The 143523-nt window shown below is 40.1% G+C and overlaps 10 protein-coding genes across 11 annotated transcripts; 6 read left to right on the forward strand and 4 right to left on the reverse strand.

Moving 5' to 3' along the window:
- Nucleotides 1-10628: 10628 nt before the first annotated feature.
- ccl25b (chemokine (C-C motif) ligand 25b) lies at nucleotides 10629-15204 on the forward strand. Its single transcript, XM_041229332.1, has 5 exons — nucleotides 10629-10702; nucleotides 11469-11578; nucleotides 11996-12113; nucleotides 13451-13550; nucleotides 14490-15204. Exons 2-5 carry the CDS (start codon nucleotides 11515-11517, stop codon nucleotides 14508-14510), a joined length of 303 nt encoding a protein of 100 aa, XP_041085266.1. The 5' UTR covers nucleotides 10629-10702; nucleotides 11469-11514; the 3' UTR covers nucleotides 14511-15204.
- A 5784-nt stretch (nucleotides 15205-20988) lies between these two features.
- On the reverse strand, nucleotides 20989-23645 carry LOC121300522 (serine/threonine-protein kinase NIM1-like). The gene is made up of 4 exons (XM_041229088.1): nucleotides 23585-23645; nucleotides 22988-23293; nucleotides 22369-22637; nucleotides 20989-21890 (listed from the first exon to the last, which is right to left on the reverse strand). The coding sequence occupies exons 1-4, from the start codon at nucleotides 23643-23645 to the stop codon at nucleotides 21141-21143; spliced, it is 1386 nt and encodes a 461-aa protein (XP_041085022.1). The 3' UTR covers nucleotides 20989-21140.
- A 1419-nt stretch (nucleotides 23646-25064) lies between these two features.
- On the forward strand, nucleotides 25065-27793 carry LOC121300540 (DNA polymerase epsilon subunit 4-like). Its single transcript, XM_041229109.1, has 4 exons — nucleotides 25065-25674; nucleotides 26664-26748; nucleotides 26860-26901; nucleotides 27374-27793. Exons 1-4 carry the CDS (start codon nucleotides 25423-25425, stop codon nucleotides 27385-27387), a joined length of 393 nt encoding a protein of 130 aa, XP_041085043.1. The 5' UTR covers nucleotides 25065-25422; the 3' UTR covers nucleotides 27388-27793.
- Nucleotides 27794-31831: 4038 nt separating this feature from the next.
- On the forward strand, nucleotides 31832-33880 carry ccl44 (chemokine (C-C motif) ligand 44). Its single transcript, XM_041229089.1, is given in 4 exon segments — nucleotides 31832-31850; nucleotides 32477-32603; nucleotides 33054-33223; nucleotides 33765-33880. Coding segments are annotated over 4 exon segments (432 nt in total).
- Nucleotides 33881-35384: 1504 nt separating this feature from the next.
- On the forward strand, nucleotides 35385-40747 carry LOC121300524. The gene is made up of 7 exons (XM_041229090.1): nucleotides 35385-35451; nucleotides 35682-35777; nucleotides 36059-36143; nucleotides 36654-36976; nucleotides 37755-37936; nucleotides 38851-38909; nucleotides 39787-40747. The coding sequence occupies exons 1-7, from the start codon at nucleotides 35385-35387 to the stop codon at nucleotides 39935-39937; spliced, it is 963 nt and encodes a 320-aa protein (XP_041085024.1). The 3' UTR covers nucleotides 39938-40747.
- Nucleotides 40748-44320: 3573 nt separating this feature from the next.
- LOC121300525 (bone morphogenetic protein 2-like) lies at nucleotides 44321-47541 on the forward strand. The gene is made up of 5 exons (XM_041229091.1): nucleotides 44321-44621; nucleotides 44864-45000; nucleotides 46039-46161; nucleotides 46602-46797; nucleotides 47129-47541. The coding sequence occupies exons 1-5, from the start codon at nucleotides 44321-44323 to the stop codon at nucleotides 47539-47541; spliced, it is 1170 nt and encodes a 389-aa protein (XP_041085025.1).
- A 1853-nt stretch (nucleotides 47542-49394) lies between these two features.
- slc1a6 (solute carrier family 1 member 6) lies at nucleotides 49395-61927 on the reverse strand. Its single transcript, XM_041229204.1, has 10 exons — nucleotides 61635-61927; nucleotides 57711-57971; nucleotides 56953-57090; nucleotides 56343-56550; nucleotides 55718-55760; nucleotides 55316-55635; nucleotides 54378-54611; nucleotides 53328-53522; nucleotides 52623-52757; nucleotides 49395-52213 (listed from the first exon to the last, which is right to left on the reverse strand). Exons 2-10 carry the CDS (start codon nucleotides 57925-57927, stop codon nucleotides 52015-52017), a joined length of 1689 nt encoding a protein of 562 aa, XP_041085138.1. The 5' UTR covers nucleotides 57928-57971; nucleotides 61635-61927; the 3' UTR covers nucleotides 49395-52014.
- A 9213-nt stretch (nucleotides 61928-71140) lies between these two features.
- On the forward strand, nucleotides 71141-82256 carry LOC121300843 (ran-binding protein 3-like). Of its 2 annotated transcripts, none has more exons than XM_041229767.1 (17): nucleotides 71141-71197; nucleotides 75503-75558; nucleotides 75732-75768; nucleotides 75850-75936; nucleotides 76088-76159; nucleotides 76422-76487; nucleotides 77166-77270; nucleotides 78042-78163; nucleotides 78349-78468; nucleotides 78587-78690; nucleotides 79255-79330; nucleotides 79471-79570; nucleotides 79738-79865; nucleotides 80017-80137; nucleotides 80365-80507; nucleotides 80699-80885; nucleotides 82150-82256. In XM_041229767.1, exons 1-17 carry the CDS (start codon nucleotides 71176-71178, stop codon nucleotides 82191-82193), a joined length of 1590 nt encoding a protein of 529 aa, XP_041085701.1. In that variant the 5' UTR covers nucleotides 71141-71175; the 3' UTR covers nucleotides 82194-82256. The 2 variants fall into 2 exon arrangements, with proteins under 2 accessions (XP_041085701.1, XP_041085702.1); XM_041229768.1 differs by having other exon boundaries at nucleotides 77178-77270.
- A 143-nt stretch (nucleotides 82257-82399) lies between these two features.
- LOC121300844 (calcyphosin-like protein) lies at nucleotides 82400-89851 on the reverse strand. The gene is made up of 6 exons (XM_041229769.1): nucleotides 89784-89851; nucleotides 88703-88863; nucleotides 88026-88203; nucleotides 87238-87447; nucleotides 86488-86601; nucleotides 82400-85582 (listed from the first exon to the last, which is right to left on the reverse strand). The coding sequence occupies exons 1-5, from the start codon at nucleotides 89844-89846 to the stop codon at nucleotides 86500-86502; spliced, it is 714 nt and encodes a 237-aa protein (XP_041085703.1). The 5' UTR covers nucleotides 89847-89851; the 3' UTR covers nucleotides 82400-85582; nucleotides 86488-86499.
- Nucleotides 89852-118638: 28787 nt separating this feature from the next.
- LOC121300580 (neurturin-like) lies at nucleotides 118639-122343 on the reverse strand. The gene is made up of 2 exons (XM_041229168.1): nucleotides 122088-122343; nucleotides 118639-119051 (listed from the first exon to the last, which is right to left on the reverse strand). The coding sequence occupies exons 1-2, from the start codon at nucleotides 122320-122322 to the stop codon at nucleotides 118639-118641; spliced, it is 648 nt and encodes a 215-aa protein (XP_041085102.1). The 5' UTR covers nucleotides 122323-122343.
- Nucleotides 122344-143523: the final 21180 nt, after the last annotated feature.

Below are 143523 nucleotides of genomic sequence, written 5' to 3' on the forward strand. Positions count from 1 at the left end.
GAGCCCTGCTGGGTTTAAAAGACAAACCATTACCCATTTTAATAACAGTGCTGCAAAGATCAAACTGTTCCTCTCATTACTCATTATAACAGTTCATTTACATTAGCAGCTAAAACCAGCACAGAGCTGCAGGTGCTTATCAGCGCCAGGAAATCAAGTTTCCGACAAAGAACAAATATGGTACAGTGATTTGAACTTATTCATTCTCTTTTATTAGACATGAATGTGTGTGTGTGTGTGTGTGTGTGTGTGTGTGTGTGTGTGTATATATATATATATATATATATATATATATATATATATATATATATATATATATATATATATATATATATAATGTGTTGAGAACCACTGGGTAAATGTGATGGACTCGCCACCCCAACACCTCACACCAGCTGCCCATGCACAGTTCAGCCTGGGTTGCCGCGATCACAAGTTCTTCAGGACCCTGATCAACATGAACTAAAGACCGCTAAACAGCAAGCCTGGCCTCCCCACTCAAACCAAACAGCATCAACAACAGTCAAAGCTGCACAACAGCAGAAAACACGAGTGGAGCCCCGGAGTAAACCGCTGCATGCTCACAATAGCGATACACACTGTAACTCCTGACTTTTGCACAACAGTTTGTTATATTCTTTATCAGGTTAAATAAATGCATTCACACACACCCGTTATCAAATGTCATCTGACAATCAGTTGAGGACGTTTGGTGTAACATTTGTCGGTGATATGTGTTTTCCCTATTAATATTATAAATTAAACAAAAAATGCAAAAAAAAAAAAATAGGCAAACTGATTCTAAGTGTTTTGGCAGATGCATCAGCTCCAAAATACACTGAAACGACGTGTCTGCGGATTAAAGATACAGCACCGTATATGACCACTAGAGGGCAACGTTTCCCCTTCAAAATATCTGTGGTTTAAAGGCTGGAACTGAAGCGGTATTGGGAGTAGAATTGCTACGAGCCTGTAAATGTTCTTACGTTGTTTCTTGCTCGTTTTAGAATTCTAGGCGTTTTTTTTGTTTTTTTTGTGTGATTGGTGTTTGGGGTGTTCAGATAAAAAAGCACACTTTATAATTCTAAAACCAATAAAATAAAATTTTAAAAAAAGCATCGCAGAAGTACTAACACAGCTCGGAATTATCCCAGTTGTTTATTAATGGCTCTGAGGCTTTTTGCTTTATGAAAATTTGTGCTGATGACGATAAAAAAATAATAATAATAATAATAATATAAAACTAGACCCGCAGGCTGCGAAATGACGGCCAGCACTACAGCCGGCATTCTACTCCGCTGAAGAAACACAATAATTTGTTAAACAAGCATAAACAATATGATAATACTATCCTCGAAGCGGTATTAGTTAAAGGGACACACAATAAACCACACGTTTAAACTTGTTCACCTGTACATATAAACGTGACGCTCGGCTAGGTTCCAAAAACGCCGCTAAAATAACGTCACATCTGGCACAGATGTAGGTCTCTCCATGCTATACACCACCAGCCCCTTCTCTCCACTACAGTGGCTCTTAAAGCTCATGCCGACTACCCTGTTAATAAAGCGGACAATGCAATGCTAGCTAATTCAGCAACAGGGTGTTACAATATAAAGGAATAGAGAAGCGTTTTCTTGCAGTGCTAATGCTGCAGTCTGCTAATGGCATTGCTAGGCTTTTTTTAAAATGTATTTATTTTAGCATTTTTCCCAATCTGTGGTATTCAATAGCCTTACACCTATCCTAGATAAGAATGCAATAATAATAATAATAATAATAATAATAATAATAATAATAAATAATAATGCCTAATAATAATCACTAGCTTTCCTGAAAGAGATTGCCTGTTGATCTGTATAACAGCTCTGTAAACAGGATGATGTTAAAATTTTGCTTGAAAATCAGAGGGCCATATTTCCAATGCTTTTTCCCAATTCTGTTCTGTTTTTTTTTTTTTTTTTTTTTTTTTTTTTAAGAAAAAAAAATCATGTTAATGTTACAAAATGAAAAAAACAAACCACGAGAAGACTTGCCAGTACCACAGTAACCCTTTAGAGGCGCAGAGGCTAATTTCAACAACCAAAAGGTTAGCTGTGGTGAGATGGGGGGAGGCAGTGGGTTTTAAAAGAGACTCGGTACAAAATGGGCTGCCGGGTTATAGTTAATCTACCTGCTGGTTAATTTGGAAACCTATCCTAGTGTGTTAGGGGCTGCCCTGCTTGTTGCAATATGAATCAGTCTGTCTGCCCCATCATAGTTTGTACAGATCCACAGATTTACATTCAGACCACTGTGTGAAGGTTGAAAGCGTTTCACCTTTGCTTCATACCCTGCATGTCAAAAAAATGAAACACCATTAGCTGTCATGAATCAGTCACACAAGACGAAACGTTTTGTGAGAATTTTTTAATCGAAACAATACTAAACCAGCACAGATCATAAATCACGCCAATGACTGTAATAATACAAATCTAATAAACCGCTGACATGTTTTAAACAGCGCCATCCAAAAAGACTGTTGCTTCATTAGGTGCTGCTCATCAGGACAATGTTTGCATTGTCAGAACGTGACAGTGCCATTCAGTAAATCCATCAGTGCTGGTCCTCTTTCAATCACTGCCGGGAACTGTCTGCAGCTCTGCCAAACCTGATAAAAAAAAATAACAAATAAAACTAAAAAACTAAACAAAAATGAACTTGTTTCGGTCCTGCTAAAAGCACAGCCTCGACTCATACAGTCAGGGGAGCGCAGGGGAGGTCGGGGGTCCTGGCTGTGCGAAGTCACCGGTCTTCCCTGGAGATCCTGAAGGGTGCGTTGCATTGGCTGTGGCGCGTAAAAGCCTGCAGTCTCTCCACATCGTGCTACAGCGAACCCTGGTGACCGGCGCCCGGTGAGCTCAAAAGCAAACACCAGCAGAGCTGCCCTTTGTCTTCTAGAGGCCGGTAGCTCCCTGACATCCACTTGAATTCCTGGGTGGAAAAGAGGAAGCTGAACCTTCACTGAACCTTCAGTTCTCCTGAGCTGTGCGGGGAATCACTGCGGTGAGGGGAAGAACATTATTGGGAGAAAATCAGGGGGGTAAAATAATTGGGCTCACTAAATTACAAAAAAAATTAAAAAATAACTCATTGTAGGTATATCAATTAGCGGGTAGGAATTATAGAATACTTATTGTATTTGATTAGGGATAATACCTGTAGCAAAGTTAAGAAGAGCATTGGGTTTTTCACCAGAAGTTGACTTTTGTTTCGTGAGCTGGCCAGCTTTGACACAAGACTGTCAAGCTGCTAGTTCTGTCTTCTTTCTGCTGTACTGTGCATGGGTGCATATCTGCAGGCTTTGAAACACACAAATGCCTGAGAAATGAATACCTTTTGTTCCTGAACACACAGTGTACATGCACACAAATCGCTGCTTTAGGTCAAACCAACAAATGGATTATAAGGAGTTTTCAGCTCTTGCAGAGAAGCTGTCATATGAGAACTGATCGCTATTGCCCGGTCTTTCCACCAGACTCTGGGCAGCAGCTGCGATTGCCTGGAGCTTAAATGTACCTGCCAACCTGTCTGACGCACACACTGTGCTGTCATTGCATAGCATCTCAATGATTATACCCACACACACAGCTATGGCCAAAAGTTTTGCATTACTGCCAATTTTAGGAATGAGACATAATAATTATTTTTAAAAGCTATATCAACCTAATTTAGATCTTTTATTTAACATCATGTAATCAAAGAAACAGCAAAATTATATTGCAAAAGTCTACCGGAAGCCATAATAGCAGCACAGTAGTATTTCATGTTAGATTTTGAAATGACACATTTTTTAAATTGTCAGTTTTTTGTTAAGTTTATGGAAAACTCCAAAGCGGTGTGTAATTCAATATGTTAACATAACATTGTTCAACAGGTTGCATTCGACTTTATGAAGCAAAATTAGTTTGGCCAGGGCTGTAGAGAACACCCAGCCGCCTGCACAAATTTAATTATTACACTTTTGTGGTTTATCAGCTCATGAGAATCCCTCAATGGAATACGTACAGTTCCAGTGTTCTAGTTTTAACATTCTAGAATTCTTCTTTGTTCCATGTAGATTTACAGAAGATGATCCATACATATGATAGTCATATATAATGATAATATATACTGATTATTAAATAATAATAATAATAATAATAAATACATTTTTAGGTCACAACCTTCAATATTACCAGTTAAAATATTTAATGTTAGTTAGCAACAGGTTTACTCCTAAGTTTTATGACTTGTACCATTTGTAGGTGTGTTTGCTCGTCTTGCATCCTTTTTGTGACAGACCCACAGGGTGAAAATATAAAATATATATATATGGGAAATGAAAGACTCTGTCAGCATAGACCTAAACCATAAAGCAGTCAGCTAGAAGGGAGTTAACTATGGAAGTTACTAGATCTGAATTTGCAGCTCTGGAGCTTCTTGAAAAGATCCTCCAAAAATCTGTCTCACTTTTGATTTGCAAACATGGAAGCTTTCTCCAACAATGAGTGATTGAGATAAATTCCAGCTACTTGTCCCCAGAAACCTGAGATTTATGAAATGGAAGAGTCTCAACAAAGAAGAAGGGTATCAAATGTGCCTTCGGGAGCATTTCACGGATTATTTACACAACGCTGGCCGCTGTGATGGCTCTGCATACAGGCACAAGGACCTGGACAGCTCTAATAGGGGCTGGATGAGTGATAGGGGGAGCACAGGCACACTGAAACGCTGGCGTCAGGCTTGGAACTGCATAGCAGGTAAACAGGAGGCTCAGAGAGAGGAAGACTTTGTCAGAACAAGAAACGGCCTGATCAAATCACGTGGGTTCCAGGAAACAGCTTGGGTTTTTTAAAGTCGGAATTGAAGCCAAAGGAGAGCGGTTGAAGACTATTATGAAAACCAGCAGCAAGTTCTAGTAAAGTCTAAATGGTCCTGTGTCCTGTTGTCTTCTTTTGCTGTAAACTGACTTTCTTTTATGGGATTCAGATATTTATAACTGCAATAGTACCCAATGAGGAAAACAACTCCATGCTGTTCTCTGTTATCTCACTAGCAATGCGTTTCTTGTTATGCACATGCATGTATTATCTTCCAGTTATCGTCATATATTTCTTGTTAATCGCTATGTTTAAGAAATGATTTACTTGAAATATATTGATTCAGATAAAGAGGGTATGTCTGGAGAGGTTACGCAACATGCTCCTTCTATTATATCAGTATACTGGTTTTGAATGGATAGACTTTTCATTGTTTCAGTCAAAGTGATTTAAAGGCACAAGGTACAGTTCCTTGAGTCTCTAAATGAGGCTGCTGAAAGTCTTAGTGAGGAGGTTGAAAATTCATGATTAAAAGTCTAAGGTATGAATAACCTGCTCCTAGTTAACACCCTCAGCCCCACACTGTGTTCATTAGATACCCTGCATATTCCCAGGGCTAGACTGGGCTGCCAAGGTGAGAAGCTGTCTCGTTCTTGCAGCCCCTGACTCTACAGCTCTGGCCAAAGGCTTTGCATCACTCTATAGAATGGATTCTTTTAGCTTCATAATCATGAACACTGTGACAAGAGCACTATGACACTATTACATTACCAGCTCTTGTATAGCCCAGCCTGGAATTTTGCCTCATATTCAACCAGAACCGAATAAATGGAACTTTTGAGAACTTTTCGCTATTGCCTGCAAATACATATTAGAGCAGGCTACATATTAGAGCAGGCTTGTCCAATCCCGGTCCTGGAGAGCCATTCCACTCCAGGTTTAACAGGTAAAAGGAAATAGTTAACTACTGCAGGGTCTGGATGGAGGTTTAATGGGTTCAGTTAAACAATTTAGAACAGGGTTGGAACAAAGACCAGGAGTAGAAGGGACAGCTTTGGCCACACCTACATTAGAGGATACACATGCACTGTACATGCATTTCACCAGTAAATGTGCTGGGCTGCTATAGTTTATGATTGACAAACCGTACCATTACAAGGTGCAAACAGGCTTTTATAAGAAGGAGAGGGGGATATTGGGTGCACAGGGGGTAAGGGAGGCCTGACACTAACAACTTGTAATTAGCAAAAATTTAACCTTAGGTGCAGCCCAGAATGAGCGCTAATCAGGGTCATAATGCTATCGTTATGTTTATGATCATTATAATCAAGCCATAATACCAAACCAGAACAGAAACAGAAACATCAAAACCAACGACAGGACATGCTGTGCAGGTGGGGGTCAGGTAAGGAGTGGTAATATGGGTCGTCCACTAGTTTATCCAGACGAGTTGCAGATGCCACTGTATAAATGAAGTCCGTGTATCTCCATGCTGAAAAATCTATCTGGATCAAAGACACTCACTTCTCAAACAATTTGTCAAAGACATGTTTGAACAGGAAAAATTAAAGTAGAAAACAGTATTTCCTCCCCTAGGTCTTTCATGCAGTAATAATGATGGTTGACAGCTTGAAGAGATGGGTATTACAAGATTATTTAGCTGAGAAAACATCTCAAGCTCTCCCTGGCACGATGCTTTTTTAGGAATAAAAAGCTTGCCAAAATATCTTCTTGAAGTACTGCTTTTTTACTTTGTGTACTTTGAAGGAGCAATTAACTTTTATAATCACATTAAACCCGTTATTCTCCCTGGTATTGAGTTGGTGTTTTGCAGGAGGTAATACTCCCTGTCATTATTGTTTTACTTCGCTTGTTATTTACTGCAGACGGGATTGACTCCTGGGTGAGTTGTAACACAACTCCTTTTCCAAGAGCGTCCTGACAAATTTTTACGCTTATAACTTTAAAGTCTGTTTCAAAGCTCTTTTCAAAGTGTCTGCTTTAGTGCACTGGGGTTTGAGATTTGTGATAATAAAAAAATAATAATAATTTAAAAACATAACAAAAAGTATCATGGATTGTTATTGCTGTGTTATTCAAACAGATTATGTGCGCTGGAAACAAATACTAAAACGCAGGCTGTTTATTTCAGCTTGATTTTTACTTAAGCTATATCTAGTTTTTTTTTTACATTAAAACTAACTTGAGGAAACCATTTAATTTGCAGTTGTAAATGTTTAAGTAGAACTTCAATGCCTGATGAAAACAAGGCATTAGACAGATTAAATATATAAACAAAAAGTAACAGTGAATAAAACCTACCAATAAAACATTTGCTTTTTCTGTACAACACAAAATGTCCCTGACATCTGGAGACATCTGGAGATTGGAAAACAACACAAAGACGTGGCAGTGGCAGATGAATCTCTCATGTGCTCGTTTAACAGGCCCTGTTCAGATAACAGCTTTGTCGCAAGATACATTTTCATTCCACACATGTAATATCGCGTGTAGTATATTTGTTTGATTAACTTTTTTTTCAATCTTTATTTTTCTGTTCAAGCAGAGATTGGGTGAAATCAACCTTTATGCTTTAAAAAAAAAAAAAAAAAACTTTCTATGCCATTGAAAAATGTCTCATTTAGTTGTTTTTTTTTCAATCCTAAAATATAGCTGTAGGTTAAAGCATTGTGTACCTGCACTGCATGTCCTAGGTAATTTAACCTGGAGAGCGACATTCTCTCCACTCTCAAAACCTTCCCTTCTGTGACTAAACTAGCTGACCACTTATTAGATCCTTTCTCCATAAAAGAAGGATTGCTCTGTATTCTTCATAACAGCAGCCAAGTCTTCCTATGATCTCTGCTGCACTTTCGTTTGCCTTATCAGATAAACATGTAGGTGTTCTGGTAAATTGAAGATGCGTTTAAAATTTATAGCCTCTTTGTTTCACATCAGTCAACATGCTGCAAGCATCTAAAAAAAAAAAACTAAACACAAAATCATAAAAGAAAATAAGAAAACAAAACAAAGATTTTTTTTGGGGGGGTTTTTGTTCTGTTTTGACTTGAAAGCCTTCTAGTTCCAGAGAAGTGCAAGTGAAGCATACAGGAGCTGTCCAGGCAGGAGCTGTACATCTGAAACCAGCTTAGGGTCACCTCCAAGGGAAGCAAGCTGTCAAAATGAAATAGCATCAGATACAATGTGCGGAAAGCGCACTTCTGAAAAATGTGTATCAAAAATGATTGTTGTACAACTTTACATAAATTATCCCAGTGACTGGGATACAGTATAATTTCCCCAAAAATACAATGCAATAAGCTTTTTGTTTTGTCTTACTCCTTTATCTGTTAAAGGCACCTGGCTTATTTATTACTACATAGCAAATTTCAAGCCGATCTGCATTTATTTCAATTTTAATGCCTCAGGATGTGGTTACAGATATGTTGTCAATTCTTTTTTTTTTTTATTGCATTTCCACAGCAACTGCAAAGATGATAATAATTTACACAATAAATAACTGTGATAACTAGCATCAACATTCCATCCCACGTGTACTGTATAAACAGAGTCCAGATTCTGTCCAAGTCCTAGTTCCTCTTTTTTGTAAATAAAAGTACTTCCCCCAGACCCTTGGCTCGCTCTTTGCCTGCACAGGCAGGACCTTCATCTCGTAGTCTCTAATGTTCCAGGACAATGATCCCCAAAAGTATTTGTTTGTTGGCTTTAACTGACAAGCTAAAATTGGTGGTTTGGCTTTCCCTATGGTCCCATCCAAACAACCCTGCTGGAAAGAACCTTGGAAGTATCGACCCTTGTTACAGTTTACTGTAAAAGCAAAGATAAGTGAAGTAAAGCACAGTGACAGCATGGTGAAAAGAAAAACTAAACTGTGAACTTTGGGATAATGGGAAAAGCGTGGTAAACTTCTATCCATTTTAGAGATTTCAATATACAGTGTGCTTAGGTTTTATCAGATTCTGTTACTGTCACTTCCTTGTAGTTCTGTTGCATTGTCCTCGGAAAGATCTGGAGAATTTCTTCAGGTTCCTTGTAGTTCTGTTGCATTGTCCTCGTCAGATCTGGAGAATTTCTTCAGGTTCCTTGCAGTTCTGTTGCATTGTCCTCGTCAGATCTGGAGAATTTCTTCAGGTTCCTTGCAGTTCTGTTGCATTGTCCTCGGAAGATCTGGAGAATTTCTTCAGGTTCCTTGCAGTTCTGTTGCATTGTCCTCGGAAGATCTGGAGAATTTCTTCAGGTTCCTTGCAGTTCTGTTGCATTGTCCTCGTCAGATCTGGAGAATTTCTTCAGGTTCCTTGCAGTTCTGTTGCATTGTCCTCGGAAGATCTGGAGAATTTCTTCAGGTTCCTTGCAGTTCTGTTGCATTGTCCTCGTAAGATCTGGAGAATTTCTTCAGGTTCCTTGCAGTTCTGTTGCATTGTCCTCGGAAGATCTGGAGAATTTCTTCAGGTTCCTTGCAGTTCTGTTGCATTGTCCTCGTCAGATCTGGAGAATTTCTTCAGGTTTTTTTGGAGTCTACCTGGGGCACAGAAGGCTAAAGGCACTTTGGTAAAAACAAAATTTAGAGTCTATGAGACAACTATTTTAAAAGCTATGGCTTAGAATGCTGAAGCATGAGAAAAATATTAATTGTGGAACTAAACTGGCATAGGGGAATACTTTTTAAATAAACAAACCTCCTGTTCCTTCTGTTCCCCTACTTACCACTTGAGGCATCTTAATTCCATAATGTTACTGGAATTATATTACCATGTTTGTATATATTTTGTATCACTTTGGAAGTGTGGGTTAAGCTTCAGGGCTACTTTCATAGCAGAGTGCATTAAAGTAAGTGATAAACACTTACTCATATAAAATATGTAGCAACTTCGGAATGCTTTACAGCAGGGGTCTCTAACCCTGGTCCTGGAGAGCTATTGGTTCTTCTGGTTTTTGTTTCAACCAAAAGCTCTCAGTTACTTAATTATTGGCTTAATTAGTCACGATTAACAAGTGTTCCAGATCTTTAGCCATTGATGACATATACACCTATAAAACCTGGAGATTTGGGGCTCTCCAGGACCAGGGTTGGAGACCCCTGCCTTAGAATCTTAGACCCTGCATCTACTCCAACACGCTTCCAGCCCTCATTACAGATTGATTTTACATGGTAGCTTTGCAGCATGGGAATATAGAACAATTTAAAGTCAATAACAGCAATTATCATGGAATAAAATTCACAGCTGGTCATTCTTCTGATAATGATGATAATGAATATGATTATGTCTTCAGGAATAGCTATTTAATAAGAAAGCTGTCAGGGTGAAGTTAAACAGGCAGGAAATGTCTCTGATCACCACAAACCAGTAGGGGTGGCCCAATACACATTTTCGCTGTATACACATATATTACATTTAAAAATACATGATTTACTGTTTGGCAGCCCGTCTATGATCTAGGAGATGGATTTTCAAAGCTGCACGGTAATGTTTCATTTCTAACTGTTTATATTTTTAAATAAACAGCTTGTAAATGCAGCTGCTGGTGTTGATTCTTAATAGTTTTGTAACAATAATATTTAGTAAAAACCTAACAAGTTATTTTTTGTGTTGTGTGTGTGTGTGTGTGTGTGTGTGTGGGTGTGATTATAAATGTGAAATCCAGGTGGGCTAACAGACAGTTTACCTGACAGACAGATTACCATGGATACGGGGGTGGGGACGTTGAGGTGGGGGTGGAGATGGTGAGGCTGTGCTTATATAATGGACTGGTGGCTCTTACAGAGTACTACCACTGACTGACAGACAGACAGCTGACTACTGACCAGAGGCTTGCTCAAACACCATCCCCTTCTCAATATTGTAAGTATTTGTTATTTAGCATGTTATGCATTTCTTTATAAACTAAGCAGTACTGACGTATGAAGCAGTTGTCATTCACATTTACAGTACAACCTAAAAATGACTCTGGCGTGAATAGCATAGCATCACATTGTACACGACACAGTAGCAATACTGAGAGCAGGCAATGCTGTAGGGCAGTATTCTGTACAGTGGATATTACAGCTATGGCCAAAAGTTTTGCCTCACCCTGAAGCCTGCTGAATAATGTTAAGTTTGAGAAGGATTTTCTTACTTCAGCTTAAATAACCCTTTAATAGACATTTACAGTGTGAAATTAGAATCGCTCAGAGCAGTGCATTAACTGCTGCTACATTCAGCCATTGTCATACTCTGATTCATTTTTTGAACTTTTGCATGAGATTTAGCATATGGTCCGTTACCAAGTGCTGGAGGGCAGTGTACCTTATTTAAGTGCTGGAGGGCAGTGTACCTTATTTAAGTGCTGGAGGGCAGTGTACCTTATTTAAGTGCTGGAGGGCAGTGTACCTTATTTAAGTGCTGGAGGGCAGGCGATCATGTTGCCAGGCTTTAAGCTACAGTACTGCCTTAAGTTTTATTTAGCAACTTAAGAGTCTATTTTCTGAGCCCTTCTGTTATGAAAGAATCCCACATGGAAAGATACAGGTGTATTTTCTTTTGGTTACTCTAGTGCTTGCTTCAAGGCAGTCAAGGTTCACAAACAATCTAAAACTTTTTTTCAAATTTATTTTTTATTGCGCACTAGATAACATTAAGCACCTGAGCCCTGGGAATCTCCCTCCGCCGCTGCCATGAAGTTCAGAGCTCTCTTCTTCTTCCTCCTTCTGGCATGCTTCTGTCTCAGCCTTGCGCAAGGTCAGTATCACAAGAGCAGTCTGTGAATCCACGTGAAAGACAAATATATTCTGAAACATATTTTGAAATATATCACTATATATATATTTCAGTACCACTGTTTACTTTGAAAAAAAAAAAAAAAAAATTCATAACTCAATTGAAGGATCCAGCTAATCAATGTGTGTTTCTGCATCCTCTCTATATAAAGCATATTCCTGATATAACAGTCCTTAAATTATCTTCAGTGTGAACCGGAAATGCACACTTTTTAAATTATTGACATGCACCATCTATGTCAACAGTTTAAACAATTAACAATACGTTCTTATAATTGTATTTTTTTTCTTAAAAAAATAAAACAATTTAAGAACAGGTTTTATAAAATCACTAACAAAAATGAAGGCGTAACATCTTGTTTTAATTCAATGCCCTCAGGTTCCTACGAGAACTGTTGCTTATCATATGTCAGCAGTGTCAAAGCGTCCGTGAAACGAGCCGTTAGATCTTACAGGACACAGGAAACGGACGGGGGCTGCAACATCCAAGCAATTGTGTAAGTTTAAAAAGAACACCCTCCTCCTTTCCTATTCTCGTTGCTACTCGCTTCAGTCTCTCTTACCTAGAGAACATCCATATTTAGCTTTCACTGTGTTGCTGGAGGCTTGGTGGTCCAGTGGTTAAAGAAAGGGGCTTGCTACCAGGAGGCTGCCTGTTCAATTCCAGCAGCTGTCACTGTGTGCGTGACCATAAGCAAGTCACTTGTGCTCTGTCCTTTGAATGAGATGTAAACCAGAGGTCCTATTGTAAGTGACTCTGCAGCAGCAGTTGTGATGAATAGTTCACCCCCCTAGTCTCTGCAAGTCGCTTCGGATAAATGCGTCTGCTAAATGACAAAATAATAATTTCACTGACCTAGTTAGTAGTTCTCTAAGTACTTTATTTCCCTTGTCTACAGTAACTGTTTCCAGAGACTATTCCTAGTGACTATACTCACATCTGTAGAAGGTGATTGACACGTGCAAAAAAACAGCAGACACTTTTCTGCAAACGTCAAGATTTTCACACTTTATTATTTTGAGGTGGAGACTGTATCAAATCCAGGGAGATAAGAATGTGAACCAAAACACATTTCAACATTGAAAGACTTCTAGTTGAGAGGGTTGTCTTTGAGTTTCTTTCGATATTACTGCAGAACTATACTCAAAACTGAGAAGATAGAGCAACTGAGAAGATAGAGCCTCATCGAAAGTGGATTTAGTGTCCCCTTGACATCTTGAATCTTTGATCAATCAATCAATCAATCAAAATACGTATTTATCCAGACAATAAATAAGGAGTGAAAAAAAAAACACATAATCATAAATCATAAAACGCAGACGTGGGTCAGCAATGAGTTGACCCTACGGTCAAAGCAACCTCAGATATGAGCCGTTCTAATTTGAACTTTTGCTGAAACTCATTCCACTTATTTGTTGTTGCAAACTGAAATGAGTGACGGCCAAAAACTGTTCATACCCTGCATGGGAGCAACCAGTTTAATAAAATAAGTGGATCTTTATTTCTAGAATGAAGAAGAGAGCTCCAGTAAACCACACAAGTAAGCAGGCATCTTCCCAATGAAGCTTCAGTATATTAACATTGAGCCATGTGTCTACTGAGGCTGGAGCAGGTTACTACAAAACACTTCACTGATATCTGATCTATCGGCCAAGAAGTGAATCTCACTCTCAGAAACTGAATCTAACGAAAACGCAAAACCCTTTCTTTATTCACATTTGCAGAGTTTAAAATCTTCACTCTTTAAATCAGTAAATTTTGCTCCAAAAAGTCTAGCGTTTTTTTTTTCTTAACGGTTTTCACAAATAACGTGTTGTGCTTCTTTTTTACCAGGTTTAAGCTGAGAAAAGGACAGGTGTTTTGCGCTGATCCAGCATTATCTTGGGTGCAACTCTTGATGAAAAAGCTTGATGCGAAAAACAAGATAGCTGAGGTACATGCTTTTATACCATACAGGACCCCAGCGAAGTAGAGCAAAACTTTAAACATTATTTATTTTACATAATATGGTAATCTAAGTTGTGAAAAACTTCAGTGAGGTGAGGCAGAAAAACTGTTCTCCCCTCACCTTGGCAATGGAATTCAACTTTTAAAATCAGATTGGAAGAATATTTTCATCCAGGGGGGTGACATTTTCACAGTAGTGCCTAGGCAGTTGAAGGAACCAAACAGGATAGCAGTATCAACCAACAATCATTGGGTACGGTTTTTACAATGTTTAGTTAGGAATTTGTGAAAGGAAGGGGGAAGGGCAGAATGTTCCAGTTCACCATTAGGTTGGGTCAGATGTCCGGGGCCATAAAGAGGGTAGAAGGAGAATTGGAATGTGTGCTCAACCATGAAATGCTTGCTAGATCATAAAATCTAGTCTGAGATGAACATAACAAACACAATGGAGGGGGCAGTCAAGCCCTACAGTTGCTATCCATTGGTTAAACTGAGAGAGGGGACAGGTTTAGGGGGTAAGGACAAAGGAATTGTGTGCTGCATGCCAAACCCTGATAGGAGCAAGGAATTTTGTGTGAAACATATATAACCCATGTACGTGCTTTACCCAGGCAGAATACACTGGTTACTGATAAAGTGACCATTATTCTCCGGAGCGCTCTGTTGTTTGATGACCACTGCAATAAACCTTTGATGCAACAATCGGTGGCGATTGATTGTCTCTGACATCTCTGCACTTTATTTTGCGACCCTACACAGTAAACTGAGGGAAGGGCATTTGAGATAAACACGCTAATGAATGGATTTATTGAACATCTGTCGATAAACACTTCTTAAAGAGTGGAAGTGATGAGTTTTTACGCACCTCTGATTGGCGGAAGCTAATTTAACCCTTTATTGTTCTCTGTTTGTTTCATGTGTGCAGAACCGAAAGAAGTCTGGCTGAACGCAACCCTCCCAGCCACCTATTTCACAGCATGCAAGAAATGAGATCAATCATTTTCAAGTGTCCTGTATCAGCCTGTAACAGCACTGGTGGTAGTTGACATGCTTGCACTGATGCAGGTCCCTCGGGGGCCTCTTATTCTTCTTCTGTCTGAGAAATGACATCACTGGACCTCCACAATGCATCCACTTTCCTACTACACTGCCACAGCCAAGCCAAAGATTCAGTCTACACTGGACAATCCTGATTGCTGTCACTTACTGAGACACCACATACTGTCATTCTGCAAAGTCGTTCCATTAACAAAATGCTTATATATATATATGAATGTTTTAATAATAATAAATAATAATAATAATAATAATAATAATAATAATAATAATAATAATAATATTCTTTTTTTAATGAAAATGAATAAGCAGAAAATGTGTTACGATTCATGCAAATGCTTCTAATTATATATACAGGATTGCATGAAAAAAGTAATTATTGAACACGTTTTGAATATTTCCTCTGCACTTACAGGTCACTTCAAATGCCCTGTTGCAAACACATATACAAAACCTCTGTAAACTAAAGACAAATGCAGAGAAATTGAGGGGAGTTGAGATTTTTTCAATGGTACCCAAGTAATTAAACTTTAATCAAGTGAATGTATTTTTTATCAAGTTTTATTTTTTCAATGGCTGCTATTCTATAACCTGTTCTATGACATTATTATTGTGTGATTATTGGGGGAGGCTCACATTGTTTTATATTGCTGAACTGAAATCTGAAATATATACAATGATGCATTGTTGTTCTGAAAACGATTATCATGCTATTTTTTATATCTTTTTTATATTAAAGAACAGTGCTTATAGTGATTATTAGACCAAGGACAACGCAAGGCAAGTTGTGAAAGTTTCCTCTGCCTGTGAGCCATGATTGTAGTCCTCTCGTTGTTTTTTGTTTGTTTGCTTGTCCTTGTACAGCTTAACGTTCCCATTTAATACCACACGTAATGTGAATTCAACCCTGTAATCAGAACATGAAAATACATTTTGTTTTTTGAAGAAAAAAAAAATGGTGTGACTTTATTTTTAGGGGGAGGGATTTGAGGCTCCTGTGAAATGATTTCTTCTGGTACGATCAGTTCACCTTTCAAGTTACAGCCCAATACAACACCTGTAATGAATCTCCTCCCAGCGGCTGAGGAGTTAATAATACTGACATCAGCATAAGACCCTTACTGACCTCTGGACCTCAGAGCTTGCTGTCTAGTTGAATGGTAAGATGTTCGTCTTTGAACCATATGGTTTGTGGTTTGTGTCCAGCCCTTGCATTTCCATTCAATTCAATGGGCTGAGATGCCACTTCATTGCACACTTCACTGACTGCAGGTAAGAACATTGAAACTATAGTATGGAAGATAAAAACAGAACAATAGCTCATTACTGGAGCCAGTCTGAACCATTCGGAAATGCTGCAAACACCATAAATAACTCCTTCACGTTTAATTGGCTCCCACATTTTACTCAAGATCATACACATCAAAACAAATTGCAGCAGCAGCGAGGTAGCAATACGCTTCTTCAACATGACTGGATATGACAGATGTCAATCAACTGAGATCTGGTCGGGTGAACACAATCCTTGCCAGGCAGTGCAGTGCACAAGTGTCAGCAGACGTTAAAGAGAGAGAGAAGGAAAAAAAAAAACAGTGCAAAAGCGAATGCCCCAGAGCTGTGAAGAATTGAAATATTTTCTTCCTATGCAGCTGGACATTTGCTAGAAAATCGGGACTGTCCCAACCATACAGGGACTGTTGGCATGTATGTTATCCCTGAACAGGCAGACACTCTGAAAACGTACAGGCATTTATTGGGGTTCATTTTCTTACAAGCTAGCAAACCAGATCTCATCACGGCCTGTCTGTTCCTGTTCTTACTATGATTGACAGTTTCTTTTTGTTACTCAATCAGACTTTTAAAGAGGCTGGCAAGGCTTACTGATTCTGTGTGACTGCATGAGAAAACACAAAGGAATATTTGAGTTCTATACGGCTGTTGCAAAGCCATGCCAACACAGGAAAATAAAATATAATAGACACATCTGAATAGACTTGCATTATTTATTCTAAAGACTATTCAAAACATCGGTTGCGGACCATTGCAACACTTCAGCATTTATCATAATGGTCACAGCTGAAAAATATCTAATATAAACCCGGGAACATTAATCAGATTTTGACTGCAATGTTATTTTGTGTATTAAACATGTCAAAGGGGTTCAGTGGGATAGTATCTTGACCCTGTTGTTTAATCAATGAAAACACAGCACTGTATTTTTGCACTTGCATGTGATTCTTTTGCTGCTTAGACATTGCAAGAAGCTATTGCATTAATCATGTGGCCAAAAAGAGTATCAAATGATTATTACTCAGCCTTTTAAGCACCTGATTCAAAAAAGTGTCAGGAGTGAGCCTGCCTGCATTCTGCAAATATAAGCCAGTGATTGTCTGGAGGCACAGACAGGTACAATGTTGGACTACCATGCCCAGGGTATCAGTAGACATTACTTGTAGGTGCTGTGTTCTTACAATCTTATGTGAATACAATAGAGGGGGAAACTGTGTAAGGAATTATGCTTTGAAGCACTGAGCATTTATTTAATCAAATAGGATTCAACATTAATCCCCGTGCACATCAACACAGCTCCTCAGTTCTGCTTGGTTGAGTACATCATCTGCTTTGCCTAATGAAGCCTCAATAAAGGCTTTCCACAGTAGAATAATGCTGCAGGGTCCCATAACGATGTTGAAACATGGCCTAATGTTGTCTGACTGTTTTATTATAGCTTGCTATAACCTTCTGGGCATTTAAAAGAGGTTTATAGTTCCATTTCTCTGAGGTATAGCTGCAGTAGATGGTGCTTTCCACAGTTTTGCTCTGTGATCCAAACAGGCCACCTGCACTGTGAACAACAGCCCTGCAGTGACCTGGTTTTTGAAGCAGGTAGAAACCGTTTATTTTTGTATTGATAGCTGATGCCGTGTGCAGATCTGATTTAATACCACTGCCAAGCAGAGCACGTTTAGGCTCATCCAGACAGCACTGGCTCTTTAGAACTCATGAGAATGTAATTAATTGGGCATGTATGCACTGCAATTTTCCTGACAGGCCTATGGCACGTGATACAGTCAGTACTATATATGTATGGTTTGATGCCCACACAGATTACTTCTTCATGAAGTAGCATATTCTTAAAAGGTAAAAAGAAGCAAAAACAAAGTTAAGGTGCTTATTAATAAGGCATTCTTCTTTTGCCAGCTACAGTAAACACCGTAGAAAATGTTATAATTTATTGGGAGACCATTGGAATTTGCAAGCAGTGTGTTACAAAGCTGTGCTGAGCTCTGAAGCACGTCTCTCATGTAGACAGGATGCTACAAAAGTACAGGTACACATTTGTCTTTGGCGTCCAGCTCTTTGCATTCCAACAGCATTCATTCTGGCTAAGGGGGGAGCGAACTTGCGTGAGAGTGTTGCACTCTGTGTTCTTGCCAGCCGCTTTATTCTTTGCTTGTTTGTCAGAAACACTTCATAGCTTGTTTTGCTGGCCCCCACGACCTGAATCACATTTCTTAATTAAGTCATCCAGCCAGCATGCTGCCACTGCAGCTCTTATCTCCCATCTCCATAAATACTCCCCTTGTTTGAGATGCTCAAGTTTACTTGGAAGAGGGAAACAAACACATTGAGCAAGAACATTTATATATTTTAGTGCAGTCCAAACTTGCACCCCCTTTGTCATGCATCAGGCTACAAACTTTATGGACAATCTTTAATGTCTCGTTTCCTAGGCAATCAGCCAATAAAACCATTTGCCAGGCAAAATAAGTTCATAGAAGGAGAATAACAAGTGAAGTATCTAGTGAAAGCATATGGTAATGCATAGTCAAGCATGTTTTATGAATAAGCAATACTGTGGTTGTTTTCAAGTGGGAATGCACAGTACTGTTTGTACCTGGCACTGCAAAATAAGACGTGACTAAACTTTGGGGGAATACATATTTCATCTGTGAGTGTGTAATTTATATCTGCTTGCTTTGTTGTTTACCTTTTTATGAAAAGTGTTTTAACATGTGGTAGAATACATCTACTGACACATATGCCAAATCGGAAGAAGTATGAATCCATCCATGTGACAAACAAGCCAGCTGACACAGAGACTAAAGGTGAAGTGTACATCAAGAACTGCTGCAGAGCCACTTACAATAGGACCATTTTTCCATCTCATCTGAAGGACGGAGCACAAGGAGGTTCAATGACTTTCTCAGGGTCACACACAGTGCGTCAGCGGCTGAGCTGGGATTAGAACCAGGGACCTCCTGGTATCAAGCCCTTTACTTTAACCACTGTTTTTTTTACCAATATAATGTGACCACAGCTGTTCAGGCTGAATTGCTAAATTGATTGGCAATTTATCCTGGCCCAACTGTATTTCTGCACTGCTCTTTGTGTTAGCAATTAGTTCTGTTCTGGACTGTAGGGAGATGCCAGCTTTCTCTGCTACATAGAGCTGTTTTGTAAGAAGCATGTTCTGCAACCTTTGTTTTGTTGAATGATTGAAAAGTATTTTATTTTTTGATTGAATTAAATAAATGAAGTGCTTGTTGTCGGAGCTGTATTTAAGAGGGGGGTGGGGTGCTATCTGTGTCATAACAAGAATGGAAAGATTTGGGAACGGACGTCTAGGGGCACAAATGGAGACCAGATCATACTGCTCTATGAATGGGCCCCATGTGATAAGGTACCGTATTATTGCAATTCCAACATGCCATCATGAAGCCAAAAGTGACCTTTGGGCATAATCTTCCAGTTTATGAGCCATTCATTAATCTCTCACTACAATTGCTCTGTCAAGCGTTATCTCGTTAACATATGCAACACTGGCCCACAGGGTAGCTATATTAGCTGAAACGTACTCCAGGGCATACTCAAAAAACAGTCAATGTCACGAATTTGTGCCTATAGTCCTGAGGCCCTGGCACAGTTTTTTCAATGCACTCCAATAAGAAAGCACGAATCATAACTGCATGAATCATTCCAAGCTTTTTTTTTATCAGATTCTCAGCTGCCTCAAGATATAGGTGAGTTTATTTAAAAGACTTTGTCTCATCTCACAATAGTCTTGTTATGCACTGTCAAAGCAAGGTGGGTTTTTTTTCTGCTGTAAGTTCCATTGGAACCAACTGAGGTTCTGAAGAATGTTGGAACGCTGTTGAAAATTCCAGCTGAAAATCCCAGCATTCCAAATAGATACAAGGCAGATGCACACTATATGTCTTCTTTTCAAGTACAATTGCACGGCATTACCAGGCAGTGTGATCCAGTGGTTGTAGCCAGAAGGTCACCAGTTCAAATCCCACCTCTGCCACTGCCTGACTCACTGTGTGACCCTGAGCAAGTCACTTCACCTCCTTGTGCTCCATCCTGTGGATGAGATGTTAAATCAGTGTCCTATTGTAAGTGACTCAGCATATAATGCACAGTTCACAGCCTGCCTCTGTAAAGCACTTTGTGATGGTGGTCCAGTATGAAAGGCGCTATATAAAGATATTATGTATGTGTGTTTTTTGTTTTTTTTTAATCAGTATACTGTCTCTTAAAACCAGCATGTCACCAGATAAACCACTACTAGTCATTGCTGGAAGTACCAGCAGTAAATTATTGACAAACTTTTTTTTTAAAAAAAGGTCTTGCAATAAGCAGATTGAAGTCTGTTGAAACACATTAAAACAAGATTTCTTTTTTTTTATGAAAAAGATAACTAGTAAAAGCTTGTAAATACCTGTAAAGTACTTTTTTATGGTACAGTATGTGCCTGCAGTGGCTTAACATGATGTGCTGCCAAAGGTACAGCAATAAAAACTGGCACAAATAAAAGGGGGTTCTGCACTATTGCATGTAGGACCATAACAATTTATGACTGCAATTGCTCATGGGATAAGGTGGTAAGATGTGGGCTGAGAGCGAAACCAATTTAAGAGCCAGCGATTCTGAGAAGGGCCACTTGAAAAGGCATTCATGGTGTCTTTTGAACTTTTCAGTTATCTTCCAGAGGAAATAGGTTTAAAAAAATATTTCACACAAGGTTTTTCTGCTCCTGTCTTCCATTGTGATATAACTATAGAATCCACTGAAGAAAACTGATAACACAGCTCCCCTGCTGGTGACTTGATATTCTGCCTCAGTAATTTCCTTGTTCCTAGTATTATATTTTACAAGTGTAAAACAGGCCTGCTTCAGCACAATTGATATTGAACGAATTTGGAAATCGTGGTTCTGTAACTAATATTATATACTATATATATAACTAATATATATATATACAAATAAACAAGTCCATCAACAATTGGGACTATCTTATAAGAAGACCCAAGCTGTATGCACATTGATAAAGGAAATCGTATCTCTTTTATTGGCTTGAAAAAATAAATATGGAGAAAAACACAAACCAGCAAGACTACACTTTTAGTTGTTTTCTATTGATCACTCAGTAAAGAATCATTGCTATTTTAGCCGGCTATCTATTTACAGTATTGGCAACTAAACAAAACCAAACCAAACATGCTGTAACGCGCATTCACAGAATCACGCAGACAGTGGATGCAGTCAGCTTGTCCGCGGCCAGGTTCTTGCTCCAGCCTTTCCTTGATCGGAAGTCGGGACACTCCGTCATGAAGCCCACCGCCTTCACGACCCTCCTCTTCTGCACGCGGTACAGCAGGATGCGGTAGATGCCGGTGATGGAGCTCCGGGAGTCTCTGAAGCCGTTCTTCTGGATGTGAGCGTCTGTGATCCCCAGATTCAGCAGGGCGTTCTTCACCTCCTGCTCCTCCATTTGCTTGGGCACGCAGTCTGCTAGATGAGCAGGGGTGAGAAGGAAGGGTTGGTATGGCTGGGGGAACTCGATCCCCTTGAGCCAGGGGCTGGACATCACCTGAGCGATGGAGGAGCGGTCCACCGGTATGGGGCGCAGGATGCCTTTGATCACCTGCTGGCACTGCTCTGGGACGTGGGCCGGGATGGTGTAGGAGCCTTGCAGGATGCAATGCTTCAGCCTTCCCAGGTTGTCTGCATAGAAAGGCATGGTGGCAGTGACCATGAAGTAGAGGACTATGCCGAGTGCCCAGATGTCCACGTACCTCCCTAAGTAGCCCTTTTCCCGGAAGAGTTCAGGGGCCGCATAAGGGGGGGAGCCGCAGAAGGTGTTGAGCAGGTCGTTAGGGCCACAAGTCGTGCTGAAGCCAAAATCTCCCACCTTGACGCAGTAGCTCGCAGTGTAGAAAATGTTCTCTGCTTTTAGGTCCCTGTGGATCACATTGATGTGATGCTGAAAACAGAAATAATAAAGAAAATATATACAGGGTGATTAGAAAGTAAGTTTAGCACATCAATGCCCCATATCATTGATGTGGTACTTTTGAATCGCCCTGTATTTGCACTACTTCAAAAACAGTTAGGTCACAGAACAGTGAAAGTGGCAAAGTGAACGTGAAAGCAAATCTCTTGAAAGCTTTCCAATGTCCTTAAAAGATGCACTTCAAAGTACAGTCAAGCTAGTATTTAAGACAACATGTACAGAAGGACCATCCATCCTTGGTAATACAGTACGCACCAATATGTTGTGTCTTCCCCATGCAAAATCACCTGTCTCTTAAGATTGTAATTGCCTGCTATGCAGCCTTGGCTGCTACCACTGCTCTAAAAGACCCATGCTTCTTTACACCACACAACTCAGACAGTACAGTCAAGCAATGGGAAGCATCACCTTTCAAAAGCCCCACCCCAGCCCCCTCTCAGAAGCTCACCATGTGCTTGACTGCGGAGATGACTTGTGAAAAGACCAGCTTGCTCTCCAGATCAGACAGGCTCCCCCTGGTGCTGATCCTGGTGAAGAGCTCCCCGCCGCCCGCGTACTCCATGACAAGGTGCAGCCGGTTCACAGTCTCCAGCACCTCATACAGCCGGATGATGTTGGGGTGGGAGAGCTGCTCCATGCAGGCGATCTCGGAGTCAAACAGACTCTGGGACTTCTTATCCAGACGGAACTTGTCCAAGATCTTGATGGCAACCTTTTCTGGGGTGAAAAGGAAGGCGAGTCAGTGTATACATTCCTCATTGAATCAAGCAGAAAACTACGCTGCCTGCAGATTACCTACAGCTACGGGCAAACGTTATGCATCACCCTATAGAATCAGCTAATTTCACTTCATAAAGGCGAATGAAACCTGCTGCATAATGTTACGTTAACATATTGAATTACACGCTGCTTTGTAGTTCTCCATCTACCTAACGAAACACTGACAACTGAAAAATGTGACATTTCGAAATCTAACATGAAATCCTAAAATTCTAGGTGATGCAAAACTTTTTCTTAAGATTATTTTAGACACACACACACACACACACACACACACACACACATACCCTTTGTCAGCACGTGAATTCCCAGTTTGACCTGAGAGAAGTTTCCGGAGCCGATTTCTCCACGGACCTGATAGAATCCCATTCGCCGGCCCAGCGTGATCTCCTCCACCACCTTCTCGTTGTGCACCATGTCAGAGGTCACCTTCTCGAAGGCGGTGAGCTTCACCTGCGGCTCCTCCCCCTCCTTATCCTGGTCCTTCCTGTCCTTGTGCTCCATCTCTTTCCTGCTTTGCTGCTCCTCCGTTTTCTTGCCTTGAGGAGACGGATCTTTGTTTCTCATCCAAACCCCTTTGGAGTCTTTGGTACCTGTCATCAGAGAACATTGTTACTTCTGGGGATCACAGAAGCAAACCTTTAAAATAACAGAACTGGTTAACATTTGGTGGAGTCTTTTTATGTCATTGAGACTTTGACTCTAGCTCAGCTGACGAGGAATATGAGTTTCACCCAATTTACATGTCACAAAACCATTTCAGCTCACTTGACATTGACAGTGTCCCCTTGGTTAAAAAAAAATGTACACTTAAATACTGACGGAACATACCACACCGTCAAAAAACAATATTTGAATCAAAAAATATGTACAGGCTTACTTACAGAGTGTTTTTCTCCTCATCTGTTTCTGCATTCTGACCAGGGCAGTGTCGCTGAAAACCATTGCCTTCACTGTCTCCCCCTGAGCTGAAGCAAAACAGAAATAAATATCTTCTAGTTTTACAATCTTCTTTAAAAAAAAAAAAAGTTCTGATATATTTGAAGACTAACAGACTTCTTCTGTTCCGCGGCCTGAAGGAAAAATAACCTTCCACTTGCACAATCAATGGCTCTTTGAATAGTTTGTAAAGACTACTACAAAACAGATAATCGTGCTACAAAACAGATAGCTGCATATAGGGCTGAACCTCAAGTCCCAGTGGTGTCTGGAGCAGCAGTGTTGTAATGACAGGCTCAGGAATCACACCTGTACTTGTCAGGTGTCTTATCAAGTGATTTTATGCTTGTCTACCAGGAGTCCATGTAATCCCTTGAGCAGAGAGATGCACCATTCCCTGGCTATGTCATATTTGTCAGACACTGATGATGAGTCAAGGAGGTCAGATGACTTTTTGCAAGTTCAACATTTTTGGAGGTGATTGGTTTATCCTAACACAAATAAGTGTTAACGTCTTAGGCTTGCTGATATTGAAGTAAGAAATGCTACATTGTATCCCAGCGCTGCAATGCACTTAGCGGATTTAGGGTTACTTGGCACTGCACTTGTTATCCAGACTTGCCAGTCAACCATGTCCAGTGTTCTGTCCAGACCAAACCCACATAGTCTGCAGATGCAGTCTCTATATACAACATAATAGGCTTTATTTGCCTCTGTGCTGGAAAGTCAGGTTAAGAATTTTTACTGTTATCACGCTAAAGAAGGGCTTTGGTCCAAAATTTTCAACGGAGTTTAATAAAATGGACAGTTGTTTGACACTCTGATGGATGAAGATGTATTGAGGCAATTCAATAATCTAACTGCAATTAGGTCTAATAAAATAATTGAACACTGCCTGCTATCTGTGGGCCTTTCATTTCAGCTGAGATCTAGGACTGAACAATCGGGTAGCCCTGCTGTATGTATACAGTGTGATACAGGGCGACACTAAGCCTGTGTTCTGATGCATATCCCCCAAGTCAATCCTATTAGCAGCAGTGTACAGTTATTAATATCTTTTAGCTAAGGATTACAGTCCCTAAGACAGCAGCCAGATCCGGGGGGGCACAGTCCACTCTTTCTAATGAATGTATGTTGAGCGTGGTCATTTGTAACACAAGGAATGATGTGGAAAGTATGAATCACGTTGCTGCTGCGATCAATGTAAATGCTTCTGGAAAGAACTGCACACGAGATTTAATTCAGTGCAAGCGCAGTGTGATCGAGCTCAGTGCTGGCGAGGTCAGTCAGTCACGTGTATCTCATGGTCAACGTGAGTAATTGTAATGGATTAATAATATACCGTGCTTAATGCTACAGTTAAACCTGTGGCAACGTCACAGCCACCTGGACTTTAAAAATAGGACAAAGACCGTTTCTTATTTATTTGCAAATAAATCAATGAAGTGTCTGCACAAGACTTCTGCTTTAATTAGGCGGACATGCTCCATTGTGACCCGTTAATGCAGGTTTCATACTAGTTTTAAAATTGTATAAAATACAATTTTTTTTTAAAGGTGTTTGTTGTTTCTCGCAATATAATGCAACTTCAGTAGTACCACTGCGCGAACTCATCATGCAGGAGTTTTGCAGTCTGGCGGGAGATGATAACTTGCGCGCCTTCCTGCAAGCAAGTTTCAAAGAATTTATGACGTAATTGTGTGAATGACAACTGGGGGTGCGTAGTTTACGTGGTAACAACCCATTGCGATTATTTTTGTGTGCTGACTGCCTGTGCAAAAGGATGGCGGCGGTTGTAGCAGCTCCTGCAGTCCCGGCCGAGTCAGAGTTGGACCGGCCCGGGACAGAAGACGACCCCAGAGAAGCGGTGTCGGAAGAGGAAGGTTGCCCGCAGCAACAGGCCGGGGCTCCGAGCTCGGCTTCCCACAACCGCCTGGCGAAGCTGCCTCTGGCTCGGATAAAGACCCTGATGAAGGCCGACCCAGATGTGACCCTGGCGAGTCAGGATTCAGTGTTTGCCATTGCTAAAGCTACAGTAAGCGGTCCCTCATCTGAAACCACAGTAACGTGATATTTCAGGTCGCAAAAAATGTATTTTTTTTTGTTGCCGGAGCGCACTGTAATATTGATAAACCAAAAGCGAACGTTTATGTAACTCTGTCATCAAAAGCTTACCAACAAAAGCACTACTGTACCTTCTGCAGTTACTTCTTGTGCCCAAAATACAGTGTTTTTACTGTTATTTATTAACACAGCACGTTTTGTTTTTTATAATAGTGTCGCTGCACAGTATTTGGGATGGGAGAAGCCAGCAGGCCGCCTGAATTATTTGTTCAAATCAATGCATTTACTGTATGCTTGTTTGCTAGTTGGTTGTTCTGACGGATTTGTTTGGCGTCTATTCAGTTTATTGAAGACATTTCATACCTCACATTTTATTGCAAGTCTTATCATTCTGGTGTAGTAGAAGGATGGGAACAAGTCACCTACTGCCTAGTAGTTTGACCCATTCCTGTTTTTACTTTTGAGTTCAATAAGACACACCTGAGCTTGTTACCTATATGCTGTTTCTCATCAGACTTCCAGTAAAGCCTGGAATGGATGAAACTGCTATGCAATAGGATTCATTCATGTGTGTGTGTGTGTGTATGTATATATATATATATATATATATATATATATATATATATATATATATACAGAGAGAGAGAGAGAGAGAGACTTTTTTTGTACTCCATTTTGACTGGAGAACCCTATTCATCTATCCTTTTACCACAATGTTGATTCTCTTCCACTGTAACAGGTATTGAGATCCTGTTGAATTTGTGTGCTTTACTGGTTAATATGGAAGAAATAAGGGACTTGAAAATGTTCTATATGAAAATTCTTAGGCTAGGTTAGTTACCCCTTAAAGATACCAACATTAGCAAGGCAGAGCTGGAATAAAAGTAGTGCATCTCTAGTGATGCTTGCCCCAGTTCCTAACAGTAAAACTGTTCTTTTATTTTTGCTAACGTTTTACAGGAGCTGTTTGTTGAAATGATAGCCAAGGATGCTCTTGTTTATGCTCAGCAAGGCAAGAGGAAGACCCTGCAAAGGAAAGATCTAGGTAACCTTGGTTTCAATTTGTGTGATGCAAATAAACATGCTTTATTTTAATTTATTAAAGGAATTAACTTTTCCTTGTTACATTTTGCTGTTTTTTGTTGTTCTGTTCCAGATAATGCAATCGATGCTATTGATGAGTTTGCCTTTCTTGAAGGTAAGAGTTTCTTTGAAAAGTTGAGTTTTTTTTTTGTTTTTTTTTTTTTAAATTGCATTCTCAGGGATGGAAATGAGATGCCTTTTGCATAGCAGTTTCACCCGTTTTCAGGTTTTACCACAGGCTTGATTAGCCACAATCTATAGGGATAAGATCATGTGTCCGTTTTACTCGTTGTGAAACCAGGGAATGGATCAATTCCATCCCTAGATTCTTAATGTAACCCTTATTGAACAACATCAGTTGTTTTAGTTTTTTTTAATTTTAAACCCATTATTGCATGGGATGGGTGATGCTAATTGGAACGTGGACTTCGTTGCAAATCAGAGGAGTGGAGTGAAAAGACATTAATCCATGATCGGGTGAAGGCACTCCCATGCAAAATATGAGAATTGGAAAATAGTCTTTATTTGTGGCAAATTGTTTAACTACAACTTTTAATATTGGGTGTTGTGTTTTTATTTTATTTAAGGCACTTTGGACTGAAGTGTGGAGACAGATTCACAAAGAATGCAACTTTACACCAAAGGAACCGTGGAACACATCTGCAAGTAGTTCCTTTTTATAGCTTTGTACAAAGGTTTTCTATGTAAAATGCTTTGTTTTGTGTGTGTATATATCCCTAAGTGATTGTTTTATAAACTTATGATTTATAAAGCACTTTCCAGGTAGCAAACTAGTCGTCGGCCAGTATTGCTCTTGTTCAGTTTCTCACCATAGTGGTTAGTTTGCAGCATGAGGAAATCCTTCATTCACCTTCCCTACTCAGCCCATAAAAACTTATTTTGCAAAGTGCCTTCACTGCTACCACATCAATATGACCGTTCCTCTCAGCTACTGGAATTGTGTAAATGTCCACTTTTGTGTAATAAAACAGATATTTTGTTTTAAATATTGTGACATTTGTCATTTTTTAGTTTCATTTAAAAGTTCAGAGTAATGCGTAGAATTATTACTGCTCAGGCGTGGTGTGAATAAATGTAGGGGTGTGTATGTAATAACCGACCATATAAACATTTATGTAGTTTAACTAACTAAAATGATTTGTTTTATGAACCTTCTCATAATACAGGAGCTGGTGGGATGTTGGATCAAAATAAATATTTAAGTCAACAATACAATGCTTCATTCTTTATTTATTGAGTAATTTCTATATTCTAAAGTGTTAGTAAAACATGAATGAATAATTTGCATGCTACAGTTTTTAGTAAGTCCACCCTTTTAATTCTTTAAATTAAACAATTATTGATTTTGCACACAAGTACTACAGATAACTCCACACTTCAGAACAACTACAGTTCACAAAATCTCATGTTCTATAGGTTGACAGTGCTTGATAATGAACAGAATTATTCCAGATTAGCAGACTTGTATTTGAATTGACAACTTCTGAACTTTTGTGAACGAATAGATCCATTTAGAGTTCTTAATTAGGAACCACACAGAACTTTGCAAACTCTACTCTTCACAGCTGTTTTGTCACAGTATGTGTGGTTATAGAGTAACATAGTAGTTGGTATTGTTTTCTGGTAGCGTAATGCCTTCATGCTGCATGCCTTTCAAATATTCACTTGTGGCACAGCGTTGGCCCTGCCTCCCTGTGTGTGCATTACTCTTGGCACAGCCTTGAATATAACCGTTAGCAGCCACTGTGATTACTCCTCTTTGTCAGCCACATAGCAATAAAAAGTAGCATCTCCACCATCATTGTAGAGTGTGTTCGGGGAGGGTCCAGTCTTGAAGTTTTCTTTCCCAGTTTCAGTGAGCAGACCAGAGGCGGAAACGTACATTGTGGTGCTGTGCTGGGAGATCTCCGCGCGCTTGATGGCCTCTGCTCTGAGACTTCTGTCCACAAGAAGCCCTGCTTTTGAAATTAGTCCCGCGTCACGAGACACTTTTGCGGTCTTGCTAGAAACAGAGTCGAGAGAGTCATGGATGAGGGATTTCCCATTTTTTCGGGCAGCAGTCTGTTTCGCCCCTACCGATGCTCTCCCAGCCCGAGTCGCTGCCATTGATGGAGCCGATGGTCAGGGGCCCCTTGCTGAAGCTCACTGGATCTCCCACCACCAGCTAACTGGAACCAGGTGAGGGGCATTGAGGAGTATTGATGAGCGTTGCCTGTTTGTAAAAAGTTTTTCCGAAACAGTTGACGCAGTTACTCACAATTTGGAGTGGAGAATCTGGAAGGCAGGGGTTCCAGTGAGGTTCCCAAAAGCCCCCGGGTCCCACCAGCATTTGAAGGTCTCCTGCCCGGGCAACCTGCAGCCGGTGAAGAAAGGTCTGCCATCACAACCTGAAATGACAGAAGCAGCACCTCTTCAAATACATAACAAGTAAATTGAGTGTCTCAGAAAAGGAAAAAAAAAAACTACTTCTGCTACCCATAGCGGCAAATGGCAACACAGTACATAATAATAGAAAAAATGGATGACGTTACATAAAACAGTAATTTGTTTAACTTTAGAGCAGCACTGAGTCATTTTCAGGTGAGAAGCATGCTGTGGTAATTGGGAGCACTCAGAAAATGGGGTTTGTTGAATAGAATCCATTTATATCTGATTGTGGTTGGCAAACCGGCTTTTTAGTGCTTTCGGCTGATTTATGTTACTAGAACTAATTACATTTGCAACTTGGTGTATTAAGGGCTATTAATTATGCTATTATTTGTCTATATACTTGTATAAACACACACAGTAACAACAGTATAGACTGGCCCACTATCTCTCATATGAGGCATGTATAGCTGTTCCAAATGGAGGATCATATTATAAAGCGTTATAATTACTGTAGTTGGTGGATGCAGACAGACTGACCATGCAGCCGCCACCACAATGATCGTCATGGTGCCTATGCTCATTGGTCAGCGAGGCTTTGCTTCTGAAACTTTAATGCTGTTCCTTTCTTGAGAAGCAGGTGAAGCTGAATGCAAACAAAGGGAGAGCAGCGTGGGGCGCAAAGACCTTAATGCTGTGGTCAGGAACTGACTTGTTAATCTTGCGAAAGAAAAGTTTTTACATGTGTCCCGGTGTACTGCTGTCTCATATTGCAGCTAATAAAGGTAATTGCAATAAGGGGGTCTGATTTTCATGTATTTGTTATTGTTTCCGGGTTAATAAAACAACAACAATTTGGAATAGTGTGGCTAAAATCACTTCCCTTTAAGGTGTCGTTGCTTGGTTTAAACGGCGCCACCTGGTGGATGTCAAATGTGAATTTTGGTATAGCCCAGGAAGCATATGTGATTGCTGTCATCCTTGTCTTTCTTTAGAATCCCTTTGGCTCTGACTTTTTATTTCATGTGAAAAAAAAGAAATACCTTAATTTCAATAAAAAAAAGAATATGCAGAAAATATCAAATTCTTTTTTGGCACTGAGTGTAATATATCCTTATATGCCCATTCTTACATTCCCTACATTATGAAAATGCTGTAATATTATGAATTAACATACTATATTAACATCTGTATGTACATAATTGTAGCTATAAAATCCAGCATTAAAAAAATTCATAATCTTTTATATTTGAAAACATTCCCTTTTGAATATTAAACATGTTTACAAACAAGTGCATATGAAAATACATGATGATATATTTAGTAATAAATATTTTTAAAAAATAGATAAGCAAAATGCCATTTTAACTATTGCAAGTAAATCATTTTCTTCAATGTGTCTTGAATATACACATCATAAGCAGCATTTAAGTGAATAAAGACTTACCTTAGCTTGTAAAAGGACAGGTCTGCCTCTCCCTCCGGTCTATCCCGATGAGATGTTGGAGCAATTGTGGCAAATAGAGACTCTAGACTATTGCATCTTTCAGCTCACAGCTCAAGGCAAAGGCTCTCCTGTTGCTAAGATGTTACCAGTTCTCTGCCTGCCTGTCTATCTCTGTCTCCTGTTATGATGTCACTCTGGTCTACAGCTCTAAGCTCTCAATTTCGAAATGCCTTGTGCTCCGGTGTGCAATTTGCAAACTACTTTCTTGAGCCCCTATAAGCTGTGTAGTACCATTCATGGTGTGTAGTGCTGAGCCTGAACCTGAAAATGTTGGTTGAATATAACTAGAAGGAATATGAAGCAAAATGTAATTTTTCCAGTCCAGCCAATTCACCTGCTTTTTGCAAAAGTTATCACTCTTTCCAAAGCATATTCTGTTTAATTTGTTGAATGCTTTTTTTTTAATGAAGAACAATGTGCTTTCTTGTCTGCTCTAAACAAATGCTTCTGCTTTCCCCCTCTCCAGAGTCTTTAGCTCTTCATTCCACAATATTCTGCCTCTCTCTTGCCACTCGTATTCTTTGTTAATATTCTTATCTTTAGCTGAACTACAATTTCCCATTCAAATTTGTGTTAAATTGCATTCTCCATTCTGCATGCTATGAATTGCCATTTCACTAAAAACGTATGTTTACTCAGAAGCTGTCAATGTTTCATTATTATGACAGAAACAAACAATGCCACTTTTTTGCCATTGTGGATTCCAGATGAATTGAACTTGAAAGTACAAATTTATATGGAACGACTCAAAAGGTTATTGTTGATTTTTCTTATACTTCACTGCATAAAGACTCCATCATCTAATCTCTTAATATTTCACAATGTCTAAATGTGTAGGTCACATAGTTATGTACCTATCTGATTGCCATGGGTGTATTGTTAGCACCAAAACTATTCCAATTCAAATGTGCTTTACAGTAAATATTGCTAGTGCTTATTGACAGGTTTTTCCATTGCAGTTTCTGTGGGTGGGAAAACTCTGCCCATTTTGCTATAACGCTGAACTCTAGCCAACATCTGAACTATGACAAACAAGTTGTGCCTCATCAAAGCAATGTATAACAGTTTCACTAACCTAACTTTGCCTTGATCTGTCACTTCCCCTAAACGTCAGCCTGGTAAATAAAACCCCCTAGCCAAAATATTCCACATGGTGAAACTGATTCGATGTAAATGTTAAGCATTTCATGCCAATTCCTTTTAATAGCCGGTCGTGATTCAAGTCTGAATTGTTTTCTTAAATGAAAGAAAGGTCAGCTGCAACAGCAATGAAACTGAACATAATGTTCTTATTTCCATCCTGACATTTCATACAGCTAAATTGCTCTCCTAATTCGCTTATTTATTTCTATAACAAGAGTGTGCTTTTAATCACAGTCAAGCGTCTCTGTTTACGAGGCACTGGGGAAGAGGTTTCTGCGGCTTCTTTTTGATTTTTTCCATCCATTCATTGTCACATCATTGAAAACTTGAGGTCCTGATTTTGCTAAATCCATTGAATTCACTTAAACTTCACTGTGTTAATGAATTGTGGAACCATGATTAAACATGATTAAAGTATTAATTCCTGGGCCATTGGAAGGTGAAATTTTGCATTTCTCTAGCCTTGGGAAATCTATGGTGTAGCTTCCTTGGTCATTCTTAATTCCTCTACTGATAAAAACGTGACTTTGACCTCCAGCGCTGGTGGCAATCCAGCAGTGATTTTGTGAAACATTGCACTTTCCCATGTAGCCTGTGTCACCAAACTGTGGTCTGTGGATCTGCAAAGACGTTTTCAATTTGTCGTTTGAAGCTAAAGGTGTTCCAGTGCAGAGAGGCATCCAGTGCTGTGTGCAGTAATCCCAGGGGAAACTCCGCGCTACAGAGGTGAGCTTTGAAATGCAGACAGCAGGGCTGGACTGCACCATCCTAGCACTCATGTAAGCATGTTAAAGAAGTCTTCAGTAAGTATACTACTGTGATGTTTACACTCTTCCCCGTCTAAACCATGGCGATTGGCTGCAGCCAATCAAAGAGATCCGGTCACTGGACCAATACAAGGAAGTTAGGTGCTAATCAGCTTCCAAGCATACTGCAAGCAAGCATCTTATCTGCAATGTGGTTACAGAGCTTTTAACCTCATCTCACTGCCAGGGGTATCACACAACACTGCCCCTTACTTGTGCATCAGGTATAAGGATCCCACCTGCTACATCTCACCCAAAAAGGTGGGGGTGCGTGGGGTCCTAATACCTGCTGCACAGGAAGTGTGTTTTTAGTGCTCTTGCTTCACTCCAATCAAGACTTTAGTAAAACGATAAAGGCCTGGAGAATGCTTCAGTGCATGATTATGACCCTTGTGCTCTTCTGTGTCCCATGTCCTGGGACAGTCTGTACAGGAAGCAGGCTGTGAAGTGTGCTGACCCCAGGAACCGCAGAGTGAAGAGGATACTGTGCAAGGAGTCAGGGAGACTATCTTCTTTTTATTTTGCTCTAGTACGTCATGGCTCCTGTCTTTTGAAAACCATTAAAAAAAATATTGGCACTGGCTCTGACTGCTGTATTTTTGTTTAGTCTAAACAAATGAAAAATGAATATAATTGTTCTGCTGTGTCAAGCTTGTTTTGTTCTCGCATTTTGTCTTTCAAAAAAATTTAAGTTAAAGTTTGTTCTCTTTCAGGCACAGTAGACTAAGGAAGACCAGTGGCAAATCATTACAAGCTCAGCAAAAGGCTTTTGTTTGTTTTTTAGTTCTGTACCTCTGCTATGCTGGATGCATGCAAACTATCTAATCATTTTACAGATTTGACTCCACTGTTATAGGCAAGGCCAGAGTATGGCTGGTGCTGCAGTATTTCATTCTGATGAACCTGTTATAATGAGATCGTCTGGGTTTGCGTTGCCTGGCTCTCCACAGCTGAGCATTTCGTCGCAAAGTCAACTGTAATTCATGTTGGTAGTTTTCCATATACTGTACTAACATTATGGCTTCTGGTAGTAGATATCATTTTGAAGTTTCTTTGTTACATGATGTTAAATAAAAGATCTAAATTATGTTCATATAGTGTTTTTTTTAAGTTGTCTCGTTCCTAAAATTCTAGGTGATGCCAAACTTTTGGCCAGTATATCTCGGAATAGGAACGTCTCCTTATCTTCGGCGCTGCTTGACCCAAAGTTAGACCAAAGCTCATCCTACAGGGGTGGGAACGGGTTTTGAAGCTCAAAGGCGTATGCTTTGATCTGAGCAGCACAATCAATGTGAAAATGGCCGATTGTCAGAAACAGCCACAACAAGAGAGGCTTCAAAGACAACAGGCTTAATCCACAAAAGAAAACTATTGCGGTGTCTGCCGCTAGGATCTTAGCAGGGATATACTCTGATAAATTAGGATTTATTTTGAGATGCAGGACACAGCAACTTCAAATGCAAATCTACTAAGGCACTGTATACATGACCTGATTTCACAACCATAAAATCTTTGGGGGGAAAAAAACAGTGTTATCTAGTTCTCAAAACTAATCGTACGAAACCATCTATATGTACATCCAGTACATGTGCACATTAAAATGTACTGTAGATACGTTTTATTAAGATTAATTAACATAAGAAACATCTGCTAACTTTGTTGAAGCTGCATTCACAAAGATCACAGTGGAAAGTTTAAAACCACCCTTTGCTATTGAATTTTAACCCGCGTGTATCATTGTTCTGTAACTACGCAGCTTACAAAATCCACTACTTTCATTCTTCTAACTTCTAAGCAGTCCTCCTTAGACTCTTTTAGACAGACGCTCACGGGAACTCCGGAAAGATCCGAGCAACTCTGCCGAATCACTGCTGCATGTTATTTTCAATACCCTGAAAGAACCACCAAGTGCACTAGATAGAATCTCTTTTTCCAACTTTTGCAACTAAATAGCTGTCTACTCTGCAGTATGGATCTTAAAAGATAGAAACACCATGGCAACTGCAGAAAAAAAAGCTGGTTCCCATCTATAATAGTCCTGCAAGATTTATACTGCATGCAGATTACAAAGAAGGCACCCATTAGATGTATACCTCAAGGGTTAAATAAACACATTTGAAACTTGAAAAAAGCATAGTCCTTAAGATATTTAGGTTGTTTTTTTTTTGCTTTTATTTTTGCTGCAAGGCTTCTATAATCTTAAGCACTGGCCAGTTATTTAAACTGTATTCCTAAACTCTCGAGTAGGACAGCCTGAAATGAAAAAACATTTGTTGCTGCATTGAATAAACAAAAGGGGGATCGTTTTCTTTAACCCTGAACCCCTGCTGCTGCTGTTTACATGGCCTGAACTGTTTTCGTTTCAAGTCCAGGTGCCAAATACTTTATCTCCCACATGAAAGATGATTAATGCAATGATAGCTGCTCCAAAGTGCCTTGACCCCCTTAAAACCACCAGAGCTTATGCTCCTTAAGCAGTTAATTAAGTTGAAGTGGGACTGTACTGCAAACAACGTCAGGAGAATTCCCAGCCCAAGTGAGAACTTGATTCTTGGAGATTCCCTTTGAAGTGCAGCCCCCCTCTGAAACTCGATTAACCCTTTGGCTTTGAATCCCGCTGGTGTTTATCAGGCTTATCCAGTGGCGTTTTGTAAGGAATATACAAGCCCAAGCAAGGCTGGGCATAAATATCAGGGCTTCCTCGGCTGAGTAGCATTCAGGAGCTTTGCATTAAGAGTGCAGCATCACTGGAACATGAGGAGCCTAGCAGTGAAGATGCTGTCCCCCTGCCTTGTCATTGCACTTTCCTTCAGCCTTGCCTGTAAGTACCGCATGCTTTCAAATCATATCTAGCAATGTCTTTTACTGAATTACAGTGGAAATGCAGATTGACTCCCGTAAAGGAGAAGATACACATCTGAAAGTATTGTTTTTTCCCATACAGTGACACATATTGACGAGGCATATAGAGAAGTTTGAGATGTCTGGTCAGCCTGTAAACCATGTGCTGCTTTGGTGTTTAATTGGTGCTTTCTTCCCTGTGTGTTTTAGTTGCTGGGGTGCTCAACAGGCAAGGAGACCGGAGGAATCTCTTCGCTGACAGAGGCTGCTGTAAGAGACACAGCCACTTCATTTATGTGGGCCAAGGTATGATTAACAGCAGACAGCTAAGTGTATTCTTTTTGACAGCAGTGTTTGGCACTGATGAAATAAATGATATACATTGTTTTTGCTCAAAAGAGCCAGGTTTCGGTAAGATATTTTTGTCGAGGGAAAGTGTGTTCGAAAACAAACAGTGGAGGTGCTTGCAAGCTTTTGATACCATGGTAACTGCACTCACCTATTTCTATTGAAATCTTTAAATTGTTGTGCATTTGCGTGTGCAGCTACACTGTACTGAATTTAATCTTTTTTTTTTTCTCCAATAGATATCTCTGGCAGTCCTGTGAGTGTGGATGTCGGGGTGTGCAGGTCACTCTGTGGGGGATCCCAGAGGAACCACGCCCCCTATGGGTCAGGATACTCCAAACACACGTCTATGCTGGACTTCCTCAGAACCAAGAAGGTAAAGCACAGAGTCATTTCCCCCTGATACCACTAGGTGGTGCTAATTCACATGCTGTCGTGTCATTTTCCATCTTTTCAATAGTTCCCTCCAGGGGCTGCGAGATCAATTGTGTGCAGTGAATTACTAAGACAGTTCTTGGAAGGCAGAAATTGATGACTAAGAAAAAAACATATTTTGTTTCACATAAAAAAAGTTGTAAAATGCTCATATGCATTTATATATGTGTCTGTGTCTACATTAACTGTTGTGCCTCCCTCCTGCCCCCTTGTGGTGAAAATAATAATTTCTTTCAACACATCAACAGCACTCAATCGTACCAGTCAGGTGAACCACACATTTAAAGTCCCCCCCCCCCCCTCGGATGTTACAAAAATTATTATTATTATATTATATATTATTATTTATTATATTATATTACTGTGTAAGTCATGTTACGCTTTATCAAGTGTTACAAGTTCAAGTTGTGACTCGAGCACGAAAAGGGGGTCTGATTCTTTTGACGACGCTGCGGGTGAACGCCCTGCCCCTGAGCTGTCCGCGGCTGCCGGTCTGGAGCCGTCCTGCCCGGCGGGGTCTGTGTGCGAGCCGACCGCAGTGCGAGTGGAGCGCGTCCTGCTGTTCGAGGGGCTGCGGGAGGTGGAGGTGATTGACGAGTGCCATTGCGAGGCGAGTCCCGGGCAGTGCGTACGCATGCCAGCTCTCAAGACCTTCTTCTTTGAGACACCCTATGAAACCGTCATCGACATGGGCAAGTGCTCTAGCCCTGCGGTAACCACAGGTATGTGTCGCTACAGACACCACAGCAGTTCTACCCTTATAAAAACATGATTGTACTAGCTCCGAGAACAAGAAAACACCCATCTGAACAGGGCATGATGTACTTAGTTTGGCTCTTAAGCTGAAGAAACACAAAGCCACTTTGCAGCTTGGAACTTGGTTTCAGGAGACTGGGTTTCAGGCCACTGCACGGCACACCAGGGGAGACTTGGGGTTTGATCCAGCAAGTTGCCTCAGACTAGGTCTCCTGGAACCAGGTTTCAAGCCGCTGTCCCTGAAAAACTGGCTTTGTGTTCCCTCAGCTGTAAAGTTCTTCTCTGACAATGCAGCAGATTTATGTGACCTTAACTGATGAGCAACAAATTGGGTTATCTAAAATTGTAAACATATATGATTTAACTACAGCTTGTCTTGTTCCAAGCGATTTGTGCGGCCGTCAATCACAGCTCTGCCGATGTACCACTTTCTGGCCCTTCATATTGCAACATTACTGCGTCCAAAATAAAGCTGTACTTTTTTCAATTTTTTTTTTTTGTAAGGCCAGTTCGTATTACCCTTAGCAAAGCAATTGTAAATGAGCAATCTAATTTAACTAGCAAAATAAAAACTCTGCTTATTTGATGTCGTGCACATCTTGTGTTTTCACACTCCAAATTCAGTATGTATGTCACACTCAGATTGACCTGCAAAAGCAAATGGTACTGTGCTATTTATTTAAATTGCATTCTGACAGTACACCTTGGTTTTTTTTTTCTCTCTCGTCCTTATTTTCTGATCAGACGGCTTCTCGTGTGTTCCCACAAAGTTCCAGTCCGTGCTGGTGGAAAGCCCTAACAAGGTGGAGCTGGTGCAGGCAGTGGAGACGTGTGAGCTGAAGGAGAGGTGCTACAGGGTGCCCTATCTGGAGTATTACTACGAGACTGTCTACAGCTCCAGTGGAGTCAAGGAAGAGAAGCTCAAGGTGAGGTGCACATAACCTCTGCTGCCTGGGTACGAAGCTTCGGTGGGCGATTTTAGGAGAAGCCACCCCTTGGCACTGTGGAATCTCCCTGGATTACCGCAACCCCCTACTTGGGTTATACCAGGGTTATCCCAAAAATAGGGGGGCAGTGCAACCCAGGGATACAGTTGGATCAGATGAACCCCCTTAATGTAATATTTGTAGTGATAATAGTCCCACTAAAGCATGTGGTACTGATTTATATTTATACTGTGACCCTTTACTTCTTACTACAAAGGCAGTTATGGTAGGATGACTGTGAGTTTAGGGTTACATGCCTTTAGTGACAATAACAGTGGGGCCCTGTGCTCTTAAAGCTGAAGGATTATTTTGTGGCTTGGAACTTGGTTTCAGGCCACTGCTTGGCACACCAGGGGAGACAGCAAAGCTGCTACAAACGAGGTCTCCTGAAGCCAAGTTTCAAGCTACTGTTCCTGAAAAAGCCGCTTCATTTTTCCCTGTACAGCTTTGCTGTCCTGTATATTTTATAGCATTCCAACAGGAACCTTCCCTGCCATTTAAAAGTAATTCCCTATAAATAAGTTGCACTAGTATGCACCACACAGAAAATAATTCCTTCCTGTTAGTATCAAAAATAAGGATATCTTTTCATTATTCCAGTACACAGATGTTACAGCATCTGATTAATCTACTGCATTGGGTGTCATCAGTAATTTAGCAAATTGCTGTGTGTTTAGCACACACAACATGTGCTAGGGAGTGTATTCACAAACAGTCTCCTCAGGAACCAAACCAAGACACTTAAAATGCTAACGAACCAGCCCCTATCTCCCCCAGCTGGGGGGGGGGGGGTCTCTGCATATTCACCACATGCTGGGTCGTAATGGCCTCTTTGTTTTGTTAATTTTCTCCAGGAAATTGACGTGGGCAGATGTTTGGGAGCCTGTTCCCCAGGAAATCGCTGCCTGCTCAGGTAAGCACAGCTGGGGCAACATCCCCACCCTCCCCACCCTCCTCAGCAGCCCTGCAAACCTGCCAGTTTATTTTAACACCCGAACCTCGTGTGTAAACCTCACAGGGAGGGTGCGAAGTGCTTTTCTAACAAGCCCTTAGAGCCCGCTTGCACAACCTCATGTTTAAACGACACCCCTATATTAGACACGGCTTCTGAACACAGCTTTGAATTTTAGGGGTTGACGTTACACAAGGAAGCCTTTTGGGAGCTGTTAACTTGTAGTTGACACTTGGGAGCAATTGGCCACCATGTGCAGCAGTCAGGAATTAGAATACACATTAAAGGGGCATTTTGTTGGTTAATAACCCTAGCACTGGTTTACAGCTGCCAGACTGATCCATCCCTTTAAACATCTGCATGCAATACATGGTCTTAACCTCCTTTGCTGATTGTGTAACTGTGCATGTACCACGTTTCCTATCTGTGCTATACTTTTCAGTGTAGTTTTGGCATATTGTAATACTGGTGCAGCAACTAGAAAAAAGAATCACCAACGAGCACAGCAGTTCTATACAGAAGTTTGTTCAAGTTTGACATTCAAGTAGCTAGGCAGAGTTTGCTCACCAAAGGATAGCGAATAATCCTATTGTGTCCTGCAAGTTCTGGTGAGCCACAACCCTGCAGGTTTGCTGGCTATCTTTAAATCAATCAGACCTGGATAAAATATATACTGAACAGTTAAGAAAACATGTGGTTCAGTTAATTAATTCATCACTCAGGTGGGATGAAAACCAGAAAAGCCAGCAGCTCTCCAGGACCAGGGTTGATCACCCCTGTCCTACAACGTTGTGTTTTGAAGAGTGGTTTGCAGTGCTGTCTTTCTCTTGTGTCCCAGGGATTCCCGTCACAGTGATCAGTGTCTGGTATGGGCGGAGGGGTCTTCCGGCTCCTGCTCGCCCCAGGAATACGAGAGCTTCACTTTCCGCAGTCGGAACGGCCTTATCCGCACTGTGCTGGCCATCAGCTCCTGCAAGTGCCAGTCATGAAACCTCCCGCCCGCTCGGGGTCACAGCACAGCCTTCACCAGGACTCCTGCAGCAGCCACGCAAGCACATAGACAGCAACCAGAGAAGAAACTGCCGCTGTGCAATTCTAAAGACTTTGGCCTTATATGCATGTGATGTGTGGGAATGTATAGAGGGGTTCATCTTCAACACGCTGTAGGAGTCATGATTGCAGAACAGGCTTTTTTTTTTTTTTTTTTTTTTCATTGACAGTCAAGGCGAACTGGAACAGCGTTGATGAATGCGTGGATTGTTGTATGCAGCGTGCAGGTGATCCATCGAAACGGGTTTGCGTGTTACTCACACTCGTTTCCTGCTGCCTCTATGTCAACGGGGAGCAGAAAACTGCAACGTGAGGCATTGCATGTGCAAGAAACGCTGCAATTGTCTTTTTGAATAAGGTGCACGTTTATGTTCTGCCCACCAGGTGGTGCTATGCTGCAGTTAAGATCAAGGCGGTTAATTGTGGAATTAGGTGCTGTACCCGTCTGTTTCCTTGACTGTGCCTCTGTAATTATATGTAATGAAAACACTTGTTTCATTAACTGAGAAAACCCATTGAAAGTACATCTAGGGCAGAAACATGGAATATAATTTCAAGAGACGATCAGATTTCAGCAGTGTAGGCTAAATCAGTTACACGCAGCGTAAGGACATGCGTTCATTAAATCGCTGCGTTATCGAGTTATAAGAATCTAGTTGTATAATATGGGGGGAAGGGAAAGCAATATTTTGTAAATAAAATGTATTTGAAAATTGAATGAGATCTCTGTGATGGAATTTAGAATGTGTGAGTTACTGCGTTTTCAATAAATAATAATAATAATAATAATAATAATAATAATAATAATAATAATAATAATAATAATAATTGCTACACATCACAAATTACCTGGAGCTAGTTTTTGGACGAGAATGTTATTCGTGATGTGATAAATATGTTTGAGAAGCGACATTTACACAATGTTCTAGTGGCTACTCTAATAAATAAGAGACATGGGGCTAGATTTTTAAAGCTATGCCAAAGTATGAGGGCTTTTTTTCTGCTTTATAGGGAGTTTTTCTCATTATGCGACTTCTAATTGTTTGTGAATGAATATGCAGTAACCCCAAAAGAAACGTGTACAATTCTATAAGAAATTTTTGGACTGGTAATCTTTCTTGGTGTCTTCAGTGTTAATACGCAGTGCTAAGCTAATGTTTTATTAGCGGGGGTATCTTCCACAGCAAACGACAGCGGTGGCTGTTTTCTTGTACCGAATCTGTTTTATTAACGAATTTGAAAAAACAAAAGAATGCAATCGCAAAGGGAGTTTTCTCTTCATTTTATATATAGCTTTGAAAGGAGGTATAACCGCGGGGTAAAAAAACGAAAAATTAAAATGTGTTTTCTTGAATTGAATTAAAAAAACCAACAGGTTTAGTGCATTGTGTTTTGCTTTTCTTTCTACACAGCTGAAGAAGGTCGTATTTGCGCCCAGGCTTGTGTTCCCTAGATGATAATCAACTATCAAATTCCTGATTTGACTGACTTTATTTTTCCTTGTTGGCATACGTTGAGGTGAACGGGACGTGGCTTGTTTCGGGGTGCAGTTTGGAAGCATGTGGCAAAGTTCAAAGGCAGAAGCAGGGTGTGATTCTGAGGGCTACGGTCAAAGGGCCGCTTGCCAGGATTTGAAATGATTAAAAGAGCCACAAATCAATCACCCCAGTAAATCATCATCAACCAAAAAACAGAGGCTAATCTAATTAGACTGAGATACACGTGCAAATATACAGAGCCAGCTCTTGTGAACCTCTCAAATGTCGAATAATGAAGGCTTTATCGCTTTATTGTATCGTACTGAAACACTTTTTATGCCCATTCCATATTAGCAAAGACATATATCATTGCATAAACTAAATAATCTATTAGTACTGATCAATCCCTAATAGTATGTATACCGCTGGTGACTAATCAGTGGGCTGTACTTGGACATCACTGTTGTATTTATACGTCTTAATCGTCAATATTCTATACTGAAAGCAGATTTACAATCCCCAGTTAACGAAGCTGATAAAGTCAAATGCAAATGACGTGAAATTGATGTTTATCTGGATTATTAAAAGATAACTCAGCTGGAGCCGATTAGATTTGGTTGCATTGGCAAACACGCCCCCCATTATTACAGTGCATGCTGATAACGTTTATCCTTCTACTAATTGCATTATAAGTTAACAAGCTTTACCGCTGAATAAATACGGTGCACAATTAACCGCTGAGATCCAACCCGTTTAATGTTTTTACAGTTTCAGCTTCTATTTGTACTGTTTATCTGAGGCGTTGTTCTCATTAATTCTGAGATCTGCGATAACGCAAAGTCAAGCCAACGGCCCATGGGTGCAGGATCGCTGTATGCAAGGCTATAGTCATTGCTCCACTTCCCTGTCTAGCTCAAATGCTTCATATTTTTGTCATAAGCTTCTACATTTCCACAGATCACAAGTTGATCCAAGTTATAGAAAAGCCGCAGACGTGTACAGTGCTACATCATTATGTGTTATGACTCACGGTGACGTGTAAATATTTTATATGGCTTGCTTTTCATATTGCTCTGTATCATTATGATTCGTATGGAGAAGTACTATTTTAATAACGCTGTATCAGGTTCCCATGTAGGAGTCGGGGTTTTATATTGATCTTTTCAGTCGACTGCTATTAAATAAATCATTTCTCAAGTAGACTTTGTGATTACAAAGATTTTAGACTGCGTACTGAACCAAAAAGCGTCAAGCATTCCCTTATGTGCGCACCACGTTACTGGATCCTAGGCTGATGTCTTATCCTTGCACTATTTCACTGTCATTGTAGATATAACTTCTTGTAATCCTAACTTGCTACACCCTTGTCCATATTGTATTTACAGTATTATTTGCACTTATTGTAAACTACACTGTATTATATACGAAGCTTGCATTGTAACCATGCAAGTCGCATTGGATAAAGATTCGATTTTTAATTTAGTTTATCCCAACACATTTACAGATATCCAAGCTAAATTACAACACCGTATATTTGAAATATTTTTCATGTTAAAACTACAGGAGAGTATGTATGTATATGATCTGCGGAAAATATAGTTTACTATAACACAATCTTGGTTTCTAGAAAGCTATCAGGCTACTATACGGATCCTATAACGATTCCTTATTCTTCGGGACCGAGACTCGTGGAGGAAATATTTATTCCTTTCAATTCAATTTATTTATTGTTATAAAAAAAAAAAAAACCATTTACTTATTCTTATTGCTCGTTTTGATGAATTGTAGTAGATCAAATGTCATTTTTTTCTTTTCATATTGGAGTTAAATGAATGTGTGGCATCTATTTTTAAACGGAATAGAATCTATCGTTTTCACAGCCTACCAAAGTTTTCTCTTTTACATATTTCTATAATGAGAACAATTATTTACTAGGACCATACAATGTATAAAGGACCTTTAATAAATGATATTATTATTATCTTTTTTATTATTATTATTATTATTATTATTATTATTATTATTATTATTATTATTATTATTATTATTATTATAAATAGCTATATATATATATATATATATATATATATATATATATATATATATATATATATATATATATATATATATAGTTTTTACTATGAAATATTAAGTACCCATGACTCGTAGTCTTATTTACACAGTAACTATTTCTGCAGTAGACTTACCTTGCGGTGTATTTATAGGGAACACCCTGTTTGACCAGCTGACCGATTCATTTATCGATAGCAACCTATAAGGGCCTCTCTGCAGTTAGCAGGCGATTCTCCTTATTTTATTCTTAAGGTAATTGGCATTCCTGTAAAACCCTATTCTCTTATTTGTCTAGTTAATCGATCCGTTAATAAGGAAGGTCGCCTCCCGCGGAGAGTAAACTTCCCTCGCTGAGATTTTAACAATGGATGCTTTTTTTTTCACGTTCTCTGTAGAGAAATGATTCCAAACCCTCCCCTCCTGTTCCTAGAATTTGCTGGTAATTGAATGTTGAAAACCAACGGCTTTAACCCTGCAATTATAATAGGTCCACCCTTACATGCTTATTGGACTGTGCCGTTATCTCTGTTCTGCGTCCGCAGGGTCGGGTTTCACACCTTGTTAACGCTACATAATCTTTCTTTATATTCTCTGATTACTGGTTTGCAAACACGAGTTAATGTGATCTTTATTGTTGTTGTCCTGAGGTCTCAGAGCTTTGTGGCTTGGATATAAAACAGTGGCCGGAGAGGGTTGCAAATCACTTCAAGTCTGGATTTCACGGGAGTATCGCCAGCATTCACGGAGCGGCGGTTATTTTTTTTCGGCAGCATGTTTTCGGCGGTCTTGTTGTTCTCCTTTTCCTTGGTCAGCGTCTGCTATACGAGGCCGGCCGCGAATGCCTTGGAAAAGGACTCTCTGCTGGAGCACGAGTCGGAAGAAGTAAGGTCTGCAGCCATCAAGAGGCTGTTGGAAGTGTTCGGCATGGAGGATCCGCCGCACGCCCCGGGGCTGCTGAAGCAACCGCCACAGTACATGCTCGACCTGTACAACACAGTGGCTGACGTGGACGGGGTTACCAGGGACCCAGACCTGCTCGAAGGAAACACGGTCCGCAGTTTCTTCAATAAAAGTAAGATATGTTTCATTGGGCAGTTTACACTTAAATAAGAAAACCAACAAACAAAGCAAAGTTAATTTTGTTATGGGTGCATAAATGATATATTTGATGAATATATATATATATATATATATATATATATATATATATATATATATACACACACACACACACACCTGTAGGGAAATGTTTGACTGTATTCCTGTCTTGATGTGCATTTACTGACGGTGGCCCTGCTTTCGTTTTTTCTGTAGTTCACGATGAACAGGTTCAGTACCTTTTCAACCTGTCCTCTGTGGCTAAGAAAGAGATGGTTCTCACTGCGGAGCTCCACCTCTTCAAGATGAAGCCCCGCACTACAGCGCTGTTCAACAGACATCACTTTTGCCAGGTACAAAACTTCCACCAGTATACAGTCCTGCCGGCCAAAACTTCCACCAGTATACAGTACTGCCGGCCAAAACTTCCACCAGTATACAGTACTGCCGGCCAAAACTTCCACCAGTATACAGTACTGCCGGCCAAAACTTCCACCAGTATACAGTACTGCCGGCCAAAACTTCCACCAGTATACAGTACTGCCGGCCAAAACTTCCACCAGTATACAGTACTGCCGGCCAAAACTTCCACCAGTATACAGTACTGCCGGCCAAAACTTCAACCAGTATACAGTACTGCCGTCTCCTGTGCTTAAACAAACACATACAAAAAACTTTTTTCATTTGCATTAAATGCAGTTATATTTATATGGATTCAACTATTAGTGTCCTATACTTTTTTCGTTTAAGAAATTTGTTAAAAATATAATATGTGAGATTGTGCTGGGAAGATATGTTGGGTTATTTTGAACCCATACACCAAGGAATAGAGTTTATTTTGTATAGGCACACACACACACACACACACACACACACACACACACTCACTCACTTGTATTCTTATACTCATGGGGGTCTTCTCATTGACTCTCACTATATTTTCTATTTCTGACAAAACTCCACACAGGGTGAAAGTCGACAACAAAATAATTATTTATTTAATTTTTAATTATTTTTTTAAGGCGTATTTAATTCTTAAACATGTTTTTACAAAGTGGGGACGTCCCCACAACGTCGTTTTTTTTTTCTCAGCAGTTACTATCTTTTGTGGGGACATTTTCTCAAATTTTGTCCTAACATTGATAGTAATGTAATTTATCAATTGCATTCTTCTCCCAGTTGCATAGAATTTAAATGAGTTTAAATGACTATTGTTTTCTGTTGATGTCCTATTATCAGCAACCAGAGCACAGTGGGGGGCATGATTAAGCATTCTCACTCCTTGTTACATCCCAATTATGTTGATGAGCGCTCATGAATAACACTTGACGCAGGTGTCCTGGCTGCTGGATGTGTACTAGGTGCTAATAAGAGCCTCTTTCCTTTGGTAGGTGAGTATCTATCAGGTCCTTGATGTCAACAACATGAACGCCTCCCATGGCAGGAAGCTGCTGTCTTCAAGACTCATCCCGATCCATTCCTCTGGGTGGGAAGTCTTCTCCATCACACAAGCGGTGAGCCCAGGACCCTTCCATACTGTAATATTTGACCCATAAGCCATTCCAGCTTTAGCGTGATCCCTTAGCTTCCGACAAAACTCCGGAAGGGGTCTCACTGTATTCTCCCTCCCCATTGTAGTAAGAGATGTTTCCACCTATGTTCCACCCACCTTTTTGATCTATGGTACATTCCACAATTATGATCGATGTTGCATTTGTCTTTTGTATTCACTAGAGCAGAGGTGGCCAAAGTGGTCCCTTCCACTCCTTTGGAAGGTTTGGCATCACCTGTATAATTCCAAGTGATGCCAAACTTTTGGCCATAGCTGTAGTTAATTATATTATTTTACCTGTTTAACCTGGAGTGGAATAGCCCTCCGGGACCCTGATTGATTGATTGGACGCCCCTACACTAAAGCAGATCTAATTGGGATTCCCCTGGCTTATTCCTGCAGGTGCGCTCGTGGGCTGCCGATGAGCACAGTAACCACGGCCTCTTGGTGAAGATCCGTAACCTGGGGGGCAGCCAGGTGGAGCACAGCCCAGTCCGCTTCGCCTCGGGCAGGGATCACCACCACAGCAAGCAGCCCATGCTAGTGCTGTTCACCGACGATGGCCGCAGGACCGCTGCCCTGGAGAGCACTTTGAACGGTGAGAGAGCTTCAGCGTTTACCAGAGTTCACTAGAAATATTATCAACAGATAAGATTGACATCCGTCCTTCAGATGAGACACACAACCGAGGTCCTGTTGTAAGTGACTCTGAGGCAGCAGTTGTGATGCATAGCTCAGCCCCTAGTCTCTGTAAGTCGCTTTGGATAAAAGCGTCCGCTAAGTGAAGGATTATAAATTAGAGCCCTGCTGTAGCCTACACTACTTTGAACCAGTGATAACAGTTTATTGTAGTAATAAGTGGTAGGTTGATTGTATTTCTGAAATGTTTGGGTTTGGTTTTCTAACCCATCTCCTGTTTCCTTTTACAGATCTCAATGACGATGGTGCCCCGAGCTCCCCCCAGGGACTGAATCCTCCGAGCTCCCGAAGCGCACGCTCCCTGGAATACTCTGAGGACGACCGGCTCCCCTGCCAGCGCCACCCTCTCTACGTGGACTTCGAGGAGATCGGCTGGTCCGGCTGGATCATCTCCCCCCGGGGTTACAACGCCTACCACTGCAAAGGTTCCTGCCCATTCCCCCTGGGTCAGAACATGAGACCTACCAACCACGCCACGGTGCAATCTATTATCAACGCGCTCAAACTGACCAAAGGCATCGAGACCCCCTGCTGCGTCCCAGACAAGCTCTTCTCAATCAACCTGCTCTATTTTGACGACGACGAGAACGTGGTGCTGAAACAGTACGACGACATGGTGGCTGGGAGCTGTGGCTGCCACTAACATCTTGCAGTATCTTTCATCAGGCAGACTGGTCCCGTACAAAGCCAAGCTGCAGTGAGAGTACAGTGAACTTGTAGAAACGACAGCAGGAGTTTCCAAACGCACAGCGACTTGATATCAATTCACTGCACTCCCTAAGTGGCAGAAAAAACTACATACATTTGCTGTGTTGCATATAAAATGGTCCTTGCATGCAAGAATGCACATGGTTTTACCTTCGTCTGAGTTCATAGAAAGCAAAATATTTTCTACATGGGCACAGTGTTTATCATATAGAAATATATGTATATGGAATGGACAATTGGCCACTGTGTGGCTAACCAGATGTTCTGACAATCAGCCCTTCAAAGCACATTGGAAGTGGAGAGCTTAGCTAGCCTCTCAGGGCAGGACTGCAGTTTAAGTTATAATGTTAGAGGGCTGGGAGGGGCAGTTTCTTGGTCATGTTTTTGTTGCAATGTAAGATATGTAAATAGGTATTAAAAAAAAGAATAATATATGATATCCTTTTAAAATTCTGTAAATGTGTACATTTGTAAATGTAACGACGGGATATTTTTATGCTTAATAAAATAAACCATAAAGAAATTGAAACCTGCTGCATGTATATTCCTTCAAACTCGGAGGAAAGGGACACGGGCTTCATGAATGCATGACAGCAAATTTCTTGTACTTCTCATTATTTTTTTTTTGTGTAGCTTGCACCTTGATTGGATGCAGGTGGAACATATGCTTTGCATGCTTCCTTAAGAGGTTGACCTCAGCTACTCCCTTGAGCGAAATAACGGTGATCCACCCTGGTGTTTTCTGTCTGCATGTGGCTCACATTAATGTCTCTATAAGTACCTCTGCAGCTTTTTAAATCAGTGTCTTAATTGGTTTACTATGTCCAGGGTTATAGTGGGGGTTTTTTTCAGCACCTATTCTAGTCTATAGTGATGTAATAATCTCACAATTTTGTGTTTTTATGCATTTTTGAGTCATTTAGTGTAATTCTTTGTTGCAACATTGTCACCCCCCCCCGCCCAATATGTACATTCAGGGACAGACTGCACTAAGCCCTATGATTGGATGTGTTCAGTAAAGTTAGCTACATGTTATTCTAAACATTTTTACAGAACAGCATGCATTGATAAGCTATCTGATAAAAGGTTTTCATTGGAATTGCCCGCTTGGTGTAGTGCTGCTTTATGTTTACAGCAACACATTCCAGATTAGATTCTAGACATTAGCTAGAAGTTTGGTTAGAATTTAGATTCTTGCTCCCATTGGTGCTATTGGAGAATGAATGGAAGCCATGAGAAAGATATCGGGGTCTATTTTGAACACCAGCAGGTTAATATAGAGTATTGAAAACCCTTTTTCACTTTAGTTTCTATGAACAGTTTCTAGGAACTGTATTTAAGACCAAGTGCAATATAATACAATTCATCTTCTGATATGTGCCCTCTTCACGCCATGACATCCCAGAGCCTTGTGCAAAATGAAAAGCAAATATAAAGAAAGGCCTTCTGCCACTAAAGATCACATTTAGACTTTACTTGAACGTTCAACTGTTTCGATTTGATTTCTTTTTCGATTTTCTTTTCAGCCCAAGGGTTACCTGCCCCCACTGTTTCAACCCTCCCATCCTCATTTAAAGAGCTCAACAAGGGGAAGGGGACCCTGGTCTGCCTGGCCAATAAGCTGTCCAAGGTGTTTGCTGGCCTGAGCTGGACAGCGTGTGGGGCCACCTTGACTGGGGGAAGCCTCCCGTCCAAGGAGAGTGACGGCACCTTCAGCCTGAGCAGTTACCTGAGTGTCCAGGCTCAAAATTGTAATAAATCTGGCAGCAATAAGTTCAAAGCCATTTATTGTCATTTATTTTCACTCTACATAATAAAGTCGGCACTCAATAATACAATTTAAAACTCAAAGTCATATAGACCAATGTGGACCCCCAAAAATAGTAAAACAAGCAAAACAAATAGCCAATACCAATTGTGAAGGTCTTTCAGCTCTAAACAGTAACCCTGGAGTGCAAGGGAGAGCTGCCATACTGCCTGCTACTTCAGACAAATTAAATCAGTAAGAATTTTTTTTTTTTAAGTTTTTTTTTTTTTAATCGAGATGCAGCAGCCTTTGTTGCCATGGTTACAGAGGCAACAGTTTCAATATTTTCATTCCATGAAATGTATTTAAAAAAAAAATCTGGATGTAATGTTCCCTGCTGGTTGTGCTTAACCCACGCTAGAGTGTCCCTTTTGATAAATAGTCAATAAGGCAATATATGCATCAGGAATTTGAAATGTTGGTTTTGGTTACTGTAGATAGAGGGTAGACAGTCACTCCATGCCACTGGCCATATTGAGCAGTTTGTTAAAAAGTTGATGTAAAACTGTTGTCTGTAATGTCAGGGAGTGCATTGCTTTTACACCCATAGCCAGTCTGCACAGGATGTAGCCCCTATTCTATACATACTGTAGGATATCCCACCCTACTGAGTAAATAAATGGATTAGGAAAAATAATCCACTCATGACTAGGAGCATTGCCCATCAGCCTTCTTTATACAGTAGCCAGCCAAATCCCTTCATTAGTACAGACTACCCTCGATTTCATTTCTACATCCACACACCCCCCCACACACAACTAAGCCACGAGTCTGCAACACCTGGTCCAGTGTCTCCACAAACAAGCCCCATGTCACATCCTGCCTGCTATTCATCCTTCTGCTGTGAAACTGAAAACCATGACAGACGCTGCGCATCAGAAACAGTCGAGGACTGGTAGAATGCAATCACACGCCGACACAACTGCAATGTCATTTCGCTCAAAATAACTTAAACACACAAATAAAATAAATAACAGTAGATCCTAGAAGGAAGATCCCGGTAGAAGGAAAATCAAGATTTAAAAAAAAAAAAAAAAAAAGTGTTATGCTTTTTTAAAAAATGAAACAGATGTCTGCTCAGTTAAAAAAAAATAGAACAGTTTGCAGATAACCCTGTAAACAGGATGCCGAGACGAGAAACCCAGAGCACGCTTTTCGTGGGACTGGGGAAATGACTTTTGTAGGTAAAGAGCCCTCTTAATACAGCAATAAGCATGCAGTTTAAAAGAAGCCTGATTAATCAGCTGGTATACATGACCAACAGCAATATCTGCTGGTGACTTAAACACAACGCATCTACCACATGTCTTAGTGCTATATACAGTGTATACATATATACACATAGATATACAGCCATACATCCAAAACTACTTCAGTAAACTGTTACACAATACAAATACAAATCTATTAAAATTACAAAACAGGTTCTCTGAAAAACGGAACACAAGCCAATCATGCAATTCACTTAAATGAATAAGATAGGGCTGCAGCATCGCCTCAGCCATGCAAGAGAAGGAGCAAGGACTTTGACAGAAAAAATTACCTTAGTCTTAAAAGTTAAAAAAAGAAAAATCACAGCCAGTGTATATCATTTCAAACAGAGGCTCAAACTAGCGAAGTAACAGATAAAAGACTCTATTGCTCTTCAGATAGAGACAGACCAGCACCACAACCTCACTTCTGCAATGTAAAAGCTATAGAAAGATATATAATAAATACATTTTCTTTCTAAATGGAACAGAACAGTAATGTCCATCTTTTAGTTAAAATAAATGAATCAGGAGCCATGGTAACATTTCATTTTGACGAGACCATTTAAACGTATATCAAGAGCAATACAGCAAACTTTTTAGACATTACGAAAGTACAGTTTTTTTTTTTTTAAATATCCTTTTTTTCTATTACAGTAAACCAAAACAGAGTACATTGTAAAGAAAACATCTAAAAAAAAAACAAAACATAAGAAGTAATCCAATGTATTAAGTGAAATTGTGTGATTTGAGTTCATTCTTCCCTCTGCTCAAAAAGTCTAATATTTTGGGTTTGATAAAGATGTAAAGTGATGAACTAAAGCAGCAGTATAGTAGTCCTCTTTTTCAGTGGTTTTGACAAAACCCTTACAATACCTTTGATTGTCCACTAGATGGCGAACTTGCTCTAACTTATTTTAACAGTGCGTCTACTACAGTAAAGAGATACTTCTAAATAGCAAAATGTACTAAATAACACAGCCCTTCCCTTTGCCAGAGGTTCATTTCACTGAGTACAGCAAGGATCTAAAAACACCGGGACCTGGGATACCAGCTTGCGGGTTTCAATCCATTCCAGCCTCCTTCTAACCGGGCCCCTTCGTTATGTTATTTAAGACGTTGAGAATGGATCTTGGTTTCTTTTAGTTTTACTACAGTTTTAAAATGCATATGGAACAATGATTTCATTTAATACTTTCAGGACATGGAGCGGAATGGTCAGCCACAATCCAACCCCTAAGGGTAGTCTGGGATCTGTCAGACAGGCACAGCCTTCCCCGCAGGGTGTGTTGGGTGTTGTTCTGCTTGCTTGTGACAGGGGCTGGGTGTTGCTGCTCCCGACGGCAGAGCCTCACATCATGGTATCGCTGTTGCGGTGTTTCTGGGTGTCGTTGTCCTGGCAGATCAGCTGATAAGGCTTCTCATTCTCCTCGATGACCGAGTTGCTGATCTCGGTGTCCTGGGTCTGCAGTTCTTGCCGGGAGAGGTGCTCCACGATGCCGGCGCCGAGCGAGTCCCCCAGGACGTTAGTGGTGGTCCTCAGGCGGTCCCTACAATGGACACAGCTTTAGGCTGAAGCACTTTTTTTGGGATTCATTTAATAATGAACAGGAGCATATCTATTGAAATTAAACAGATTGCAAATTCATAATGTATATCACCGCTGTGCCTTCATTAGGGTCCTTTTGCGCGAAACTAGCTGTTTTTTGATAGTGTAAAAATTGTCTGACTAAGGATTAAGTTTGGTGAACATAAAGATGTTTAAAGATGTTGTTTTTTTTTTTCAAATTATACAATAACCCAGCTGTGTTAAGGATTTAAATAATGAAATCCATTCAGGCTGGGTGCTGTATGGGAAGCTACTTCCTGATGTAAAACTGCTGAAGTATTTCAAATCAAGAAAACTCACATGGGCATCCTTAACCAAGCTGAGGCCACAGTGACATCAAGAGAACTTACAGGAACCAATCCACCGCGAGGATTAGGGTGATGTCCTCAGTAGGCAGTCCCACCGATGTCAATACGATCACCATGGTTACCAGACCAGCTTGAGGGATCCCCGCAGCCCCAATGCTGGCTGCTGTTGCCGTGATACTAAGAAAAAAACAAACAAACAAACAAAAAAAAAAAAAAAACGCAAGCACAGTCAGAATAATCCTCAGTCAGAATAACCCTTTTAAAAAATCTGCTGAATGTAATATACTGGTGATGAAACGCACTAGACTTTCCTCACTGGAGTCTACGCTATGAACAAAGCTTTAAAAAGTGGTTTTCACTTAGCTTTCTTCATCTAAAAACAATCTGCAATCACTCTGGTGGCCTGATCACTAGTAGAATCTTTTTTACTGGTGATGTCATATTGAAGAGTGATGTCACATTGGACTGTCGAGGGGGTACCCAGTAGAGCTACAGAACCACACTACAGCTATGGCCAAAAGTTTTGTTAATGTGACATTTCAAACTTTAACATGAAATACTGTACTACTATTATGGCTTCCAGTAAACTTTTGCGATATCATTCAATACTTTCTTTGATTACGCAATGTTAAATAACAGATCTAAATTATGTTCCTATAGCTTTTTTTAAATTTAAATTATGTCTCAATGCAAAACGTTTAGCCCTAGCTGTGCAAGATCCTGATTTCCACAGTGCTTCCGGGTTACCTGATGGTTATGATCTGTCCGAAGTTAAGCTCCATGTGATTGACCTGAGCGATGAAGATGGCGGCCACGGCCTCATAGAGCGCGGTGCCGTCCATGTTGATGGTTGCGCCCACGGGCAGGACGAACCTCGTCACGCGCTTGTCCACTTTGTTATTCTCCTCCAGGCACCGGAAAGTGATGGGGAGCGTTGCTGAGCTGGAACACACAACACACCCGGGTTTACAAGGAGCCTATAGCCTCACTTCGACAGACTGGACTGATCGAAAGAGGGCTGAAAATAGCTTTTTAAAAGCCATGTTAAGTAGTGTAGAATGCACTCAGAAATGTGTCATTTGGCATGAGCCTTGGAAGCATTTCAGGAATGCATTGGGCATCAATTCTAGCAGTCTCCCTACTGAAAGAAAGAAAACAACAGCTTAAAAGGAGCATTCCCAAATCACTCACTCATTTGGACCCTCTGACCTCGGTATCTTTGCGTGCTGCAATGTGTTTAAATTATAAACAGTCCCTCGCACAAAAGGATCTCAACAGACTCAATCATTGCATGGACCTGCATGTCTCTCTGGGTACAAGACAAGAAAGATTCAAGTGTTTGCCAATAAGAAGCTGAATGAACTTCGAAATGAGTCGAGGAGCATACAGCTATGGCGAAAAGTTTTGCACCATCCTATAGAATGAACTAATTTAGCTCCATTAAGTCAAACGCTAACGTATAATGTTTGTTAACATATTGAATTACATACCTCTTTGTAGTTTTCCATATTGTTAACGGAATCGAAAAATGTGACATTTCAAAATCAAATTTGAAATACTGAACTAGTGTTATGGCTTCCGGTAGACTTTTTGCAATACCATTTTGTAGTAGTTTTTTTTTTTTTTTTTTTATGTCTCAGTCCTAAAATTCCAGGTGATGCAAAACTTTTGGCCAGAGCTGTATATAGCAGGCCTATTGAAATGTTACCAAAGCTCTAATGTGTGCTATTGTATTTATTTTAAGGTGGTAGCAGAAGCTCTGAGAACCCGCAGTGTGAGGGTTCAGGGCTGTTTTACCTTGATGATGTCCCCAGGGCGGTGATGAGTGCTTGCAGTAGCCCCCCGATGAACAGGTAGGGGTTCTTGCGCGTGACGATGAAGTAGAGCAGTGGAAGCACAAACAAGGCGTGGATCAGCAGCCCCACGATCACCGTGACAGTGTACATCCCCAGCTGTCCGCCCATCTGAGCCAAATCCTTCATCTCCAGGACCTTCCCAGAGATCAGGAACATGATCCCTACAGGAGCGTACCTGAGAGGAGCCGTGCAAGTCACAACCAAATCAAAAGCAATTCAATCAATTTTATATAGCGCCTTTCATAGTGCATCACCCTCGTAAAGTGCTTTACAAGATAACAAGAAAATTCATAATACTTTAAATAGAGAAATGCATCATACATGATATACAGTAAAAAAAAAATTGCATAATTCGTTAAATACCATGAAAAGTGCAGAATACATGATAGTAACATAATACGTGAGACAGTAGCAGCAACACAGCAGATAATAGCAGATATCAGGCTTAAACTACAAAGCGGTGTGTAATTCAATATGTTAACATTGTTCAGCAGGTTTTCATTCGACTTTATGAAGCAAAACTAGTTAATTCTATAGGGTGATGCTAAACTTGTGGCCAGGGCTGTACTAACACTGTTTCAACCTAAATATCCGTTAACCAGGTGGAGCTCATTGAAATCTCAATGGTTAACATTCTCCCACAAACAGCTTCATTCTGCACAGCGAGCAGTATTTTCAAAGCATTTCCTACAGCCTTTAATTAACTCCTATTTTTTGAAAGAAAAAAAAAACATCTGCTAACTTCTAACTTTACAAAACTTGAACCTAACAACTAAGTAAAATAATCCACAGCAGGAGTAAAGACCGTGAGGGAATGCTTTGAACATACGTCCCAGCGGACTCTTCCGTTTCTAGGTAGATAAGCTGAAGAATGCTTACCATATGATGATTGCCACCAGTCTCATAATAGCCTCATTGAGACAATCAAAGAACTCCAGCAGTGCCTGGCCTTTCTGTTTCATTTTCCCAATTACCAGGCCGAAGCACATGGAGAACGCCACCAGCCCCAGCGCATTCACCCCATTGGAGGAGCCTGGCCCAGGCACCGCCTCCTCCATTGTGATGGTCTCCTGCAGGGTCTGGATGGCCTGGCTGATATTAGCCAGGACGGACGACTCAGTGGCGTTTGTGTCATCGGTGAAATTTGCTGCTGTCGTGACGTTCCTCTTGACAAGCCTCTTGGTATACTGGGTCTTGTACTGAAACAGACGCAGAGATATAGTTTAGCTTTCTTCTAGATGCGGCAAACTGGTGCTTCTACAGACGTGTTAAGATTCTTACCTGTTTGAAACAAGCTTCCACCAGGTTTGGAGGGAACATATTCCTGTGGGGGGGGGGGGGGGAGCAGGGACAGAAACATCGTCAAATAGCAGTCTGTGTTTACATTGTACTGTTTTCTGTAAATATTTCGCCTCTGTACAGGTTTATAACCATCCTGGGCTATTCTGCTCATCATTGTGATTTATATGGAGTGGCTGGTTTGAAGCTCTACTACGTCATTGTTTATAAGGCTGTCCTTGGCAAAACCCCAAATCACCTTAATAAATTGTTAATTACCTCTAGGGGTATTTCTGCTCTTAGATCTCAGACTGTTCCAAGTTTTTCCATTCCTAGTGTTCGTATTTTGAAAAAAGGCATTCAGTTGACATCTATGGTGTTTTAGGCATGTTTTTGCTTTGGTGCTCCTAAATCATTTCCTGCAATTAAATGATCTTGTCTGTATTGATTGTGCTCATTGAGTGTGTGTGTGTTTTTTTTTTGTTTATTGAATGCTACCTTCTTGACCAGGTCTCCCTTGAAAAACCTCAACAGGACTTTCCTGACTAAATAAAGGTTTAATAAATGGGTGCCTTGCGACTGTTTGTAAAGAACATGTCTTAAAAGAAAGCACGAAGCCACTGCTGACCGAATGAGGTCCAGGAAGGCGTCCACAGCTTGGATCTGCTCTGTCTTGTTCTCTGTCGGGACAGGGCTGTCCCTGTGCCCCCCTCCAGGCCGGATAATCATCACCATGATGATGCCAATGAACACGGCAATGAAGGTGGTCACCATGTAGTAAACTATGGCTTGCATGCCCATCTTCCCCGACGCCCTGCTATCTAGAGAAGACATCCCTGGAGGACAGACAGACTGCATTAGTGCAAGGGAGTCCAATCCCAGTCCTGGAGGGCCATTCCACTCCAAGATTAACAGGTAACATGAGATAACAGTAAACAGGGCTGGAACAAAGACCAGCAGTGGAAGGACTAGCTTTGCACACCCCTGCATTGGAGGAACCAGAAGTGTCCCATTAACATCAAATTGACACCCAAAGACAACTTTAAAATTCATATGAAATGCAATGTTTCCTGCAGTAAAGGATGTGGCTCCGTAGACAACTACATAGCTATAGCAAAGCCATAAATGAGATTGCATGCAGGCTGTGCTTATGGCTTTATTAGCTGCTTAATTTACTGAGAAACCTCACCCCGTCTCCACAGGAAATAGCACTTTGTCTAAAATAATTCCAGCCTCACCGGTCACAAGGCTGGAAACAATGAGAGGCAGGACCAGCATTTTCAGCATCCTCATGAGCAGCTCTCCGGGGAAGGAGAAATACTTAATCTCCCTTAGGGACATGTCGTACCGGCGCAGACCGAAGCCTAACGCCACACCTAAAAATAAATAAACAAATAAAGCAAATATAGAAAAGTCCAGACTTCATTGATTTGGTGATCCTGATCCTTGTGTGCTGAATGTTACTTGATGAAACGTGTGAAAGACTTTGTGCAGCGGCTACTGTGCCCCATACAAAAAAAATATATAACAATCAGATGCTGCGTTTCCTTTGGGGCTACAAATTAACAAGCGAAATGTAGCACATGTAGCTTTGATGAATCAGAATTTCACTGCTGGTACTGGTTAATTCTGTATTTGACTGTATTTTATTGGTGACCTCATGTTAATCTCATGTTTGCCTCAATAGAAGCTGCAGTGCTGGTGAATACTGAGATACTCATGAGATACGCACCCACGCATGTCCCTCCCCTGGTGTAAATTACACCTATGCTGTAATGTATAGATGTTAATTAGATTGAAGGCACTAAGCTTGTTTTTATGACCAGGAAACCCCATGTTGGCTGCACTAAAAAGCTTTGCTGGCAAATGCATTCCTTGTTCAGAAAATTCAAAAGGTTCCTGTCATTTCTTCTGCTCTCATGAAGAGCTGTGTAACCACCACCAACACCCCCCCCCCACCCCCCTCCACCGCGAACGTCACACAGGCTCCCATTACCCAGCACCACGGCCGCCACAGTGAGGAGCACAAAGGCGTTCCTCTTGAGGAAGTTCCTGACGCTCTCTCTCGTGACGGAGCTCATCCTCTTCTGAGCTCGGCTCGCCTGCTTCTGCATGGCTTTCTGGAAGCGCTGCACGCCACTCTCGGAGATCCGGCACTTGCCTGCGTCTTCGTCTAGGAAATGGCTGTTGGAGTGGGTCTGACTCTCATTCATAATCAGATCCAGCACTTGGTCAAGCAGACACGACTCGTGCGAGACTAAGGAGAGAGGAGCACACACGCAGTCAAACAAGCCGCCCCCTTGAGTCGGGGTTTTCAACTGAGGATGGATTTATACAGCCACGGCCAAAAGTTTTGCATCACCTAGAATTTTAGGATTGCGACATAATAAAATAACAAAACTATATGAACATAATTTAGATCTTTTGTGTATTTAACATCATGTAATCAAAGAAACTGCAAAATGACATGGCAAAAGTCTACTGGAAGCCATAATTGCAGTACAGTATTTCATATTAGATTTATGGAAAACTAGAAAGCGGTGTGTAATTCAATATGTTAACGTAACATTATTCAGCAGGTTTCATTCACCTGTATGAAGCGTTAATTCTATAGGGTGATACAAAACTTTTGGTCCTAGTTGTAGTGTCTACATATTACTAGAGGTGTTCATTAAGGGTGGTTACTGGAGTGCACAAGCCAAGTCAAACAGCTGGGATGATTTGGGTTTTGGGAATATCTTTGTTCAGGATAGCTTCAAACGGGACCCATTACAATACATACGAGAGAGCCAGAACCTTATAAAACAGATCACCAATCTTCCGAGAATAGCGTATTCCTTTCAATTTAAGATGCACTTTTTAACCATTTTTTGCTTCTCAAAAATAGCCTGCATTTTCAATTCGAGTACAGTACAGTGTTTTAAAATTGCCAACAAAAGACGTGACTACCTGAGTACACAAACAGCAACTTGACTGACTGCCGAGGAAAGACGAACAAAGATGTCACTGCCTGATCTCGAATCACCCATGACATACAGGGAGCCATTTTCAAAGAAGCGTCATTAGCTTTCTGAGGAATTCTTAGAGAACTTTCACAATTTCAGTGTTTCTAACAAACAGTACGAGCTAAGACAGATTGGAAATGTTGATCAGCCCCCCCCCATATTTTTCGACATGCCAAGCAATACCACAAATTGGGAGAAAAACAGGTGTGCGTAATCTCGACTGGAAATGAGAAACAGCGCATAACTGCAATGTTCTGTGTGATAGCGACTGTGAATTTGAGCAATTCAATGCAAGAAAAGACATCATTTATAATAACTGCAGCGGTGGTTGGAATCAAAAGCCATTCCCTACCAATTACAAAATATTTCATGCAGCTCGACAGCTTATCTAGCACTGGTGGGGGTCCAATTAATGATTCAGTGAGGTACACTGTGTTTCTATGGTGGAGAAAAAAACACACTGACAGTCATTCGAAATTCTGTTTCATGCATTCAGGGGTGGTATTAAATATGCATCAATATCTCAGCCACAGACACACAGGTGATATGCGGTAATAGTAGAAAATGCATTGAAAATGAATTCAAAACAGAGCAAAATGTCGAGACCACCAAATTCATGTCACCTGTGACCTGAGACAGGTTGGAACCCAGGCTGTGGGAGTGAGAACAGAGTGGCTTGAGATGCCAGCTGACGGCTGGCAAACACAGGCAGAAGAGCTTTTCATTGTGACCCTTTGCAGATAACAAGCATTGACCTGCCGGTGCTCCAAATGGGGTTCCTGCCTATTGGCAACAGGTGGCCTGTGAGGGTGTTCTCCAACAACGTGGCTGGACCAGTATTTGAGTTACATTTAGCAGCTCTCCCATGATAGGTTAAAATGATGGTCTACAGTTTTCACATATCTATTTTTGACGGTCGGCTGTGTTTGTGATTCCAGTTCCTTTGAACCACTGAATGAGCTGAGCCATCCGCAAACCTGATTTAATGAATCAAAATGGGCATTAAAAAACATTAACAAAATTCCTTAACAAAATTCCTTAAAACATTCCTTGAAACATTCCTTAAAAAAGTTTTCTGAATTGGGCCTTAAAACACTGATCAATCTGCTATAGTGGTGCCAGCTCCCAAGCCCTGGGTACTCACCACTCATGGTTCCAGTTTCCTGTGCTCCCCAGTTCCCACTGAACTCTAATAATCCTGCAGTGGTTTCCTTCAGTCAGAGGGACTTGAGCCAAACTGAGACCTGGCACCTCTGCTCAGCCCTGATAGCCTGCCAGACATGAAAGGACTCTCGCATCGCTCTCCCCTGACCTTCAAGAGAGCCATCCAGTTCCTCTCCTGGAGAACACATGCTGGGCACATGACAACAAAGTAACTGGGCCGTGGCCCAGACGCCGCTGAACCCCCCCCCCCAATACAACCAGTCCCACAGCCCTGGGGCTCACCCAGCACCCCCCAACACTACCACACTGGGATGAGAAGTGTGCTGCTGTATATTTAATACTGCTCTTCAGATGAAGAATACAGAGCCATTGAATGTGTTATTCACAGTTCTTTGGGTGGCATTCAATTTTGTCTGGAAATTGGACGCCATAGACTCGCGCTACAAAGGACATATCGTGTGCGATTTTTCCCCACAGCACTCAGAACATTTGAAATGTCCATACGTTTTCAGGACAGATCACGTGGGGAACATCTTGAACACGTTTCATCTTTGATTAGGAATCGATAAGCAATATTAATTAAGCAAGATCAAAATCACAAAAAGTGCTCTATAATCGTTGTTAAAGAAGCCATTGACAGTCTAGAGCAGTTTCACGAATATCAAAAATGAAATACTTAACGTTTTGAACAGAGCGATAGAAAACTATTTACTAACTTGTCATTACAAGTGCTATACAGTAAATTCAATTTAGTGACCTTTTATGAGTTTATTGCACAAGGAGTATGAAAGACCTGAAAGATGTTTCAGTCTACAGGCAGGAATGGCTAACTCTAACTCAATAAAATACTTCATGGCAAATCACAGGTTAAATAAACACACACACACACACACACACACACACACACACACACACACACACACACACACACACACTCATGCACTCATGCACACACAGACACGCACACACACACTATGTCCATGGTAAATAAAGCCCTGTAAATGCATAGGTCACAACTGTAAAGCCAGGTTCTGCACATGGCCAGGTATCCCAATCACAAACACTACATAGGGACCTACTGTACATTAAGCCCTGCTTAGATCTCTGGGAATGAATAGGAACCCTGCTGGAAGGAAGTCCCTCAGTGTGGGGTCACTCACTCTGTGACTGATGGTTCAAGGACTGGTGAGGTGGCAATGTGCTGTACATTGCATCCTCAACACTTCAGATTTTCCAGGCATTCTTTGGAGTTTACTGTCAATCAACATATGGTTGCACTGTTACAATAAGGTAATTGAGAAGTTATTTCACATGCAAGTTCCCTTTAATAAAGTTGACCGTGGTAAAAGCACAGTAAAGTGTAATAAAGCACAGTAAAGCATGGAGAAGCATGTAAAGGCAAGCATGGTAAATAATAATAATAATAATAATAATAATAAATAATAATAATAATAATAATAATAATAATAATAATGGCCGTGGCAAACCTTGGTAAATGCACATTTTCAGAAAGGGGAACGGCAGAATGAACTAGCAGTCTCACTGGTAAACTGTCCAGAACCATGTTGGCAGGTGAATTTCAACCGTCCACGTCTTCGAGGCTTTTTTTAGCTTTTAAAAAATGGAATTCCTTACCGTAATTAGCAATTCTCTATTTTACTATAGCTGATATTGAAAGAAACAAGTTTATGAAACGACTTTCGAATGGTTGTTATAATCTAATATATATATATATATTTGTATTTACTTACAGTCTCTGTATTCAAACGTCCCAGAAGCAGTCTGTCAGGATTTGGTTTAGTTCTGTTTTCTTTTTTCTTAGAAAATCCTTCTCCAACTCCAACTCAAAGGGAACTTCCAGTAATTGCTTGTAATAATATTAAAAATAAACTATTTCTGAGTTTTGCATCTTTTTGAAAGAAGATACCCCAGCTCTCGATAGAAAACGTCTCGTAAAGGAGCGGCGCGTACAAAGAGAAGAGAATTTGAAGAAACCCTTTAGAATCTCCGCGCAGGGAAAGACACCTGCCGTCTCTCCGCGTGCGCGCTGCAGACATTGTAATAGTATGGGAACGAGCTTTGTTAACGTTGTTCCAATCTTGTAGGAGGTCAGCATGCAATAATGACGTGATACGGAGCAACATTTACAATTACATACTCAAATTCCCACTTCAGTCTGGTTAGTATTCATCCCAGCCCGACTTCACAATTAGAATACATTTACAGATGACTACATCATTTGCCATTGCAACGTGCATTTTCAAAAGTGGTTCCTTACAGCTTTAGGATATTACATTACATATAGGCGTGTGTAGACCATATTAGTCTGTTTTCATGAATAAAATACAGTTTGCCGTTCATGAAAGGACTGTCTAGAAAGGCTTTATGAATACTATCGTTTATTAACTGCAGCCTTTGCTGTAATATTAGGAACCCATTCATTTGATGTCACAGGCAATTCAAGCCCTTACACAACTTTTTTTGAACGATATATAAAAGCTGCATCTCTCTGCTGCAAGTCAGTAATAGTCAAGATAGCAAATCAGTTGACTAAACCAAATACTGTACTTATTCTTGAATAATTAGCCATTCTAAAGAACTCTGCTGCAACTTCTAGACAGGTGGACACCTAGAATCCGAGCTGCCCTGGCAGTCAAGACAACAACCAATTGACAGTGATGTGGCAGGTGTTTCTAATTTTATGTCCCGCTTGCATTAAGCTAGCACATGGCTGAACTGAGTGGGAAGAGAGCCGGGGGCCAGGAGGTGAAAGGCTCCACCTTCTGTCCCTATTAACATGGCAACCTCAGGCACACATGTTTTTTTTGCGTGGAATGGTTCAAGTCATGGCTTTGCCGCTGCTTCTCTGGGGGAAACTGTATCGCTCTATCTATGCATATCTGCCCATGCATCCTCCTACAGCTTTTCTCCAAATCACGATTGCTGGTGATCAATCTGCATAACAGGCTGGTGCATTATCTTCCATTAAAATTCTGAAAGCGTTTCCAACTGCGTTCCACGAGAGCAAAGGCGACCAAAACTGCACGTTGTCCAGGAGAAGCGGGATTGGATTTTTCCCAAGCAGTGGTAAACATTAACACAACGTTAAAATGATTACCTGGCACTTACTTTTCATACAGTTTTATAATGGGATAATATCCAGTATTTATTTTAATAATCCAAACAGGTGCGCTCTGTTTATTAATCCGGCATATGTTGGTATTGATCCTCTTATTAACATCGCTAAATGCATTACAAACCTGGGGGTAAACAAGCCTGCAATGTTGCAAGCTAGCCAGTTGTAGGGTGGCGTTATTGAGACTATTCCCGTCCTGACCTGAGTTTGAATGTATATTAATCGCAGTGTTTCCCATTCATTCCCCAGACTGTGTATAAAGCAGCTGCAGGGTTAAAGCACTGTCGCTGTTTCTTAGCGACAGGATTCTCTCCCGCGGCAGGTTGCCTTTTAATGACGCGTGTGTGCCTAACGAGGCACTGTCAAATAAACCCACAGCCCTTCATTTAAGAGAACAAGACTGATCAACACAGATCACCCACACACAAAAACGCATTCACCAAACCTGCTGGATAATTGCATTTAACATGCTCTCCTCATTCTGCCTGTCAATCTGCCAGTCTCTGTCTATCTGTCTACATATATCTGTCTATATCTATTTCTCCCCCCCTCTCTCTCTATCTCTCTGTTTGTCCATCTATCCATCTAGATCTTGTAAATGCTGCCCTTTATTACAGCATTGCTGAACTAAAAATCCTAACTACAAACCATTATTACCATGGCAACCTAGCAACCATTCCTGCCCTCTCCCCCAACCTTTGAAGCGAAAGTTAATCCCGTGCTTCTGCTTCTGAGATTGTACAGTAGTTATCTATCGCTCTGTCCATCTAAATGTCATCTTCATTGACACTGACTGCATACATGTTCATTTTCAATGCTACTACTAATAATGAAATACCTGCCTGTTCTGGATGAAGCTCCCGTTGATCCACTTCACTGCACGGCGCCTCTTGGTTAAGCGATGCCCAGCAGAATGCACTGAGGGTCATGCAAAGTTCTGTGGTGACAGTGGTAATCCAGCTTCTGATAGAAGCTCTGAGCTCCACATGTTGCAGTTGGCATGCTGCATAGTTTATGGCCTGGCGGTATAGTCTGGCTGCCTACCAGTGAATAAGACAATTGCTATTCGCTTGAACTACTGTAATGGCAAAACTGAGACACAGTGTTAGTTTCTTTTGGCTCAACAGCAGCGGTGTATGGTGAGTGTCCATCAACAACTCATACTGTACAACGCCTAGTCTTAAGTTTAGTCATAAACATCAACTAGCATGCCTGAAATATTAAATTTTATTTATAGAATTGCATGCTGTAGCCTAAGCCAATAAGAAAAAGGGCAAAAGGGGAGGGGAGTGAGGAGGCACTAGCTGGGGAGGGGAGTGAGGAGGCACGAGATGGGGAGGGGAGTGGGGAGACAGTACTCTGTACCTGATCTGTGCAAAATTGAATTCACTGCTTGGCTAGGTCAAGTGCACAGACATTAATAGGCACTGGACATTTCAGATTTTGTTAAAGCCGTGGCTTATTGGGGACAAGCCCATTCGTCAGCTAAAAGGACAGTAGAGTCTGCAACATGGAATATGCAGAGATCATGCATCAGTCTGTAGCTGCTGTATCAGAGATAAGCTTGATGAATATTATCACTGGGACTTCTGGACTCATTAGCACCATGAAGTAAATGAGGAATCAGGATTTTGCATATACAGACAGTAAATGGTTAACGTAATGTAAAAATGAAGATATTATTAAAATGTGGTTTTATTTAAGGCAGTTGGCGGTCACCTAAATGCCAAACTACACTGCAGTAATATGCACATGTGGTTATATGGTATTTACAGTGTAGTTTCAAACTGTGTTTGCAATGTCAACGTTTTTTTGGCCATGGAGCACATTTGTGTTTTTCTCATATGTACAAAGGCATGTTCTACAATGCAAAATTTAAATGACATCAGATGGACACACATTTGCCCACATGCACATTTTGAGGAGCGTTGGTATAGAACATAAGAACATAAGAAAGTTTACAAACGAGAGGAGGCCATTCGGCCCATCTTGCTCGTTTGGTTGTTAGTAGCTTATTGATCCCAGAATCTCATCAAGCAGCTTCTTGAAGGATCCCAGGGTGTCAGCTTCAACAACATTACTGGGGAATTGATTCCAGACCCTCACAATTCTCTGTGTAAAAAAGTGCCTCCTATTTTCTGTTCTGAATGCCCCTTTGTCTAATCTCCATTTGTGACCCCTGGTCCTTGTTTCTTTTTTCAGGCTAAAAAAGAATCCCTTGGGTAGACACTGTCAATACCTTTTAGAATTTTGAATGCTTGAATTAGGTCGCCACGAAGTCTTCTTTGTTCAAGACTGAACAGATTGAATTCTTTTAGCCTGTCTGCATATGACATGCCTTTTAAGCCTGGAATAATTCTGGTCGCTCTTCTTTGCACTCTTTCTAGAACAGCAATATCTTTTTTATAGCGAGGTGATCAGAACTGAACACAATATTCAAGATGAGGTCTTACTAGTGCATTGTACAGTTTTTTAACATTACTTCCCTTGATTTAAATTCGACACTTTTCACAATGTATCCGAGCAGCTTGTTAGCCTTTTTATAGCTTCCCCACATTGTCTAGATGAAGACATTTCTGAGTCAACAAAAACTCCTAGGTCTTTTTCATAGATTCCTTCTCCAATTTCAGTATCTCCCATATGATATTTATAATGTATATTTTTATTTCCTGCGTACAGTACCTTACACTTTTCTTTATTAAATGTAATTTGCCATGTGTCTGCCCAGTTCTGAGTCTTGTCTAGAAGCTGGTGACCCAATGCGTTCAAAGGTCACAATGATTTTTTTCTGGGCTCAGGAAGCACAGACACTAACAAATGATCAGCTGTCAGCACTGGAGCACTAGAACTCAGAGCAATCAAATTAAACCAGTGAGCCAGGGGTTAAAAAGGGCTCATCCCAGCATCCCTAGGGATCTTTCCCAGCAATTCAGCCTGTGGATTGAAGCATGCTTCCCTATGGAGCTCCAGCTGGTAACATCCCCCACATTCACACACTACTCTCAGGGAAATCTTGTCTCCATGGTTACACATCTGAAAGAGCAAACCATTCCAAAACTGTTTTTTTTTTTTTTTTTTTTTTAAATACATATTTTAAATTGCATTAAAAACGACAGCAGAAGACTTTTAACACAAAAGCGGTACAGTATGCCATTCTTTCCAGGTAATCTAAGCAATATTATGATAGACTCTGATTGGCTGATGGTGGAGGTGGTCTGTTTTGTGTTGCTTTGGTAACTGTTTTTAGTACTAGCACTCCGCTTCCCTTGTTTAGACTTGCAAGCGTATTTTGGAAAGGGTAGGCAGTACTTGAGAGTCTTCTGTCTTTTTACAGAGGAGGGGTAGCACAGGTAGTGGGGAATCAATGCTGTCTCATTGCCCTTCCAATCAGTGTGCTCTTTTTTAGAGACGCCTAAGGGCTTTTGTTTGCCCATTGACCATGTTTAGATTTGAACCCAGGTTGCCAGTGGTGAAAGATACGAAAGAGGATTCCACTTAGAAAGTCATTTTTGTCAGTTTTTCCTTTTCCTAGCCTTATTTTATTGAGTTTGGTTGCTCCAACGTGGACTTTTAACCACCCTCTATAAACCTCTCTAACCATGCCATAGACTTGCTTGGAGAAACCCAGTTCATGCACATAATATGAAAAGGTCCTAACAATGAGAACATGTGTTATTTACTGTACATGCACACTGTGTATTGCAAGGTATCATTGCAGAATGCATTTGAAAACGGGGGGTCCTATTTAAAACACATTCCAGCATAAAGATAAATCAAGCAATATAAGTCAGCAATATATCCGAGTTAGTTCATCATAGAAAGGACGCGTTTTGGCAGGGAAGAAACAGCCGGGTGAAAGTTATACTGCACAGCTGTGTTTACAGACAACCTGAATGCAGGTTTGAGAAGGTTAGCTTGATCAGTGGACAAAAGCATCCAGTAGAGAAGGCCTTTTAATGAGGTGCTAACCAATGCACAGAATAGTTTGATCTCAGAACTGAGAAATTCCAATCCAGTCAATAATGCAAATCTATACAAAGATCCAGGCAGGACATTCTCAATGCAGCTGCAGGAATGATCATTTGACGGACAGGAAAATCCTTGCTGCCTTCACCAAAAGCCAAGCAAACGTTGGAATCAAGAGGTCACGCCCACATCCGTGTCAATCACTGGCAGTTACCAATAGTATTTAAGCCAGGTAAATGAACTCTCCACCTCATTTTCAGCCATCAGTCTGCCTATCTTTCAGCTGAGAGATGTCAATCACAATTTTGTGGCAGCACCAAGTTCCCAGAAAGCACCAAAACCAAGCAAGTCATGAGTGCTTTAATACAGTACAGGCTTAAGCGAATTGTTTGTATTCTGTATTAACAGAAACACATATTCTATACATCTGTTCAGAACTGTCTTTTTCAGATAAATCTTGGAGTACAACTCGCTGTGCATTTTATTTAAAAAGGCGTCTAATTAAATGTCTCCCAAATTACAGACGCCACAGCGAAACTCTTCTGCTCCTTTCGTTCCAGCTGTTCATGTCTTGAAAAGGTGAGAAAGGGGGGTTCAATGTAAAACGTCATTCCAGCAATTTTGAAGACATTTAACCAATTCAAACGGCCTCTCGGAATTGGAAGCTCTTTCTTGTCCATTCCATTGTTGGCTTGGCGGCTGACAGGATAAAAACTGTACTCACAGCTACCTCATTCATTCACCTGATTGGTCCAGGAATGTCATGTGACGAGACTCTTAATGCCACTGTTCCCTGTGATTATACATACGCTTGGGCAGAGCTGTGGGTGGGTAACACTGGCATCATTCTTAAGGCACTGCATGGCCAACAGAGCCTATGAATATACATTAGTGGCCCTATTCACAAAAGGTGTGAGCTGTTTAAAGAAAGGATGAATAAAATATACAGTTTCATGAATATCAAACTGTATCTCACTCATAACAACAGACTGTGAAAACTGTTTTTTGTTTTTTTAATAACCCATACAGTTATAACTTTGTGAACAGGGCCCTATAACACAAAACACAATGACACTGATACAGGCAAATAAGCTTCTTATAAATACACAGACAGACAGGCTCACAGTCAGAGCTCTGGTATAATTGACCTGACGGTAGGTAAGGTTTATAAACACAGACGAGCCAGACAGGCAGACAGATAAGCAGGCATCAGAGTGCTGGTGTTGCTGACCTTGTAAGGATGCTGATGAATACAGACACCAAAAAGACAGTCAGACAGAAAGATGGATAGAACCCTGGTATAATAATAATACACATCGGCACACCTGTGACCTTTCTGGTGTAGGGCTGAGTCCCTTTGATCTGCCCCACAGTCTCCCTGATCCAACCGGCTTCAAAGAGAGTTCACTTCTTCCAATAAAAAAAAAAAACACACACACACACACACACACACAGGCACGCGCACACACACACGCACGCACACACACACACACACACACACACACCTACACACAAACACACACACACACACACACCCACACACACGCACACACAGGCACGCGCACACACACGCACCCACACACAAACACACACAAACACACACATATACTCAAACTAGCACATTGGAGGAAAGGTCAGTTTATTTTTTTTAGGTCAGACAAAGTACAGGAAATATATATATATATATATATATATATATATATATATATATATATATATATATATATATATATATATATATATTGCTTTATTAATTATTTATCAAAAGGGACACTCTAGCGTGGGATAAGTGCAACCAGCAGAGAACATTACACCCAGATTTTTTTTTTTTTTAATACATTTATGGAATGAGAATATTGAAAGTGTTGTCTCTGTAACTATGGCAACAAAGGCTGCTGCATCTCGATTAAAAAAAAAAACTTAAAAAAAAATTCTTACTGATTTAATTTGTCTGAAGTAGCAGGCAGTATGGCAGCTCTCCCTTGCACACCAGGGTTACTGTTTAGAGCTGAAAGACCTTCACAATTTGTATCTGCGAGGTGCACTTGCCTGTGTTCTCCCCATCTCGACACCTGAGTTGTCTGATTTGAGGAAGCTTAATAAATACATGAAAGCCAAGAATTTCTTTAAACAAAAATCACTGAAGCACAAAAAAAGAAGGTCAAGTAATAGATTCTCTGGACTTTGATATTTGACCTGATTATTAGTTCAAAGGCAATGAGAGAAATGTCACTTTATCTGAAATGTAAATGATAAATTACTAGATTTCTGTTTACCAGCTAGAATACCATAAACACAATAAAAGGAGGCCATTCAGCTCATCAGTGTAAAAATAAAAAATGTTCATGGAATTAAGCATCACCAATTATTGTTAGTATTATTATTGTTATTATTATTATTATATTATTATTATTATTAGTAGTAGTAGTAGTAGTAGTAGTACTACTATGACAAATACTATTACTGAAACTATTACCACTAAGAAGAAGAAGAAGAAGAAGAAGAAGAAGAAGAAGAAGAAGAAGAAGAAGAAGATCTCCACTATTCCAAAACAGGATTATCAGTTTTAGCAGAATGAGGATCTGACGCATTTTGAAAAAGGGTTTTATTGCTAGTCTGTGACGTCCATTGCATGTGGGGTTATGGGACTTGGTTATCTTTCCCAGAAAAAAGTCGAATGAGTTGATTATAGTTGGATGTAATTTTCTCAGTTTGCCGTCTCTCTTTGAATGTAATTAGCAGCTCCGAATCTGTGAGCACCACCTGCTCTGGCAGGCTTCCTTATACAGTGTGTGTGTGTGTGTGTGTGTGTGTGTGTGTGTGTGTGTGTGTGTGTGTGTGTGTGTGTGCGTCATCCTCACAGTACATCTGTTCACTCTAACTTCATTCTTCGAGCCTGAATTTTAATTAACTACTGGGAATAAATACTACTTACTTTACTTGAAAAAAAAAATTCAGTTTTATGCTTAAAAATAATTGCTTTGTGTCTCTGCACAGGACTGCGATTAAGACTCCTGTTGCATTGTTGTGCTTTACCAGAATCGTGCTTCTATGCTCCTATGCTTTAATATAATTTCACTAGCATTGTCATATCAGACACGTGTGTGTGTGTGCGAGTGCATGTGCGTGTGTGTATGTATGTTTGTGTGAACGCTTTTTCAGAGTTGTGTAGTGGGTTTGTGATGAGGGCTACACTGTTTGTCTACCAACCAATAGGTGCTAGGTGAAAACTGACAAGTTCATTCATTATGTAACCTACAGTAAGCCAGACCCTATGCAAACAGCTAGTGCGTTATCTCACTGCGCTGCCTAGCCCCCAGGTGCATATCCCTAGCAAATCCTTACAGTGGCACACAACAGGTTACTTCCTGCCCACCTAATGCTTAATGTATGTATAATACAAAATCATTCTGGGTTCATGGTTGCCAGCCAGGAGAAATCTGGTCGATCCTTATAGTTTACCACCAAGATGAAGAAAGAGAACCCAATCAGCAGACATTTGTACCTGACCACCCTTTTGTACTATACTATAGCACCACCCTGAGGCAGGCTGAAGAAGTTCAAATCCCTAACTGCATACTCTTTAATGCTTCTTAGAAATTATATTAATTATCTATTATCAAGTCAAACATGAGCATTGTAACTGGACAGCAAAGTCTTTTTCTGCGGTATCCATCACTTGGAAGGAATGTGCATGGCATTCGGTAGCACTGGGGTTTGGATGACAGACAACACAAGGATTTTACAGGTACAGAAATACACTCCCAAAAGAGTCTGCTGAAGAAGACGAGGCTTCTTGAAAAAGTCACCATGCCTCTGTGAGGCGTTTGTGAAATTAAAAGCAGAATGGTGATAGCCCACGGTAAAATTCATGAACCGGGTGCAAACGTTAAATAATAATAATAATAATAATAATAATAATAATAATAATAATAATAATAATAATAATAATATGCGATAGAGGTGTGTACGCAGAACTCCTTTAGAAAGTAAATAATAAAAATATATATATACGTTTGGATACCAGCGTCAAACTCAACACTCAGAACCACGTTTACAGCAATATTGATATTTATATTTGTGACGCGCTTTACGTCTGTCTGGTGGGGGCGCCTCCACAGCCCCCCCCCGCTCTTGAAATAACACGCATGCGTAGCGCGGGGGGTTGTGGGGGTGAGTGAGGAAGTAAAATGGCGGACCTGGCAAACGAAGGTAAGGACTCTCGGAGAAGCGACTATAACAAAGCGAATTAATGGGGAGAAATGCGCAACTTAACGTGTGATAACCGAGGGAGCGACAGTGCGGCGCCGGGGGTGTGGGGGGGAAGCGAGTCCCGGGGCTAGAGAGAGCCAGGGCGGGCGATGGGAGGGAAGGATGCGGAGCCGAAGGTTCCCGGCCTTTCTAATCTCCTCCCGAAGGGGAGGGACGGAGGGGCCAAGCCGAGGCCCAGCCGAAAGGGAGCGGGACGATTTGGGTTCGTAAACCGAGCACGCCAGCAGCCCCGTTGCGTGCCTTAACGAAAAGTAGCGTCCTTGGCTTGAAACATTTCCGTGCTTTTGTTTTTAGGGCTCGTAATGTAAACCGCCCAGACAGTACATATTGAGCGATTTACAGTCGCCCTGCCAGACAGCGAGGGCGAGGTGCCATGCATCACCAGTGTCTGGCTGCTACAATGCACGTTGCGATGGTGACACACAGTTTGTACTAACTATATACCTGGTAACATTTCCATCAAACTGACGTTAACGTTTACTTTCCAGATTCTCTAACCAGCAGCGATCGTTAATATTAATAATAGAAATAGCGACAGACGCTGTGACAGCCCCTCGCATTTGCCCCTGATCTTTGCCTTGGTTTTGTTAATAATAGCGGTGTTCTGTATTTTTAAATCGCCCCAGTAATGTACTTGTTAGCATGTGGAAGGCATTACTTGTTTGTTCATTATGCCATACCTGTTTTACAAAATGTATATCATCCATAATAATTCAGCTTATGTGGAAGATTGTCATAAGTTTGTGAAACCAGTGAGTTATAAATAACAGCCATTCGGGTATTATATGAGGAGGTTCACAGTGCTACAGGTTTCCATTGCGGGAAAGCGATTTGAATACTGAGTTTTTTTGCAACCAGGTATGTGCTGAATAGATCTGATTTGCTTGCAGACAGTAAACACATCTAAAGGGTGTATTGTAAATACATAACATTAGCCAAACAACATTTCCATTCAAAACTAAATAGAAGCCAATCGCGTCCACACTGCTTTTTTGAGAATATAAGTTTAAAAGGCCAAGATGGTTTTAGCAACAAACATCCCTACATGTAGTATTATTATTATTATTATTATTTATTATTATTATTATTATTATTATTTAAGGCAGCAACATTTCCTTTCAGAAATGGGAACAAACTGGGCTGCTGTCTAAGTGCACAGAAAGTCAAATTGTGATGGAATAGAATACCTACGCCAGGCAGTTATATTTTAGTGTGAAGTGTAACATTATTTTGAGATTCTGTAAGGTTTAACTTGTGAGGTGTTTTTCCAGTTGGATTTTTAACTCATCAGTAGCAGTAATTGAGGTCACACAGAAGGCAGACAAGGGTGCAAATGCAGCCCCCAATACATCAATGTGGTTTACTTCTAATTTAAAGCAAAAAATAAATTTAATAATAACATTTTTATGTTATTATTTAAACACATCTGTATTAAAGTATTTTACTTATCTATTTAAAAAAAATGCTACAAACACATAACTGCAAAAAAATAAATATTACATAGTAATTAAACTTAACAAGTACAAACATCGAGTTTTAAAAAAGCTGTTTGTCACATCACACCTGTGTGGCCCCATTTACTCTGAATTGCCTATTGTCTGCCTCAGGCATGGGGAGACAATAGGCAGCCTAGTGAAAGCCTTTTTTGCAACCTGCAGAATAAAATGATACTTTAGCAACAATACTAACAAAGCAGGGTACTTTAAAGAATTTATAAGATAGGAAACTGAAATAATTAAATCTCTAGGGCTTAATGAATAAGTTTAGAGGCGCTGCGTCTTTTCTGGATCTATCCAAGCGCCCCTGCAACTCTCAGTACTCTGCTCTGCAAATAAACAGAAGCTGTGATTGTGGTATATGAGAATGCTCCCTCGGAACCATGTTCATTTTGAACATGGATGTGTAAGGGTATCTGGCGATCTTCAGTGAGTTGTGAGATATTCATGTTAAACATGCAGCGTTGCATTTGCAGTCCTTGCTGCTGACGAAGGGTTAATTGTGGTTTCATTACCCAGGAATCATTTGAGTCACTCTTGCTTCAGCCTTTTTTTTTTTTTTTTTTTTTTTTTTTTGCATTTATCAAGTGGCAAAAGCTTTATTGAGGAAAACCTGTTTTCATGTGTGTTGTCATTGGTTAAAATATAAGCTGTTTCTTCTAAAGAAAATAATGCTTTAGAAGTTAATCAGTGATTATCGTAACAAATGTTCCAAGCCACTTTTTAAAGTAGCAACTGTATTTGGCTGCAGTTAAAAATAAACTAAAGCCAGCTAAAATTATCTTCTGTACTTATATGTTTATAAACACAAGTCAGTGAATCGTGTTTAGAGTGTAGCGCCATCTATCTGTTCTAACCAGTACTTGCAATGGAATAATAGCTGTGACTTACAATTTGGTGAATTCTGTGAACGAAGTCTGTCACAATGTCAAACACTCAAAGATAAAACAAAGATGGAAATAAGACCCCTATTGCATAGCAGTTTGACCCATTCCAGGTTTTACTGCAAGCTTAATTAGCCACAGTGTATATGTAACAAGCTCAGGTGTGTCATCTCAGTGTTTTGAGACATTTTGTGCCCCCCTTGCTTGCAGGCATTAGTTTTGAGTGGGTTAAAATGAACATTGAGAGATTTAAAAACCTCCAGTTTTGTGCAAGTCTTTCCTTGCACATATAAGCTTTTCATACTACCGACTACAAAATTTGTTGAGAACGCAACGCACGTTGAAGCCGCTCCACATTGAGCCCCCCTGATCTGCAGAGCACATAGCACCCATTACAGAAACATGAGGCTAGAAGCATGGCATCCTCCACGTGTCAGCTGGATGACAGTCAAGAATAACAGCCGGGTAGCGTGATGTAGAAGCCTCTAGGGTTGAGAGTGGGTGACAGTATTGTGTGTTCCCTAAACAGCTTGGAATTCCACCCCTAGTGGATAGCAGTAATGTTTGGAATTGGAAGTCTCAGCGGTTAGAACTTGGGACAGAACAAGACTAAATGTCAAAAAGTAGTTTATGGTCACGACTGCTGCATGATCTTGAGCCGTAAACCCCAGTCAGTGACTGTCTTTCTAACCTACTATACACTGAAATTGCAGTTGAATAAAAAGATATATATATTTCTTCACATAGAATATGAATTCCATAAAGATTCATCTTGGGACTTAGACTGGGTTTCAGTGTACTTTTTTTTTTTTTTTTTTTTTTTTAAATAGAGAATGAATCTGAGTTGCATGCTCTCTTACTGTAAGTTAGAGCAAGCAGTGTCCATGTGGACTCTGAAATCTAAGAATGTCAACACGTCTTGTATTAGTAAGTTGAAACATAGGCATGCTAAAAATAGAAGCAAAGAAAATCCTAGCAGTGCTTCTGCTGGAAGCCGGACAGGATGTGTAAGGGTGTTAATAGGGTCTTTCATTCCTCTCCCTTCAGCAGCAGCGGTGCCAGGTAGGATTTGGGTGAAACAAGTGTTTGATTTGTAACCCCTTGACTTGTAGCCAGTGGTAACCCAGGTTTAAATAATAAACATTAGTTCTTTTAAAGAGAAATAGACTGGCTTTTACATATGATGCAGATGTTTAATTATTTTAACTTCTACACACTAATAAAAATTAACAACTGAATAGAATGTGTCCTCACAGTCTGTCCCTTTGACATATTTATAATAATAAAACAAAATTAAAACTCATTTCAATCTGAAATATGTTTAATTAACATTACTGTTACCGTTTTATTTTGAAAGCATTTACCATCTACCCAAAATCCAGTGCATTGCCAAACAATGATTTTCTGTACTCACTTTTCTGTACCCCCTGATTCTTTCTTTTTTTTAATTTATTTTTTAATAAGTTGTTTAGCTTTCAGTTCTAAAACGTGGAAAATGAAAATAGAGTTTTAACTGATGTGACTTATCCAATGCAAATCCAGCAAAGTGCTGATGTTAGCTACTTGCCATACTAGCACTAATAGAAGCTCAATGACATAATCAGTGTTTTAATGCAAACTGTGAGACTTCAAACTGGACTCTAATTTGATGCATCAGTTCACCAATATGTAACCAAAGCGCAGAGTATTTAAGGACAGATGATCGGTAATCTTTAATTGTTGCGTCTCGAATTATAACCTTGTCCTGATTTAATTTCAGAGCTAACTGAATAAAAGCTTGCCCATACTGTATTTCAGAACTTTTGGAAACTGCAGCTGTGTCAGTCTACAAAAATGCAAAAAGCTGCTTCTTTTGTGTTTTACAGAGAAACCTGCCATAGCTCCACCTGTGTTTGTGTTCCAGAAAGATAAAGCACAGAAGGTAGGAACAAGACCACTCCTTCAGATGACTTTGTTTTGTATAGAGCAGTAATAATTGGAATGGAACCTCAAGCTTCCTTGTGGTTTAAATGACTTACTTTTAAGCAATATTGCTTCAGTTACCATGGCTTGGCACAATTACTTTGACTGGAAAATGTACATGTTTTGTTTCAGAGATCAGCTGAGGGTTCCAGCCCAGAAGGTGGAGAAGGTGAATTATATTTTGAATAATTTTATTTTATGGCATGTGTGTGCCTTTGTTGAGCCTAATTCAGAGTATTGTATGTTACAGATTCAGACAAGGATGATGGCAGTTACTGTCCCCCTGTGAAACGAGAGAGAGCGTCATCTCTAACGCAGTTTCCCCCCTCGCATTCTGGTACAGATTCTGCTTACTTGCGAAGGAGTGGGTTTGAGGTTCAGGGATGGGAGATTCTGTGCCAGGTTTATCATGCGCTTTCATTTGCTGCTGCTTTTTCTTTGAGTTAATCGGGCTCATGTTGTTAAGTGTTGTTGTTTTGTTTTTGCAGTGTCAAAGAACAATGTATTTATGCCCTCAAGTTTCTGCCAGTCCCCAACAGGAAACTCCGACTCGGAACCTGGTAAGATCACGTCATTTATCTGGGAACACTTTATAGTTGGAGCTGGTAACTTGGTTACAGTTTAAAACCTGCTGTCTCAAAAAATATCCTTCTTGTTGCGAGTCGCCAATTGTCTCACAGTTTAGCTAGTCACTTGGTAGGGGTACGGGTTGATGGTTTCCACTTTGAGATCATTTCTTCCTTAAGCACTAAACAAGTGGCACTGTAAATCTAATGATGGGGAGAGTTCATGTTCAAATTTGAATTTTTGTTGTGTTTGTAGAGGAGAAGACTGTTGGGTTTCGTCTGAAACCGCCTACTTTGATCCATGGCCAGGCACCAAGTACAGGTTGGTACTGCAAACTAGTGGCAAGTTGAGATTGAGCTGGTACTGTTAAAAGCACTGGGGGTATTCTGGATTATAGTGGGATACGCTTGTCTGATTTGCTGTGCTTCTTGGGTCCATTTACAAGTGGTGGTGGTTGCTGTTTTTTTTATATATATTGATTTGGGTGTTTGTTTTTATTTGCTGTAGTGTTAGACAACAGATTGGACTTCATATGTCCTGATGGGCACCTGGCATCATAAAGTGGGGCAGGGTTAAACGCTGTCACTCGTTCCATATGTTTTGGAGATGTGATGCACACTACAGTGTGAATCGTAACACGCAAAACAAAACCTGCCAAACCTGGTAACATGAAAGAAACCCCTGACAACTGGTAACTTTGTTCAGATCACACCAGAACTTTGCAAAGCCATGTACTGACAGAGCAGCACGGCTGTGAGATGGGTCTGCATGGGCTTTCGCTGCGTACCAAAGCGAAAAGGCAGCTGAAGAATATACATGTGGTGTCACACGCAGCATCCTTAGACTAAGCGCTGAAAATTCAAAATGACCTACAGTGCTCTGTTTTAAAGCAGTCACCTGCATTTCGTGTTAACAGGTTTCCACTGTATTTTGTGCCACACTTGTAACTGCTCAGTCAGACAGGCAGGCTTGTTGCTTCAGAACCAGGCTATTGTACAGGTTATCTTCCAGGTGTCCCAAGCCAGAAGCCTAAGGAGCAGCATCGCAGCGTCCTTCGCCCAGCACTCTTGCAGGCCCCGCAGCCGAAGGCTTTCTCACAATCTAGTAAGTAAAACACTTTTTTTTTTTTCTGTTTATTCAGTTGGTTTGCACTAACTTAATAAACTGGGTAAAACTCTTCTATTAGTCAGCTGCAGGCCTGCCAGTTGTTGCGACATGTCTTTTGAAACTGAATTACCTGCCTGCATGCATGTTCTTGGCTGAGTAAGCAACACACATGTCGGTAGGCTAGAGAGGTGTCACAAAAGTTCATAATTTGCATGGGAGTAAAACGGCATGTAAATCACAGGTTTTTAGCTGGAACCAGTCTTTAATACCAATTGTTTTCTGTTTGTTTGTTTTTTTAATTGTATCCCAGGATTCCAGTGCTTGGTTGAGCTGTGATAGCTTCTGAAATTTAAATTTAGTTACTCTGCTGATAAATGGCAAAGACTGATGCTTTTAACATTTTCCATAAAATCAAAATGTATGCAAATTGGTTTGTACTAATGAAAAAGTATCCTGTTAGCTTATTTTAAACTGTGTAATACTGATGTCATAATTCTGTGATTGGATGAGTTGTAAAACCCAGGTCACCCCAAGTCTCTAAGTCGTTTTGGATAAAAGCAGCTACTTAATTAATACAGTCCGTGTGTGTTTATATTTTGTTAAAGTGGATTTGGCATGCGAGTAGCCTAAACAAATATCAGGACATAAGTTATCATAGGCCATCAGGGTTGATTTTCTTAGGCATGTGAGCATCCATTTTATACTGTGAGTTTGGATTTTTTATCTGATTTACATGTTTTCTGTTTTTTTTTTTTTTTTTTTTTGTAGGTTCCAGCAGTGGAACCAATGGTGTAAAAAAGCCCCCAGATTCCTCATCTGAAGGTTTGTCTGCATCCCAGAATAACACAGAGGCCTCAGAAAGTGCAACAGCGGAAGCATCAGGAGCCGCAGTAAGTATTGTGAATATACAATGGGGTAGAAACTGCAGGGAAGCCCTGGTTTTTATAAACCACCTCTTAACAAATTTTATTTTAAAATCCAAGACTGTGCCAAGTAGTCACCCTTATATTTTTACTGTTAAGTTGTGTTAGACAAGGCAGCAAAGCAAAGTCAAAAATGACTTTTTTTTTTCCAGAATAATGAAAAGAATGCGGATGGCATGAGCAGCGCCAACGAGGATCACGCAGAGGAGAAGCAGCAGCAGCCAGCTGAATCAGACTTTGTGTTTGGGCAGAATGTGGAAGAACGAGCAAAGGTTTTGCTTTTTAAAAATAAAACGGCAAAAATAAAATTTTTAGTTAAGTAAAATACAGTATGTTAACGGCACAGCCGGACACTCTGGAAAAATACAGTTTGGGTTTGTTTTTTGCTAGGTTGAAAGCGGAGCTCCCTCTGTAAATACAGGTGGTGGTTCCTCTGGTTCTAAAACAGCATCAGGAGCAACAAACTACTTCCTGCATTACAGCAGCACCTCCAGGTCAGTCCCTAGAGTAGACACCTCGCCCGGGCTCAGAATTACAGTTCCAATGACTGCGAAATGGTTTGCTGACAATGCTATTTTATTCGATTAGTTACAATTCTGCTGCAATTCCACTAAAAAGTTACATAAAGAACTCCACACATTGACACATTTACTCTGTTTGTTCTAAATAACCTTGCAATAATCACAGGTACACACACAGAAACATACTAGGCAATTAGTTTTTATTGTTTTCAAACGCATAGTGTTACTAAAAGCAGTTGAAAATATAGGACAAATGTGTAATTGTTCATGTGTGGTATAATTACAAGTACAAAATTATACAAGGGTGCCGAGGTTCAACTGCAATTACATTGTAATTGCAATTTGTAATTAACAGCAATATGATTGACCCCAGGTCCTGTTGCACACTCTGCGATATTGTTTGAATGTCTTCAGCTTGTTTTGCTTATTTATGTAGAAACTTTTTTTTAAACAGTGTTTTTGAAATTCTTGCTCTATACTTGTGTTTAAATCACAGCGCAGGTGATTCATATATCGACTGTCCTTTTGCTCTTCCAGCACGCTGGGTCCTGCAAACAACAAAGACACAGAAGCAAAGTTTGTTTTTGGACAGAACATGTACGAGAGAGTATTGGTGAGTGCTGGGTGGCATTCACACACGTCTTGTAACCTATGTTAATGGCTAAATCATTTCATACATTGTGTCTTGCACACGTGGCTGTGATGCAGAATGCCAGTTCTTTTATATAAAGGAAATATGCATTGTTTGTACAGAGTCCCCCGAAGAGCAGTGACTCAGTTACTGAGGGTGGCAAGGAGAGTGCTGCTGGATCGATCTCTGAGCCTTTCTCACTGGACGCCACTCCAGAGAAACGTATGTATCCACAGGCTCGGTCAAATACAATCATTATGGGATAGGATCTTTTTTTGGGAGATGGAAGAATTTCCTATCCTTTTTATATATTTGTTTTAAAATATTTGATTGTTTTTTTCTTTATACTCTCTCTTGGCAAAAACATGAGTGGCTTTGCACTTTTACAGCTAGCAGTGCTGTGATCGAGTCTTTGGAAGAGTCTGCAGCAGCTTACACCAAGGCGACAGCTAAGAAGTGTTTGTTGGAGAAGGTCGAGGTTATAACAGGAGAGGAGGCAGAGAGCAACGTGTTGCAGGTAAGCACGCAGGCTTTACTGAGAGATTTCAAAGCTGAGGCAAACCTGCAGGTTAATCGGGACTCATTTGGTTGCAACCTACCAACGCTGTGTGTAATAATCATCCCAATCTTGATTTTGCTTTTTGTTATGTGATATTTTCACAATGTAGATCCAGTGCAAGCTGTTTGTTTTTGACAAGAGCACCCAGACCTGGGTGGAAAGAGGCAGAGGGCTGCTGAGATTAAATGATATGGCATCTACACAAGATGGGACTTTACAGTCAAGATTGGGTATGGAATAGGATTTCAGTACCTAATGTCAATATAGGGGTATACATTTGTGCCCTACGCCTTCAACAGTGTAAGGCTCGAGTCTTTGTCGAATACTTTAAACTCCTGTTTTCATGATGTAGAACATTTATCAAAGCTGGTGTTTCCTCCTGGTGAGGGTCAGGGGGAAAATGTTTGAGTCCTTTTAAAGCAGAAAGCCTTGAGCTATTTGTTTGGTTTTATTGTAGTTATGCGGACGCAGGGCAGCCTGAGACTAATTCTCAACACCAAGCTTTGGTCTCAGATGCAGATCGACAAAGCCAGTGAAAAGAGCATTCGAATCACAGCCATGGACACAGAGGACCAGGGAGTGAAGGTCTTTCTGATATCTGTAAGTCTGTTTGGAACAGGATATTGGCTGTACGCTTAAAATAAATTACAATGCTGTGGGACGTCATTATCTTCACACCTCAGATTCAGACTGCTTTGCATTGGTGGCACAAAAAACTTGCATCTTTCTTACTCATCCCCTGGATTTCGAAAGCAAGTTTAACACGCGCCTGCATGTCTCCACCCACACAGGCAAGCTCGAACGACACGGGCCAGCTGTATGCTGCCCTGCACCACCGAATCCAAGCGCTGAGGAGCCGGGCGGAGCAGGAGCAGGAAACCAAGAGCGTTCCGGCTGAGCCCGAAGTGCCCCAGTCTAACGAGGAGGACAGCGACGAGGATGACATCCTCGCTCCGGCAGGCTCCGCCACAGCCAGCGGTGAGTCGTTGCTTCTGCTGCTTTCTCCTGCAGCCGACGCAAATCCCCTAGGCCAGGGGGTGGCCAACCCTGGTCCTGGAGAGCGGCAGGGTCTTCGGGTTTTCGTTCCACCGGAGCTCTCAATTACTTAAGATGTCAACATTAAAAAAAAAAAAAAAAAAAAAAAGTCAGTTCTCTAGCCATTGATTTACACTGAAAACCTGCAGGATTGTGGCTCTCCAGTTGAATGTAAATTGCGTTGCACCAGCCACATAGCGAAACAGGCAGCCTCTGAAATTGCTCTGTTCCTATTTGTCTGTGCGCATCTGGCGTAAATGTACTTAGCACAACCCCAGCCTGTCAAATAATTGTGTTTATTGCCATGTTCAAAATGAAGCGGTGTATATTTTTTCTTCAATAATAAGAAAGAGAAGATGTTCAACGGCAGTCTGTATGTTATTCAGCAATGTTTAGTTTTAGAAAAAGTGAGTATTTATTTAACAGACTACTTGAATACAGTATTGTATGAAAAAAGTTTCAAGAAATAAAATGCAAGTATCAAGATGTAAGCCCATTTTTTTGTTTAAATAAACTTCTGTATGTATGTGATAATCACAACCAAGAGTTTACAGAAACATACGTTCATTGACGTGCTCGCTTAGCTACAAAACACAAATCTCATTCACTGACCTACATACCTACACATAAATGCTGCGTGAAATTTACCAAACAACCAAGCAATTTACAGATTCTTGCAGATTTGTCTCTTCAATGCATGACATACTGCACTTTAAAGGAAATAAAGGAAGCTCCACATCGAATGTGTTTTTACATCCATTTCCAAGATTTCACTGACTTGTTCAAATTCACGATTTCCTTGATCTTTGTGACAAAATCATATCCTCAAGTATGATGCCTCCTTCAGTGCTTCATCAGCTACTTTGACACCGCAGTCGCAGAGTGTGCTACTCGGTAAGGGGCAACAGAAGGGTGGAATCTGTTAACTGTTTACTGTTTTGGGCGCTGTTGGGGGCCAGAACCATGGATTATTTTGAGACATTTTGTGACTAAACAGGTTTGACTAAACTTTTAAATGAACTGGAAGAGCATAGGAAGGCTGTTGTAGTTTAACGTTTCAAACGGGAGTAAAGATACTGCATACTGAAGAAATTGCAATGTTCTTCGTACTAGGTTTTCAGTTCTTATGTTTTAGAGTTTCCATCGGTCCTGTGTGTAAGTAGCAGGGCAGGGCTGATCATCTTCCTTCATCTTCTCTTCTCTGCAGGGTCTACAGATGCAGGAGAGGCCCAGGCTAGTGGAAGCACATAGCGCCCCTTTCACCAGTCTACTTGCAAGGTGGCAGCTGCTGTGGCATCCTTGCAGGCACCTCCCTTTTTTTTTTTTTTTGGGGGGGGGGGGGGGGGAATTTAGAAGTCCAGCTCCAGGATGGACCCAGGACAGATGTTTTTCATTCAATCTGTGCAACTCAGTTCTCTACATTAAAGAATCTGGAGTAGTTTTTTTTTTTTTTTTCTTGCGAAGACTTTACGGCTTTGGTTTGGGACTTGGAAGCTCATCATATTGATGAGTGAGAGAGGCGAACGCGGTTTCCTCCTCTCCAGTAGACATGGCACATTTAAGACTACAGTTTTACCTCCGGAATGTCGATTTCCAAGAGAGCTTTTAAGTTTTTCTAGGAATCTAGTCCCCTGACTACACATAATTGGGACTCTTTTTGTTTTACTTTGTGACTCATTTGTAAAAGGTTCCAGTGTTCAGTTCCATTGTCTGCAGAATCAATCTCCACTGACCTGCATACAAACACACACTAGCCACCGTTGTCTGTCGGGCAGTTCAGTTGGCAGCAGTAGAAGTACCCTGTTACATATGATACAAGTGTGCTGTGCTGTGATGGATCTACCACAGAGGTGTAGCATAAATGACTCCAGGAAAAAAAAAAAAAAAGTTTACAAAAGCTCAGGAGACTGGTATCCAATAGCTGAGTTTTTGACTGTGTGAGTGTGTGTGTTTTTTAAGAAACAAATTCTCAAAACCTAAAGCATTCTAAAACATATAGTTCTATTTCCATTTGTTTTGGGGGTTTGTATTGTGCTGACTTTTTTATTCATTTTTTTTTTTGTTAATTTCTTTGGATAATAAACTCTGGAGTGACAAGAGTTTTTGAAAGAGGAAAAAGAAACATGCTTTTTTTTGTACAACTTATTGTAATTGTTTTGCTTTCTCGGAAGGGCAGATAGACTTGACTTGAAGGATCAACAGGCTGTTGTATCAAATTCCACAAATCTGTGGGGGCTCCCATTCTCCAAACTGATAAGATTGCTTCAGTCTGTGACTCTTGTATCAAAAAAGCCTTGCAACATTTTGCTAATAGTACTAAAAACATTGTAAACCTGTAGCTGGCAGTAAACGAAGGTCTGCTGCAGAACCTTGGAAGTTCACTGTGCTTTCTATGCAAACAGCAGGATTGTCGAGCTGTCTGATGCAAATTTGAAAGGGAACGCGGTGTCAACCACATCACCCCTTAAGAGCAGACAAAGAGCTGCATCAAAATGGTTGCCCTGTACCATCAGCATTGTCACATGCCTTCTCCTGGCCCTCCAATGAAATTGAGCTTCTGTTCCAAATGTCAACTCGGGGCGGGGGGGTATTTTTTGTCTTTAAAAGCAAACCGAGCGGGAAGACCAGCTGAATTTTTAATCTGTTGTCTTTCACTACAAAATCGGTTTGCTTAGTTTAAAAAATATAAAAGATTTCTCCTGTTATCCAGTCAAGTTTAGCAGCCCTTTTAACTTTGTGTGTGTTCCCTGTCCTGCCCCGTTCCGTCCCCAGTTGGATTTGTATACTGTTCTAAAGTAGTGTGCTGCTGCTTCTCCTCATCCTCCTGCAGGAAGCCTTGGAATTGGAAATATTAAAAAAAAAACACCCTCAAGTGTGATATATTGTTGAAACTGTATTAATTTTGAACAGGTTGATCTCCCATTCTCTCTTTTTAATTTTACTTTTTGGTATTTTTAACTGCATTGTTGCTGGGAGTTTTTGTGGTTCGTTTTCCCATGCTGCTAAATAGCAAAATGCATAAGAGAACCCGACCAGTCGCAGGGTTCACAAATGGAGGTATGAACTTTCTCGTGTTGTCATGGGCATGCTCGTTCGGCTATTCTGCCATGGATTCGGATGTGAAGTTTTATATATAATTAAATTAATTCAAATACCAAACTGGGGTAGTGTTACAATGACCAAATGGCTAATTTAGGATCGCAGTATCATTCTTTTATTTATATAAAAAAAAAAACATGTACTCTGTTTTATTGGGATTTCTAAACCTTGCCTGAATGAGGTGAAGCGTCTGTGTGTTTGGCTGGGAGGGGAGGGGAGGCGGGCTGATGGGCTGCTGACCTGCTTACCGTCCAGTGTTCTAGCAGGGTGGGACCAAAGTGCAATGAGAGGAAAAAGTCGCTCAAGTGGTAACACAGCGAGTGACTTGTGGCTGACATGGGATTCAACCCCAGGATCAAATGGCCTGAAGCTCATTGCAGTTACCTACCAGGTTGTAACGTGAATTCTGTACAATTGCAGTACTGCCAGCTCTATAACAGATTTCTGTGTTCGGCGGGGGGTGTATATAACAATAATAAAATCTGGTTACCTGTGACTGAAACCATTTTTATTTTCTGTTTCATGCTCTGATTGTCTTTTTTTTTTTAAACTTTTTTTTTCTTTTTCTTCTGATGTCTAATTTTCCCAAAAGATCTATTTGGGATTATAATAAAAGTTTCTGCCCTTTCAGGAAAGGCAATATTTTAAAGTCATTTCAGTTAACATATTCCAAGGAATCCGTACAAGTGTAATTCAGAGTAGATCTGTTTTAGGGGGGTAGGGATTGTCAAGGAGTATGTCCTTGCAAAAATGTATTTTGAGCCTTGTCCCGCTCGATAAAGGTGAGCCTGGAAGAGCTAAAGACCTGTTAAATTCTGCTTTCAGCTTTAGTATAAAAATAAATTGAAAAGAAGTGAAAAATAACACTTGTGTTTCAAGGTGGTTTATGTAAGATTTGTCATATCAAATGTATCTGTGAATTACATTAAAACTTATGTATTGTTAGTGGTTTGCATTTGTATGAAAATGAACTTGGATACTTGTTTTGCATAATGACAGAGCGCAGTTTTCTTCAGATGCGTGTTTGTGCCATTTACATTTCTTTTATTGTTAGCTACAAAGCCTCATACTATTTACTAAGAAGTTGTTGCTTCACGCCACTTAAGTTGCAACAGGAAACATGTTGGAAATGTTCAGAGGGTCAGTGCTTCTGAAGACACAAAATCAACAAGGTCTTCTCTCACATGCGTTCACATTTTATTTTTTACGTTCCATTAATCGCCTGTCCCCAGTTGACATAAGCTATATCTAGTCTAAACAAATACTGATCATGAGTACAGTCAATCCATAACATGCTCTTCAGTATTGCCAGCAGGTGGTGCAATTGGACAAACAAAAGGTGAACACCTGGTTATGAGAAACATTGCTTAAGATAGTACAATAAATGCTGTTTGCCAGTTGCAGATGAGTTGGGGGGTAGTTGTTTATCACCCCAGCCTCTAAAGTCCCTAGCTGTTTTTCATGATCAAGATAAAATAGACGTCACTGTCGATCGAGGCACGAACTCCTGAGTAGTAATTAAAAAACTCATCCGTTGACACCTAGAAAAGACAATAGAAAATACAATGTATTTTATACATTATACATTTAAACCATCTCAAATATTAGAATAATACATTGTTCTAAAAATCTGATTTAAATGTTAGTCTCATTGTGGAGTTGTGTGCCACTGTGGATTAGACAACATGTAACCATTATGCAGTCTGTATTTGAAATTTATTATAATACAAACAAAACTGACTATTGATAAGCCACATTGCCCATATCATTGCTATTATACATAACTGATTAATAGTTTGTTATGGTAGGAGTTCTCTTTCTGTCTTTAAATTCAACTTTCCTTTATGCAATTGTGTTGGTTTTATATGTATATATTAGATTCTGCTGTCGCAATGAACACAGATAGGAAAATGTTCTGCTAGGTGTTTTCTGAAATTAATCCCTGTAAAAACAAAGCAAGAAAGAGAAAGGAGGTGGTGGAAAGAAGATACAAGTACACATCCAGCCAAGGACTGTCGTCATCAAACGTCATTTTGATCTAGTGGTTGTGTTGGCGTCCTCAGCCCAATTTTTTGTGAACAGTCGTGCACACTGCAAAAGCCAGCACTCTAAAATTGGGCACCAATTGGTTGGCAGTGTTTCAAAGGCCAAGGGATACATTAACATGGGGACTGAACTACAACCTCACCCCCTTTGAGAGTCTTTCCTGGTTAGGACTGAGGTGCACTGGTTGGAAAGTGTAAGGATTTCCATTGCAGCTGCCTGTGTGCTTTACCTGTTCGGTGCATCTGGAGAAGACTTCCTAGTCCTGTCAAACTAGAACCTGTCAGGAGCAGTAAAAATTCACATGCACACAAAAAAAGGAAAAATAAAAATATGGATTCATCCGCCACTCCCAAAGAGGAGATTCTTTCTGTAAAGAAGAAAGCAACCTTGCTTGTATTACCCTGTGAGCAGCCTACAGCTTCCATGCATTTCTCATCATCGCTACAAAGTAGGCGTCGCTGTCGATGGAGGCGCTCACTCCACTGTAGTAATTTATAAACTCCTCCAATGTAACCTGCAGGCAGAGACAAGCTGAGTCACTTAAAAACGAAATAAGGGACACCTGCTATTGCGGTGATATGGAACAATCCGATGGATTCACATTAAGCTGTTTTTTATTTTTTTACTAGGGGAAGACTACAAGAAATGATTAAAACTGCACTTAAATGCAGCGAAAGAATCAAAGTTGATTGCGTCTGATTCTTTTGGCACAGTGCACTTCTGTTAGGAATATCCTCTTGTGGATCTTTCAGTCTGGTACATGAGAATATGAAACAGTGTGAAGCTTTGTGCTTCAAGGCAAATTAGATGATCGTTACAGCATTTCCTCTGCTTTCTCTGTTAGGAATCAATATTGTTACACATAGAAGCACCTGTAAATTCAATGAAAACATTTCTGTGCATAGCAAAAGTGCTTTTAGTGTGGCGAGCATTATACAATAGCTAGTTGTCTGGCACAAAGCAATGTTCACTGTGTGTTCTTCACTAGAGGTCAGTGGACAAACTTTAAAAAAACGTATCTCTACAATTCAGCACTAAAAACAAACTTGTGCACAAAACATGGGACGCCACGGGAAACGATTGCAACTGCAAAGAACGTGCATGGGGCAAAGCAGATTTGCAGTGAAGAGTTTCCAGAGACGTTTGTTACCTTTCCATCTTTGTCGTAAGGCGAATCAAAGTTGTCGAGGAAGGCTCTGAAGACCTGGTCCTCGCTCCACTCTCCGGTTTTGTATTTGGGGTGGTGTTTGCCATTGTAAACGTTCTGCAGGTCTTCGATCGTTATGACTCCATCCCCGGTCCTATCCAGCTTCCTGAACGCTTCCGAAATGACCTGCTTTCTGGCGTTGGACATGGGAGGCTGCATAGGAAAACATGCAATATGATATCAGAGCCACACAAGACAATGAGAATTAATAAGTTCATTTTGTTCAGCACAAACTGTGGCTCAGTAAGGCATACCTGATTGAAAAAGGGATAGAAAGCAGGCCGTTCGTGATTTAAAGATTAAAGTGATATCAAAAACAAGGTTTGTCTGTCACAGATCTAGACTGCCAATGTACAAAACACATTCCAGGTGTCAGTAGATTGAAAATGTAGGTCATAATACCAGATAATAAAGGCCTGCGCAAAGCTCCATTCAAATTCAGGGTAGAGAGTATAGGCTGAAGTACAATGATGTTATTAACCCATTAAGTGCCACTGTCCTTATTTGAGGACAGACAACTCATTTTTTGGATCATTTAACTGGCATCTACCTGTTATTAAAATGTTCTCTTTAACTAAATTGTTATAACTTACTCAAAGTCTAAATGTAATGTATACAGTTTGTGTGCTGATTTTTTCAAAGCAAAATGTATTTGCTTCTTAATGGGTTGCTCATATCCCAAAGAACTTAATGAAGGGTGATTCCCAAAGGCTTGTCAAAGTTTCACCCACTCTGAGGGCTGTGAGAAACTCGTCGAAGTCGATCGTTCCCCCCCCATCCTGATCCAGGAGGCTGAAGATTTTCAAGGCTTCTTCCTTCTCAACCACCACTCCGAAGTCATTGAGCCCTTTCTGAAACTCTTTGAAATCCAACGTTTTGCTTTCGTCGTCGTCCATGATGCGGAACATCCTGAAACACGATCCCAAGTTTTCACAAAAAGAAAAAGGAAAAGTTTTGTGGAGGTTCCACAGAGCTGTCTCATCTCACTATGGAATTGCTCTATAGAAATTCAATCGATTTTTGTTACAGAATTCTAAAATAGAATTTCTACAGAACATGTCTGTAAGAATAGCCACTGCACTGTACTGCAGTAGTGGGTGGATCATTGTTATTATAAAGAATGTATTCATAGTTTGTTATGGTTGTTCTATTTCTGTCTTTAGCTTCAACTTTCCTATATGTAAGTGTACGTATGGTGTGTATACACTATATATATATATATCTATATATATATATATATATATATTATATATATATATATATATATATTCGTAGTAAATAATTTACTTTACTTTTTTCAGTCGATAATAATGTGAATTTTTTTTAATATAGAAAAAAAAGTAAATGTATTAATTTATTCCTTTTAAAGTAAGCACAGTGTACCTTCAGAGTGGATGCTTGCGGTTGCCTTCCTAGTCCCTTGATGCCGGAGGCCCCCCTGGCTAGACACTGGAGCCTCAGCTTCTCAATGGGGTCTGTGCATTGGGACAGCTGCTGCTTGACTTTCATTGCCATCTCAGTATCATTCCTCACTGTCCCTGCCATGCCTACAGTCTGCAATGCAACAGGCTGCAAAGGAAGCACAATCCATGCAGTACATACTCTTTACCAGGCATTCATGTTAGCATTCAAAGCAGCCACAGATAGGCGTGTCTCAGGGTTGACGCTGTGCATAGAAGACCTAGAGCAGTGTAACTCTTAATGCAATACATCAGCCCATTTGGTGAAAGCACACATGAAACAGTACTGGGAAGCATATTGTGTTTGCAATCCAGCCTCAAAGTCCAACTAATTTGGGAATTTAAATTTAGGTAGGGTGGTTCAAGATTAGTCCTAATCGGGGTCAGTGAAACCAGCCGTATTTGTTGCCTGCAATACAAAACAGCTTGGGAATTACAGGGCGAGCTATAAATGATGTGTTCTTTGACACAAGATGAGGCACGTGGGCTTGTTTTATATGGGACTGAATGCTCTAAGCAAGCAATGCTGTAAAAGCCACTGTGTACATGGAAGCCATTGGTCCATAGCAACCCAGTCAACAGTTTAACAGGGCAAATGACTCACCACACACTTGCCTTGTTTGTTTTAACTTTGGCCTCCATCTGTCACCTTCAAGTTTATTTATTGAAAAAAAAAAAAAACACCTTTCTTTTTAGAACACTGATATTTGAGCGGCTTATAGATGTGTCTTCTCCACATATTTTGGAGTGCAGTGTACCCGGATAATTCTTACTGTACAAAATATTCCTTGGTATTCTAGTGAATGATTCAATTTCGACAAAGCAGGCTAAAAAAAAAAAAAAAAAAAAAAAAAAAAAAAAAAAATAAACGAAAGAAAACGACAGGAAATTTGTAAAAACACATCTTCAAATATTAGCTACCCTTTTCAATATCATATTGACATTTCTACTGTATTTACTGCAGGCTAATTTCTCTCTAAGGCTTCGTTTACCCAGAAGTTCAATATAACGAATTGCAATTGCATTTACCTGAGGTGTTGTCCTGTGAATGGATCGCTCGTCTCTGTTGAATCTGTCACTTTGTGGTTGCATCCTACCCTTGGGATGTTACCGTTTAGTTGCCCTAGCAACACCGACGCTGTTGCGTTTCCTGCACTGTAACAACGCAGAACGGTGTCGTTCGTTGTTGTATTTCTCACTTGAAGAAAATGCCTTTGTGGTCTTGGTATTTACATGCATATTCAGCTGATCTTATTAAATGTTATATATAAATAAATAAATAAATAAATAAATAAATAAATCTTTGACTCCTCTTACCTTGTTGGAAAGAACATCCTAGTTATTTTGAACACAGAGGTACGGCCAAAAGTTTTGCGTCACCTAGAAGTTGAAGATTGAGACATTAAAAAAAAATAATTAAATAAAAAAAAAAAAAAAAAAAAAAAAGCTCTGAAGTATAATTTAGATTTTTTTTTTTTTTTATTTTATTTTTTGCGCTTCAGTTTTCAATTATTAATAATTTGTCGCAGCGAACTCAGTTATTTTGAAACTGTTGATGGGGATATACCCCTATAATGAAGTCATACATTTGCTATCCAAAATATATATATTATATATTGGAATATATATATATATTATATATATTATATATAATATTAATATTATATATTCAGCATATATATATTCAGCAGTCCAATTGACTCACTCATCGGTACCTTTTCGATCCTCATGGAAAGACAGGAGGGAATAGATGATTTCAATCTGTGCGCTCCGGAACACCGGGCTTCAGTGGGTCTGTCTGTGCGTTCATTCTGTTTCTCAAGGGTGCTTTTGTAAACACATTTGGTTAGAATCAAAATGCACAAATCAATATGCAAGGTTATCGACATAGACAGGCTTTTCTGTGACGCCGAAGTGTTAAACTACTGCCCCTCCCAAAACAGCCGCCAACGCGAAAGAAAACCCAAGGGAAGGTTTTGACGGTTTAATGTTAATCTTCAGAGTGGTTTTGTTTTATGGTCACATTTTGAAACGCCTCATTTGTTTAATTCTTGAGTGGCAGTTTATTTATTGCTTTCCCCTCGTGTGAGTAGAAGCAAGCTGAACCCTCGTTTGCAGATCAACATCTTCAGGCTGTGTTGAAGGCATTTATTTATTTTTCCTTTGGAATCGGTTTATTTTGCTAACTCTTAAAAAAAGTCCTGATTCAAAGACAACCAGAGGATTATGTTGCAACACGTGAACAAAAAACTGTTTAGCCATATCAGTTTCTGAATATTGGAAAGGATGAGGTTGAGATGCAAGCTGCTACATACAAAAGTGGTTCCGATACAACATACAGCACTCTCTATTCCCTATTGTCCGCTGATACATTGTGTATAGACTCTGAATTAACAAGGCTTTCCTCTTCCCCACCTTTGCAATAACTGCTTTCTAATTAGAACAACATGTTTATCAGCTGCCAAGTTTTCAGCACTAACCGTTCATTTCAGCTTTGAGGAATGACCCATGAGTTTTATCCCACACACTCTCAAAGAAAAGGCTTCCTGCCTGGGTGTTCTTTTAGATCATTTGGGGTTCTTAAGGGCTTTGTCTGGAACCCTGATTGCTCAAGGTTTTATAAAGAACCATTCCGATTTAGCACAGAGAGCCAAACACAGCTTCTCAATACAATCAGCCTGGGGTTCCAGCTGTGAAGCATTGCAACACTGGATACTCCCACAGCAAGTCAAAGATGCTGATGCTGCAACATCAGATTGAGTCCAATTGTCTATTGTAAAATATTATATTCTGAATTAGTCTAACATGACTTTTGATGACATAACTCTTCATTTCTTTGGAGATACTGTACAGCAGTATCTGGTATAGCAGTTTTTTTTATCATTATTCAGTGGCTATTTGTACGTTGAGGGTCAGTAGCAATAGACAGAAAAGACACAGATAGAAAGTTTTGTTACTCAGCGAAACTACATTAATGAACAGGCCAGTATATTATAAACGCTACTCAATGAAAGCCATACTGTATTCTCAGTCCATTCCAAACCATTGATTCAATAGTTGTGTGCTTTCAGTATACAGTAACTGTCCTTCTTAGCAGCCAAGATCACCCCATACAAATCCCAGTGCTGCCCAAGGAGATGTCTCTTCAGGATCACATGACCACCCTGTTTATGTTGTTACCTGCCTGCACGCTGGACTGATGAGAGACAGGACTTCCACCACACAGGAAACCTTTCCCAGGTGAGTCTGATTTAGGGGTTTAAGGATCCAAAGTAGAAACATATTTACCCATTTGGACTTGTTTGACTGTGTCCAAATAAACGTGTGAGTTTATTTTATGGAACTGACAAGATCAAATAAACAGGCCAGTGCTAAATACTAAATTGTTTCCTGAAATCATGCAAATGTTGTGGTCTTCCAAAACCCCGCAGCACCTTGTCCCATTCCAGTTTAGAAACCAAAATGGGACATTTGCTTCCTGACAATTTCCCCCTTTTGTGTTGGTTACCTTTAGGCACTGTTGGTGCATTTGGGATGAATATTACAACACTAGAGTTGAAGGCAGCAAGTGTTCTGTTATCCCCTTTGGTCGCTGTGTGTATAATTGTACCATGGAAAGTTTACTGTCTATGGGGAACTTTGTGTGCTGATCAAGTGTCTGTATGTCTGTCCATTCGCAGTCTGCAACACAACGACTGCCCTGACTTTGTGCCAATCCTCACCAAACATTCATCCTGTAGACAGATTGCATTTGGCTTTAACGAGATAAAATATTGATTTTATGGAAATATTTAGGGATTAAGAGCACCTTCTCCCGGGACACCCTAAAACCACCCTGCAAACCCACCTAAGGGTCCCTGAACCACAGTTTGGTTTGGGAACCACTAACATATTGAAGCACTCATTCTGACTCTGCATAATAGGAGGAAAAGGCAACAACATCTAACTTTACCTTGTGCGTGACGGGTAGATAATTAGGTGGTGATTGCATGAAAGCCAGCCCCACTAATTGTCTGATATATTAGACAGGTAATAAAAACAGGTTGTATGAAATAAACAGACATAATGAATCCCACTTGAAAGAACTGACAGTGACAGAGGTGGATTTGCACCCATGACTGATTAAACTTTACTGGCTTCTAATCCTGGTAATCAGTCTGGGAGCGTTTATTGGTGCTTGTGGTGCTTATCTGTTACAACATTGCGGTGAACTGAAGCTTTTTGCTGAGTGTGTGCGTGTGTGTTTGGGGGCTAATTTCATCTGCTTTTGTCAGAGCCACATATAACAATGAAACTAATTTATCAAAATGTGTTTTCATGTCTGATCTATAACTTTTGCTATGTCAAAAATCTATATAATTTTTTTTTTTTTGTAAAATGTTATCTTCTTTGCTTTGTTAAAAATCTATATTATTATTATTATTATTATTATTATTATTATTATTATTATTATTATTATTATTATTATTTTAAACCTGTAGGATAACATTTGAATTATGGCCCCACTATCGTTACAGAGGGTTTTTGTACCAAAATAACACCTGTGATGCAGATGTTTTTGGGTGGTTTTGTGCAGTGTCAGCATACCTGCACATAATTATCATAATTGTTGTTTATTCTGTAATTTTCAGAAGACGCTATAAGGATAGCACTGCCATAATTAAAGTTTAAATACCGTGTTATGACAGCTAAAACTACCTTAGGGAGTTTGAAACAAAACTGCGCACCTCTCATAAGCTGGTGAGACTCCTACTCTTCCAGGATGGGAACTATGGCAGACTGGCTGGCAGAGGCAAATACTACGGCAGTTTGAACATTAAACACAGGAAATTAGGTTATTTGAGCGCACACTATTGGTTACTGGCTCTCCGGCTCTATTTACACTCGCGCTTGGGTGAACGCCACCTGTCTGAGCGGAGGTTTACGAGGGAAGCAATGCATGACGTGAAGGATGCCAGGCTTAATCAGGGTTGATTGCCTCCGCCCTGCAGTGTTTACAGTAGCCACATGCATGTTAACCCCATCAGCGCCGCGGTCATCCCTGTGACCCTGCCCGAGAGGCAGGTTTGAAAGCCTGACTCTTAGAGTCCGTTCGGTTTTTTAGAAATTTGCTTTCTTTACCCACGTTCCTGATTTGTAGTTCATTAAAGTTAGTTATCTTTACTGTTTGCTGCCAAGGTAACGCTGGCCTTGTGCACCTCCTAGAGTTAACGTTATAAAAGGAGAGGAGGTGTTTAGTGATAATGACCCCAGATTGTCAAACTTGTTTTTAAGTCAAGATTAAAGATTTACTTTTATAGTTTAGCCTTTTAAATCTGACTTACAAATCTAATAGTTATCTATTTTGTTTGCTGTTTATTATTATTATTATTATTATTATTATTATTATTATTTCTTCTTGATAGCGCATACTGCTTTAAAGCACTTTGCGATACTGTGGTATGAAAGTAGCTGTATAAATAAAATAAAATGAAATTGAAATTGAATTAAAGGTCGGAAAATATGAACTACAGTTCTCCGTTGCATTTGGAAATACAATACAAGTTAAATAAACGCAAAAATAACTTGGGTCAACCTCACGGAGGGTCTAGAACTGTGAAGGGTTAACGAACGAGCAATAGAAGTAAATGATCTGTGTTTACATCTTTAGATTCATTTCATGTTGCCCAAAGGCTCTTTCTATCAGATCTGTTTTAATAAAACCTAGAGAAAGTCTAAATATTTATGTGTCTTTCAATGCCGTAAAGGGGGATACCTTTGAAACGAAAGGATCTTGTGAAGACTTTAATTTGGGGTTTAGTTGCAACTCCTCAGGGCTCATCAGTGGGGCTCGGTGTTAGTGTGTGGAATCTGGAGCAGCATCTGAGACTCCAGTGAAACTGCCAGCTGTAATGAGATCAATTAGGATGAGGTGCCATAATGGGGTTGTTATCCTTTACAGCACAGCCTAAGAGACAAGGGAGCCCAGATCAGCTGTCTGATCTGATGGAGAAAAGAGTTATTAAAAAGGCTGTCATCTTTGAATAGTGCTGGGCTGGATCGCTAATAGAGGGTGAGACGCTGTAAAAATCTGCAAGTAACTACACCGTCTATAAAACCACAAGCACAATATTCAATATAACAGCCAGCACCCACACACGTCATCATGCCACGAGGGTACTACATAGGTGAAAGCATAATTATTTGCAGCAAATGCTCAGGGAAAGTTTCATTAACTGCAGGCAAGCCAGTTTGGATGCCATGCAGAAGCAGTTCACTATGCCCTAGAATAACAAATGTAATCAAATGTAAACATTTCAGACTGTTGGTTTATTAAAACTAAAACGCTGATTAAACAGTGTTTGTACCAGATTAAACTAACACACTGCTTCAGTGCGGAATGTTTCTTTAAACAAAAGTCTTATTTTTGTAGAATTTTTACTGTGCCTTCGAACAAAGTACTTGTCCCTGTAGTCAAACTGATTCAAATCCATATAGTTTACCGTAAATCAGGAGATATAGTTTGGTGTTTAATAAGCTATAGATGACTCATGAGCCCTGGCCTAGATCATGACATACCCTCATTAAATGTAATATATTTAAAATATATATATATTTTTTTTGCTTTGGTCTTTGTGAAAGACAGGGGCATGTGTGCGTTTTTTAAATTCTTTGCAGCGCAGCATTGCAGATGGTTATAGTTTTGTCTGTCTATCCTTGGGAACTGCAAGAAGCAACAGCGATTAAGAGCTTCTGCCAGGAATTTTTTAAGTTATACAGACATGAAAGGAGGGCAAGAGGGCAAAGGTTAATGATGCTGGCAGGAGAGACAAATTGAAATTAGAGGAATTGAAATATTACATGATTACTAACTACAGTGTCCCTTATAAAATGCACCATAGTAAAAGCATAGAACATAGTAAAACATCATGGTGACAGCATGGTAAAGCATGGTAAAGTATTGAAAGACATGGCACAACATGTTAAATGCATGGTGTAGACATGGGAAAAACATGGCAAAGCTGCAAAAATGCAGTGCAGATTTCACATGGTAAACCTTTTCAAGGGGTAGATGTACAGAGTGAAATGCAATGTCACAGAATCCGTCTTTATCATGATCTGTGCTGTGTAATTAAAATTCGATCTGCCTCTTAATTGCCTCGGGATGCATGACTTTCTGAAACATAACAGGGATTTCTGCACACTCCAGATGCATCCATCACAGAACAAAACACTGACGGCAAAATGCTCCCGCTGAACACAAAGATAATAGCGTTCCGTTGTATTACCAGGATACACAGATATACAGCAGTTTCTAAAACATCAGCTTTGCTTGAATGAAAGAGCGAAGCGCTTATTGTGACTAGCCTTAACTTTTAATGAGTAGAGGTGTATGACAAAGGAGAGGAGAGGATCAGCAGAAATTAGTTACTTGTGCCATTCACCCTGCAGAATATAACACCTCTAAGAGTCTACCACAGTAAAAGCATAGCAAAGCGTAATAAAATCAGAGTGAAAGCATGGTAAAGCATAGTTAAGGCATATGGTGAATGTGTAATATACAGATGGAGGGAAAGCTTCTAAATTGTTGTTTGATTTGCCGTGGTAAACTATTCTAAGACTGGAAAACACCAACAGCACTCCCTCCACATCCACAAGCACCAGGCACTGGTACAAGCTCAGAAGACCAGCAACACTGTCAACAGAATACAGTCCAAAAAAATGTGAACAACAAAACGAGGCTTAAGATGTCAGCACTGTTAAACATTTTGCCCCAACTGAAGCCAAATAAAACGTATAGACTAGCTAATCCAGAAGTATAGTCCCAAGCACTCTATCATAATGACATGCATGCTGAGAGCAGCTATAGAATCCCACATGGAAATATAGATGCTCAACCTGAGAACACAACCAGCCCTTCTTCAATAGTAAACAACTTGATCAGTTCATTTTTTTTTCACAGCACCTCCTGACAGTCCTCACATTTTGCTTTACTTGGGCTCTGAAACAAAGACACCCCCCATTCAGAGCCACCAGCGTCACCTCACACACTACAGAAGGGCTGGCCAATCCCGGTCCTTGAGGGCAATTCCACTCCGGGTTTAATAGGTACCTTGATTAACTACTTCAGGGTCTGGATTTAATTGGTTCAATGAAACCATTTAGATCAAGGTTGGAACAAAGACCAGGAGTAGAATCCCCCAGGACTGTGATTGCCCTACCTGAAATGCAGCAACAGATTTTACCCTGAGGAAACCCAATTAGCTTTGCTTCTGAGGTCTGCTGAGATCAGCACCAGGATCCATTGTGGAATTGCTGCCCTTTTAAAAAGGTTTTCAAAGTTTTATAATTGCACTGTAATTTAAAAGAGAACATGAGAAACATTTACAATGGCACTTAAAAAAAAAAGCAAACCCCTCCTACTATTGTATGTGCTGTAGTCATCTGAGCTCAGCACCACCTTACTGGATCCTCAGCTGATGCACTATTGCACTACTAACAGGTCATTGTAGATATACATTATTGTATTCCTTTTTGCATCTTATTTCATATTGTACTTTAGTAGGATCATTTGCACTTACTGTAATCTACACTGTATTTAAATACTGACCTTGCATTGTAGCCCTGTACTGCCCTGTAACACCTGTAAGTCGCCTTGTATAAAGTTGGTGCTGCTCATTATGAGACATTGGTTAATTTTGTTGTAAGAGTTGTAGAGTTAAAGGAAAGAAATGGTCTAAATCTTATTGCAGTTACAAAACCATTTCCAGCTGTGTCTGTATTGCTACTGATTACAATATTACCTTTGCCAACCAGGTTCCTTCACAATGCAGGCTCGCTACTCTGAGCTGAATCCCACAAGGGCTGTGTTCATATTGCACGGATCAAGTCTGCAGGGTTTGCCAGTAAATGAAATCAATGTGCTTTCAAGTTGGGAGATTTACCAGGAGGTTTATTCGAGGAGGTTGTGCAACACCCGGTGATAATACTAATCGAGGTTCTTCCTTATGCATTTTAACTCCCTGGAGCCGGAGCAGGTCCTGTTGGTAATAGAGACTGACTGAGAGGCAGGCACAGGGGGTCTGGTGTCTGGGAGTCATGAGAAGCAGGGCAATTCTTCGATTGAAAACAGACATCCCCCCGGGCCCAGTCCAGAATGGGTAATGGGGGGGGGATACAGCTTTGGGAAGGCTGGTATGCCGTGACCCACAGAGGCTTTGCACATTCACTCTTTATTATTCCAGTCATATTAAACTTATTTTGGGGCTATGAACTGGGTTTAAATATAGTTTTTCAAGGTGAGCAACCAAGCATAAAGACAGCAGCCAGCAGTCTGTCCCAGACAGGTTCTAAAACAGCTCTTGAATGGATTGCTTTTGTCTTATTTTCTGTGTTTTGCATGCGAATCCCACAACATAGCACAACCACCGTTTGTACGCAAATGTCCCTCACTTATTACATGCGTCCTGCATCATGGCTCTGATCACATGTCAGATGAGCTACCTGTTATGATTTATACAGCCGTATTAAAACAACTCATCTATTTGTAAAAACCTGAATAAGGTGCACCAAACTGGAAAGGGCATGTGGTATAAACACGATATCAGGTGATTAGGATAGTGTGGGATTCCATGAGCCTCCTTGCTATCATTTACAATCAAAGCTATGATCCTTCAACTGAGTCTTAGTGGGCCAATAGAATCGAATCTCCAGTACAAACATGGCCTCATGCACTCATGAGAGTCACTGTGCTTTTAACGCGTGCCAGCATTTCAACCTGTACTTTCTTATACATGAATACCAGGGTTTGTTTCTGGCACGCTGAAGATGTGAATGGATTTATTAATATTGGAGAATAGCGTAAGAAAATAAAATGGCAAACGATAAACAGAAGCACAAATAATAATAATAATAATAATAATAATAATAATAATAATAATAATAATAAAATAAATATATATAATCTTATAAAAAGTTATATCAATTGGAATATTTATTTAACCAGGGATTATTATTATTATTTTTTTTTTTTTTGTATAGGACCTGGCTGTAAAACTCAGCATTACCTTTATTGAAAAAGTAGTGATTTTAAAGGAGATCTGTGAAACTGACGAATGTAAACTGGCTTTACATTCACTGTGTCTTAACTACGTTGTAACACTTATATGTTTGTCTAGCAACAATGCAACTACGTGTTTGATTACATAACTCTTAGCAGAGGTCCTGCCTGATATAAAACAGAACCCACAGCAGTCTGGCCCTGTGTTGCTGTGCAGTGTTCAATGCAGGTGGAACAGGGGCCCAGGGTGTAAAAGCTGTTTGCTCAGGGCATTGGGATTTGAGGTGAAGACTGCGCTTTATTTAACCTACAAACAGGATTTCACGTAGAAGGAATAAAACCTCAGTTGAAGCCAATGGAGTTTGTGCATACTGAAAGGTCACTGTCATTTAGATAATCGCTCTGAAGAGCCTCACCAGACGTGAATTCCTGGCTGAAAACCAAGACACTTGAAGCATCACAGCCACGTTCATCCCGTTTCATTTCATTTCATTTCATTTCATTTCGGAGTGCAGGTTCACATCGATTACTTGTTTCAAGTGGCCAGGCGTTGTATTTAGAAGACATGTCCACCCCAGACCTTGCTGAGGCAGAGCAGGGTTTGTCTGACCGTAAACACTCACTCTTTCAATATCTCCAATCAGCCTGTGTCCAAGCTTTATTTTTCTGGCTAAGACGCTGCCCTTTACATCTTGAAATGTTTCCTGCAAGTTGCACAGCAGTGTGTAATGTTCTGCTGCCATCATGCTGCAGTGGATTTATCTCACTTCTATTCCAATCCAGCCCAGTCCAGTAATTACTGGAATATAATGTGAACTCTGTGTATAATGAGCACCCACATCCCGTCTATAATCTGCACTAGGTGCCTGCTGTTATGAATAAAATAGGGTATGGTGACAATGGAGTCAAAGACAATGGAGTATATAAAACACCCGAGATCACGCAATAGATGAATGATTTAGCTATACAAAAATATATTTCGAACTCCCAGGGGGTGGATGCATATTGTTTTAACTTATAGGAACAGGAATAAGGGAGTGGCTTTAAATAATGACATAAGACATTACACTACTGTATTATATACACAAATGCAAACTGTAAAAATGTATTATAGCAGTGATTATTGTAGAATATAATGAAGTTATAAATTTAATTTCAGCATACAAGTAAAGCTAAAGCTGGTCCTTTTGCAAAGAACACCAAACAGTAACACTGAACAGACACCAATAAATAAAAAAGTTGTGCGTGTAAAACATGTTCTCTGCGGGACAGCGTTACGATGGGGCGTGTTTTGACTGTTTATGAGACAGCTGTTGTTGGCATGTTTCTGGACGGCGTTTAAAGTAAGCAGCTTTAAAATGAATGTTCTACCTTATGATGTTTTCAATTAATAATTAGAATGGCTGTTTTATTGTGGCACTTCATATCTGTTTCTGTGTTCCAGTTGTCTTTGATTTTGTTTTCCTTGCAATACACTGCTGTGCACTAGATGGTACTATATTTACGAACACAGAGACACTCTGGCTGAGTAAGCAATTGCAATACGCAGGACTCAGAATAACTGCATCCATCACAAAGTGGCACAGGGAGCTACTGTGCTTTGTAAAAGATGAACCTCAGTACACATTGAACAAAAAAAAAAAAAGCTCATGCATTCTAGTTAGAAATGCCACAAGTGCCTCTGGACTGTATTTAAACTCTGGGATACCAAAAACCACACCCAATACTTCCAAAATGAGCCACGCCACGGCCAGACCTCGAGGCAGTCATCACTGTCTGGTCGTGGACACTAAACACTGCTGGCTTGAATCCGATCTCTGAGAACCTTCCACTGCGGTGAAAAGCAGGGCCAGGAAACTCACTGTCAGCTGACATTAGAAACTGACCTTGATGTCTATATCATGAGCCACTGGAATGCAATACTTACCGAAATCCTACAAGAAGTGTTATCTCTTGGAATAGCACAGAATAGAGAATAAAATAGTTTAAAAAGGATAAATTTGAGAGCCAGGTGGCGCAGAATAGGGACGCCTTCTATTCACTACTGCAGTCTTTAATCCAATCTCATTTAGAATTGCAAGTGTAGAATACGATAAACAGGGTATACTGCACATCTAGAATTAATCTGTTTATAATACATAGAAACTCATTATAAAAAACTGAACCTTATATGCGTAAAATTACTGTAACTTGTGATGTGAACAATTGGGATTTATTCACTTAGCAGAGACATCAGCAAGCTGCTGGGGTACAGAATTAGCACACTGCGGTGAGTGTAACTACCATAAACCTTGTGCTCTGATGTGGACAGAATAGACAGTCAGGTGGAAGCCGTCTCCATTCTCTTACGTGGCCTCTGAAATTGAATCAGTTGCCTGATTAGCACCATAATGGAGCTCTTACATCACAGGCATCCCCTCTGCTGATTAAATAAACAATAAAGGAGAGAAAAGATTGAAGCACGCTGAGGATAAACTCAATACCGGAGTGGGGTGTCCAACTGCTTTCCCATCAAAAACTGCTTTCAACTTCCACTATAGAATTGATGCCACACTGGCAGCGACGTTGCTTCCCATGTTTCAAGTTGAAACCAGCCTATTCTAGTTCTAATTCTAATTCTAGCATGCTTCTCAGCTGTAATAGTTAATGTATGAAATATGTCTTCACCTATCTGAGGCTGAAATCCTGGCATATGCATTTCATTTAAGCCACTACTGAACCACTACATCACAGCGGTTGCTCTCCTTAGCCATGGGCAGCTCATCTTTCAATCCTAAAAAAAATAGATAAATAGAATATTGATATACTAATGTGCAAACCACATGCATATTTACTGTATTAAATAAAGTAGGGAGCTGCATCAGCATGCAAGCTGCAAACTTGCATGCTGTAATAGGTTATATAAAGTACTGCTATTCACACTTACCTATTCTCAGTTCGAAAAGTACAAATTACAGATGCTGCTGATTGTTGATCGCCACAGATCTGGCTGCACTGCCAGCCCTGCTTTTCTCTCATAGTGAAGCCAGCCATGTAAAACATTGTACACCAAGTTGTGCAATTCTCACAAGTTACACTAGATGGCAGCCTCTGGTGGAGCCAGTTTAACGAGGTACAGATCCGTAACCCTGCAGACGGTGCTGTGTTAAAAGCTGTAAAGCTGCCTGTGTAACCCAGCCTGGCTCTTGTGTGGAGTGGTGAAGGTGCTTGCTGTGAAGAGCATGCTAGCTGCCTAGTTTACCCAGTCCAGATTCACCAGCATATTTGCAATGGAGTGTACAGGTTTTACGTCCCACGTTGTCTGTTGAACAAGCTAACTGGTGTCACAGTGGGTTAGAGACTAAGTTTCATGTTTCTCCAATCATTGTGGAAATGTCACAACGATTGCAGTCTGCCTTAAAAAAAAGCAGTGCTTCTTCTAACCCAGAAAACGGGTGTCAAAGAGAAATATACCCACTGACAAATATACCCATATGCAGCTAAATGAGCCTTAGCATTGCTAAATTAAGCACCAGAGGTTTTTATTTATTTTTTAATAATGACTCAGTGGAGTCTGACAAAAGCCAGGAAATTGGTCATTTAGTTTGTTTCCTACATTAAAATTCCCCAGACAGATGTAATTAACTAAATAGCTCAGTCAATTACAGTAATTACTGACCCAGTGTCATCAGGCTACTGTCAGAAACATGGGATTTACACACGGGGCACTGAAATCAGCTCAAAATGTGTTAGGTTTGCGTCAGAAAAGGTCCTATAATCTACATGTCCTTTCCCATGGTAATCTTATAAACTGGAAGAAATACCATGGGGACACATGATAATAGCGGTAGATTGATGCCATGCCAAAATATTATAATCTAGGCACTAGAGGTCATGCTATTGTAGATTCGCTTTCCCTTTACACCTTAGAACTGAACCATAACATTATCACTGCAGGGTCAAAACAGTGAAATTTGACAGACTGTGCCAGAACAGCCAGACACCAAACAGCAACACTTTCTTGGACTAAGAGTGATTTAGGAATTGAACACACAATCCCTGTATATGCCGCTCGGAGAAGCTTCCCGTTTAATCAGCAGTTCTTGTAGAGCACTCAACTTTTGTTTGCTGCTGTATCAAAGACACTGCATTATATTATTTAGAATAACATTAGCTGAGAATACTATGTAGCTCTTATAACCTGTATATAACACACAGAAATTCACCTAATATTTATGAAAGAGTGCTTTTATATTCTGTTGGTATTAGCCACTTGGTTCACCCCAGTGCTGACGACATGGGTAACACTCCACAAAGATTTACAGCCAGCTTCTTTGCTCAATGTCTTCAATTACGATCAAAAAGAACAAAGAGCACAGCCAGTTTCTAAAGAAAAACCTGGAACTCGGTCCAGACAATATTTTTTTTTTTCTTGAATCTCCATAATTTTAAAGTAATTTTAAACAGATCTTTACGGCATTCTTGCTTGGACTCTATGGGGTTTGAATGTGCTCTCCACATTAGGGTTAAGATTGCAAAAAGATGTACACATTAAGTACATTGTAACTATGCATAATAACATTGTAATTATGTGTAAGTACACATGTATTTACTAAGTAACTCCAATGTAAATACACAGCAATTAGAGATTTAATGTAAAGTGCTGCCAAAGTTTATATGGTTTGTGGCGACTGTCTGTCCACTGGATAAGGAAGCTGAAGAATTCCTCAGTGAAATAAGTACGTTATCTTCACAGGCAGTTCCTTCACAATCACAATGCATACATATCAGCTGCAGCAACAGACCGCACACAAATGTAATATTAAGTAATGGTTTCATTACAAAAGACAAACATCAATTCTGAAATGACACTAAATCTCTGCTAACATTTCCTCAGTGGTGGCTAGCATAACCGTTAGCATGTGAGACTTAAGCCTGTGAGCGGAGTATGGATCATTTCTGGGCCTCGTCCCATAAAACCTCCTCCAGTGATGTAATGACTTCATGAAATCTTCACAGAGAGGTTCAATAGTGAAACGTGAAATAGATGCTGCTTATTGCAAATTGGCTGAACCAATGAGCTGGAAATGTGAAGCACATGGTAGCTGTAGTACACTGGCAGCGCATAATACAGAACGATCTAGGAATTTAACTCACTGAATGCCATCAAACCTTGTCACAGTGACAAAGCACAATGGAATGCTTATTATGTCGACGATAGGAATTCTGCAGATCAGCCAGTGGCATTTGTCTGTTTGTAGCTCCTGGCTTCAGAGAAGACACATTGACATTTATTTATAAAAGCTGATGCATGAGATTCTGAGTTGACAGGAGTCTGAAGACCGTTGTTCTCCCCTTACAGCATGCAGACCATTGAGGACTTCTTGGAGCTGGTGCATAGTGGCATGATGTCAAGATTCTCATTAAAGGAACCTAGTTCTGCTAAAAAGACACCCTCATTTACTTGCTGCTTGTGTATCTGGCAGTGTTGTGTGGTCCTGTGCCCTGTCGGTGAGCTGAGATTGAGGTTAAAAGCTCTCAAACCACGAATACAGACTGACCAGGCTCTTTTTGCATTGTGGTTAAGCACTTTGATAGCTGGAGCAGCTGTCGGAATAAAATATCAGAATGAAAACAATGGGGTAGTTGCTTTTACGCTTTATAAGCTACCTTGTATCAGCCAGTTGCACAACCACTTAGCACTGGCTTTCTGCTGCTCTGTGTAGCAAAGTGTTGGTGAAATGAAATGAAAAGCGTTTAATGGTCAGCCAGGAACTGTGCCAAAATGAGTCATTAGCAACCTTATGCTAATTCTCTTCTTGTAAACACAGATGCAGACACACACAGAAATAAATAACTTTACACAGACTTTTGCACTTGTATTAAGAGTGATTCTAAACACGGCCGTGGATGGACACTGTTTTAGAAGTTGAGGTTAAACTAATCCCTCCTGCGTTCAAAGTTTTAGGTCAGTTTTTAGGTTGATGTAAAAAAATAGCTGAACACTAATCACATTTCTTACTGAGGAGGACCAGCTTGTCCACATAGTGTAGATTACACATAGACACAAACATAAGCAATTATCTGCATCCTACTGCATGCAGCTGCTGCCAGGCTGTGTGATAGGAAGCTGCCAGCTGTCTCTGGTTGCATGGTGTTGAAACCAGTAGTGATCCAACAGGCAGCTAGTGAAAACAAAAGAGGAACGGGGTCATGCACGATAGCAGACCTTTGAAATAATCATTTGTTTACATGCAATTGATTAGAGCACCTCTATCATTGTACATACTGTTAAAACAAAAGTGCAGAATAACAGAACAGGCACTAACTGTGATAAAGGTTCCCCTGTCATTGAGACAAGGTTAACAGAGGGTAAGGTCCAGGGTGCGTGGCCTCTTTTGTGCATCCTCTCTCCAACACTTTGGGTGCTCTGCTACCACGTTATAGTCCTCGTGTTCACCCAAAGTGCTCACCGCCTAACCTCCCCCTTCAAAAGCAGTAACTGAAGTATTCAGGGTGGGGGCGAAGAGCACGGCACAAGCACTTTCCTTTAAAGTCACTTTCCTGCCTGTCTGATCCTGAAGCAAACACTGTTTCCGAACACGTGTTGAAATAGCAGGAGGCTATTAATAGTTTCTTTAGCATCAGTATAAGCTCCTAACCACAGCCTCTTGGAGGGATTGTGTATGTACTGTAAGGAGTGTAGATAACCCAAGGGAAGGGTGCTGTCATTAGGCAGGGATGTCATGCACTTCCATACATGCGCCTGTCAGCACATCAACTTTCTTATCCCAGGCGTATTGCTCTGTAATCTCATCAGTAAACAGTGGTTTTCAAGAGCTGTCAGCATGCAGGTGGGGGTGAGTCGGATCATTGTTGCACTGTTTTGGACTCAAGCCACTGTTGCTAAGCAACCTTAAAAAAATGACACTTTCTCCTCCGACGATGTCTTCATTGAGAAAAAAAAAACATAAAAAAAACAAAGAAAATTGGCTCCGTGTGAGAAAAAATTACAGAAATGAGCAAACGGCATTTTCAGTGTTGGCAGACAGTATTTACCGTGTGTTAGTAGTTGAGTCTGGAACTGAATATACGGTGCATGTAACACACTGAGTTCAATCTCAAGCTTTTTATAATCTCTTTCGGGTGAGCGTTAAACAGTTTGCTGTCAACTGTGTGGGTTTAAAATCTTCCAGACAATTCAGGTCAAATCCCTTATCACATGTTGTTTTTTTTGTTTTTTTTTCACAGAAACCAAGTCATCATAATCTATTTCAAATAGTTCTAGTTTCCTCAAGATTGAGTCTCTCCCTTTGTAAAACCTTTTTATTGCATATTGTGATCTATATTATATTAGATCTTTTATTTATCATCATGTAATCAAAGAAACATGTCATAGTTTTTCGTTAAGCATATGGAATACTGCAAAGCGGTGAGTAATTCAATATGCTAACGTAACATTATTCAGCAGGTTTCATTAGACTTTGAAGCAACATCAATTAACCCTATAGGGTGATGCATAAACCTTTGGCCTCAGCTGTAGGTACAGCATGGCATGAGCAAAGTGTGTGAGACTTTGCCTTGCTGCCTTGCAACCCACTCAGTGCTAGAGTCACCCTGCCAAACACAGTGCAATGCAATAACAAATCCAACACTTTTGGTTGCTTGTTGTGTACTGAAGGTTCAAGTGTTTGGTCTAAAGAAAATGAAAACCAGATCTTTGTTTGAAGATAGTGAGGAAACAAGATCGCTGAAACTTAATCCATCAGATACCCTGACAAATTTCTCCCAAGCTCAGCATTCCACTAGACACACAGCTGCACCTGCTGTAATTAGCTGCTTTTTAATGGGATTTCTAATTATTACAAAGGATACTGGTTAGCTACTGTTTGTGAAAGTTAAGCGAAACAGAATCAGGCTCAGTCAAGATATGAAGATAAAAACAAGTGGCATTGTTTTACAATTAACAGCTTTTTTGAGTTTAAACAGGATTGGCTCAAAATACGTTTAAAGGGATGTCATGTGATCAAAAATAAAACCCCAAAACTTCAAGCCCTATCTACAGTATACAGCTGTGGCCAAAAGTTTTGCATCACCCTGCAGAATGAACTAATTTTGCTTCAGGAAGTCGAACGAAACCTGCTGAATAATGTTACGTTAACATATTGAATTACATTTGCAGTTTTCCATCTACTTAACGAAAAACTGACAAATTGAAAAATGTGACATTTCCAAGTCTAACATGAAACACTACTATTTCGGTAGACTTTTGTGATATCATTTTGTAGTTTCTTTGATTACGTGGTGTTAAATAAATGATCTAAACTATGTTCATTTTTTTAAATATTACATCTCAATCCTAAAATCCAGGTGATGCTAAACTTTTGGCCATAGCTGTAAGTAATGTGTCTTAATAAATAATCTAGCGCATAAGTTTCCTGACTGAACTTAAATGAACAGAAGGAAATGTACGAATGAGACAAGCCGCTTCCCTGATTGGCTCCAGATGGCTGATTAATCTCAAGTCTTTCTCAAGCTGAGTCTTAAAGGACATGTTTAGCGCTAATCTAGTGTTAGTCATTTTGTATTACTTTCTGCCAATCATTCTGGAGTCATGGGCAACCATGTTATTATAGTCTGGCACGGCTGCAAAATACTGTTATCAAGATTGTTGTGTGGGAATGTGGAATCTGTGCTTAGAAAGATCAGGCTATCTGCTTGGGTTTACAGCTTTAATTGGAAGGTCCAGCTGCCCCAAAACTTGATTAAGGATCTCAATTAGCACTCTCTTCTCCTCAGCAATAGAAATTCGATCTTGGAGGACTGCACTAGGGTTTTTTTTTTCTCAGTTTCAGTAAAACTCTGTTCATATCCCAAAAAAAGTCCAGTTTCCCCAAAATAAAAAAGGTTTAAATGATTTAAGAAGCCTCGATGGTTAAAGGCGTCTCAGTGCTAACAGCTATCGGGTCTCAGAGGAAAGTCTTTTTTGTGTTCTGGCACATTTTCAGGGATCGAGGCTTGATCGCGGTTGTGACAAAGAGAACCAAGTTATGGAATAAAAGGGGAGTGGACAGCCAAACTAAACGAGAATCACTGCCCAACTCGGTCACCAATGTTTAGCTTGGAGCACTTCTACACCCCTGTACTGTATATCAGACAACTCTACTCAAGCAGCAAGACTTGGCTTAACCCAGTGGTTCTCAATCCTAGTCCTGGAGGAACACTGCACTGCTGGTTTTTGTTCCAACCAAATGCTCATTTACATAATTGAACCCTTAATTGAACTAATAATTAACTTCATTTGACTTTTTAAATAGAGTAGCTTATAAAAAGTTTAAGTTTGTTATACAATTTTATACTGAAAGTGAAATCTCCATCTGTTTAAACTAATTAAAAAGCTCAGATTAGGCAAAGTTCAATTAAGGGTTCGATTATGTAAATGAGCACTTGGTTGGAACAAAAACCAGCAGGGCAGTGTTCCCCCAGGACCAGGATTGAGAACCGTTGACCTAAGCCACTGTCGAGATGGAAACCTGGGGATGTCCCTTTGCTTGTTACATGTGTAATGCAATTCTGATCTCTTTGAATGACAGCAGGAATCCCCTGCGCATGCCCAGGTTTCCAAGAACTAAATGAACGATGGTTCTTGACGACAGAAACCTCCAACCCAAAAGCCAAGAAAAGATCCTAATTAACCAAAGAGCAGGCTTGCTGTTATATTCCAGTAACTGCTGGGTATGTAATGGCAGGCTTAGTGAATGGAAGGGGTAGGGAAAGAAGAACACAGGCGCTGAACATAAATAAGCAGCTCAGAGAGTAAACCGAACTGTTCTAGTTGGAACATGAGGGCTGGATGCTGCATCCGGGCTCCTCCCTGGCTGGGGAGAGGGGCAGAGGGTTACCAGTCATACCATCCCAGTACCGTTTAACCATCCGGGCAGAGCTGCAGCTGGGGCTCCTGTTAGCAAGACTCGTCTCATCTCCACACTCTCTCTCCTTCATCTCAACTATTTTTTTGGGGGGGGAAATGCTATCAAATAACAGCTGGTTTCAGCAGCTGTTTGAGTTCCCAACAAAGGAGCGCCGAGAGCTGCAGCCGACAGATGCTGCCATTTTAACGTCTTGTCGTTTCCAAGAGGCTGTCTGAAAATGTCAGTTTTTTTAAATTTTTTACAGGTGTGAACTTGTAGATCTTGTAAATGGAAGCAGACCAATAAAAGAATTTGAAAAGGTCTGAAATATAAACTGAAGGGAAACAAAAAACTTGGGCTGGTTCTAAATATTTTTAAACCCCATTTTGCCCTAGGATTGTTTTGATGTATGGCAATGGCTCCATCCTAAAGTTAAAAAAACATGTATAATAAATGTATATGTTAACTTGTTTTCCACAGTTTCAGCAGCCAGAAATCACACCCGATTCACGTAACTGCATAGGACGAACTTTACTGTGCAATAAGAGAAGCCTACAACATATTCGCTTAAGTGAACCAGCTTGGGGAATTGCTCCTGCAGGAATTCCACTGACCTCCATTTAGTCTTCGGAGAACAGCGTTTTGTTTCTGAACTATCTTGCAGCTACAGCAGGTCATTTCAATATCCCACCTGGTCCCTCGATACCACTGCTGGAACCTGCTTGACAGAACACCAAGTGACCCGACGCTGCCTTCCTTCCATCTCTAGAAGGCAGTGCCAGAGTCAGGCATGGCAAGCTCTTGGCACTGTCTCAGTGGGCTCAGATTTAACTGATAAATTTTACACTGATTTACAGTATATATTAAAGAGCTTTTAAACAATTGAACCATGCACTGTAAGAGCTGTAAAGATGTAGCATTTGATTGCTGTATGGATTGCATGCACACACAGTCAATTATAACTTTGCAGACTAGCCATCCCTATCCAGGGAAGTTTATCATTGCTGTACCAGTTAACTGGAGACAATATATATTTGGATGAGACCATACCTGGCAGCATTAGGACCCAATATAGGTTACTAGAGTCAGGACCAACTCCAGGTTTAGTCAGTAGAGTAATTAGTGAATTAATTAGTTGGGTTTAAAAGGATGTGAGTGTGTGTGTGTGTGTGTGTGTGTGTTTGGTGTGGGTGATGGTAAGAGTTTGGTTGGGAGAGTTGGAGAGCAAGGCGGTAATTGTGAGTATCATGGAAACGGGACAATGAACTATTGGAAAGGTATTTGGGATGTGGTGATGAGGTAACAGGCTTAGCCTGCCTTTTTATTATTTAGGGAAACATTTGTTTAGCCAGGGTCCAAGATCGGGTTAGGTTTTGTTTTGTTTATTTTGTTTTTGCTTGTAAGTAATAAACACATGCTACTGCGTTTCCTGGCATCTTGTGTCTAAAGTGTTTATTTGAACGTGGGACCAGAGGACAATCTGTCACTATATATATATATATATATATATATATATATATATATATATATATATATATATATATATATATATATATATATATATATATATATATATTCAACAATACTATCACTGGAGTCATTGCATATGAATGCAAAGTTGCAGTCATGTTTTTCTTACAATCACAGACTAGTTAAACGTTACCATCACTGTGTGGTTGGTTTTGTGATGAGTTTTACAGATTAAGAAGGCCTGATCGCCTGGTGCTTCTGTGTCATGTTTAGACTGTGCTCCTTATGCAATTTATCAACCTGCAATGTAAAACAAACACTGTTCAGAGACATTTCAAACACGTTTCACAAATTCATTTTTTACAGGTATGTAGATAATGAAGTTCTCCTGCGCATATGTCATGCGGTTGCTGTACATTATGGCATGTATATATTCCACTCGGAACGTGTGACTTTTAGTGTAAGAAATGACTACACAGTCTCGGCATCAGTTAGCGAGAGCGGATCTCTAAATATTTGGAACGATCTCGAGCTTCAACCATGAGCTATTTGTTAATATTTCAGGATGGTGTATTGAAGATGACAGCCTTTACATCATATAAAAAAAAAAAAAAATACAGTTTGTATGTTTCATAGAAGCTTCTGAGTTATTGTGTTGAAAGAATTGCTTTTCTATTGTCTATAATAAGCTTATGTTCTCGGTGGCATGGTATAAACCATCTATAATGCTTTATTAATGCTCTATGTAGTATCTATGATAAGCGGCACCTTAATATAAAGTGTTACCTGAAATTCTAAGCCATGCCATTGGCTCTAAAATATAACAAACCCAGTGCTGCGTCATAAGAAATGAGCTGCAGTTGTCTTCTCCCATGCCCCCCTGTGTATGGAGTCCATGTGATGAGGTGCATCATTGCATTTGCGGTAAATATTGCATGAGTCTGGTAATCGTCATTTGAAAACACTGCACTGATTAAATGAAAAAAAAATATTTGTAATGGAATCGGACTTTTTTTTTGCTTCTTATTTCATTTACTAGGAACCCGCGTGCCGTTCTTTGTTTTTACTTGAGGTTATTTAAAGATTCACTGCTTATACTGTGTCTGCCAAGTGTGCACAGCCTTGGAATTTGACACTTTGTAGACGTTACTGGAATGGTTATATTTCAGCAGTAAGGAGATACGATAATTGTATGTATTTTAATGTAACAATATCTGTGAAAACAGCGCTGTTGTGTGACGCTGAGGTGGAATCTACAAAGCAGGATAGGAAACAAAGTTCAGGCTGAAAAACCTTCCGTCAACACTGACAGCACACAGAGCAGAGCTCCTCTTCAAGGCCGCTCTAGGATGATGATGATACAAAGAAAATATTTGAACATAACGCTACACAGCCCGGCTTAAGTGACCAGCAATCCTGCTAACTAACTCCTGAGCCCTGAATTCAACCCTTATTAGCCAGTTAACACCCATTACCATAATGCATTTCTCGCTAAATAACTTGCTTGAGTCTGGATTTGGCTATCCCACGCTAGAACCTTTGCAGTGACTTTAATAGGAGTGCACTGGATCGTCACAATATCATCTGTTATATGTAATGTGCTGATGCTTGAGAAAACTGCAGAAGAAAAAGGATGCAAAAGGGGTTTAAATGAGAAAGAGAATACCTTCAGGTAAAGGGCTTCATTATCTAACAATAGAGGCCAGGGGCGCTGGAACTAGAGGTGCTGGGGGTATGGCAGCACCCCCTGGATTGAAGTGCTGTACACCTGCTTCCATCATATACAGGGGTTGCAGTTTTTTTCAATGGATTTCAGCACCCCCACTGTAAAAATGGTTCCAGCGCCACTGATAGAGGCTGTTACTGTTGGCAATAACGCTTGCTTCCATAACTAGCGATCCTTTTATAGAGTACTGAAAATCAAAAGAAATACTCAGAGTTCCTAACCTCTAGTTCAGTGTATTTTCCACTACTGCAGCAAACTGTTTTTTCATATAGAGATTGAAGTTCTACCAGTGGTACAATCGTCTCTAATGCTTTTTTTTGTGTAGTGCTACTTATGTCCTTTGATAAATGAAGCCCCATAGTGTTTATTGGATCTTTTTGTGATTTGTTACCAGTTGGTTCCAGCTGTGCTATGCCGGTGTACAGATGTGTCTGCACAGACCTATAGCTCCCCCCCCCCCCCCCCCCCCCCCTTTGAATAAACTCGCTCAGCTGAAAAGTAAGCAGAATCATCATCTCTATAAACACAGCAAAGTGATTGATATGAGGAGTTCAGGGTGGCAGCCAGGAAACAGCATTCCTGTTGTCACACATTCCTGTTGTACAGCCAAGTCTGTTGGGACCACTGGCATATTTCATCAAAATAGCCAAAACGCTGCTGATAAATTTGATTCCCGCTCATCAGCTTTAAGAAGCGCGAGGAACAGGCTGGGGGCACCGCGTTGAAGTGCGGTGCAACACGGTAAACTTACACAAGCTTGACAGACGGTCCCGTTACTGGTTAGCGCGGTGCAGTACGGCCATGCAAAAACACGACTACACATGGAAAAGGCATTGCATCTGGGTTCCCGATAAGCGACCATGGTGACAAAAGTGAGGGCAATTAATGATCGAGCATGTAATGCATTTTCATTTTTCTGTACAAATGCAGTTTTTTTTAACTTGAATCACATGGGCCATGTTAGCTAAGTGGACACATTGCTGGGGCAAAAAATAACAGCTGATAGCTTTTAAAATACCAAGCTAAAACATGAACATGCAGGTTGTTTGGAACCTGGTTCAACGTGAGCAGCAGCAGCCCATGTGCTAATGCAGGGCCTGTGGAAACGCTCACTAACACCACAGATACAGCTTTCTGATTGCAGGGGAATCCAGTCATTCCCACCCTACAGAAAACATGCCTCTCCAAACAGGCTCTCTGGGTTGTGTCTGTTTTACTTTCCGTTAATTAAATGAGGCTCTGCGGTTCGCTTTTTAATTTATTTATTTATTTGACTTGTTTTGCTGAAATCATTTGTATTTCATTCAACTGCCAGGCATACTTGATACTTCAGTACTTCATAAAAACCTGCTTCTGATGTCATGAGACCTGCCAGGAATTATTCCTATTTGTTATTTAAACAGAGCTGTGGGCTAAAGCTCGGGACTCACTCTTGGACACACAGCCAACATTAAATAAGTAAGTTTCCAGTAATCAAATCAAATAAAAAAAAAAAAAAAGTGATCTTTATCCAGCCTCTCCCAAATGTAACTTCTGTTAGTGCTCTTCTCTTCAGCAGTCCATGCTCCCCCACCGTTATTTTATTTCTAACCCATTATCACTAAGTTTCCTTCCATAAAAGCTGGCAGTGAGGTGAAAGGGATGAAGGAGGTGGAAGACCCAACTTGAGCCACAGTTAAATCAAAGAAAATGCTATCATCAGACAAGCTTTGGCAACAAGGCACAGTATAGCTGTTAGATAAAAACAAATGTGAAAATCTCCAGCAAAACTTGATATGCTTTCAGCATTGTTATATTTCATGCTTGCCTGAGAGTGTTACACTGAATAATCCAGCTGCTTTCACCTTGTTCGTTTCTACTGGTCTGGTGAAAAGCGATTCAAAGTGGAACATAAACAAATAAAGATTGTCAAACAGTAACTCAGGCAGAGATTTCTTTTCTGAATCTGTGCCTCACAATCAGCTGCTGTTTCCCACAAATGGGAGAAATGTCTCGGAGCGATGACATGGGATACTGGAACTTGATATGCTTAATATGGGAATACTTCCCAGAATCAAGCAGTGATCCAGCGATGAAAAGTACCTGGACAGGATTCTCTTTCTCCGAACTCTTAGCGTTGGCACACTATCTGCAAGATGACAGATAAGAGTCTCTGTGCCATTTCTATAAGCTGGCGATTGAGGGAGGAGATGTGTAAACTTGGTTATCTGGGAGTGTTTGTAGCATTTTGAGATACAAGATCTGTGGTCCAACCTGTGTACACAGCATTTCACTTTAATGTAGGGTTTTAAATAACAGGAACATTGAGAAATCTGCACTTTATGGATTTTGAGTAGTGTTTGTAACAGCAACTATACATAGAATTTCGCTGAGAGTGTAGATCTGGCACTTGGAATGTCATTGTAAACATTTAAGCCACAACACGTTCTGAACAAATAGATTAAGTCCATTAATATCAGGGTTCCTTCTGTTTTGTATTTAGATTTAAACACTTATATTTTTCTAAATGTCTGACAGCTTCCTCGGTTGCGAGTGTACTTTCTGTGGACCTCTTTGTAAGAGAGGCCCGTGAGCGAGCCATGCAAGTGTGTACGAGAAACACCCCACACAGTTTCTGATATCGACTTGCGGTTTTGCTGCGTATCTCAGTTATGCTGTTTCTACAGTCTGGGTGCCTCGGTCTAATTATCGTGCAGCATCAATATCCTCGAGTTGAACTGTCTCTGGAAACTGTTCTGTCTATGTGCTTCTGTGTTAAATAAAAGCCTGTCACCCACAGCCTGCGAGAGGACCTTTAATTGTCTGGTTTTCGGTTCTGAACTTGCGTCACGCTAGCGGGAGTTAGGTGTGGGTTACATTATTCATATCCTGTTTGAGTTTCACCAGCCTTGATCTAAGCACAAACACAGGCTGGCAAGCACGAAAACCTGAACCTTCTCTGATTGTGTTACCACAAGGTGCTGCAGTGGCAAAATAATTACCGAAATCCTGCAGCTTGAAAAGTTCTCAAATTGCGCATTTGAAATGTCTTCCCCACCCCTTGTTGTTTGTAGGACATGCCTAGAAAGAAACAGGAATCCAACAACCCAACATTCAGTCTTTTGAAGTTGATAAATTTTATTCAACAGTTAAGTACAGGGTGTAGAATATAATACATGTAAACAGTTTGGCACCAATAGTTAAATAAATAAATGTGTTCTTTTTCTTTATCAATGACACTATACCTAAATAAATAAACATAACTTACTTTTGAATAAATACAGAGTATCCATAATACAGATGCATTGCATCAACTTGCTGCAGTTGGTCTAAACAGTCCAACAATACCAGAACAGAACTCTAATGTGTGTTACTGACAAGTCCTCAGTCATATGTGCCACATATATGACAACATATTTAACAATTTTGCATATATATATATATATACATTGTAATATATGTTTCATATAAAAGGGCCCTTACATACATATGTTTTTCAATGCAGATATGATAAGGGTCATTTTTATGTACATATAAAGTTAAATGTATGATATTTATACAACCAGCAGTTAGAGAGATCAAGCATCAAACAACATTTCATATTCAATGTAGCTGAGTATTTTCTTTTTTTGTACCCATATTTCTATGGGGTTTAGACCAGATTCAATTCATGGCAACAGAGGCACTCAACTCCTGACTCAAACCAGTACAGGTTAATGAGTGGAACAGGCTCTAGATTGAATGGAACTGCGTACAAGATACAAGATATTTACACATGAAGTACATTGTAACTATGCATAATAACATTGTAGTTATGTGTAAGTACACACATGTATTTACTAGGCAACTACTATCTAACTACACAGCAATTAGAGACACTTTGTAAAAGTGTTATAATAACGTTACTGGTGCTGACAGAAAGTAAGAAAAATGCTTTGGTTTTCTCTCCTTTATCCAACAGGGGAGCAAGTGTCAGGTTATAACATTCTATGGCGCCAAACATTTTCTTTTGCATCGCTTTACATTACCAACATATGTCACTGTCCTGTACATTAAAAGGACGCCAGACTCCAGGTTTAGTCGGGAGGGTTTAACTTATTTCATTTCATTTCAAATGGTCTGCCAGGCATTGCCGTTTGTGGACACCTATAGATTGAACAGCTCCCAACACGCAATGATGGAGCATGTGACAGTTTTCCTGGTCGATTGACGCTTCGCTGTGTACCACAAACAGGAAGCAAAGTCACACTTGACTGCAAGCATCTTTCCCAAATGATTTTTTAAAAAAAGCCACATGAAAACAGTGCCCAGCCCATGCAGATAATGTTATGGTTCCAGTTGAAATTCATTAGAAACTGCAGTTTGTTTAGGGAAATGTTTTTCACAAGCCGTAAACAAAAAGGCGAAGAGAGAGTGCAGTCCAGTGGAATGCTGGGATAAAGAAATGATTGTTTTGTTTTGTTTTTCCAGCTCTGAATCATGTTGAAGCTATGAGGGATCCAATATGGTAACACTTTAGTTTAAGGATTTTTCATTAACATAATTCATCTATAAATGTTTTGGGTCTTTTTACCATTACACAGTTATTAATAATGACCACGGGCACTACAGTGTAAGTATATGTAACTAAATATTTTATAAGAAACCTTATACCATTAAACCATAAGCTTGACCTTAGTGACAGTGGTGATGTATAGCGTATGCTTGAAACTATTTTCCAGTGTTGTTTCCATTTTGATGAGAAAGCGATTATAAAACAACACATGATGTCCATCCTGGATTAAAGCTATGAAGTAAAAGGTAACTCATTGGATAATTCAGAAATAAGTAATACATTTCATGAGAAACGTTTCGACTAGTCTTTTCCAGTGGTGTTAACCCCTTAAGGTGCACAAGGAATTGAGCGCTTGTTGTCCAAATGTTTTCTTTTTTATTAAAATATGATGAGAGTTACTCAAGTATCACTAGGAGGAAACTGACAAAGTGGATGACCTTTCTTATTTTTGCACTTCACTGCAACAATAAGAAAGTTGGCATCAATTTTGGGACAAGTCCCTTGTACCTTAAAGGGTTAATTGAAGTATTTCTTAATATAACCCTATTGAGTGTATTATAGTTATGTAATTATGCACTCAAAGAACATACATATTTTTTTAGGGCCTGGGAAGTATCTTTAACAAACATTTACGAATTTTAAAGAGTTAAAACTATGAAGCAGTTTCTGTGCACTGTTACTGTTATTACCTGGGTTAAAATAAAGCATTTCAGAAAAAAAAAAATAATAATCTTTGTTCCGCAAATTATATTTAAAAAAAAAATAAACTTTTAAAAAAATAATCAGAAATGCCGAAAACATTCTCCGCATTCTGATTTCTCATCTACAGTAGCGTACGACAGCATCTACAGCCGCTTGCCATGCTGTTTGCACGTGCCAGGAATGTGCAAACGAATCAAACCATAAATTAAAATATAGAAAAATAGATACATATCAAAGCACACAATGCATGGGAAAGCTTCCCAGTCGTGGTTGATTGAATTGATTGGTATTGGACAGCCCTGGACAGCTGTTGTCTGGGCATTTACAATTACACGTCTACAAGCTATTACACAGCAGGGAAGGTGAGGTTTGGAGTACAGGGTCATAAATATGAATTACGCAATGCTTAACATTCATTGGTTTCCTTGTTTCATTTTGTCCGCCATGGGTAACGAGACATATATACAAATACATATATTGTGTTTCACTGTAATGGTGTCTTTGATACAAAGCCTGTTCTAGTCTACAAGTCTATTCTTTTCTGCTGAATGTGGATCGTTAGTCCAAGCATGCTTCTCTTTGCTTTGACTCCATGCTGAGGGGCCTCCCTGCAGCTAGAGGGCATTGTCAGTAACTTCCTGGTTTCCGATGGCTGTCATTCAGTTGTGTTCAACTAAAATGAGGTAGATTGTCAGAGCTGATTCATTGGATAGTTTGAGTTAAAAAAAAAAAGGGGTCCAAAAGTTTTTTTTTTTCATTGATGGCCTTGCATAAAGTACTTATTGTGGACACACACGCGCACGTACGTCTAGACGTACACGACAAACGTTTATATTCACTCCCCATCAACACAGAGGACGACATTCTCAAACTTTCTGCTCCAAATAGGCAGCAATTGCAATTATAAAACTGATGAGACAACTTGGGACTCCTAAAAAGTGCCTCAATTCCGTTTACAGTAACTTTATTGGGTGTGTTTCTCTTCTTTTCTGAATAAACTGTATTAATGCCAATGTGGAGCTTTGAGAATCTAGCCCCGTTTCCCTTACTAATTTGACTACAATATTTTGTCAAGCAAAGTATCTGTGTATACAGTCTTTTCCATCAGTATGTGCATGCTTGTTATTGTATCAGAGAATGTTTTTGCCTGACACATTCCCTTGCTGGGACATTTGCACTGAAGATGACCGCAGTCTGTATATAATCAGCTCTCACGCACTTATGGGAGAAACTCTTTAGAGTCTACCATCTAACTATGACTGGCACAATACAGTGAAAGGTTGTGTCAATAGAGCTTCACACACAGCTCTTTATCTGAGACAGGCTTATGAGTCATTGTGTTAACATGCAAGTAAGTTTCTGCTTCAACCCAATTTAGATTCTACATTAATCTGGATACTGCATTTTCCAGAAAAGAATGGGAATACATTTTGAATGTCTTGCATGTCAATCCATGATAGAAATCCTGGTTCTATCTAGAGCCTCAGGTCGAGGTTGCCTGTTCTGGCATTATCTCCACCACGCTAGATGCAGCCACACTCCTTGGCGGACACCTCTTTGATGGTGCGATACTCGTAATTGTTGTCCAAGAAGGAAAAGTCGTCATCGTAGGAGGTGGGCCGACAGCAGGGCTTGTGCCTGGCCTTGCCCTTCTTCACCTGGCCGCTCCGCTTCATGTGCTCCAGGGTGAGGTCGTAGTTGCGACGGCCCGCGTTGCACTTCCCACTGCAGTAGTGGAAGAGAAGCGTCTCGTCGCTCTGGTAGCCCAGGCCCAGCTCGCTCACGCTCACCTCCAGCTCCTTCAGCGAGCACGGCTTCAGGCCCTTTTTGGCCCTCTTAGTCCTCTTGCCTCCACCGGCCGGTCGGTGTCTGTCAATGAGGGTGCTGATCAGCTGCTGGACCTCCCCTTCTGTGTAGCTTTGAAACAAAGCTGTAACTAGGAGAGAAATAATAATAATAATAATAATAATAATAATAATAAAAAAGCTTGAATAGTTTGTCGACATATATAAAATAATATTTTGAATTAGTCCCCTAAAAATATTACACCGCCCCCTGCTGGATGGAAGTCCATCTTTCCTGGCATACAAAAGGTGATAAAAGAATTCACACAGGGCAACAGTGAGGAACCCTGGAGAGAAAAAAGATCAGGAAAGAACGAGACAAAAACAAATCTATTAGTGTGAAATTTAATGGCACAGTTGAGTTTTGACTTAACTGAGTTTTGACATATCTTGCAAAACCCTGTAATTTGCAATGTGCTGGGCTTTCTCAGAGTCAAGGGTTGTCATCTACATGATCCATCCCAGCAGTGTACCAACCGACAACAGCAAAAACAGCGTGAAACAGAGATGTTGTATTTCAATGAATAATTCTGAAATATGCATACAGTAAAACCCATATATATATATATTGCATTGCATTTTGTGAATTATGCCAGTCTTGCACAGATTATGCATATAGACGCTTGTAATATTGATTGTAAAAAAAAATATTGTATTCCTATTGTTGTTGATTGTGTATAATGGACATTTTTCTAACTAAAAAAACATTATAATAATTAAAACAGAACACTAAACACCGAGAAAAAGATGGAAGGCGGTTTGTGTTGACAGGAATTTGACTTAAAACAACCACATCATTTTAATCTGAGTCTGTTTCGTGCGGCATTCTGACCCTGTCCTGCAGGACAAATAAACACTGTCAAGGTAGGAAATACTTGTTGCCCGAATGACTAAGTTGCAAACACATCTGCTTGTTGACACAGTGTCAGGAAAGGATTGATGCTCCACAGTGAGAGAGAGGCTATGCTTGGCTGAGAACGGAATACCCAGGAGGCTGCTTAGCACAGGTGACTCTGAACTGAACCAAGGTCAAAGGTTGTACCCTCAGACAGGGTGACTAACTCTGTCAGCGAAACAAAGACCCCGGACAGAGAATTCCAACAGGGTGGCGATATGTAAGGGATTAACTGCAAGCAGTATTCAATTATTATATCATTCAACCCTGATCCAAGCCACTCGAGAATGCATACTCGCCAGTATTTTTTACTCTATTTATTTTACAAAAACATTAGCCAAGATGTGTGCATGATTGACTGCGTTTCGTATTTATACATCAGAAGAATACATTTAAATGCTTTGTTATGAATGCTTTGTTATGAATGATATCGTACTTCTTTATTTAAAGGTGCTTTTAAAACATTTTCCAACCGCAAGGATCATTGCTGTAACCGAGTGTTTAGGAAAAGTGAGTCCTATGATAATTTTAACTATTGAGAAATACAGCAACTCTTTTTGTGAGTCCTCTGTAGTTAAACCAGCTCTGGTATTTATGAAAGAAAATGTTAATGTAATGAGTGATAGCAGGTGAAGGTTATTTATTTTGTAAAACATTCTTGGAATATAGAACTAAAGCCTATTCTTGCAGTACTATATATTAGTTCTGGGAATTTAGAACTAAAGCCTATTCTTGCAATACTGTATATTTCTGTCCGGGTGGTAAAACTAAACACCAGTTTCAAGTGGAATCCAGTGTATTTATTTACAGCACCAGCTTCTGATTTGTACAGAGGCATTGAGACACTTTTGGTTTCCACTGTCCTGCAATCAACATGTAGACTGGTTCTTGTCTGGGGAGGTCCTGGAAAACATCTGTTTGTGTTTTTCTTTTTATTCTAATGCTGTTCATTGTCTTTCAGCGAGGCTGTGTAACTTTGCATGTAATGGGCCCATGGCAAGACCAGAACAAACATCTCGAGCATAACTCACTTTGGAGGGCTTGTATACTTCCCTGTTGTTTTTTTAATTCTTTATCGTTTCCAGCAAGGAAAGAGGTGGGTGGGAAAACAAGTGTTCCCTGTCATGCACACTGTTCTTAGGAATCACGTTCAACAAGAACAGGTTATATTGAAACCCTTCCGTTATCAGCAACGTATACACAGCTATGGCCAAGCTTTGTGCATCACCCTATAGAATTCATTAATCTTGCATCATAAAGTCAAATAAAACCTGCTGAATAATGTTACGTTAACATATTGAATTACATATCATGGTTTTCCATATACTTAATGAAAAACTGATAAAAATGGAACGATGTGACATTTCAAAATCCAAACCTGAAATACTGTACTACTATTATGGCTTCCAGTAGATTTTTCTATTGTTTGTTATCATTTTGTAGTTTCTTAAATGACATGATATTAATTAAAAGATCCTAAAATACTAGGTGATGCAAAACTTTTGGCCAGAGCTGTACAGTCACCGAGCAGTACGGATTAACAGAATGACATTCTCGGCTAGCCTGAGGGTTTTATTGCTGTGTACTGTGATGGGATATGTTACATGCAGCTTTAACATCTGTTATTGTTAAGCTTCTGATATTTAGGATGTAGTGCACAGACTCACAATTCTAAACGGCATGACAATTAAAGGTAGGCTAATAGTGCGCTAAAAGTATGCCTTCATTTGAAAAACATCATGAGAAACTACGAGGGGTGTTTCCAAGAGAATCACTAACTCTTAAAGATTTCAGGAGGTGAAATACATGCTGTCATATATGTATAGGCTGATTTGCATACCTATTCTATGTAATGTCATTTCTAAATACGTAACATACATATTTAATGTTAAATATGTTAATAAGGAACAGTTATATACTAGTACAGATTGTAGGTAATAGGGAGCAGTCTCTGCTGAGGTATAGTTCTAGCCCCACACACCTCATATAAAAGTTTGCCATGCTGAATTTGCATTGCGCTGCAGTTTGTCCATGCTTTTCCCATGGATATACGCTATGCATTTGCCAGAGCTTGCAATGTTTTTGAATAATCTTTGCCATAACTCAGTACAATGCTTACCTTTCCTTTCGCATGCTTTCTGTATGCCTTACGACACTTTGCTACGCTTTTAATATTGTGAACTTGCATAAGGGTTGCTGCACAGTAGTTGGTGTTAGGAACACTTGTGCTTACATTCTCTTAGGAGGGAGCTGGGTTTGCTTGCGTCTCTGGCTGCTCTTCGAAGGCCCGTCGTTGAGGATGATGGCGACGATGATGATGATGATGATGATGATGACGACGGTGATAATGATGACGAAGAGTTGGCTCTGGGTCCCTCTCCTCCAGAAATCATGTCTCTACTGAGTAAAGCTGACAGCACGACACCGAAGAGCATCAAGGAGATGGCTGCAAACTTCCATAACTTCATCTTAGAGCAAATGAGAGCATTGAAACCCTGCAAGAGAGGAGAGTCGTGATCGTTCCGTAAGCGTGCTCTGCAAACAGAATGCTGCCCTGCCTGTAAAATGAACATCTAGACCATGCATCGCACACTGTGGGAACACAGGAGTGAGTCCATGCAATGCACCGCTGAGAACAAGTTATTAATTGCATCCAAAAACTGAGCTGACCATTTTCAGAATTTTTTGGTTTGAGATTGAAACTGAAATTTTATTTGGATTCGTCATGAATTTTCGTTGTGTCATAACACATCGCTTTGATCTCATGACAGAAAGCACTACAGATAGGATTTAGTGGACAGTGTGACTGGAGGTGGGAATGGATTATTGAATCATAAACAGCAGTTGTACTATAAGCATAAGCGGTTGCAGTATATATCATTCTGTAATGGTTTTATTCAAATGTCATCCATAACTATATTTCCCATCATCCTCCTGCTCACATATGTAATTTAGATGGATTTACCAGTGAGCAGGAGGATGATAGGAAATGTAGTTCTCAGAGGTCCATGCAGGTACATGTGAAGCCATCTTGATGCAGGGAATGCAAATAAAACATTTAAAAAAATGGTCAAAATATAAAAAAAAATAATGAAAACAATACGCACACCTTACTTAAACAGTTGTATCAACACATGGGAACACAATGAAATAAAAAGGTTCTTATATACCCATTAAGGCTGTGTTCCAGCTATTTTGTACTGTATTTATTTTTCTTCAACCACTGTTTAGGTTAGGTTGTATTCTAATAAAGGTGGTACTCTAACACAAGAGTGTCCTGACTGAAACACTAATTAATTCAACAACCAGCGTTATCACTAGAAGTCTTCATTAGAGCCTAAGACTTCTAGTCGAAACGTTGGTCACTGAAAGTATTCAGTTTCTTTCAGTATTTCTCAAATGTAATCTGTGTGCTCTTTCCTGGACCCAATCTGAACCGGACAACTCATTTCAAGGTTCCAAACCTGAACCTAAATCCAAACTCAAACAGCGCCGTCCATATTTCCCAACCGAAAGAAGAACTCGACTGGCTCCATACAGGCCTCCAAACACATGTATCTTTAAGCCACACCTATTTACAAGACTGTGCCGGGCCTCTCAGACTTTCCATTTGTGTTGTTGAGTTTCAAACTCGCTTCCTCTGTGGGATTGTAGTCCTTGCTTATATTTCGTTATTTTCTTTAGACCTTTACAAACATTTGCACACAAGTGACTTTATTATTTTGGGTGAGGGGAAGGGGGGGGGGGGTAAAATACTTATCCAGGACAGGAAATAGTAAACTGACAGGAACTGAAGACATAAGCAGATGCAGCCTTGGGTTAGATTTTACTGAAGTCTCTGCAGACCCTCCTGCAAAAGCAACATCACAGACTTGGGATTCTGAGGGGCTTGAATTGGGTTCTAAGCCTTCCTCTCTCTGGCTACAATCTGACTGTCAGTCTGTGAGCCCCTTCCTGTCCGTCAGTCAGTCTGGTGGTGTTTATAATTATTAAAACTCTAGAAAAAGTCCATACATACGGAAACGTTTGAAGGAAGGATTTCAGATCTGATCAGATGCCATAGCGCAGTGTAGGTAGAGCGAAAGGGTTTGGGAGTTCATCTGTTCTTGATTTTCTCTGATCAGCTGTATGCTTGTTGAGTAGCTCAACCAGCATTTAAACACAAAAACACTCAATCCTACAACATATAGAAGCGAAAAGTAACAACAAAGGATCTGTGTCATTGATGTAATATTACATGAAGACATCAGTCATGAGTTCTCATCAAAATGAACTAAATCGAATATTCCCGTCCTAGAAATTTGCCATTTAATCAGCCTGAATTCCTCTATACACCTGGCAGTTCATTCCAGCCAAAAAAAAAAAACCTCTACAAAAAGCACACCCAGCTCTTTGATCTTAGCCTCTGTATTCCTGCCGGCTGCCAGCACAGTTCTCCCAACAGCCCATGCTTTCTAACAATGAGCTGCAGCGCTCCTCCTCAAGATAATGCGTCTTCTGGTACCAACAGGGCTATACCAACTATTGTACCTGGCAACTAAGGTATTTATTTAGTTGCTTCTCCCAGTGAACTTCTGCTTGTCATGTGACAGAGGAGGGCTGCTGGTAACATGACCTCAGCTTCTATTTGTCATGTGACATGGGAGGGGTAACCCGACCTCAGCTTCTACTTGTCATGTGACAGAGGAGGGCTGCTGGTAACCCGATCTCAGCTTCTACTTGTCATGTGACAGAGGAGGGCTGCTGATAACCCGACCTCATTGTGCATCAGTCGCACCCCACTTCAGTCGGTCTTCAGTGAATTAGAAAGGCATTTTGTTTCAATGGCTTTTAATGTATACTGATTGACTGGGTATAGTACCCTTTGTGTGCATTACCTCATTACCCTGCGCCACATGCTATGTATTGAACTGCAGTGTTTTGACTTTTTCTAAACGGAGTGTATGGGAGTCTCTTGAGGTTATTTTTGGTAAAGGGGTGTCCATATCCTTTGCTGTCACAGGCAGTATCCTCCATTATTATTTAGCAGTCTTTATCTAAATCAAATAATGGTCCGGATGTCTTTCTCTGTGACCCCAGCATGCAGCACATTGCGCTCCACCACGTACAATCGAAAACATTAAGGTTTCCAACAGCCGGCTTCCAAACGTTTTCCCCGTATTGTTTAAGGAAAGATGTGTAAACGAACATGGCCTGTTTCAGGCACATCCTTAATCGTGTTGCCATGACAACTCCTAAGCAGACAATAAAATACCACTATGCATATTGTTACCACCTATTAAATGAGTCATAGCTATATTTGTAAGAGAATCAAGTGCGCAGGCTTTGTGTTTCTCTGGCCTCTTTTGTCCTATATTGTTTGTTGACAGGTTTATTCCGGATTATACAAGAATGATAGTGAATGGATGGATTGTATCTTTAGTTTTATTTATCTGTTACAAAAGACTCAAAGCTTGCACTCCAAATTGCCATTCTCAATGTCTTTTTGTTCAGAAAGGAAGAACCACACCCGATAAAGTCCACACGCAGCCCTTTCATTAAAAGGACTAGAAGTCAAGTTTTAACGTTGGTTTTATCTTTCAGCATTTGTTTTACGGATAACGATTTGGAGGAGAAAGTTAAACGATTCAGAAATGACAGAATTGATTTTGTTGTGTTTTTAAAGGGACTGTTCTGCCCAATTGCTCAATAATGGCACATCCCAATTGCAACCAGACCTGTCATTTGACTTACTTTTATAGACAACACCACCCTAAAGTGACTGTTAGAGAAATAATTAAACAATGTTTAGATCCGCCACCAGTTTGGTAATTACAGACTATGTTTAACTTGCTTAAGCGCAAGTATGTGAGGCCTAAAACGGTGCTATTTTTTATAAACATACAAGAAATATCCTTATTGAGCAAGGCAGCCCAAAACTAAATAGCAGCTCACTTCTTACCAAGCAATGGAAAATTAAATAAATGACTTTGGGCAGTGCCCTCCCTGCAGATCAATCTAGGCCCCGTCAAAGAGCTTCCGAAGAGCTTTGAAGAGGAGTTGCATAAGACAGTCTAAATAGAACTGCAGGTTGCAGGCCTCTTTGGTCTTCGCAGTGACAAAGGCAGAGCAGATGAAGACTCACAATTCTAATTTGCACAGATGTTTTTGAGCACAATGAGGGCGTCCACCGCAATGGCATCACAAGAGCCGGGTGCCTGCCCTCACGGCTCCCTCAGGTGCTGGGAAGCTGGGGCGTGCACCGAGCACACAGACACACACACAGACCACAGTTTGACAAGGATCGGAATAGGGTGTGGGTTCTGAAACGCACCCTCGTCTCCCGCCCCTTCCTCTGCTTCCAGTCCAGCATGGGACTTGATATTTATATACAGCCTGCAGTTCCAGAAACAAGCCTAGAGGAATCAGGGCGCCAAACTAGCCATCTGAAACACACTGGCTGCTTTTTATTGAAATCAATCATTTATTTAGCCATTGCATTTAAAACAACACACGCGTTTGCATTACTCCCATTATCAAGCCAGCTGTCATTATTTATCATCCAGAGAAATTTAAAATTTAAGAATAGGTTTGGTTTCATAGTGTACCTGCAGAGTTGCACACTGCTGGAAGCCAGTTAACTTCAATTGATTAATCCAACTAGTCTCCGTCTGTAAGAGGATGTAACTTGTGTCGTGTTGGCAAAGCGCCTAGCAAGGTGTAGTGAAGCATAGTAGAAACATAAAACTGAGCTGTTCATGTGCATGTTAGGAATCAAATGCAAAGGGCAGGACCAAAGGACTGCTGCTGCAAAGTGATTAAAGAGACCCATTTCTCCTCCTTCGGTCTTTATGTCCACTGTGGTAGGAATAGCTTTGCTAGTATCTGTGCTTTTCCAGCTTCAATAGTTGAGACACCAAGCCTAGGTCATGATGGGTGGGAGGGTTGCTTCATCCAGACTGCAAATTAGATAAAGATAGTACTAAAAGAGCTACTAAGAAGGTTAATTTCAGGGAATGAAATAAGACTCCCATTGCATAGCGCTTAGATCCATTCTTGTTTTTTTAACTATGCATTTAAAAAGACACACCTGAGCTCGTTACCTATACACTGGGGCTAATCAAGCACATATTAAAACCTGGAACAAGTGAAACTGCTATGCAATGGGAGTCTTATTTCCATCCCTGCATTTATAACCTGGGAATACACGTGAGTGTTTTTATCCAAGGCCCTTTTAGGAGTCCTAGAAAATTCTCTTCAATATTTCCGATTCTACCTTCTCAAGTTTGTACAGAGCTGATTGTTTGAGCCCTTCCCTGATATGAATGCTGTAGCTTTGTGTAAATAGTCCTGATGTCACCATGTAAATGGTTCAGTGAACTATCTTACAGGCAGGCAACAGCAAGTCCGCCCAAAGCGGATTGTTCTTTTTAAGCATTCAGACCGTGGAAAACAGCAACGGAGAGACGTATCTTTATAAATAGCCGTTCTCAGGGAAGTTTGCAATCGTAAAAATGTCGTGTTTTATGTGCTTCATCCCCACCAAAAGGAAAAGAATTGGTAAACAATGGGTTATTTTTAGCATATGGTAAACACATTCAAGTGTTTCTAAAATGCTCAAGTAGGGGCTTGAAACCCATTCTCAACAATTCCAAGGGGCGCTTTGTTCGTTTTCCTAAACATAGTTTCCCAGGCTCATGTTAAAACATGTTCTCATAATTGACCGTGAGCCTTCAAACATCTTGCTGTGCCCGTGAGATTGCAGGTAATTGACAGTTATTTTAATAAGCAGTTCCTTTTTAAACCATAAAACTTTATTGGTACCAGTCTTGCAAACAAGGTTGACTTTTGTTAGGATGGAAGGAACTTGCCAAAATGTTTGTCTACTTCTTTGTGAACGCAAGTTTTACCCTACAATTTCATTTGAAATGATGGATGAACACCAAAGCTATTATTTCAAAAGAAAGTTACAACGATGAAACAGACCACTCAGTGAAGAGCTAGCAAGGGAAAGCCAAGATTACAAAGCCTTGTTTAAACCATCACAGCAGTCCTTTAATCAGGCAACAGTTTAGGTTAATACAACACTGATATGAGCATTAGCAAACACATTTTTCAACTGAGCTTTAGTTCTGCAGGAACTTGTCATGAGTGATTGTATAATGAAGGCTCTATGTTTGACCCATGATGTAAGATTAAGGAGTTGTCATGCTTTAAGGATCAAGCGCTGATTAACGTTGATACCCGACTGCTTACTGCATCACAAACTCAAATCCTCGTTGGCACGCCAGTGGGTTAATCTGATGTCTTCTTTAGAACTCAAACCATCGTCTCAGCGCTAAACACAACTGCCAGCCCTCACTGGCACAGAACTATATTGTGTTTAGCACATCACTACCATTATTATTATTATTATTATTAGTATTATTATTATTATTATTATTATTATTATTATTATTATTATTATTTTGTTTTGGAAATAAAAGCTGGTAGCACTGTTGAATAAAAAAGGGTGAGGTTTTGTTTTGTGCAACCACTTGAGATGTTTAACACAACAGGAAAATAAAATGGTTGCAGAAATTCCTTCCCACAGAACATTAAGCAACCGACAAAACTCCCAGCAGATCATTTTGTATATGTGAACTAGTCAAGTGTGCATTCTTTAGTCAAATAAAGAATCGCTAGAGTCTGGCATTCATTCCAGAACAGCCTTGAATCCCCAGTCAAATGTATCCGTATTCCTCAGAACTTGCTTTCAACAGCAAAAGTTACACAGCCTCTCTCAGAACTGCAGGATTAACAAGCAAATCTGATTTTTCAGTTCTTATTTGTTTTGGCTGCCAGGCATTTATCTTCACACATTGATGCTGGCACACAATCGTCCGCTGGGTTGTGTGCAGCAGGAGCGGACTGGGAGCCTCTGGATGTCATTAGCTGCCCAGTGTGTGTGTGTGTATGTTGGGGGGGCAGCCCAGGAGTCGTGCCGGCCACTTGAAAGGACAAAGGACACCTTGCGTGTGTTTTATTAGCCCCTACATCCAGATCTGGTGTTCATATGTACCAGAGGACAGTGAAAAAAGTTCAGCGGAGTTCAACTCAGTAAACACGTCACACAGAGAGCAAATGCAGGACTAATTACAGAAGTCATGGTTTTAGAGGGTGAAAAGCAATGCTTTTGTACCCCATTTAAATTTTTTTAATTTTACCCCACTGCATCCTGGTAAGTGTAGTCCTGCTTCTCTTAAAGAAAAGAAACAAGTGAAAGTGAGAATGTGAGCTGGAAAGCCTGAACTGTCCCGAACTCTCCCAGTGGACCCGGAGTTACATGATTACCCAACATACAAGAGCCTTCTTTGGTTTGTTGTTGAATTAATGCCTCATTTTTATGGCATATCCATATTTCTTCAGCATCTCCCCCTTCACTATTTTTTTTGAGAGCAGCAATACCTAGGTGAACTATTTTACTTATTTAAGAGTTTTCGAGCTGTATAAGTTTTGGCTTCAGCACTGCGATCAGAAAACCTTGTTATACCCTGAACTTGAAATCATCTGCACTAGTTAGTTTTTAGACATGTAATTAAAAACATTGTATTATACAAAGGATTTATAAGAGCAGCTAATGTTAAAAAAAGCACCTTGCCCCATTTGACTCGCTTCTATATTAAAACCACATGGCATCATCTAAATACTTAATGACCCAGCCGGGAAACTTAGAACTTCAAAACCGTTGTACCTGCTCCAGAACTGCACTCTTGAAATGATTGACAACTTGTTTAATGAAACTCTGAATTTGACTTGGCTGTTCTTGATCTTTTTAATGACTATTAATACCATCAATGTCAGAATGATTAAACAAGCAAAAAATAAATTAAAAACTTTTTTTTTTTTTTTTTTTTTTTTTTAATTCTGTACCATAAAAATATTTGAATCAAGTAGATTGGAGAGTTTTACTATGCCGGGACTCTGGCTGTGTGTTAAATGGCTGCACACTATCAAACTGGTGAAGCCCATTAAGAACGAGAACGTTCAACAAATTGTTCACTATTAACTATTAAATGAAAAATGTCTTTAAAAAAAAAACTGCTTTGGTGGTTTAAATAATGCTTATGATCTGATTATCTGCCAGGCGACCTGGTCTAATCCCTTCTCCTATCACACTAATTCAATAGCAAATCACATTCACAGAGGCAGCAAGCAAACGCTTAAACAGTTATTTTTGTGACATGATTTTCCATTGAGTTACTTTTATGATTTGCCATGTCCTCGGTTAACATTACACTTTAACCAATGTCAGTTACCCAGGCTAGATTAATACTGGTACACTGGTCCTGAATATCAAAAGGAATAACTATTCATTATTTAAATGAGAAACCAATATGCTAATGATGTTTTTCGGTCATTTCAGGATTTCAATCAGTGGACAGGTGGGATTGAAAGGTAGTCAAGGCGGCGAAAAACAAAGCAGACGTGTGTTTCAGAGCAAGAGAAGATGCATTCAATTGAACACAATAATGAAACAAGTGCATCAGGACAGGGAGAGTTCATTTTAATGTAGCCTAACTTTGTAAATGCATGTTCTAAATTGTCTTTAAGTTCATAAATACAATGTCGTAGCTTTATCCATTCGATATCGCCATATCATTTGCTCTTCTGTAAGGTCCACACAGATGACCCTTGACGGTACACCGGTTGGGTATAACTTCAGCTGCGATTCCATACTGGAGGGGGGCGGGCAGCTACATGATCCCTTTTATCCTCTAAAATCGCAGCAATCCCTAGCAGCACATTCAAAGGGTCACTCCACCCGCAGCAGACCTTTCTATTGCAGCACGGAGCCTGTTTGAAACAGGTTCCCACCTGCATTAGGACTCTTTGAAACAGGTGGAACCGCTTTAGACAGAAAATATTCAATCCGACCACATCCTTTAGATTTCTGAGCAGGGGGGTGTGTTGATTAGGTACCCACTTCATTTGCATAACATTGCTCGTACTGTTGGAATTGGGGTTTGCGACTGTTCTCATCCTTCCTGGACGTTTTTGATCTTTGTTTGGAAAAACGGTCGGAAATTTAAAACCCACAAAAGCCCTCCCGGACGGTTGGATAAGCTTTGCTATTCAGGGCCACTGTGTCTGCAATAGGTGTCATCTGTCTTGAAATGAGCTTGTCATGAATTGGCATTTCAGCCCATTGAGCTGAATGGAAAGGCAAGGGCCAGACACGAACCATGCGATTCAAAGACAAACCATTCTACTGAAGAGCGAGCTCTGAGGTCCATAGGTCAGTAGGGGTCCTGCACTGATGTCAAGGTTATTAACTCATCAGCCGTAAAGAGGGGATTCATTACAAGCTCCTTAGAAACAGCTGTTAGAAGACCAGCAATGACAGGATTTTACACATTTACTCAGATAAAAAAGTATCTTTTTTCCCCACACCATAAATGCACTTCCTGTGCAGCAGGTATGAGTCCCCCCTCATCACCCAAAAAACACCTACAGAGTTCTTATGTGCTGCACAGGAAACAAGTGGGAGAGGAAAGACAGAGTGGACAGGAAGTGATCTTAATAGTGTTGTGGGTGGATAAGTGGGCTGTCTTAAAAAGTAACCCTGCAGAATATTAAAAAAAAGCGGTTGCTTGTTGCGCTAATGAGAGTGACGCTTTGGTTGTTACCAGGCTGCAGGCACCAGCTGGTAAAGCTCAGAAAGAGCCATGAGTACTCTTGTTGATATGGGTGCCTAAATATCATCCTAACTCACAGCTCTTTAGTTTATGCCCCCAGAGTTGACGTGAAGTAGTTCTGACTGGGCTGCACCATACCAAGCCTGACTCAGTGTCTGTTTCTAAAGCTGGGTCCTTTTATATTGGCTTGTTTATCTCCGAAAAACATTACAAATAATTCACAATTCATTTAATTTAAAGAAAAGGTTATTTTCCTAGTTCTGTTTAACCTATATAAAAGGAATCACTAGAATGCAAAGGCAATTATATGCGGCACTGTCCGAGCTGTGTGATCCTGCGCTCTCACTTCCATCAAGTTGTATTTTAATATATAACTGTGTGAACCCTAATGGCATGGGATTCTCTACAAGCACAAATGACTATTTTTAAATGGGAAATGTTTTTTTGCTGCGGCTGCATCCAGGAGATTTTCCATCATATATCTGACCCTGAGTTCAAATTTACTTTCGTTAATGTTACAAAATCGGAAATCATCCATCAAAGATAAGTTAAGCTTGTGAGAATGAGGGCGAGATTTGAAGCCGAGGAATCTGTGTAAACAGCACCTGATGAAACTGGGAACTGACGCGCCCTAGTGGAGGACACTGGATACTGCAGCTGGTTCTGTTTTGTGTTTGTGTTGTTTTTGTGGAATATATATATATATATATATATATATATATATATATATATATATATGTATGTATGTATGTATGTATATATATATATATATATATATATATATATATATATATATATATATATGTATGTATGTAATGTATATATATATATATATATATATATATATATATATATATATATATATATATATATATATTATATATATATATTATATATATATATATATATATATATATATATATATATATATTGAATAGTTTTGCAAACTATTCAAAAATAAGTTGTTTATGGTCTGTACACTGCAGTTTTATTAATCCTTTAAGGTACAAGGGACATATGACATATACAATGATGTCACCTTTTCATTTTTGCAATGGAAGGTGCACGAAAAAGGGTTTCAAATCTATTGTCACTTTCCTCCTTGTGATATTTGCGTCACTCTCAAAAGTATTTTAAGAAACAAAAAGCTTTAGAAAATAATTTTAAAAAAAAAAACAGCTGTTCATATATCACTTGTGTAATCCTTTTTACTCAAATTTGCAGTATTTGTGTTTGCTGAAAAGTGATGTGGGAACAGTTTAAGAGCTGTACTGCTAATGCCTATCCCATCCTACAACATAACCTGCATTACCCTGATTAAAACACAGCCCTGTATCTTTTAATAGATTTAAACCGTTTGAGTATGAACTTAATCGCAGTAAATACTGAAGTTAAAAATGTAACAGTGCATGTGACTGAGTCGATAAATAGATTGCAACTCTTTTCATTATACAAAAACTTTCTAAAGCAGAAGGCAGAATTCCTTTTTAACAGGCGCTTGATATGATAACGAAAGTCAGAATTTAATCCTTCCGTGGCAAATGAATTTCTAGGAGAAGCTTTTATGTTGAGTGGTGTAACCCTTCAACACATCAGTAAGAGCTCGTAGATATGCTTCATTCGTTTTCTTGCGAGTTCTGGGAAATCACAGCATGTCAAAAACGTTTCCTTTAACAGGCAAACTTTGCACTGGAGGAAAATCACAGCCAGTTCAGCCTTTAACATCAAGACATACAACAAATAACGTGCTAGCAAAGAACCTCTTACCAGCTCAGCTGCAGTTCCCAACACACTGCAAAGGCAAAAGCTAGGGATAGGGATCACATTATCTGATCCAGGTACCTTCCTTGTGTTTCCCAAAGACATTCCAAAACCTCATCATCAATTTTTTTTAAAGGTCTGTCAAGAAGCAGAATAATAGTGATTGGATTAATCAGGGATTGGATTGTTTTAAATTTAGTTCAGCTGTTCAAACTATATTTGAATATATGGTATACAATATCGTAAAGGGATTAAGCTTCCTAGTTACTGTACCTGCCTGTAATTAAATGATTTTATGTACGTGTTCTGTAATGTTTCAAATAACAATCACGCCTGTGTCAATCAATCAATCACATTTATTTTGTATAGCACCTTTCCTGCCCAGGCACTCGAAAGCGCTTGTCAATTCTTACTGTTCTGTGCTCAGGCGCATTTTTGTTAACTTAAGGTTTCCAGGTTTATAATGGAAATAATCTCATCTTTTCGTTCACCTGTTTCATTAGCAGTGGGAGTTACCTAGTGAGAATCTGCATGGTCAGGAATGGATTCTTAAATTATATTTTACTGTGCACATAAAGGAGTTTATAATATGTCGGGGGGTTATTGGTATGCAAAGTTATCAATAACCTTTAAAAAAGGTTATAGTTTATACAATCCTGGTACAGTTTCATATTTAAGAAGCACAGGGTGTCCTTACCTTTAGCCTGGATAATCCAGACTTCTTTGTATCAAACAGTCTCTTTAATTGACCTCCAGGTAAAAGCAATGTCGATATTCCAATACCATGACAGGAAATAACAAACTGGGATTGACTCGGCTGCTCCCCAGACCATCCATAGATCAAGCCGGGATGAGGAATTTGTTCGCAGGGTGAGCAATGCGAGTTTAAGACTTGCAGCTAAAACACCTCAGCGTCTTAAAACCGGAGAGGTATGGGGTACCTACGCACAGAAACAAACCAGAAATCCCCATCTTTCCTGGAGGGAAATGTCCACAGCGACCAGCCAGAGAAGAAGAAAAAGATACAGGCAGCTTTAAATCATATTAACACTCCATCAAGCAGCAACAGAAAACTAAGATTCCTTCAAGCCTGTACCCTTGCCTTGCTAAACACCAGGCATGAGTTCAAAGGGGTTCGCGGAATAAAAATAAAAAACTATACAGAGATTCCTCGATCACTTTGACAAATCGTTTGTCGTTAGGATCGTTTCAAATAGGCACACAGTGGTAAGAATGACTTCATGTTGTTGTTGCTTTTTTTATCTCTTAATAAAAGCCTCTTTTCTCTCACAGTGAAAAGTCCAGATGCTTCTGTCTGTTTGACGGCACAGATCAGAATCTGAATCTGAAAATGTAAATCCCTTCTTAACCTTAGATCCCTCTAGCTTGAATCCAGGTTTAAACGAATTCGTGGTATGAGGTATTTAAAGCAGCTGTATAAGACCGGTCAAGTAACTGTTTTTATATATATAGCTTTTTGTCACTAGACAGGTAAAGTCTGTTAATATCACGGCTGCCAAAAAACACCTTCCTAAAAAAACACAAATGATCCTCCTTCTTCTACTCAGCCCCTTTGCTCTAGCACGTTCCCCTAAAGTTAGATGTAGCCTTTGCTATTCTCCACTGCTCTGCACAGGTTCATTCCACAAATGCCTCCAGTAAGGTTAATCTGCGCCTGGTGTTCATATTTTTTAAGGGATAGGCGCAAATTTTGTGTCTTCTTGAAGAAGAAATTCTCTGTGTTGGTTTTTGACAGCGTAGCGGCAGAAGAAGCTGCAAGCTGTCTTTATTTATAAAGAAAAATGTGTTTTGACAAGATGATTCTTTTTTCCTTAGAGAGCTCTGCCTGTCTGTATCCTCCTGTTATGAATTCCCTCCAGTGTCCTTTACGAAGTCCTCACGCTTCCTGCGATTCTGCTGAGCTGAGCTGAGCTGTATGGGGGTCTGTTCTACTGTAGCTGCTGGGTGGCTAAGATGTCAGAGCTTGAAGATTTGTTTGGGAGGCGAGAAAAAAATAGGTATGGATTTACACACACAGAAGGAGAGAGGAGAGGAATGGATGAGGGAGGAGTGGAGGAGGGAGGAGGGAGGAGGGAGGAGGGAGGGCAGCTACAGCCTGATCACTATTTTCCCTCCTGAGCTCCTCCTTGAAAGCATCTGGTGTCAGTTTACTTCTTACATGTAAATAAGTTTTAAAGCTGCAGCGTTTCTCAGCACAGGAGCGGGAAAGGGAGACAGGGAGGCGGGGAGCAGGGCGGCAGGGAGGCAGGCAGGCAGGGCACAGCTACTGAAATAGTGCAAAAATAACCAACAGATTAGTTTGCCAGTCCTATAGTTGTCGTAAACAACATCTCTGGGGGCTAGGAGGTGCAGAGGATTCATGTGCTAGCCTTTCTGCGGTGGTAGGGTTGGGGTCTATACAGTTTAGTTTAGACATTTGGTGTTCTCAGCTCAGTCCTTAGTCTCCATTTCACAAAGGTGATACCCTCACTTTTCCCTTGGAATATATTGAGATCTTCATCATTCTTTCAACCGGCTCGTTTCTGTTTACAACAATACCGTTTATTCCTACAGATTTGAATAGCATGAGTTCATGTTGAATCAAAGCAATGACCTTAAAGATGAAATGATTCTCCCTATAATACTGTATCTGAAAACATGAATAGGATTTAATGCACGTATTAAATATGTGCACAAAGGGACCTGTGATCCCTGTGTCCTGTGCAAGCCCATTGTTAACCTTGCATTCCGGGGTGAACCACAGAATCCTCCACTCCAGACTGCAGCACTTGATTGAAGCTGATTTTGTTTCCACAAATATATTTACTTTTTCACTCTAAAATAGGAACTGCAAACACAGTGTGTGCACAAAGAGAGAATTGGAACTGTCTATTTTAAAATCTCGAGCAGAGGCTACTAATATGCACACAGTTCAAATAATACATTGGAGAAAGAAAGGGAGGCTAATGCAAGTACAATGGCATGTTTTATGTGGTTGAGAATCAAAGGACTTTTACACATGACTTATTTTCCTAAATGCTTTTAAAATGAAGTTACAATGCTTAACATTTCATCTTCTGTTTATAACTGCTGAGATATTCCAAAAACAAAAACAAGATCACATTTGCCTACGTGTACAAAGGAATTCTGAAATTACAGTAAGAAATACCACATGGAGCAAAGGTGTTCATCAGGTGTATGTACTGAGAGAGATATTCGAGCGTTTTATAGATGCCACACAGACCCTTTTAAAAAAAAGTCACCAGGATGTGATGACCAAAACAGACAATGATACACAAGATAATTAAAAAGTAGAACAATTCCAAACAACCTGCAGCTGCCCTTTAAACATTGCCTTTTATTAGAGAGCAGAAAGGTGAGGAGAAATATTGATGCAGATGGCAGTGCTGTCCTGTACAGTGGAGGTCAATCCAATGAAACAGAAATCAAATATAAGCTGAACCATCGTGAGGCCTCTAAGGAAGACACTTCAGTTCACCATAAGCATGCATGCCCCAAATCGAAGGTGGCATCGTGTCACTCTCTCAGTCTGATGATAAGGATCTGTGCTAGCAGTTTGTGATTCCCTAGCTACCCTTTGTATGAAAGTCTGACTGAATGTACGGTAGTTATTTCAAAGCGTAACTCCAGTGTGTTAGTATCCCCAGGGAAAGCGGCTCTCCCAGTGAGAAGGGTGTCTCTCACAGCCCCTTCCTTGCTCTATTGTCTACAGCGTTGAGCTCAATGCCAAGTCCTTGACCCTACACCGTGGGCTGCTGTGTGACACTAAAACTTTTACTCACTCATCGTGAAGCCCCACACCCACACATACAAAAAACAGTGAAAAGGGTGTGGGCAATCTAGTCTAGTCTAGTATTATCAGGAAGCGAACAGGTATTGATAATACTGTACAGTACGTCGTTGACTCAAGGCTGGAATACAATCAAAGTTCTCTTGCAATCCAGGCATCTATTGTGGTGGGGGATATGGAAGGCATGGAGTGGGAGAGAACAGCCATCTGGAAAAAAAGAGATGGCGATGAGAATCGTATCTCCTAAAAATGAAAAGGCCAGTGACGTAAGGAGAATAAATGCTCTATGTGAGGAAAGGAAGGGAGGAAATTAAGTTTATGAAACAGGATGATAGCAAGGAACGTTTGCAGGTAAAGTTTACACAGCAGTTTCCAGCAACACTTCACATGAAGTGTCTCTAATTACTGTGTATTTACATAGTTGTTACTTAGTATATGCATTTGCACTTACACATAGTTACAATGTTATTATGCATAGTTACAATGTACTTAACATATACATCTTTTTGCACAATATATGTAAGTACACAATTGTATCAGAAAAGGGTTAGGGATAGGGTTAACAGGGCACACATATAAGTTAACAACAAAATCTTAGAAGTCCACAGTACTGTGACCTGCTATCAGGGTTGGATGTTCAGTAGTGACTTGTCTTTCTCATTCATCTCCTTGTTGTAGGGTTATCATAAGCATAGGCTAGAGCAATCAAACTCTCTGCCTCATACACTCTACAACAGATATGGGCGATCTAGCTTTTGTGATATCTCTATGGTACTAGGAAACAAGGAAATAATCAGGAAAGGCAGCTGTAACTGAACGCAAGTCGGTTTGATTGGATCATAATGACCTCTGTGCCATCTTCCATGTGTGTATCTTGTTATTGGATGACAATAAACGATTAAGACCATGGCAGCAGTGAAGGGGTTAAACCTGCAGTTGTGAGCGCCAGTTTACCACTGACTTTCCGAATTTCTGCAAACAGCCTCGTCTTTATTTCAGATCTGGCATGCATGAACCCAGCAAATCCGAAGCAGATTTCCATGCCGGTACCTGCATTTTTTTGTTTAATCTTGAAAATATGCATTGTTGAAAATGCACTATTCCTACCCCACACTCTCACAGTCGTTTGCAATGAAGACCAAACTTTTCCAGACAGGAAAAAAAAATTAACTTTTGTTTCCGTACCAATGTGGATGTGTTGGCTAGGACTAGATAAACTTGAGAAATGGTCTGCGATGCAATAGGTAGGAGATTGATTCCTCCCAGTCAAGGTAGTGACACAAAGACCACATTGGATTACTGCAAATGGGGCATACTAAACATCTTGCTATCCCTGATTAGATAATTGTCCCTTGTTCACAATAGTTTTTTAATACGATTTTAACACGCAAGTGCGTTGGTACTCCAAAGAACACATACATGGGTTTTTTTTGTAAATCACTGCCAAGACTGGTATGACACTGAATGTCAAGACAGCAAGAACCCACTTGTGGGGTAGAAAGAACAAGACATGCCCCACGTTGTGACACTGCCATTGTACATCATCACCGCCCTAAAGGGTTAAACACAGTATTTGAAATACCTCCCCCTGGCCCTGGCTCCTGGTCAAGCTGAGGTTTACTTTAGTTTTTATGATGGCCCTTTAAAGGTTTAGTGTCAGGATTGTAGGCGACTATTTCATGCTGGGAAAGATGATGAACTGCAATGAAACTAAACCTTCTTGTAAAACCCATCCGAACACCGGGGAGTTTTCATCTCAAGCCAAGGGATTGTAACATGAAAATAATCTTGTGTCGTATCGTATTGTACCCAGCCCAATACATTTTCTCCCATGGAAGTCTAAGTGAAAAAGGCAATTTCCTGGGAAGTCTCGAATAATTACTAAGAGTATAAATCTGGCAGGAACAATTTACACGAAGGAGTAGCCAGATTATTTTTGGGGTAGTTTCGTTTTATAAAACAGTGCAATTGGCTTCACACTTGATTCAAAATTGATGACAAAATCTTTGAGCTATTATGACATCTGGTCTGTTCTCTGAAGTTAATCTCCCTTAAATTCTTGGAGGGCCTCTTATGTAGTCAAAGTAAAGGAAACAAACATTGTAGTTGTGTTTCGCAGAGAACGAAAGCTGGTCTTAATCACAGCCTTTTAATACAAAAAAAAAAACTTTGGTGTGTAAAGAAGAAATTACTGAAGCAGCAGCCAACGGGTATTAGAAAAGGTTACAAATAATATATCTTAACGCAAGCAAAAACCAAATCTGCTCACACAATTAAATGGTATGCTTTTATCCCACTCAGAACCCTTAATTGCTAAATACCTAAGTATCTCAGGACCTCCTCTTTCAATAGAGGCAAAAGATTTGAATGATCAAGACATCTCATGAAGCAGTCATCGCCATCAGCATTGTTGGACGGACTTGATTTGCAATGAGGCTTACGGCATTCACTCGTCCATCCAGACTAATCAAGGGCCCTAGGGTGTATCAGGAGAGCATGCCAAACCCAACTGGGAATTCAGCTAGCCAGGCAGTGTGCATATTTGTAATGGAATTCCTAGTAGTGTTTTTTTTTTTTTCTCTATAGGAGTGCCGTTCGTCATTTATAAATAATGAAAACAAAAAAGCTGAAGTTGTACTGCTTTGATAATGAGAGTCTATCTTTTAGAGGAAAGAAATGAAGCCAAAAGATCATTCAAAACAGAAAATAACGACAGCCGAGAGAAAAAAAACCAAAGTGTTAATATTGGAGGTGGTCATGTTAAACCATCACTGCAAGGGTCTGGAAGCAAAACCGACAAGCCAGTGCTTTATTTCACTGGCATCTCGTGACAAACTATTAACAGGTAACCCTACAAACAGACTGGCACGTAGGCCAACAGATGCAATTCAGCAACACAAATTCCATTTGGTTGTTTCATGGTCATAAATAACATTTTATTACAAGAGTTTTCAATGCTTCAGCTTCTCACAAAATTGAGTCAAAGGTTCTAGTGTTACTGGGATTGTGTTATATTATTATTATTATTATTATTATTATTATTATTATTATTATTATTATTATTATTATTATTAATAGCACTCGTTTTTTGTTTGTTTTGTTTTTGTATGGTTTTTACAAATGGTGTTGGACCATTACCACATGCCAAAGCAGAGGAACTACAATGACAATGGTTCAGGATTAAGAGGCAATTGTAGAACCAGGGCTGATTTATAATCCATGGGTAGAATGGCAGTGCTGTACTACATTTCCTTTTTTGACACACAATCCATTATTGCTGCCGTTGCTGGGAATGCTGTGGTCTGTCAATGGTTCTGCTAGGTTTTCTTCATGGTAATTTACCCTGGTATTATAATGATATCCCACTGGGGGATTTGCACTGCAAGACAAGGCAATAGCTCTCCTTAGCGCTCCACTGCAATAGTCGATTAAATGCAAGTGAAACTCCTTATGGAGAGTAACTCTTGTTGTCACAGACGGGTCTTGCTTGTGCTGAAAGCTTTGAGCTTGGTGGGTCTGCTTCACGTGTGCTTGGCAAACCCTAATCTACCCAGATTAGTGCTGAACATATAGAAGCTTCGTGGTAACTGGCTGTTTGTGCCATTGCTAAAGTGAGAGCATCCTGACCAATGCAGCGTCTCATTCCCATGGACGCAAGGGACTGAGAAACAAGCCTACTGAAATTGTCATCTCATTTCACTATTGACATGCTGCTTTTTCTGGAAGTGCTATATAGGTCTGTGTGCTTCTTTATTTAGTAATAGCGTTAGGGCAAAATTCATTCATAAAACAGAGAAATGATTTATTAAAGGTTTTGACAATTCTAAACAAGCACCAGTTTCAACAATAACAATTAAATGATACATAAATCTTTCATTTTCCTACAGTAAAGTAATAATTAGTTGCATTGTCTTATGAAACTGTATTGCCTATTATTACTGACAAAAAATTCTTATAATACCCTTTATAACATACATATTGATGCATTATTGCTTGTTTATAATAGTTCCTTAAAATAAAGTGTTTCTCTTCTCTGTATTATTTTGCACACTGTGTCCAGCACAAAAGAACCCCTGACCGTCCGAATTAAAAGATCTTGAAGAGAAAAGGCTAGATTAGCGATTGCATGTTCTCTTTTAAAGGTTATATAACTTTTCATGCAGTTTTAGTCAAACCCCTCTACTGCACCCGTGTTATTGCAGCGCAAAGATGTTTGAAGCGTTTCCATGCTTTTCATTGCCAGCTGTTATTTCAAAGAAGGGTTCTCCTTTGCTCCTTCTGTGTATGTGATGCACACAATAAACACAGTATTATGTTACGATCATGGACATTTTTTTTCCTGATCTTTGCAAACGGAGTTTATGGCGTTTTGGGATTGCTGTATTTATTGCACCTCTGAGATACACTGTGAAATTATTATAATATTGCAGAATGACTCTTTTACAACAGAAAGCAAGTGGGCGACCGCTTTGGCAGACTTATAAAATATGGTACTTGAACATGTGGTTTGCATTTCTCCTGTTCATGATGGAGTTTGTAGTGTCTGGATAAAGGTAGGGGGGCTGGCAATGGCGCATTGCTTCATGCAGACAGTAAAAGCCAAAACAAAACAAAAAAAGTGCTGTTTCTTTAAGCATGTGTTTAATAATCATTGCAGTTAAAGTCATTAACAGCTAACGACTCTACTTTTTAAAGTGCGGTATTTGTTTTATTGTATTTCTAGTAAAAATGTGAGCCTGGAGCAAATTCCCTTTTTTTTTTAATCAAGTCATTTTGAGAATATTAACCTTTTAAATCCTATTTACTTTCTTTGGTTGCACTTTGGTTTGAATTTCTTTATGTGCTTTATTTGACACGATATGTAGCATTGATAACACATAACACAAAGCCGACATAATCAGTATGAATCACTTTGAGAAAACGACATACTGTACAGTGCCTCTAACAGGAAAATGGAAAACACAGCCTGCATATCTGGGATGGTAGACATCTACACTTCATCTGAAATTGCTGAGGTCTTAAAAATAATATGATGTTTGCAACATTTTACTGTAGTAACAAATGCCATTGCAACAGTGTTATAAATACTTACATGCATATAGTGTCCTTTATTGGAGTGAGTGTGATTATACATGTTCTGTAGAGTTTATGATGATGTGTTGAATGTTACATAGCGTCCAGTTCAAATGTTAAGGAGTTTGTGTCAGTACAGTGCAGGAAGCTCTATTGATAAATTGATAAGTCTTAGAAGGGGGTTGGCTTGAAAGCTGTCCTGGGTGTTCTTCGGTTCAGCGTCGCCACTCCACCCAACTGACAAGTATTATAAAGATGTTCTGTGCTCTTTTATTGATTCACAAATTCCTAATGTTGTCACTTGTTTGTAACAAATGGAACACTGAGTTCACTTGTCACTGTCACTCCCAGGATTCTAGAACTGTTCCGTTGAACTGGAACCTTCTGAGGCCTGCTTGTAAAGCAGAGCGCCTCTGGTCAAACTGAGACAATCAAACAGCTTGAATGGGAAAGCCTGCCGCTGTCAATGTTTGAGTTCAATTCATTCCTCCCCCTCCCCTGAGGGGTGATCCAAATTAACCACAAAAGCAGGATTTGTGCAGTTGCATGTATGTAGCATTCTAGTTATTCCTCCAGCCGGTACAAATATGAAGACCGTGGCATTTCAATGTTCATTTCTTTTAATCTTGTTTTGCAGAATGAGATCTTTTTTAAGCAAAGGGATGAAATTTAAAGGAGCTGGTTCAAAATCCAGATCAAACCACTGTCTCAGCAACCCAAGATCGCTGGACTGAGGGGGTGAGGACCAGCTGAGCTGCTGCACGCTAGGATCGACCCCAAATTCAGTTCTCTCACCCATCCCAATCAACTAGCAATGTAGCACAACCAAAAGTGGTACCCCCTGACATCAAATCAATACACTTTACAGGGAGAAAAGAGGAACCCCCTGACATCAAATCAATACACTATACAGGGAGAAAAGAGGAACCCCCTGACATCAAATCAATACACTATACAGGGAGAAAAGAGGAACCCTCTGACATCAAATCCCCAAATTCCTGTAGTGTTTGTGATGCATTACGTGGGATAGAGGAAGGCTAACACTTATCTCCTGCTTATAAAAGGAACACCACTGGTCAAATGCCATAGTCCTCTCTCCTGCCTCCTCCCTCTTCCCTCAAAGCTATCCTCTGACTGTCTAGTCTGTGTTCTTCCCAGTAAACCCTGTTTCACCTGTGTGTAACATCTGTTAACAATACTGACTGTGTTTCTACACACAGCGGGGACGGCACTATTTCTGCAGTGCTCATTCTGGTCTGTCCTATACATTATAAATCACGTATGAAAACTCAACGAATCATCACTAGGGCTATAGTCGAGCAGGAACTCGCATAATAGGCCAGCAAAGTCACATGACTCCCATCTCC

Source organism: Polyodon spathula, chromosome 26 (assembly GCF_017654505.1).
Source record: "Polyodon spathula isolate WHYD16114869_AA chromosome 26, ASM1765450v1, whole genome shotgun sequence".
Taxonomy (NCBI): domain Eukaryota; kingdom Metazoa; phylum Chordata; class Actinopteri; order Acipenseriformes; family Polyodontidae; genus Polyodon; species Polyodon spathula.

Coding starts and splice junctions, on each gene's coding strand:
- ccl25b (XM_041229332.1), top strand. CDS start 11,515: ATGAAGTTCAGAGCTCTCTTCTTCTTCCTCCTTCTGGCATGCTTCTGT. Junction 12,114..13,450: donor TGCAACATCCAAGCAATTGT/GTAAGTTTAAAA, acceptor CTTTTTTACCAG/GTTTAAGCTGAGAAAAGGAC. Junction 13,551..14,489: donor CGAAAAACAAGATAGCTGAG/GTACATGCTTTT, acceptor TCATGTGTGCAG/AACCGAAAGAAGTCTGGCTG.
- LOC121300522 (XM_041229088.1), bottom strand. CDS start 23,645: ATGGTTTTCAGCGACACTGCCCTGGTCAGAATGCAGAAACAGATGAGG. Junction 22,638..22,987: donor AATTCACGTGCTGACAAAGG/GTATGTGTGTGT, acceptor TTTTCACCCCAG/AAAAGGTTGCCATCAAGATC. Junction 21,891..22,368: donor TCTCCGCAGTCAAGCACATG/GTGAGCTTCTGA, acceptor TTCTGTTTTCAG/CATCACATCAATGTGATCCA.
- LOC121300540 (XM_041229109.1), top strand. CDS start 25,423: ATGGCGGCGGTTGTAGCAGCTCCTGCAGTCCCGGCCGAGTCAGAGTTG. Junction 25,675..26,663: donor TTGCCATTGCTAAAGCTACA/GTAAGCGGTCCC, acceptor AACGTTTTACAG/GAGCTGTTTGTTGAAATGAT. Junction 26,749..26,859: donor CCTGCAAAGGAAAGATCTAG/GTAACCTTGGTT, acceptor GTTCTGTTCCAG/ATAATGCAATCGATGCTATT.
- LOC121300524 (XM_041229090.1), top strand. CDS start 35,385: ATGAGGAGCCTAGCAGTGAAGATGCTGTCCCCCTGCCTTGTCATTGCA. Junction 35,452..35,681: donor ACTTTCCTTCAGCCTTGCCT/GTAAGTACCGCA, acceptor TGTGTGTTTTAG/TTGCTGGGGTGCTCAACAGG. Junction 37,937..38,850: donor TCAAGGAAGAGAAGCTCAAG/GTGAGGTGCACA, acceptor AATTTTCTCCAG/GAAATTGACGTGGGCAGATG.
- LOC121300525 (XM_041229091.1), top strand. CDS start 44,321: ATGTTTTCGGCGGTCTTGTTGTTCTCCTTTTCCTTGGTCAGCGTCTGC. Junction 44,622..44,863: donor CCGCAGTTTCTTCAATAAAA/GTAAGATATGTT, acceptor TTTTTTCTGTAG/TTCACGATGAACAGGTTCAG. Junction 46,798..47,128: donor CCTGGAGAGCACTTTGAACG/GTGAGAGAGCTT, acceptor TTCCTTTTACAG/ATCTCAATGACGATGGTGCC.
- slc1a6 (XM_041229204.1), bottom strand. CDS start 57,927: ATGAATGAGAGTCAGACCCACTCCAACAGCCATTTCCTAGACGAAGAC. Junction 53,523..54,377: donor GCCCTGGGGACATCATCAAG/GTAAAACAGCCC, acceptor TGTGTGTTCCAG/CTCAGCAACGCTCCCCATCA. Junction 52,758..53,327: donor GGACAGATCATAACCATCAG/GTAACCCGGAAG, acceptor TTTTTTTCTTAG/TATCACGGCAACAGCAGCCA.
- LOC121300843 (XM_041229767.1), top strand. CDS start 71,176: ATGGCGGACCTGGCAAACGAAG. Junction 78,691..79,254: donor CATTACAGCAGCACCTCCAG/GTCAGTCCCTAG, acceptor TTGCTCTTCCAG/CACGCTGGGTCCTGCAAACA. Junction 80,886..82,149: donor AGGCTCCGCCACAGCCAGCG/GTGAGTCGTTGC, acceptor TCTTCTCTGCAG/GGTCTACAGATGCAGGAGAG.
- LOC121300844 (XM_041229769.1), bottom strand. CDS start 89,846: ATGCAACCACAAAGTGACAGATTCAACAGAGACGAGCGATCCATTCAC. Junction 87,448..88,025: donor AGTTTCTCACAGCCCTCAGA/GTGGGTGAAACT, acceptor TTTCCTATGCAG/CCTCCCATGTCCAACGCCAG. Junction 86,602..87,237: donor CTTACGACAAAGATGGAAAG/GTAACAAACGTC, acceptor CTCTGCCTGCAG/GTTACATTGGAGGAGTTTAT.
- LOC121300580 (XM_041229168.1), bottom strand. CDS start 122,322: ATGAAGTTATGGAAGTTTGCAGCCATCTCCTTGATGCTCTTCGGTGTC. Junction 119,052..122,087: donor CAGCTCCCTCCTAAGAGAAT/GTAAGCACAAGT, acceptor TTTCTCTCCTAG/TTACAGCTTTGTTTCAAAGC.